Below are 106,934 nucleotides of genomic sequence, written 5' to 3'. Positions count from 1 at the left end.
TAAATTAATCTCAAACCAACCGGACTGGTAGTTACATATGCGCAACACAAAATTAATAACATTAATTAAAAGAATTATACTTGATATTGCCAGTTGAAAAACTGTTTTAATGGTTGATAAGAAGATTTGGTATGAGTACCAATGAGATAACTATTCATTCAAGTCAGAATTGTAAAAGTAAACCATTATATATTAAGGTACCGTCTGTGATACGGAGCTCCGAACAGCAAAATGTTAATGGCCCCAAAAATGACTAGTTTAAAACCATTCAAACAGAAGACCGACGGTCTTATCTATATAAAGAACGAGAAACATTTATGAACCACATGAACAAACATGAACAAACATGGACAAGAACTGAGCATTAAGTTCCTCAATTTGGTAAGTACAGACAAATGCAGCGGGTTTAAACGTTTAGATAGGTACGAACCTTCACCCTTACCTGAAACAATAGTGTCACTTCACAATATAGAGAGTCACACTATAAAATATAAATTGAAAAGGCTAAATAGTTATCAAAAGTACCAGGATTATAATTAAGTACGCCAGACGCGCGTTTCGTCTCCATAAGACTCATCAGTGACGCTCATATCAAAATAGTTATAAAGACAAACAAGTACAAAGTTGAAGGGCATTGAGGATCCAAAATTCCAAAAAGTTGTGCCAAATACGGCTAAGGTAATCTATTCCTGGGACAAGAAAATCCTTAGTTTTTCGAAAAATTCAAAGTTTTGTTAACAGGAAATTTATAAAAATGACCACATAATTGATATTCATGTCAACACCGAAGTGCTGACTACTGGGCTGGTGATACCCTCGGGGACGAAACGTTTACCAGCAGTGGAATCGACCCAGTGGTGTAAACTCACTCAAAAGACCTGTAATCATAAACAAGTGAACATACCCCGGTACTTTCTGTATGTATGTGCCTGTCCAAAGTCAGGCGCCTGCAATTCAGTGGTTGTCGTTTTTTTTATGTGTTACATATTTGTTTTTTGTTCTTTTTTTTGCACAAACATAAGGCCGTTTGTTTTCTTGTTTGATTTTTTTTACATTGTCATTTCGGGGTCTTTTATAGCTGACTATGCGGTATGGGTTTTGCTCATTGTTGAAGACCGTACGGTTACCTAAAGTTGTTAATGTCTGAGTCATTTTGGTCCTTTGTAGAGAGTTGTCTGATTGGCAATCATACCACATCTTCTTTTTATAATTACTTCTTAAATTTGTATTTTCAATCTTTTTTGCCATAGGAATGCAACCACCCTATGCATAGCCCTCTTGAAGTAATTACTTACCACATATAGATTCTGATTGTTTGCTTTATGATGCAGCTGAGATCCAGCAACAGCTATTGGCTTAGATAAGATAAGAATTACAGACTTTTCTCGTCTTAGGATAAGAGATCAAATGCCGGGAAATTAACTATGTGTATTTTAATTCCGATCCACTGTTTCATGTTCTTTTTATCACGCATATATTGCTAACTGAAATTCAATATTGATATATCAAATATTAAAAAGTGTTTATTTGCTTTTGAATACGCACGATTTGTTTTGCTGTACATTGTTCCTATACAATGTTTACACAAATGCATTATCTGCATGTTTTTAAATATTTCTGATGCTCATCAAATATATCCTGATTTCATATCAAATACAAACCCAAAACAATTAGGAGATAAACTTTCCAATCTTCGAATTTAATCTTGTTATCGACTACCTGTTTGTTTACGTGTCGTAAATCTAAAATTAACCTGTGTTAATTTTTCGCAGTCGAGACGGTCAAAGGATTTACCACATGCGATCTACTCGATACTTCACGTATCAAACCACCTTTCATTAAATCTAAAATAGCTGTTGAAACAAATTCACTATTATCAAACGCGGATTTATTATTTCGTAAGAATATTTCTTCAGGCTCGTGAAGCAACAGAATTTTGTAACCGTCTATAATAGCATTCAAAATGAAATCTGAAGCATTACTTTGTTTCCAAAAGTTAATAGATTTTTTCAAACGACCTTCAACATAAATATCAGAATTACAATTTTCATATTCATAAAATATTTGAAAAATATCGTAATCTTGTACCTTGAAAATGTCAGTGTTTTGATCTTTAAGAAGAAGATCCACTGGGGGGTCCTGTCCTTGCCTTTTCCTTTCTGCACTCTCTTGCCCAGTGACCTTGCATGCCACAGTTGTAGCAGACGTCTGAGGTCTTGAAGTTATTTTGGTGGCCGAAATTTTGGCAGCTGGCGGCCAAGCCCCCTTGAAAGGTCTGCAGGCGAAATGTAGCATCAGAACCGCCTGTACCATTATGTACCATTTGAGTTGCTGAACCAGATGCTTTTGCCGGACGCTTTCTACTGCTACTTTTATCTGTTTTCTCTGCTTTGATCTTTTTAACTGCCTTGTTGTCTGCTGTGCGTATTCTTTTCTCATCTGCCGAGTCGCTGGCCACTTCTTGTGAAAGGTATTCATTAACAGTTCTCCAACCGCTCTCGGACTTATCTGCAATTCTGATTAATTTATTTCTCTTCTTGAGCTGAACGGACGAATCTTCTAATACTCGGACTGCCTTTTTGGGTCGATTCGTCTCAATGTAGTCAGAATCAGAATTAAGTTCAAATTGTACCTGATTCCCCTTAAGTTAAAGGTATTCTCTGCTTTTTTTGCTCTCTGTAGTTTCTGAAAGAATCTTCTCTATGCCGGAAAGTTTATTATTAAAATAAGTCATCAGGGAAAACAAGTCTGCATTCGAAACTTCTCGTGACTTGTCTTGTTCTGAATTACGTTTTCTTTTCGTTGATTCTGCAGCAGAACGCAAGGCCTCAATTGACTGTCAGGAGTCTCCGTTAATTCTCTATCATCGAGGTCTAGTTCTGAATCGGACATCTTAATAAATTGTCTGCAAGTCGAGTTGTCACCGCCCAGCCTTCGATAAACTTAAAACCCATTTTCAATCTATCAAATACCCTACTAATTTGCCTGACTAGTTTATTCTCTTGTAAAACAAGACACTAAAATAGATCAGTAAATGCATACGCATACCGCACATAAGTTTATATACCAAAGATAGAATCCAAACTCATATGTCGGAGAGAGACGGACCAGATTAGTTTTAAATAAAAAACGACGAAAATATCAGTCTACAGAACAATACATAAAACAATATGTGACACTCGCTGTCCTACTCCTATGAATGTATTGATAAGTAATATGAAATGATTACTCATGCATCATTGAATAACGGACTCATATATAAACCTAAGAAAGAGGTAGAGCCAATTTGTCGGCAATTTGTTTCATTCGATAAGATAGGTAAATCATGTTTTAAATAGCCGATAGATGCTAATTATAGTACATGAAAATACGTCACATCATCTATTTTCATACCTTGAACAGGTATTCCTACAAAAACAAGGCCATGACTATTGATTTTTTAATATTGATTTTATTTTATTATTAACATCCTTTATGCAAGGTGCCATACCATGTAACTTGTCAAGGAGCCAAATAATATCGAACTAATTCAAATCGTGATTTTCTCATTCTGAATATGTATATCTGTATTTATCCTTGTCTTTTAATGTTTTATCGTCTATAAGATAAGATAAGATAATACATGTATATATTTTAACCGGAGAACATCTTAAATCAGTTGGTCATAGTTCATCCTGTGTTACTATCACATGTTATATTGCCTTTTCTGTAATTTTAACAAATCGGCCCTTCGTTGTGATACAGATGCAACAGCTTCTTGATGTTTTACCTACAATCACGATTTGTAGTGTAACTGATTTGTTCTGTTATGTTGTTTTATTTTTCTGATGAGTTAGGTACCGGTGTAGGGACGGTGGTAAACATTTCAGTACTAGTATCTATACAGTTTGTGATTTGGAGAACAAAATTGTTGTTGACTGCATTTGTTACACATAATACCATGTTCAAAAAATGATTCGAAAAATAGTTTTTTGTTGTTATGAAACTTGTATACAATGGCCTTATCTTAAGTAATGTGTATATTACACCCGTAACATGTACGCTTCATTTCTATAGAATTATTTCTCGTGTTATTAGTGAAATACAGGCACCTACATCAGTTTGACGGCAGTTGTCCCTTGGATATGTAATAAATGTAAACATATGAAAAGAAAGCAATTCAAGAGTATGGACAGTCATAGGATTGCACACAATAAGCGATACATTATTTTTTCTTTGATACATGTAAAATTATATACTAGTAAACTAAATAGTCAAAATGAACCAGAATGACTCTATGAATTAAGCAAACATCCGAAAAAATATGATAGAAACTTTAAAATTTAATATAACAACACAAAAAATGCAATTATACTGAGTGAGGTTCGAACCCTTTCTTCAAAACCATAATTTATTAGTAGTGCTGTTCTCTACTGGTGGAGCTACGGTGATGCTTATCATTATGAGCCTTATTAAGAAGCTATATCGGTACAATTTATCGATGTTACAATTTTTTCTTTAAAAAGTTGTTTTTTATGTAATAAGGACACACTAAACCAATTTCATTTTTTAAGTAAAAAGTAGTATGAATAACAACAGTTATAAAAAGCATAACTTTTTTTTGGTTTGAAATGTCCTTCTTGGGGGATTTCTTGTTTTTTCCACATAAAAACACCCGAAAATCCGGATATTGGACTTTCATCCTTTTTTAGGGTTAAATTATCTATTGATCACACATATCATACTATGTGTAAATCGAGATATTGATCAAAAAGCATTTTTAGTTTTTGTTTTTATAGTAACTTGGCCCTTCTGTGAAAAAAATTTCGGCATATTGGCCCTACCTCTTTCCAAACTTATTCGTCAAACAATCCACTATTTAATGTTATGACCCTTCGAAATAGAAACACGTACGATTTTCTTGACAAAGGTTGGACATTTTTTTTCGGCTTAAGTTATTTTAATTAGATGATGCGATATATAAATATTGTAAAATTTAATAATAATAATAATAACCAAAGACTACACAGATATTGAAACCTTGAACGGCACGAGGAACAACTTTGAAACTTAAGCATACACCCTTAAGGCGTAATAAAAAAATTATATGTGTAATACTGGACATGTGAAATACGGTTTGAGATAAACATCGCAATGTAGAATCTATATCAGATATTTAAAAATGGTGTGATTACGTACTTTATGGTAACCCGTTTGTTTTTATCTCACTATGCTTCACCGTGTAGAACGCCACATGCGGGGTGTCGGCTATGTTTGACACGGGATGGCAATTTCGAAGCGAAGAAAAATTATCAAAGTAAGTTCAAGTATCAAAATTTCTTTATTTAGAATTCTTAGTACCATATAATGTACTGCACGGAAAGAACTGAAACACAATCTATTTCCTGCAAGCAAAATCAGTCGTTTTCTGTGCTCTGTTTTCTCAAACACCTCTCCCTAGTTTTCCGTGTTGCAGATTTTTAGGCGTCATGTGCAAATTTCTGAATAAAAAACTACTTTGGACGACTTCCCTCTGCAACATTTATATAGAATTGAATTCCTATTATTGCATGTAACCAAATACCAGCTTCATACTTAAAATTGATTGGTTATAAAACTAGTTTTTCATCAAAATATAAAGTGTCGCTCGGGGTGTCAGATTTTGCATCTCAAGGGGTAGAGGCTTCCAATAAAAAACGAATAGATTTGCATATGAATCATGTAAATCGGTCTTGTCCTGATACTTTTTAATCCAAACACATACACTATATGATGATAACATATTAAAAACTAAAAGTACTTCATTTTGTCTGTTTTTTAGTCATATAAGACATGTGGTTTTGATTTCATAAATAGTAAAAAATGACTCAAAATATATTTTTTTACCGCTAGAAAAAGACTTCATTTCCTTTTAAGTTACTATCATGGTCAGAAAAAAGTCACGACTGTGGTTCAATGCACCGAAACATTGAGAAAATCACAGAGCAGACCTCTATATAAGATTTTGCCGAAGCCACTAACAGTCACACTCCATCAAAGTTCATCATCAGGCTCCTCCCGAAAGCGCTCGTGCACACCGCAAAAAGTACTCACTCGAAACGAATTCGGTTACTCTCTCCAATGAAACACTCACCGGAATCTTTCACATCAAATGAAAAAACAGCTTCAAGGAGACACGAAAAGGATGGCACTACTAACTAATTCAAAACAGCGATTCAAAAAATAATTTGGCTTCTGATTTCCTAACTTTTATCCAAATGGTAAATTTAATAGGTGGACCAAAAAGTATTGAACATATTATAGAAAGCTTATGTGAGCACAGAATGGCCGACCCCCAAGACGCAGAAACAAGTTTTGCAGTCCCAAGTCAAAATATACCATTAGACTTCATCGCCATGGAACTTGATACTTAGTATCCCAAAGTCTGACCTCTGTTTAAGATATCTTGGTTCTAACATTGAAACATTTCATCATGTTCAATGAGGCTGACATGGTTTCTTTGATACAAGATGTCTACTGTGCTTTCATTAACATAATGTGATTGTGTTCCAAATATGTCACTGGCACTAGAAAGAACCGAGTTGATATAAGAAAGGCAATTTCCCCCAAGTTCCGTTATATGAAACAATGACGCCCGTAATCCACTGGTTACAAACACAAATATCGATTGCTGCTAATTGTCACCCGACATTCCTTCAAACTTTTAAAGACCAAAATTTTGGCGGATGGCAAGCTCTTTACGGCCTTTCATTCGTAGACCTTAATCTTTAAGAGCCTCATGTGCTCTTTTACAAAGAAAAAGTTTCAAAAAATTGTCTATACCCAATAATTGTTTGCTTTGTAATTATTTGGTCTTCTAGTAGGATGTAAAAAAGGTTGTAGCAAGTTTTCCAAAACCTCTTAGTTGTTTCCCGATACCATATTTCCGATTTTATTCTTTTTGACATAAATCTGACCCTCCCAAAGAAAAGACGAAGAGAAATATTGACGAACGTATATTTATTTGCTTTTACTTTTCGGATAAAAGATAGAAAATCAACAGCCATAGAAAGTTTTTTAAGATTTTGAATCGCTTTTTGAAATTGTTGAGAATAGTAGTGTCATCGTCTTCAGGTCTCCTTGAAGCTGTATTGTCATTTGATGATAAAGATGCCGGTGAGTGTTTCATTTGAGAGAGTTATCGAGTTTGTTTCGGAGTGAGTGTTTTTTTGCCGCATGCACAAGCGCTTGTGTGAGGAATGTGATGTCGAACTTTGATGCCAATGATAAAGTTTGACTGTTGGTGGCTTCGGCAAAATCTTATATTGAGGTCTGCTCTATGATTTTTCTCCATGTTTCGGTGCATTGAGCCACATCAGTGACTTTTATCTGACCATGATAGTGACTGGAGAGGAAAAGAAATTATTTTCCAGCTTCACACAAAATATTTTGAGTCATTTTTTTATTATTTATGAAATCAAAAGCACATGACTTATATGACTTTAAAAACAGGCAAGATGAAGTACTTACAGTTTTTTATTTGTTATCATAATATAGCAGATGTGTTTGAATTAAAAAGTATCAGATAAAGACCGATTTATATGATTCATATTCAAATCTGTTCGTTTTTTATTGGAAGCCTCTACGCCTTGAGATGCAAAATCTGACACCCCGAGCGACACTTTATATTTTGATGAAAAACTAGTTTTATAACCAATCAATTTTAAGTATGAAGCTGGTATTTGGTTAAATTCCATAATAGGAATTCAATTCTATATAAATGATGCAGAGGGAAGTCGTCTTAAGTAGTTTTTTATTCAGAAATTTGCATATGAAGCCAAAAAATCTGCAACACGGAAAACTAGGGAGAGGTGTTTGAGAAAACAGAGCACCGAAAACGACAGATTTTGCTTGCAGGAAATAGATTGTGTTTCAGTTCCTTCTGTGCAGTACATTATATGGTACTAAGAATTCTAAATAAAGAAATTTTGATACTTGAACTTTCTTTGATAGTTTTTCTTCGCTTCGAAATTGCCAACCCGTGTCAAACATAGCCGACACCCCGCATGTGGCGTTCTACACGGTGTGCTTTGTAAGGTTGATATAGATCGGAAGATTCTGTTTATTATTATAGCTATGACCCGTATCGAGGATGCAGGAGCACTATGGAATTAACGTGTGTTCTTCTTTTTATACGTCATTTATTTTCAGAAAATAAAAACTCAAATAGCATATATTAGATGCCTAATTAGTCTATGTAGATGTGTCATTAAATTTTGTTCACTTTTGTAAAGATAAGTTATTTAAAAAAGAAAAGAAAATTTGAAAAACAAAGCAAAAATCTACAAAGGTCTTGGAATGTGTGGATTGAAACACCATTTTGTACAGTTGTTTTGATTCATTGGTTTATGCATTTATTTTGGCTAGAATTCAAAATTATTTTTGAAGTAAAATTTTAGGAAACTCAATGTCTTTTTGCGCTTTGATTTAAAGAAAGCGTATATATTTAGGTATAGTGCGTTATTTCAATTTGCCAAAACCATGTGCATATTGTAGTCTTCTGAAAAGTAAAATACTACTTTTGGTGTAATCTTTTTTTTTAGATTAACAAATGTATTAGTATGGAATATTTAAAAGTGCTATTTTTGATTTCAATTACTAGGATTAAGTCGATACCACAGCTGGTGGAAGACTAAGGCCCAATAACATCATCAGATCAGAAGTCAGGGTGTCTGTACTGACAATGTTTTAAAGAGGGGCGAAGATACCAGAGGGACATTTAAACTAATAGATAGAAAATAGACTGACAACACCATGGCTAAAAAAGAAAACGACAAACAGACAAAAAAATAGTTCACAAGAAAAAAAATAGGCAACTAAAGACTTAGCAATACGAGCCCCACCAAAAAGTAGGGGTTATCTCAGGTGCTATTACTTTTTTTTTTTTTAAATTCTCTGATGATATACTACACCATGGAACTCATATTTTAAATAATACTTCCATGATTAAACTAATTTTTTTTATTATCTCAGATGAATTTTGCTTTCCCCTAAGGTCTCTTTTGGTCAAATAAGTAATATTTATCTGTACCTCCTTAAACATATTTTTTCAGGTTTGAGCATTTCTGATAATTTAAAGTTAATTAAAAAAAAAGAGCTGCAGAGCACAGACATTTTCGAAATACTATTTTTATGTTCAACGATGAACAAAAAGCGGACGCCTTCAGCAAGGGCTAGACGGGTCAAGAAGTCTACTATACATTCACTGAAATTTGTAAATTATCGTTAAGTATGTACTGTCCGCTTGGTGGGTTCAAAGTATAGAGGAACATATCATATAGCATATTAGGGCAACCAATACACGAATGTAAACCCGTCTTTGTACTAGACTGACACACTAAACTGTTTTTATTACGAATCAACTAACAATCTGCAGAAGGCATGTCACGCTCCCGAACAAATCGTTCTGACTTTGACACGATCTAGTCCTGAATGACGCATCCGTAGCAATGAAGCAACACATACCAACTTTAATCTGAGCAAAATTTATGATTTTTTTGTATCACAGAAAAATACCTGGAGTCTGTAGGTTGAGCCCACTCTCGCCCTATGATCTATGAAAAATGCAAATTTTGACAATCGTACTGCGATCGTGCAGTAAGGTCGTTTACGGTCGTGATTAGGTCTTCAAGATTGAGATGAGCGTGGCCAACTCTGAACATGTTCAAAACAATCGTGGTGCGGTCGTAGTAGAAGCGTTGTGAAAGCGCACTAAGGTCGTGGAAAGATAGCAAAGGTCGCTGAACTATCGTAGCGAGAGCGTATGGCCGTATCGAAAGCGTGATTCGATTCGGAGAAACTGCGCTACGATCTCACAGCGATGGTATTACGACTACGCTCCAACTACGACTATTATATACCACGTTTACACCACGCTGTCCAATACCATAGTACGATTCTAGCACGCCCATGCCGGACTCATCACGCTCTACTGACGACCTGACTACGTTCATACTACAGTATCATTCACATAAAATATATTTAAATCTCTCAAGGTTTTGTTTGTGTGTATGTAACTAGGACCAATTGTTCATTTTCTTTAACGTCTCAACCATACTTGACACATCTGTGTCATCTCCGACATAGTTCACTTAAGGTAGCACTCCACAGTTAGGTGTGTAGTTTCTCATTTTGGTCCCTGTGAATTTTTCAAATATTTGAGCTAGTGTGCAATAAAATTTTTGGATAGCTGAGGATTAAAATAGTCTTCATATTGGGGTTTTTTGAACATCAAGATTATGTAATGCATGTAGAAAAGGCAGTTTTCTGTATGACAGTCCATATTTGCATATCCATATCATACATTGGTCTGGCAATTATTGTAATGTTATTTTCCAACTTTTTTTCGCACGAACTTTGTGAATAAATTTTACGAAAAATTAGGCGAAAGACACCCATTTTTTATTTGAATTTAAGGACGATTAATGTCATCAGTTTCTAAAAAGGTATCACTCAAAGGCATTGAAATTCAAGTTTGATCCAAAGTTTAGGGGGATATGTGACATGTTCACCAGCCTTTTTGCAATATTTTATGGAAAATAATTACAGAATGTTGCCATGGATACACTTAAAAGGAATTATATTTCACCCTATTAACTTTTAAAAATCAAATCTATGGAAGATAATGATAACATTCATATGCCCAATTACAACACAAACAGTGAGGTTAATGTATTAGAAATCAAGGAATAGGAGATGATAAAACATTTTGTGGTTCATTTTCTATTTTATTTTCTACTGTGGAGTGCTACCTTAATATGCTCATTTGAGCTTGGTGGACCAGCAATAGGTTGTAATTTAGGTTGGATTGGTCGGTTCGACATTTCCGCTGGATCAGAATTCGTTACTATCAGAGCTCTATGTGCCTCCACATCTACCCCTACCATCACACCCACGTATTCTAGTAGATTTTGATGGCATGACTGGTCAGAGACTGCAAATATAGTCCCTAGTGTGGACAGTGGGTTACTTGCCAATAATTTGTATACCCCTTCCAAAATAATTTCTCCATGTGTTATGCCTCAAATTGTAAGAACGGGGGTAAAATTACACTGTTAACAAATTTGGGTTCAGAAATTTAAAGGAAAGTAGTGATTTAGTCCAGCTGAAAAAGGTTAAAAATTAGCACGTCGGAAGCTGTCAAAAGATTTCACCCTAAACATAAAATTGTCTATATTTTGAGTTAGAGCCGATGAAGTTTTCTATAATTTTGATATAATTTGTCCAAAAAGTAGTACAACACACTGTAAAAATTTCATTGAGAAAGCGCAGGTGGGATTTTTTAAATTTTCATTTATGTTCTAAAAGAAATGCACTACGAATTAATTGTGGTCTCGGACCGACTGTGTTATTTCCGAGAAATCTACGTATTAATCAAAAGTAGAAGGAATGAAACAGTATTCATATGGAACACGATGTTCACGCTTTTGCTGAGAACGTAATTTAAGATCGCGGTATGAACGTAGTATAATCGTGGTTAATAGTTATCAAAAGTACCAGGAGTATAATTCAGTACGCCAGTCGCGCGTTTCGTCTACATAAGACTCATCAGTGACGCTCATATCCAACTTGCTATTATCGCAGTAGAAAGAAGGATGGTAAGATCGTGATGCGATCAGATAACTCGTGGTATAAGCGTAGTGATAAATTCATGAGCGTACTAGGATCATGATACGAAAATTCACATTTTATTGCCGCGCCGCTCATACCGCAACCTCACCACGATCTGAATTTATTTCATATCGCGGTGAGCGTGGTGCTATTTTGGTCTAGTGGGACCTCGATAGTGGGACCGGGCTTTACTTCCAACATAATTTAGATGTTGCTTAACGGTGGTCTTCGTTTTTGGAATAGACACTCTAGATTTCCTGTCAAATGTTTGTGTTAATTTTTTTTTTTTTTTTTTAAACAAATAATATCAATACTCAGGAACTTCCAAATAATAGGTTATCCCATTTTGATGATATTTATTTCAATAGATTTTTGTTTTTACATTTCCATGTACTTGACTGTTAATTCAATTTCACTAAGAAAACATCTACTCATTCTTTGCTTAATTCGCCTGATTAATCATTGGTTGTCGTTTGTTTATGTATTAAATATTTGTTTTTTGTTCTTTTTTTTGCACATACATAAGGCCGTTTGTTTTCTTGTTTGAATTGTTTTACATTGTCATTTCGGGGTCTTTTATAGTTTTATAGCTGACTATGCGGTATGGGCTTTGCTCATTGTTGAAGGCCGTACGGTTACCTAAAGTTGTTAATGTCTGTGTCATTTTGGTCCTTTGTAGAGAGTTGTCTGATTGGCAATCATACCACATCTTCTTTTTATTATAATTACCTCTTAAATTTGTATTTTCAAGCTTTTTTGCCATAGGAATGCAACCACACTATGCATAGCCCTCTTGAAGTAATTACTTACCACATATAGATTCTGATTGTTTGCTTTATGATGCGACTGAGATCCAGCAACAGCTATTGGCTTAGATAAGATAAGAATTACAGACTTTTCTCGTCTAAGGATAAGACATTGCCGGGAAATTAACTATGTGTATTTCAGTTCCGATCCACTGTTTCATGTTCTTTTTATCACGCATATATTGCTAACTGAAATTCAATATTGATATATCAAATATTAAAAAGTGTTTATTTGCTTTTTAATACGCACGATTTGTTTTGCTGTACATTGTTCCTATACAATGTTTACACAAATGCATTATCTGCATGTTTTTAAATAACTTAAATGGTGTGATTACGTACTTTATGGTAACCCGTTTGTTTTTATCTCACTATGTTTAATTTGTAAGGTTGATATAGATCGGAAGATTCTGTTTATTATTATAGCTATGACCCGTATCGAGGATGCAGGAGCACTATGGAATTAACGTCTGTCCTTCTTTTTATACGTCATTTATTTTCAGAAAATAAAAACTCAAATAGCATATATTAGATGCCTAATTAGTCTATGTAGATGTGTCATTAAATTTTGTTCAATTTCGTAAAAATAAGTTATTTAAAAAAGAAAAACAAAATTTTTGAAAAACAAAGCAAAAATCTACAAAGGTCTTGGAATGTGTGCATTGGAACACCATTTTGTAAAGTTGTTGTGATTCATTGGTTTATGCATTTATTTTAGTTAGAATTCAAAAACATTTTGAAGTAAAATTTTAGGAATGTCTTTTTGCGCGTTGATTTAAAGAAAGCGTATCTATTTAGGTATAGTGCGTTATTCCAATTTGCCAAAATCATGTGCATATTGTAGTCTTCTGAAAACTAAAATACTACTTTTGGTGTAATCTTTTTTTTTAGATTAACAAATGTATTAGTATGGAATATTTAAAAGTGTTATTTTTGATTTCATTTACTAGGATTAAGTCGATACCACAGCTGGTGGACGATTAAGGCCCAATAACATCATCAGATCAGAAGTCAGGGTGTCTGTACTGACAATTTATTAAAGAGGGGCGAAGATACCAGAGGGACATTTAATTAATAGATAGAAATTAAACTGACAACACCATGGCTAAAAAAGAAAACGACAAACAGACAAAATAATAGTTCACAAGAAAAAAAATAGGCAACTAAAGACTTAGCAATACGAGCCCCACCAAAAAGTAGGGGTTATCTCAGGTGCTATTACTTATTTTTTTTTAAAATTCTCTGATGATATACTACACCAAGATTACAACTTGGCAATACTTTGTATATTTTTTTCTATTTTAAACATAGACCATACATGAACACTGAACAACTTGACGTTTTTTCCTTCCGGGTAGCCATATTTTCAAATATAAGAGCTAGTGTGCAATAAAATTTTTGGATAGCTGAGGATTAAAATAGTCTTCATATTGATTTTTATTTAATTGAAACTTTAGCACATTTAACGTCGGAAATTAGCGTCTTTGGGATTTTAGACGTTTTCAGACATTTGGAAAAATTGGCTTCCGTTTTGTAATGTATGGAATCATTTTATTCCTTTAAGACCCAAATATGTAGTTAATAAGGAAAGAATCTTGGCATTTTTTACTCTTCGTATATTTAACTTTTGTTTTGATCAATTATAAAAAAAAAAACGCCTTAAACTGCTTTGAAAAATGAAATATCAACTTGGACAAAATGGCTACCGTTTGAAAAACGACTGTGTAGTCAGAAGATTTTATTGAATCAGCAATATCTGAACTCACATGAGGCAAATATTTGTACTTTTGTTAGATATTATTATTGTCTTACTATTCTTATTCATTTTCTACTATAATATGCAGTCGAGTTAAATGAAATTTGGTAAAATAACGGCTTTAACGCCACAAAGAACCGACACATGTCGTTGTTCATGTCAAGAATCAAGAAGATCAGAGAATAAGAAATAGGATCACTATACATAAGAGTTAAAACAGTTTTTCATAAATGTAACGTTAGATGGGGACATCCGTTTTTTTCACATAGCTTTCTTTTTTTAATCCTCAAATATACCAGATATTACTTAGGAGATGATCAAGAGCTGTCAAAACATAATTCAAAACATATATTGAATTTGCTTTAATATTGGTTCGTGTTTTCTAACATTTTTATTTTGTTTTGAGGATAAAATTTCGAAGATTCTGTTTTAAATACTAGGGGTTGTAGGAACATCGCGCGTGCCCAACGTTTGAAAGTAGAAATAGAGCTATCAATACTTCAATACACCCTTATACCAATAAGCCATGTAGTTTGCGCTAATTTAAAGGGAGATGGAAAGCTTGGCTTGACTTGGTTGTACAATTTCAGTCCTCTAATAATTCCACATTTCATTCTTCCAACATGTGTGACAGCATAGCTTATCTACGACCGGTAACTTGTTAATCTAAACGACTTTGTTTGACTGTACAACCCTAGCACAATGGGCAAAGTTAATCGAAATTGGTATCTATAACATATATAAGTTTCTCACTGAAGGTATCCAAAGAAGGTAACCAAAGATTTTGCGACGATGCAAATATTAAACTTTACAATACAAATAAATATCTTCAACCAATGAATTCAAATAGCAAAAGCTATGCAATTAACAAATATATACTTATTAAGCTTCATGTAAATTATTTAACAATATAATACATTAAATATGAAATTTGGAGTTTTACCAAGGGAGCTAATAATTGAATAATAACACTGTCTGCCACACAGCATTTCGGGGACTCTCCCTCTGGTAGCTTTCTTCCCTCTTTTATAGCTGACCATGCGGGGGCTTTTATAATTATCGGGGACATTATGATGACGTATAATTGTTAATTTCTTTGTCATTTAGTCTCTTGCCAATCATAATACATATTCTTTCAAATATAGCTCGTTATTACGACATAGCTATGTCGTTAAAACGACATAGTGATGTCGTTATTACGACATGATATGTCGAAATTACGACATGATATGTCGAAATTACGACATAGCGATGTCGTTATTACGACATGATATGTCGAAATTACGACATAGCGATGTCGTTATAACGACATGTTATGTCGAAATTACGACATAGCGATGTCGTAATAACGACATGTTATATCGAAATTACGACATGCTATGTCGTAATAACGACATAAAATATTTTTTTTGAATGGCCCTTATCGGCTTCCGTAGAAAGACACCCATTTTTTGTTTGATGATAAGGACGATTAATGTCATCGGTTTCTAAAAAGGTATCACTCAAAGGCATTGAAATTCAAGTTTGATCCAAAGTTTAGGGGGATATGTGACATGTTCACCACCCTTTTTGCAATATTTTATGGAAAATAATTACAGAATGTTGCCATGGATACACTTAAAAGGAATTATATTTCACCCTATTAACTTTTGAAAAAATCAAATCTATGGAAGATAATGATAACATTCATATGCCCATGTACAACACAAACAGTTAGGTTAATGTATTAGAAATCAAGGAATAGGAGATGATAAAACATTTTGTGATTCATTTTCAATTTTATTTTCTACTGTGGAGTGCTACCGTAATATCCTCATTTGAGCTTGGTGGACCAGCAATAGGTTGTAATTTAGGTTAGATTGGTCGGTCCGACATTTCTGCTGGATCAGAATTCGTTACTATCAGAGCTCTGTGTGCCTCCACATCTACCCCTACCATCACACCCACGTATTCTAATAGATTTTGATGGCATGACTGGTCCGAGACCACAAATATAGTCCCTAGTGTGGACAGTGGGTTACTTGCCAATATTTTTTATACCCCTTCCAAATTTATTTCTCCATGTGTTATGCCTCAAATTGCAAGAACGGGGGTAAAATTACACTGTAAACAAATTTGGGTTCAGAATTTTAAAGGAAAGTAGTGATTTGGTCCAGCTGAAAAAGGTTAAAAAATTAGCACGTCGGAAGCTGTCAAAAGATTTCAAGACGCCCTAAACATAAAATTGTCCATATTTTGAGTTAGAGCCGATGAAGTTTTCTATAATTTTGATATAATTTGTCCCAAAAGTAGTACAACACACTGTAAAAATTTCATTGAGAAAGCGCAGGTGGGATTTTTTATAAATTTTCATTTATGTTCTAAAAGAAATGCACTACGAATTAATTGTGGTCCCGGACCGACTGTGTTGTTTCCGAGAAATCTACGTATTAATCAAAAGTAGAAGGAATGAAACAGTATTCATATGGAAAACGATGTTCACGCTATTGGGGTAAATACATTAAAAAATCTCCCATTGACCTTAATGCTAATCTATGTGTGGAAATAAATGTATACCTTATTTACCTTTAGAAATTAAAAACTTTCATATATCAGTCATGAAAGAACAAATGTAGCCCTTTCTTTTGCAACAATAAAAACATAGGGTCATGCGGCATTTTTGGGCATTCACATGGCCTTGTTTACAATCAATGTAGATTCGCACTGAATTCCTATACTGACCCTCATTACTTTTCAACTCTGTAGGAAAAAAAATAGTACATTCAGCATATATTTTTTTTTTTCAACTCTAGTTTTGATCCATCTACCAAAAATATTTATTACAAACATTATCTACCAATCAGAAGAGCACATGACTTCATTTTTAGACAGAAAGCTCTCCCCCAAATGGGCGGTCCCTGATGACGTATATTTATATACTGAATTTACCCCTATTGCTGAAAACGTAATTTAAGATCGCGGTATGAACGTAGTTTAATCGTGGTAAATAGTTATAAAAAGTACCAGGAGTATAATTCAGTACGCCAGACGCGCGTTTCGTCTACATAAGACTCATCAGTGACGCTCATATCCAACTTGCTATTATCGCAGTAGAAAGAAGGATGGTAAGATCGTGATGCGTTCAGATAACTCGTGGTATAGTCGTAGTGATAAATTCATGAGCGTAGTAGGATCATGATACGAAAATTTACATTTTCATGCCGCGCCGCTCATACCGCGACCTCACCACGATCTGAATTTATTTCATATCGCGGTGAGCGTGGTGCTATTTTGGTCTAGTGGGACCTCGATAGTGGGACCGGGCTTTACTTCCAACATAATTTAGATGTTGCTTAACGAAAGGGGGGGGGGCAAGGGGTTTAACTGTTCTGCTGTTATGGGGCAATTTAATTCTTTGTTATCTGTTTTTTTGAAAATATATTTGCTGTTAGCTGTTATTGTCTTATTCTTTGTTAGCTGTTTGGGCTTTTAGTTTTTTTGTTATCTGTTTTTGTGATAATGTATTTGCTGTAAACTGTTATTGAAAATTGGAATGTTAGCATTTTTTAGACAGCAAACTTTCGGTAGAAATTGAAGATCATTGGACATTGGGGTCTACCACTACTAATATGTTGGTCCCTTGTTCGGAGAAGTATTCCATTAACCTAAACCCATCACAGAAGTGAGGTTCAGGACAATTCCAGTATATCTTATGATTATCCTTTGTAATAAATTCCCTTTTTTGGAACATGTATTTAGAATTATCTTATTTTTTGTATGAGGATAACGTTCCTTGTTTCCCATACCAACAAATTAAATCAGAACAATTCTTAATATGACAAAAAGGAAAACATATGGCCAGGAATATCTGACCATAATCTCAATTTAGGACTAGTTCCTTACAACCAGTTAACCTTTTATATAATATGGTACATTGACTCAGCTCTGTGATTCTTTTCAAAGCAGAACCAAACACATTGTACAATGAAAGTTCCAACCATATACTGGGTTAGGAAGCTGCACATAGCTCATTACAAACAAAGATTTATTTTGTCTTCAAGTCATTGTTCCCCTACTAAACTACTAGTACACTTGGTGCAATCAAAAGCCTGATAAAAAACTGTTCAAATTGAGCCTTTGAAAATAGTGGAATAAATTACTTTTGGAGTGTCAAAATTGGTTCGAGGTACTTGATAAGTTGCATGCTTATAATTGGTGCTTTTGATATTTTTACCCTATATACCACTTTGCCTCATAGTCTTATTAAAAAAATTCACACACCTCATTAAATTGGCCTTTAAAAAAAGTCAGAATGCGAATATATATATTCAAACTCTTTTAGGTCATTTTTTAGTAGCAACAAACACAAGAACTATGTCAATTGGACCTGCTTTGATACATGTATCATAAGGCATAACTGCCCTTGAATTTTTACTAGATATCATTTTTGTCTCTTTGACATATTCCTAATTACCATTCTCAATTTTATTACACCCACTTTAAATTACAAGCATGTGTGAGTTTCTATAACTGTATAAAAATAAATGCTGAAAAAAGTATTATATAACAGCCATCATGAGCGCAATCAAAATTGAAAGGGAGCTCATGTCAATAGATATAAACAATTCACCAAAATTCCTTGCAAATTTGTGAAAGGATTTTTGAGATATTATCAGAAAACTGAAAAAAACACCATTTTTATTGAATAAAAGTCCATTACTCAGAAACTTTAAATCTGAAATTTATAAAAAAAAAAAAAAAAACAAACAAAAAAAACGAAGGGGAGCTCACGTAAATTAATATACTAGTAAACAATTTCTCAAAGATTTATGCAAATTGGTTAAAGAGTGTTGGAGTTAATGTTCGACATGTAGACAACAGACAGACAACAGTATTCCATTATACGTCCTGTAAACGAGGGTATAAAAATATATTGAGTAGTAAACACATTCTAAATACATAATTTTAAAAACATGTTCATAGAAAATGGAATTCATTACAAAGGATTATACCCGTAATAAGAAATACTGGATTTGTCAAGGACCCGACTTATTTTAATATTTCATTTACTGTTATCTGTTTTTGGCCCCCCTCCTTAACGGTGGTCTTCGTTTTGGAATAGACACTCTAGATTTCCTGTCAAATGTTTGTGTTAAATTTAAATATTTTTTTTTTAAAACAAATAATATCAATACTCAGGAACTTCCAAATAATAGGTTATCCCATTTTGATGATATTTATTTCAATAGATTTTTGTTTTTACATTTCCATGTACTTGACTGTTAATTCAATTTCACTAAGAAAACATCTACTCATTCTTTGCCTAATTCGCCTGAATAATCATATTACGATAATCGAAAGCACTCGTACCCGCAAAGTGGAAAGGGATTAATATAAGTTGCAAAACTTGTTTCCCAATCCACTATAAATAAATATGTTTAAACTAATAATCGAAACATGAATCTATGATAAATAAAGATTACAACTTGGCAATACTTTGTATATATTTTCTATTTTTAAACATAGACCAGACATGAACACTGAACAATTTGACGTTTTTTCCTTCCGGGTAGCCATATTTGAAGTTGACAAAGATTAGGTAAGTTTAATAATTTTAATATGCACTTGAATAAATAAATATCTATGTCATACCACGTAATAATAATAATATATTGTTAGTTTTAATTGTGACATTGGTATCGTCAACTAAACCGCTATATGGATATATAAATAATGTGTATAATTCACCATACAGGTAAACACAAATATCTATATATGTACACGAAGGGTTTGATTTAAATGTAATGGACTTTTTGAAACTTTGACTAAGTCGGTTCTATTAGGCCGTGTTCACACCAAACGCCGTGTACAGTAAACATGTTTACAATTAGTTTAATTAATGGACACTGGTTTCACATTAAATGTGCTCACATCTATACACCTGGTTTAATTACCTTTACATAAGATTTGTTCACACTTGTAAACCATATGGCATTTAAATGTCCATTACGTAGAACCGGATGCAAAGTTTTCGGACAACTTTTCTAGCAGTAAGGGAACGACCATTTGACTTCAAGGGGTGATGGAAATATTCCGATCCTCATCGAGAAAAAAAAATCCGGAATAAAACGTTTAAAATCTGACTCAGATAAAAAAAAATATACCCCCACCCTTTTTGAAATCAAATGGTTGCTCCTTTATGAAAGCCATTTTGATTATTTGCAGTACTTTAAATATACTATATGTCTCGATTACGGATTGGAAAACGTAGGCTGCAGCAGCGTGCTTAAAGACGAAAACAGAGGATTGAGATGTTAGGGATTACTACATTTTTATCTTTTCTGTTTGTTTGAAATGATATTTCTTCTCCAAGGAGTATTTGACAACGGAGAGGGTAAAGTTTTTTTATAATTTTTAGTGCAGCTTAAGGGATCTGAGATACTAGACAAACATATCATTTTCCTCTAAGTTCAGTATTTTTGTGATTTTACTTTTTACCTCACACTTTCCTTTAGTAATGCATTTATGCGTGAGTGAGTCGTTGTTTGAGTAAAGACCAGTGGCGAATATTTATGTGTACGTCAAGTCGATTCGGGAAGACCATTTCAAATGAATAAGCAGCAACTATTTAATTTTCAGGGGAGAAAGGGGGGGGCTATGGATTATTTTTCAAGACAAATTTTGGTGACAATTCGAAAACAATTGTTTTCTTTAAATTTAAGCATTACATATTAGTGGCAGCTAAGAGTGCTAAAATCCCGAAATCCCGAAATTCGAAAAAAGAATTCCAGGATCCCGAACGGGTTAATCCCGAAATCCCGAACTTAAAAACACCCGATCCCGGATTCCCGATTAAGGTCATATCCACCCTTCAATTTTAGACAACAATTTCTGTAAAGAACTTTATAAATAATTGTTAAAAATATCAATTTTATTCATAAATAGTTTCCTCCTTAAATATATATACACGGTAAAACTAATGTCCTAAATGCCTAGTTTTGTGTACACTTAACCTACACATTGACTATCGACTGTGTGTAGACGAAACATGATTTAAACTACATGAAAACATTGAGTTTTATCAATGGGAACGCAATTGTGTTTAGTTTACGTGGGAGTTACACTAACACAACACCGAATTTAGGTCAATGTGAACACACCCTTAGATACCAATACCAACGGGTAAGTAAGAAGTGTAATGGCCTGACCATTAAGTTTTACCGACGATTGGACTCAAGCAACAAGACTATCAGGTGCTGATAATTTATTCTCAAACCGATCTAACAAATGGTAAAAAGCTGAAAAACAAATAAAATACAATTTTACAATGTGTTCAATTAATGTTATTAAAACGAAATGTCAAAAGTAATAGATAGCACAGTCCGTTGAACAGTTGAATGCGAGAAAATGTTGTACTTTAATTCAAGAACGGTTAAGGTTCGTGTGGACCCTATGGCTAAAATGGCCGTATTTTCACCTCAAAATTTACTCCGAGTACAGACAAACCTGCGCATCTGTAAAAAAATTCAGGCATAGCATGCCCTTGATAAATTAATTTTAAGTATGTTTTATGTTTTAGAAAAATAAAAACTTACCAGGATTTTGCCGTGCACTTTTTTTCATTCCTCCAGAAGGTGCCAAAATAAACTAACTTGGGAAACAGGTTTGAGAACTTCCCCACAGGTTAAAATTAAAGTGAGCATTTTTAATTGACATGGACATCAGATGGACAATAGATACCTGACAATAACTGGTTATTTAAACTGTGTACCTGAGTGGACCATATCAAGGTAAACTCAACTGTTTGTTTATTTTATCATCTTCTGCAGAGACGAAAAAAAGTGTACGGCAAAATCCAGTTAAGTTATGAATTTTCTAATTCATACCATGCATTTGAATTCTATTTATCTAGGGCATGCTATGCCTTAAAACTTTTCCAGATGCACAGGTTTGCCTGTACTCAGAGAAAATTTTGAGGTGAAAATACGGCCATTTTAGCCATAGGGTCCACATGAACCTTAAATTTCAGGTATTTCACGGAGAAAAGTTTCAAATATGTAGAGCAATTTAAAGGGTTCAAATACAATGTTGTAGAATTAACTCACTCTGTGGTTAGCCACGAATTGTGTCCAAGATGACGTTTGTCCTTAGAATGTTCTCCAGTACTGGTATGACCTTACAATCTTCAGTATTAGATACGTGTGAGAGAGGGAAAAGTAGCGACGATACGATGTTTTAACGTTCTTATAAGGTTAAAGGTGAATAATACTCATCGACTGGAACACATGAATAGATTAAGAATATAATCAAACGAACTATATAAATAACGGAACGGCGTAACAGAATAAGAAGCTTCAATTCAAAGTCGCATCTATATGTAACATAATAATGTACACAATATTAAAAGACTCAGAGAAACATGAACACTGGTTGGCAATTGAAGGGACGAAGCCGATATTTTCTGTCTACATAGGACTTTTGATTTTCGATTTGTAAACACCACTTTGATCATGTTGATATTTTTCTTTTTTGTCACCTTTAGATATAATGTGAAGCAGATTATATTTCCTTGATTGACAGCACATCTGCTTCGCAGCAATGACGCAGCTCAGTATAGTAAACGATTATTGATTTTTAAGTTGGAAACAGTGACAAACATTATGATTTCAACTTTTTACTTTTCCAACTTGGCATTTACACATAATGTCAGTTTATACGTACACTTGTGCATGTTCACTACATGTATAAATTGATATATTGAAATGTATCTTCTTAATCGAGCCACTAAATTTGAATATCGGTAAACTACTGTCGCCTTATTGTAATTCTGTTGATCTAAAGGTATTATTTTTTCTCTAATTCTATGGAAATTTATCCCTTTTGGAACCCATTGTAAAAAGATCAATTTGTGGTTGCGGTTGATTTCAAAAGATCATTGGATGATTCAAAGGGTCATAACCTTTTTAATTAACTGAATGAATAAAAAAAAATGCTTACCGGTGTTATTAAATTGAAAACTTCCTGGAATGTGAAAGGCACTCGAATGGGATTTTCGTTTAACAAAAAAAGAAAATTTATTTTTTAATCATTAGAGGAACAGATTCTTACATATAGTTACTCGTGGATTATCGGATTTATCCAATCTCAATAGTTAAATTATAAATTTCAAAGTCCTCGCCGAGGCTGGGACTTTATAATTGATAATTAAACTATCTCGATTGGATAAATCCGATAATCCACTGGTATCAATGTAAGAATCTATATATATATCGATTAGAAATGATATTTTGCCTTCGAAGATATTTGTAATCAAATTCGATTAAGAAGCTTGAAATGTTTGTAAATCAAGTGATACAAAATTTGCTATTTACTGATCATCATTGCTCTGCATTGCAGCGAACCAGTTCCAAAAATGATACATTTTTCGTAGCAGCTTTCATATGTGGTTTTAAACTCACATTCAGGGTGTTGGAAGCGAGTTAAAAAAAAATCAAATTTTGATCCATAACAATTATTTGTACTTGTTTGGCTTTATAAATATTTCGATATGAGCGTCACTGATGAGTCTTATGTAAACGAAACGCGCGTCTGGCGTACTAAATTATAATCCTGGTACCTTTGATAACTATTACAATACAATAATAATAACATGCACTTTCTTTCATTTGTTATCTATTTTAGAAAATGGAGAAAGTTAAGTGTGAACCATGCAAAATTCGGGACAGAAATAACGTTTCCATTCATTGGTGTGTAATTTGTGAAGAGGCTCTATGTTCAGACTGCACAGAAAACCATCGATCCATGAAAATGCTTCGGCATCATGAACTCATAGATATCAGTAAAATGCCGGCTCACACACTTATCGTAGAACATTCCTGTTTGAAACACGGTAAAATGCCATTTGAGTATTTTTGTATCGATCATGATGTTTTATCTTGCAAAGAATGTCTAGCAGAAAACCATCGCTCTTGCCAGAAGGTGATGTCTGTGGATATAGCATGTAAAGGTGCAAAGCAGTCCCAGTCATTTATAGATGCCACGGAACTTGTAGACCATGTTTTAGAAACCACACATACAATTGGTAAAGACGAAAAGAGTTGTATTGAAAATGTCGTAAAGGAAGTTAAGTCAGTCAAAACGGCTGTAAAGATAGTAAAAGAAGACGCAATTAGGCATATTGAAGCTCTTGAAAAGTCTTTACTTCATGATCTAGATCTAAAAAAAGATGAAATAATACAGAAATCGAAGACAACAATTAATGAAACAGAAGATATCGAAAAAAAGACAAAAGACAAAAAAGATATATTTGATCTTGTAGACAAACATGGTTCTGAAAAGCAAGCGTTTATTGCTGCTCACGCGTACAAACAAGATCTCACAGATTTGGAGAAAAGAGTAGCTGGTATCACAGAAAAGTTAACCAGATTTAGAATAAGTCTAAATCCTGAGAAGTCACTGGAATCTATAAAGTCTCTCGGGTCAATAGAACTAAGCGAAATTCAGTCTGCCGTAAAATTTGTTCAGAAGAAAAAATGTCAATCCCAAATGCCAATTGTTCAACCTCATAGTTTGCCAAACTTTGTTTTTAAACGAGATTTAGACATAAAGAACGCAGCAATTTACGGAATGACAATAAATGATAATAACGAAGTCATCTTAGTTGACAACAATCAATGTGGTAGAATATTGGTATATGACGTCAATGATAATTACAAGTTTCAAATTGATACCAAACACCAACCTTGGGATATTGCTCTAATCCCTGGAAAAAACATAGGTGTTCTGACATCTGAACAAGAAGAAGTCTTACAGTTTGTTGCTTTTGATCAGAAGAAAATTTCTAGAACAGTGTCAGTAAAGGAAAGTAATCGAGGAGGAGTTGCTGCGACACATAAAAACATATTTGCTGGAACCAAAGGGAACATTAACATTCTGGATCTTGAGGGAAGATTTATTCGGTCAGTAAAAACCAAAAATAAGAATGAGACACCTTGGTTTATTTCTCTGGATAAATCTGGAAATATCTTTTACACTGAAAGAACGGTTATGGGTTGTATAAGAAACGATGGTACATTTGTTTATACATACTCCACACCTAATAAAGATAGTATGTGGAAGATAGCAGTTGACAACAATGGTTACGTTTACATTGTTGTTTTTCAAAACGGTATTTGTAGACTGAAGCCAGATGGTACATTTCTGGACATCGTAATAAAGGATGAACATGTTTTTCAATATGTTGGAATTTGCTTTACCAGTAATTTCTCAAAAATGATTCTTTCGCAAGGCAATAGCATGGTATCTGTGTTTGGTCAGAATTAAAACAAAGTATGCTTTTGTACATTTTATGTTGAGAGAAAAGCTTGGATTTTTTAAACAGTATCATATGCATTTTGGGGAAGATCAACAGGTTTTCGGGATACAGGATCGTACAGAGACATTTGTATAACGAAGACAACAGCATACCATTTTCATCAGATTAAATACAAACTTTTCTCGTCAAAGAATAAAGATGCCGGAAACTATGTGTTTTTCAAGTCTGATCAACTGTCTTTATTTTATGTTCGTTTTATTATGCATATATTACACACTAAAATTCGATATCAATTATTAATACGTGTTTATTTGCTTTGTCAATCTGCAATATGCACGATTTGTTTTGCTACACGATGTTCCTTTTGCCGATTGAGCTAGATTCATACTGTCGATCAGACCAACTCGATCAATCCCGTTCAAGACAGATTAAGCGATCGGGAGACTGGCCTAACTCAATCGACGAGAATATTCGGGGTGGTCTACCTTAGTCGTCATCGATCTGACTTTCTACCCGAGAGTTTTTGACCCGTCAAAAATAATCGAGTAAGGATCGAGAAGAAAGTTACTAGAGAAGAGATCAAGAATACGTCGGGTAGTGGTCGAATTGATCGGGAAGGGATCGTGTAGAGGTCAAGTTTGGTAGGAATACAAATATTTTACCGATCAATACTCGATCATCTCGACCTTTGCTCGACTAATATCCGACCATTTCCCGATCAACGCCAACCTGTTTGATATGTTGTTCAGATTGACTCGATAATGCCCGATCGCTTCATGATCACTGCGACTTCTATATTTTTCCTATCCCAGACCAACTCAACCAATACCCGATCTCTACACGACCAAATTCAACCACTCTTCGATCTCTACTCGGCCATACACGAGTTCATATGACCCCTACACGATTCTCTAATATTGTTTGTAGATCTGATTGACTCTTATAAATTTGCTTCCGCAAATACAAATTGTCACTACTTATTTTTAACAGTACACAAATTTCTCCATGTACGGTACGTGTCTATACTTTTTCAAGGAGGGATGAAATTTTAAAAGAGAGCAAAAGAGGATTGTTCATATATGAAATTAATTGTGAATTAAAATTCATTATTACACAGCTGATGACTAATTTAGCCTTCAAGGTTAGTTTTTAAGAATATAAAGATTATATTTTACCTGTTTTATGGACTATTTTTTGTTAGACTGTCCCTATTTTCCGTATGAACTATAACTTTTGTGATATAAAGATAAGAAGTTGTGCATAATTGCCAATGTGACAACTCTCCAAAGGAAACCAAATGACACAGAAATTAACAACTTTATGTCGCCGTACGGTCGAGTTTTTTCACACGATATGCATTAAACAAAAATGATGCGAAAGGTATATTTTTTCTTTTATTCTTGGTAGATATAAGTAAACAGTTTTCGGAAAAAGTATAACTCTAGGGGATTGAAATTCTATTTTGGCCAAATTTTGGCGAAATATGTGACATCTTTACCTCCTTTTTATAATATTTTTCTTAGCAAAAAAAAAAGCTGGTTGTTTCCATGGATACACACCAAAAAGAAATATCTTTAACCTTTTAACTTCTTACTATCAAATCTATGGAAAATACTGATTACATACATAAGCATATATTTGAAACAAACAGTAGGCTTAATTTATAAGAAAGCAAGGAAAAGGGGTTGTATATTACTGTTCTTACATCAGTACATATCCAGTGACACATCTCATTTGTGGATTCATTTTCAAGAAAAAAAGTGACGCCACCCAAATTTGCACTTGATCTATGTTTCATCGTAATAAGCATACAATTTGGTTAAGGCAAAATACCATTAGAAAACGGAAACTTATTGTTGGGACGTAGGGTAAAACTAAATACACCCTCCGATTCAGCGGGTAATATAAACAAAAAATAAGACGTTTATATTATACTGATATTGTACAAATCCAACCAATTCCGAGTATACCTACGACCCCTATATTGTCACGGACGGATGGATGGATAAGTCTTTCAGTGCTATTTTACAATATTGACTAAAGAATCAACGATTAGAATAAATAAATTATTTAATAAACAAACAAAAAAAATACAATTAAGAAGAAAAATACATCAAATTGAAAACCAATTGTTCAGAGAACCATAAATGATTGATGGTCTTTCCACCAGTAATGATTTTTTTTATATGAAAATATTAAAATTTGGTTTTAAATGTCAATTTCAGCGTCAAATGACAACTTATTGTACGCTGATTCCAAAAATATAAGGTTTCTATACAAAAAGATATAAATAAAGGAGATAATTGTCTACTTCCGGTTCAAAATATGTTACTTCCGGTACTGTCTTATAGTTTACTTGACGCTGATTCCAAAAATATATGGTTTTACATACTTTGACAATAATTTATTACAAAAATTAGCTACTTCCGGTTTACAAAATGTCAAAACTTTTTCAACGTCATAGTGCTTGCAACCTAATGCAAAAAGTCTAATAGCTTTAACATGAATACATATGAGGTAAAAGCAAAGGTCAAAATCTAGAACGTTAAATTAACATATGACCTTGAGCTCAATTTCAAGGTCATAAACCAAGGACCTTAAATCAAAAGACTTTAGGTCTTTACTTTATATTGTTAATGAGTTATATTACCATACGACTGATATTAGATATAAAAGGGGGGGAACTCGCATCAAATGTTTACGTACCCTTTCGACTCAAATTTATGTGTAACTACATGTCGCGACTAACAATTGTGTGAAAGTATTTTGTCGATATCTTATATGATTTCTGAAAAGAAGCGAAAACAAGCCAAAATCAAAAATTTGAACATGACCTTGACCTTTGACCTTGACCTCATTTTCATACTTTTAGACCAAGGACCTCAAATCAAAAGACCCTAGGCCTCTATCACTTATGGTTTTTCAGTTACAAATTTATTTCACTTATTTCAATACAAAAGGGGAAAGTACTCTCATATGGGGTCTTCGTAAAGCTTCGGTCAAAATAAAAGGTAACATTCTGAGGATATAACGAGCAATTTGGAAAAATAAATTTGTCGCTTTCTTTTACGGTTGCGGAGGAGATATGATAACAAGAAAAACAGTGTTTGGGGAGATAACTCTTACAAAGAAAAGTGTTCGGTTAAACAGGGTGAGTTTCAAAAGCGTATAGACTGTATGATATCATATACAAAAAAAAATAAGCGACATCTTTTGAAACATTTTTACACAGCAAGAAAAAGAAAAAAATAATCAGAACAAATTCAATAGATCTTTCCACCAGGAAAGGTGGAAAGACCTAATTATTATAAACATTAAAGTCCAAATAAATAGTCCAACAGCTTCAGTAGTTTGTATATCCAGATTACTTCCCTTTGTATCGTTATGACGGTTGTGGTATCGTGCACGACAGTTCCACTATAATACGTAGATATGTTGTTTGATGAATTATGTATGATTGCGTTCAATCTGTAGGACCACTCCTTAACACCGCAGCATTGTATTACTCTGGTGCAGGCTCAGCTGGAACCTAGTAATAATATAATTGTACAAACTCTTTAGTACGATTATCAATTTAGATATGCATTTTACTTGCACGTTCATGCAACATAAACATGAACTCTACAATCTCACGTTCATAAAATGAACATATATATTCTATCAATTTACGTAGATAAATACGCACATACATTTTAAATGTAGCAAAATGTGTCATACTGTAATAAATATCATAATTTGCATGAAAGTTTCACGTACATAAGGAAATTCGGAACCGTGTACACATAAATATCACGTACATTCAATTTGTACCCGTAATTAACAATCTTGTTCTTGTTCACTAGTAAAACAGCAAATATCTGAATATAAAACATCGTTTTCATATCTTTAAATCCGTTTACAAAGCATTATCAATTGAACAATTTACACAATGGAAAATTGTCTGCAGAAGTCGGAAATTTTCGGAAATTTAATAAAAAAAAAGATGAGGTCGATCTTATCTTGTCGAGATCAGGCTGAGATCGAGTATAGTTGATTTGATCCAGCTTGTCGAGATCAGGCTGAGATCGAGTATAGTTGATTTGATCCAGCTTGTCGAGTTAAGATCGTGTATAGATTGAGAATTGGTCGGAATCATCGAATATGTATTCAATTAGTGGTCGGTTTGGGGTCGTGATGCAGTCATGAAGAAGTCGTGAATGTTCGAATGTACGCCAACCTGAGTGATCGGTTGTCCAGATTAACTCGACCAATGACCGATCGCTTCCAGATCACTGCGACTTCCATAGAAAAAAAAACATTCCAGACAGACTCGACTGATACCCGATATATGATCATCTATACACGACCGCGCGCATTTGACCACTCTTCGATTTCTACTCGACCGTACAAGAGTACACATGACTGCTGCACGTCGATTTGAACAACTCTCATAACTTTGCTTCCGCAAAAAGGTATTGTTACTATTTAATTGTGACTGTACACAAATTCCTCCATGTCCAGTACTTTTGTGTACCTTTCAAGGAGGGGTAAAAAAAATTAAACAAAAGGCAAGGGATACTAATGACACAATCAAACTCAAAGGTTTACAAATCTGGATATACAAACTACTGAAGCTGTTGGACTATTTATTTGGACTTTAATGTTTATAATAATTAGGTCTTTCCACCTTTCCTGGTGGAAAGATCTATTGAATTTGTTCTGATTATTTTTTTCTTTTTCTTGCTGTGTAAAAATGTTTCAAAAGATGTCGAGGAATTTTCAAATCGGAAAATAATTGTTCAATAAAATTAATTATAAATAGCTGATGACTAATTTTGCCTTCAGAGTTAGTTTTTAAGAATATCAAGATTATTTTTACCTATTTTATGGGCTAATTTTATTTGACTGTCCTTATTTTCCGTATAACTAGAAACATTTATAGTATAAAAATAAGAAGATGTGGTATAATTTCCACAGGACACCAAATGACCCAGAAATGAACAACGATATTTAACCGAAGGGTCAAATGTTTAAATACACTTTTTTTCAAACAAAGTTTTTGACGCAATTTTAAACAAAAATGAGACTAAAAAAATTATTTTTATTTGAATTCTCGAAAGATATGTGTAAACAGTTTCAGAAAAAGGTATCACTTCAGGGGATTGGAATTCCACTTTTGGCCAAATTTTGGAGAAATATGTGACACCTTTACCCCCTCTTTGCTATATTTTTTAGCAAATACAAGCAGGATGGATACACCAAAAAAGAAATATCTTTAACCATTCAACTACTGGATATCAAATTTACGGAAAGTACTGATTACGTACATATATACATATATGACACAAAGAGTAGGTGTAATTAGAAAGCAACGAAAATGAGATGGTGAAATTGTTGTATATTGCTACATGTATCTGTCAATCCACCATTCATCACAGTCACGTGTCAGTCATTACAGCTGAACGGACGTGCTGGTCCAGCTCTCCTTTATCCGCTATCTTCGATGAGGGTTTACAGTTAGATGATCAACGACTTACTACTTTTGATGACAGAAACCAATCCAAGCCGTACAGTAGACGTAGTAGTAGGCGTACCTGCGTTAACATGCACTCTAAAACCCATTGTATCATGGGGGAATGTTATGCCGATTAACGTCCGAGGGCTGTATCCTAGGTGTTGGGTGATTGACCTTCAATTCACTGCCTCGCGGCTTTGGTCCTGATAACGCTTCCTGTCATCTATGATACTACGTCCGAGACTCATCTACCAGTACTCCATCATCGAGGTTAGCGGGCTGCCAAGCTGACCAAACTGGCCCTGAAAGCAGCCGTTGTGAAGTAAAAGAAACATCAAAATAGTCAACAAAAGAAAAACAACTCACCAAAACCAAGAAGGCGGCCTACATATGGCGTCCTCTACTACCTGTTCCTGACCCACGGCATCAAAATATGATTAAGCTCACCAAACGCCTTCCGGCACCGAGCCGACCGTGCGAGGACTGAAAAGCCAGTCAAGGTCGTTAAACACTTCCATATATATATATCTACTGTCAAATCTCATTTTGTTGTGTCATTTTCAAAACAGATCAGTAAAACTCACATAGCATAGCTACTCTGGGGAAGTTTTTATAACCGTTGGGATCCTCTTTGTTGAGCTCCTACAAGTCTCTCATACTTTTGATTTTTCCATTTGATTAGGGACGTTCCGTATGGTATTTTCCACGGAGTTTAGTATTTTTGTGGTTTTACTTTATACTGCCCACACAGTGGTTGTCGTGTCAGCCATTGCCTCACCTAGATTTCTCGTCGCCCGTTGCTGTATACGCCTTCTTATTCGTCTTCTACATTCGCTTCGAGCTCCGTCAAAGCTATTGATCTCTCTCTCCGGAGCTCTAACCACCTTGCCCTCAAATCAAACTGCTTTATTCCCATGTAGATAATTTAAAAGTATGATTTTACGCAGACCTTGTTCACACCAATAGAGTATCTATGTCCATGGTACACAGATAATGCCCAAGCTTGCATATATATAATGTCATAACGGGTCATTACTCTAGAACGGTAAAAGTGACGCCACAGAAATTCACACTTGATCAGTGTTTACGGTAATAAGCATTGTGGTTGAGGCAAAACAAAATTAGAGAACGGAAACTTATTGTTTGGACGTACGTACGGACATGTATTTAAGGACGGACAAGGGTAATACTTAATGCCACCTACGCTGCGGCGGGACATATAATTTTTTTTATACTGAAATTGTACATACATGTACTCGACCGATTCCCGACTATCCCTTCGACCTCTGTACGATCAGGTCGATCTGGTCTGGTCAACATCAGGCTGAGATCGAGTATAGTTGATTTGCTCTAGCTAGTCGAGTAAGGATCGTGTAGAGATCGTGAATTGGTCGGAATTTTTTGAATATGTATTCAGTGAGTGCTCGGGTGGGAGTCGTGATAGAGTCACTAAGGAGTCGTGAATGATCGAGTTAAGATCGTGCACAGTCAAGTAGCAGTCGGTTAGAAGTCGTAAATAGGCCCGATCAAGAATTTGGTTACGATTGGTCGTGGTTTTTTGGATCATCGGGGTCATCGAGTTGATTTGATTGGCAGTGTGAACCTAGCATAAATTACGTAAAGTACATTTTATGTATATTGAAACTTAATTAAAACGAAACACTTTGTCAATATAAAATGGAAGATGTGGTATGATTGCCAATGAGACAACTCTACACAAGAGATCAAATGACACGGAAATTAACAACTATAGGTCACCGTACGGCCTTCAACAAAGAGCAAAGCCTATACTGCAAAGTCAGCTATAAAAGGTCCCGAAATCACAATGTAAACAAATGTCAAACCGCTCAACATACTTTTTCGGTTTAATTGTAAAGGCTGGTCTAACCCATGTTACCTGATTCAAATTATAATTTTGGTAAACTGAAATATCGCATAACCAATGGCAATTAATTGCTTAAGCTGGTGATACACACTTGTCTATTTTTTCTGTTATTTCTAGTTTAGATTGCTATATTGATAGAATTCATCAGAAAAATTTGGATTGTTATCGGAATAAAGTTACATCATTTATTAATCTGAATTTAAATTTAACTGATCTGGCTTCTTTGATTTGTAGATTTCTTGAAGTGTCTAAAAGAACACAACTAATAAGAAAATAAGAGGTCGGCAAGGAAATGCACACCATTGGTTCTCATACGAATTCTGACAATTTGTTGGAGAAGTGTACCTCAAAATTCAACATATTTGTTGTTTAACATGTTAAAGACAAAATGTAGCATACTAAACACTTAGCTTGTTCCTCTGTGTCGTATGTTTTTAATTTTTTATTCACTATTAACAAAATATGCCGTATATACCTCAAAATTATACATTTATCTGTTTATAGCATGATTCTACAATTTTTATACTGAAAAACGTTCCGGATGTTTCCTTTAACCAATTTTTTTTTCAATTTCACATAGGGAATGGTGGTCATGGTGGTATACAGAGTTGAAAAATCTAAATTTTTGAAAGAATTTATTTCAGAGAAAGATTGAGATATACAATGTTCCAGAAGTTCTTTAGAGTAATTTAAAATAAACATATGGTTAATACCGCTACGCGAGTAAACAGTTTCACAGTATTTTAAACGACCCGCTTTCACATCTCACACCATTATTATCAAACTAATTGACAATTCTTCAGTCGAACATGCAGATGAGCTGGCAATTGCCGTTGTTTGCTCGGAATTTTGTGAAGCTTATGTGTCAAATACGAATTTGGCAAGTCCTCAGATTTGCTGTTCAAAATAATGTATATTGAAGCCTGGAAGGACTTATAATACGCCAAATTTTATCTTTATCAAATAATATGATTTTGTATGCTCTTCAACTTTGTACATGTCTGCTGTTTTGTTCTTCTAACTTTTTTTTTTCTGAGCGTCACTGATCAGTCTTATGCTGGCGTCACACATTGGCGTATAGACCGGCGTGCACCAGTCGGTCAGAAAAAAATGACAAAGTCGGTATACGTTAGTTGCACGCCAGAGGAACGCTAATTAGCAATCGTTGATAACACAGTCCCACTAGGCCACGATCGCACTACGATCTGTGAAAAAATGAAAATTTTGACGATCGTAATGCGATCGTGCAGATCGCAGTAAGGTCGTAGTACGGTCGTGGTGAGGTCTTGATGATCGTGATGAGCGTGGCCAACTTTGAACATGTTCAAAACAATCGTGGTGCGGTCGTGGCGAAATCAGGTCGTAGTACAAGCGTAGTGAGAGCGCAGTAAGATCGTGGTAAGATCGCAAAGGTCGCTGAACCATCGTAACGAGAGCGTAGCGAAAGCGTGGTTCTTTTCGGAGAGACTGCGATACGATCTCACAGCGATGTTATTACGACCTTACTACGACCATTACGTTCTCACCGCGACCCACCTACGCTTCCACTACGACTATACCACGTTTACACTACGCTTCCACTACGACTATACCACGTTTACACCACGCTGTTCAAGACTAAGTACGAAATCCAGCACGACCTTGTCGCCCTCACCGCGCTCTTCCATCGACCTGACTACGTTCATACTACGACTTTCATTCTTATTGTCATTTTCACAAAAAATATATTAAATCTCTCCAGGTTTTGTTTGTCTGTATGTAATAAGGACTTCTTGTCCATTTTTTCTAACTGCTCAACCATGCCACATTATGATTATGTATGCATATATGTGCCTATCCCAAGTCCGGAGCCTGTTAATCAGTGATTGTCGTTTGTTAATGTGTTACTACGGAATCCGATAAGGGCCATTCAAAAAAAATATTTTAGGTCGTAATTTCGACATAACATGTCGTTATTACGACATCGCTTTGTCGTAATTTCGACATAACATGTCGTTAAAACGACATCACTATGTCGTAATTTCGACATATCATGTCGTAATAACGACATCACTATGTCGTTTTAACGACATAGCTATGTCGTAATAACGACATCGCTTTATATAAAAGAATGTGTATTATGATTGGCAAGAGACTAAATGATACAGAAATTAACAACTATAGGTCATCATAATGCCCCCAATAACTAGAAAAAAAACGCATAGTCAGCTATAAAAGAGGGAGGAAAGATACCAGAGGGAGAGTCCCCGAAATGCTGTGTGGCAGACAGTGTTATTATTTAATTATTAGATCCCTTGGTAAAACTCCAAATTTCATATTTAATGTATTTTATTGTTAAATAATTTACATAACGCTTATAAGTATATATTTGTTAATTGCATAGCTTTTGCTATTTGTATTCATTGTTTAAAGATTTCTATTTATATTGTAAAGTTTGATATTTGCATCGTTACAAAATCTTTGGTTACCTTCTTTGAATACCTTCAGTGAGAAATTTATATATTTTATAGACCCCTGCATCGATTGAAAGATTCCGATAAGAGCTGTGCAGCAAGACATAATGGTTGTAAACTTGATATGTGAATATAATAGAGAACTGATCTTGTCCTACCAAGGCAAGCCATTCTTTCTATCTCCCTATACATAAGCGCAAATCTATATGGCTTTTTGTAAAAAGGGTAAATTAAAGTATTGATTGCTCTATTTCTACTTTCATACGTTGGCCACGATGTTCCTACAACCCATAAGATTTAAAACAGAATCTTCATAATTTCGTCCGCAAAACAAAATATAAATGTTAGAAAACACGAACCAATATTAAAACAAATTCAATATATGTTTTGAATTATGTTTTTACAGCTCTTCATCATATCCTAAGTAATACATGTATCTAGTATATTTGAGAATTGAAAGCTATGTGAAAAAATGGATGTCCAAAGTTACATTATGAAAAAATGGTTTAACTCTTATGTATAGTGATCCTATTTCTTATTCTCTGGTCTTATTGATTCTTGACAGGAACAACGACATGTGTCGATTCTTTGTGGCGTTAAAGCCGTTATTTTACCAAATGTCATTTGACTCGGTGGCTGCATATTAAGCTGGAATAAGAAAACTGTCCGACGTTTTTGAATTAACGACTGAAAGTAGATATAGCAGAAAATTAATAAAAAAAAGTAGGACAATTATAATAATATCTACCATCATAGTACAAATAGTTGCCTCATGTGAGTTCAAATATTGCGGATTCAATAAAATCTTCTCTACACAGTCGTTTTTCAAACGGTAGTCATTGTGTCCTAGTTGATATTTCATTTTTCAAAGCAGTTAACGCGTATTTTTTATAATTGATCAAAATAAAAGTTAGATACACGAAGAGTAAAAAATGCCAAGATTCTTTTCTTATTAACTACATATTTGGGTCTTAAAGGAATAAATTGCTTCCATGCATTACAAAACGGTAGCCAATTTGTCCAAACGTCTAAAAACGTCTAAAATCCTAAAGACGCTAATTTCCGACGTTACATGTGCTAAAGTTTCAATAAAATGTTCATGATAATTAAAACAAATCGTGTTATAAAATTTGGAAAAAGAGATTGATGATTGCTGCCGGAAAAAAAAGAATAGTGCATGTTGCTATAGACTCCGCCCGGGATCATAGGTTCGACACAGGTTAAATTTTGCACTTTTTATTAGTCGTATATAGCTTTTAACGAGTTATTTAAAAGAATTTGGAAATGGGGAAAAATCCCATTACATGAACTTCGTCCAACTTTTCAACGACAAATTGGAGACACCAAGACAGTCCGCTAAATGTAAAATACGTACATAAATTTATGTAACGGAAGTACTCCAAATAGATCATTTAAAGTCGTCACTTCAGTAACTTAAAGGTGCAATCACCAATATTAAAAGACTTAACTATATTTGTTTAGGGGCCAGCTGAAGGACGCCTCCGGGTGCGGGAATTTCTCGCTACATTGAAGACCTGTTGGTGACCTTCTGCTGTTGTTTTTTTATTTGGTCGGGTTGTTGTCTTTTTGACACATTCCCCATTTCCATTCTCAATTTTATTAATACCAGTTCAGGGAATGTTTTACTTCGCGATTTGTCCTGCTATTCATGTTATAATTGTCGTGATGAAAGTAATTCCTGTACTAGCGAAGCCTGAACTTTTCGTCAATATAAACTTGTGCATGAAATGGAGGTAATTGAAAGACGAATCCCAAACAGCGACGAAACCCGTTTCATCGAATTAATAAAATCCCGGGATTATATTTGCCGTTTTCGCGGACGATCCAGGAGTAGATTACTATATTTTAAAATGTATATATCTAAAGCTAAGGTTCAAGTAATTGAAGGGGTGTATTTCGACAACATATGTGCCAGGGAAGATACAATTCTATTCAAATTTAACCAAGGGTAAAAATGTTCGATTTACTTGCAGAGTGTCAAATATATTTGTATTGGGGTTGAATTAAGATATAGGAAGTTTACAATGACAGATGATATCACAGTGGATGATATGCACCTTGAAAGTTAAACATCCTATGATAAAAAATTGTATGGAAAACCGTATGTATATACACGTACTTCCGTCCCATCTTTCCTTCCTACATTACTTGCGACAGTAATGAATTTTTAGTTGAAACAACTTAAAGGGTAAACATTATTAAATCGATTTCCACAACTCGAGGTAATTTTTGATAAAATGACATCACAAAACGAACAAAACCAGAATTAACCAACAATATAAAACACAGAATTAAACTTTCAAAAATTAATCGGAGTCAAAAAACATCTTCGACACCGCTGTATCAGTGAAACGTGTTGTAGGAACATCGTGCGGCTGCCCAACGTTTGAAAGTAGAAATAGAGCAATCAATACTTCAATTCACCCTTAGAACATCGTGCGGCTGCCCAACGTTTGAAAGTAGAAATAGAGCAATCAATACTTCAATTCACCCTTATTAAAAGAAGCCATGTAGTTTGCGCTTATTTACAGTGAGATGGGATGCTTGACTTGCAAATTCAGTCCTTTAAATCAGTCCACAGAATATTCTTCCATTTATTAGATGATTAATACATGCATGTCCGGCTGTAAAACCCTTCCATTACCAATCTCAGAGATTGGACTTCGGACATTAAAATTGTTTTCTAACTTATATTCTTATTAATTTCCAATGTAATCTATAAAATATATAAGTTTCTCACTGAAGGTATCCAAAGAAGGTAACCAACGATTTTGCGACGATGTAAATATCAAACTTTACAATATAAATAGAAATCTTTAACCAATGAATTCAAATAGCAAAAGCTATACAATTAACAAATATATACTTATTAAGCGTCATGTAAATTATTTAACAATAAAATACATTAAATATGAAATTTGGAGTTTTACCAAGGGAGCTAATAATTAAATAATAACATCATTTCGGGGACTCTCCCTCTGGTATCTTTCCTCCCTCTTTTAAAGCTGACTATGCGGGGGCTTTTCTAATTATTAGGGGCATTATGATGACCTATAGTTGTTAATTTCTGTGTCATTTAGTCTCTTGCCAATCATAATACATATTCTTTTATAAATAGCGATGTCGTATTAACGACATAGCTATGTCGTTTAAACGACATAGTGATATCGTTATTACGACATGATATGTCGAAATTACGACATAGCGATGTCGTTATTACGACATGTTATGTCAAAATTACGACATAGCGATGTCGTAATAACGACATGTTATGTCGAAATTACGACATGCTATGTCGTAATTACGAGATAAAATATTTTTTTTGAATGGCCCTTATCGGCTTCCGTATGTTACATATATGTTTTTCAATAATTTTTTGAACATAAATAAAGCCATTAGTTTTCTCGTTTGAATTGTTTTACACTGTCATTTCGAGGCCTATGCGGAATGGGCTTTGTTCATTGTTGAAGGCCGTACGGTGACATTTAGTTGTTAATTTCTGTGTCATTCTGGTCTCTTGTGGAGAGTTGTCTCATTGGAATCATACCACATATTCTAATTTTTTTTTTATATTCACACATCTGTGTCATCTCTACATTAATCGTTCACTAAAATATCGTTATTTGAGCTTGATGGACCAGGCATAGGTTGTAATTCAGGTTGTATTTGTGTCGACATCTCTGCTGGATCAGGGTTCGTTACTATCAGAGCTCTCTCTGCCTCTGAATCAACCCCTACCACCACGCCCACTTGTTCTAGTAGATTTTGGTGGTATGACTGTATTGTTTCTGAGAAATCTACAATGTACGTATTAATCAGAAATAGAAGGAATGGAACTGTATTGATATGGAACACGATTTTGATATTATTGCTGAGAACGTGGTAAGATCGGTATGGACGTAGTATAATCGTGGTAAGAACGTGCTATAATCGCAGTAGAAGCGTGGTACGATGGTGTTGCAATCGGATAACTCGTGGTATGGTCGTAGTGAAAACGTGATGAGCGTAGAAAAATCTTGATAAGCGTAGTGAGGTCGCAGAATAAGCGCGGTGAGAACGTGGTATAATCGTAGCGGGATCGTTGTAGAATCGTACTGAGGACGTAGCATCATCGCGAAAGCAACGAAAATTAACATTTTAATGCCGCTCATACCGCGACCTCACTACGATCTGAATTTATTTTAGATCGCAGTGAGCGTGGTGCGATCGTGGTCTAGTGGGACTGGGGCTTAAACGCACGTTACATACGTTTGAAGTACGTCGAAATGCAAAGGTATACGCTTGGTGAACGCTATAACTCCAGGAACTTTTTATGCAGCATAACAATTTTCATTCAGATCAAGCGTTTGTGTAGCGTATACCAGTACGCTACACGCACGTAATACATACGCTACAAGCGCGTTGAAAACGCTACAGATAAGTTTTAGACACATTTAGGGCACGTTGTATACGCTTCAAAATAGTTCGACTTTAACTAAATCATTTGCGGGTGTGTTTGTCACAAACTCCCCATAATAAAACGTCGAAAACACGCCGAAAGCACGGATTATTGTCCCAGATACGACCGAGACGAGTCTCAAATACAATCAAATGACTTTTTTTCCTTCGTAGCGTGCATTTTCATCTACGTTAGACAAACGCCAGGCATACGCCAACGCCCGATAAACGTTAGGTACGCTTCTCCTACGACAAATACACGCTTCAAGCTCGTTGTGCACACGATACAGATATGATTGACAGGTTGAATGCATCCAAAATTACTAGCGAATTGGCAGCGTACATGATTTTATTCCCACGCCCGGCGTACGTCGGACCTATACGCTGATGTTTGACGCCTGTATTCTGCAGACGAAACTGTACCATTTATAACTATAATTGTACATGTATGTCACCACTGTGGACCCTTATCAAGTCCTGAGAGTGTATACGTACCGAGCTAGGGGTCGGACCACATGATGACAGTTGGCTTTGCTGCTGAGGACATTGATGGTGTTGGTGGTAATTCCACCAGTACTGTATGTAAGTAAATATAAAATCTACTTGCAAAGAGTCAATAGCAGTCCACAAATGAGGCTTTTAGGAACAGAAAACCTACAGACTATAATTACAGCAAGAGAAAACTATCCAAAGTTAAAATGAAGTAGATGGAGGCAATTATAGGCGAACAGCTCTTTAGAACCTAAAGTTTATATATGTTCGGCCTTTTTATATCCAACTATATATACGGTACTAATTGCATGCTTTTCTCATTGTTGAAGTCCATACGACGACGTGTAATTAATTGCTTATATACACTTATTTATATTTGTGTGATATGTACATGTGTTATAATAGAAAATGACAAGTAGCTAAGGTAACATTAAATAGCAAATACGAGTAAATATGGAACATTATTTTTTACAATTCAATACACATGCTACATGTATGCACAGACTTATCTAAAATTCATGTCCTGTAAAAAACCAATATGAAGAATATAAACATGATATAATGTACCGAAGGTGTAAATATATATATAATTTGATCCAAAGATGCGGATTCAGCCGTTTTTAAAAGGGGGTTGCAATCCAGGATTAAGAGGGGTTCAAACAATAAGTCCCAATTTACAAGATTTGTTCGTCTTAAATGGGCAGGTCAAAACTCTGGAGCCCTTCCCCTCACCAATCCCTGGATCCGCCTCTGATCCATTGGGCACACGTTGGAGCCTATAAACACAAATGTGATGAACACATGCGGCAATGCTGTATGTGCCTATAAATACATTGTTGTGTACACATGTTGTATGATCGAAGTGGCATCGAATTTTTAAAAAATCCAACTGCTACTCATGGCCATTAAAGAACCATTGATATTTGTAAAACATGCAAAAGGTATAATTGTACGTATCATGATCTTGTGTCTCGGAAAGTATTTCTACTTACTATCAAACTATACAGTAAATTCTGATCCTATTTTATATTCTGTCTAAACCATTTATAACATGTATAATATTAATCACATTTAAACGGTTTTTCACCCGTATGTATTCTCATGTGTTTTTGTAAGTCACAATTCTGAATGAAACCTTTACCACATATATCACAATTGACAGGTCTTTCACCAGTGTGTGTTGTTGTGTGTCTCTTCAAGCACCAACTGGTAGTAAACCCTCTCCCACATACATCACATGTATACGGTTTATCACCAGTATGTGTTCTCATGTGAGTTGTTAAGTGCTGTTTCTTACTAAACCTTTTATCACATATTTCACATTTATACTGTTTATCCACATGACCAGTATGTATTTTCATGTGTCTCATTATGTCGCATTTTTTTCTAAACCCATTACCACATATATCACATATAGAAGGTCTTTCACCAATGTGAGTTGCTGTGTGGTTCTTCAAGTACCATTTGTTAGTAAATCCTTTCCCACAAACATCACATTTATACAGTTTATCTTCGTTACCAGTATGTATTCTCATATGTTTCTGCAGGTCACAATTCTGAATAAACCCATGACCACATACATCACATCTGAAAGGTCTTTCCCCAGTGTGTATTTTTGTGTGTCTCCTCAAGCAGCATTTGTTAGTAAACACTTTACGACATACATCACATTTAAAAGATTTATCACCTGTATGTGTTCTCATGTGGCTCTGTATACTACTAAGCTGGCTACAACTTTTTCCACATACATCACAAACATAAGGTTTTTCACCGGTGTGCGTTCTCATGTGAGTTCGTTTGAAATTACTGCAAGCAAATCTTCTACCACATACATCACATTTATAAGGTTTTTCTCCAGTATGTGTTCTCATGTGGGTCTGTAGATACCTATACACATTAAACCCTCTATCACATACATCAAATGTAAATACATTAGGCCTATTTTCAGAGTGACTTTTCAAGTGTGTCTTTAAGTCATCATCCTTACGAAAACCTGTACCACATTTTTCACATATATGACTCCTAGCGTGTGTCTTTAAATGCATCTGTAGCACACTATAAGCGCCAAACTCTTTTTTACACTTTTTGCATTTGAAAGCTTGATTTCCAGTAGTATGAGTTATTATATGTTCCTCTAGATCAGCATTGTTTCTACACTCCTTGTCACACACTTTACATATATAGTTAATTCCTTTGTCATAACAGCTAACTAAGCGATCCTCCATTATTGGACCGGTTGCCCGATCAAGGGAGACACTCGTAGAAGAAGTTGATATTCCGTTGCAGGAAATTTCATTTGCTCCTGTACAGGCGTCTTCACTTTTCATTTCTGTCAGTTGCTTTGAGTCTAATCAAAAGAAAATAAAGATGAGAATAAGTTCAATAACTGCAAAATCAGCTAATTCAAAGATGAATTATTACAATTCGCATTTTATGCCCAACTGAAAGATATATTATAGATTCCACAACTGCAACAAGTATATTACGACATTTATCCACTGGAGACAGATAAATTTTAATATTTAAAGCGCGAGGCTTGCCGAGCTTTTTAAATACTTAAAATTTAACTGTTGAGAGGAGAAATATCGTAATACACGAGTTACAGTCACTGTGGTATAATCTGTTTCTCTTATGATTTTATCTTCCTTTTCAAAGATTTGAGGAAAGCTGTGAACTTTTGATGTGACGTCATCAGGCATAGTCGCCTTTGTTTTATGACGTCACAGTAAAAAATTCAGAAGCAAACAAGAAAATTTAACGTCACAATGAAATTTCAATCAATCATTTGCCGAGAAAAGTTTTTTCACTACTGAGGAGAAATATTTTGCTCACACCGGTAAGGAAAAATTAATGTGAAAATAGCACAAAAATTAGAGAAGTATCTTTCTAGCTATAATAAACGTTTTCATATAACTTCTTTTCCGCTTCACAGGAAACAGGAAAATAACCCCAAAACATGGAGAAAATCATTGTAAGACCATTGCACAAATTTTAGACAATCGTTCCAGTAACTACAGATCAGTCTCTTGCAAAAATAATGCAACTCTAAATGAAAGACTTACTAAAATTGGGGAAAATCAATCAATTCACAGTTAATCAGTTTTTAGAAAATAAAAAACAGAAACATGTCCAAAACGAACACACTCGAGATCTGAATTTGTTATTTACTCGAATTGTAGTAGAGATAATAGAGGAAAAACAACGTCTATACACATTATAGACTGTCCTTGTGTAAACTTTACGTCTATATCTATTTACTAGACTAAGTATATTTATATTTCATGAGAATACTGTTAAATAGTCATAGAAATTTCAATTAACACTTTATGTATTATATATACATGTAAATATTACATAAACGTTCTAAAAAAAATTATAGGGAGCAACCATTTAACTTCAATCTAATTTTATTAAAAAAAAATTGGGGATTGATTTTTAGTTTTTTCATTTCAATATGAGAAAGTTACATCAATGATTTGTTGGGCCCCCCTTACAATTTCACTAAAGGTTTAAGTCAGATACGATTTTACTCGAATTTACACATTATTTGTCGGCGATTTTCTGTATAAAACTAGCGGTTGAACAAAATGAACGTCGCTGTCATGAATAATTATGCAAAACAAAAGTTTTGAGATCGTTTTTTAGGAGACTTTGGTAAAAAGATTTGCAAAGTTATTTTTTTATTTCCTCTAAAGTCGGGCATGTCGAGCGTAGCTATTTACCAAGTCGAAAGTCCGACTGCAAAAGTGGAAGGTCGCAGACCTCGGACAACCGCTAATTTGAACCCCTGCCTCCAAATTGAAAAGATACAAAAAATCGTCTAATAAGTTAAAATTGCCGCCAACAGCATGAACATGATGAACAGTGGAACTTATTTTAAGACTACCTACGCAGTTGACGACAAACAATATTCCTATGACTTTTGCCATTTTGGAAATCTTAACTTCTCGTCTTTAGAGATTTTCGGCGATTAAACATTTCATACGTTTGTTCTTTGACAGCTTAGCCAAAATCTCAGGGGATAATAAACTACATAAAGATTCCTAATGGGCCCTACTTCCTATGTGCAACTTCAAAACTTTTGGATAAATCGACGATCATTTAAGGTTTTTCTGGTCATATTTTTTGTAATCAAGAATTAAAAGTATGAAAAAGCTGTCCAATTAGTTATAAATAACATAACATCATGCTAGATAATAACAATGGCACATATTTCAGCATTTAATTGGGTAGAACACAAGGGTGCTCGCATAAGGCAGCTTAACTGCCTAAAAATGTACCATGCATACATAATAATTATAGACTTTCTGCATACTTCTCTATTGTTGTCATTAATAGTATATAAATGTATGTATATTTGACTGATAGATAAATCTACGACACGATCAATTTGGAGTAAAATAGAAATTAAAAGGGAAGGGCAGCGACCACTCGGTTTATGTATTAAGGGATCATAGTTCAGTATTTCACTGCTATTTGAACTTTAATGACTAATCGTACGTTATATAAATGCAACTCTGATCAAAACTGTGACAGGTTCAAGAATATTGGACATTTCCTAGAGATAACCATGATAACCTAAGTTGTTAAAGAATTTTTTATAAAAACTCTGATAGTTTTAAATTGCTCACCGAGATATAATTTTATTATGACACATGATATCTCGTATTTGTATTTAAATTAAGTCTTCCTAATTTTGGTAAATTGACATAACATTGGTTTTGAATGTATATATCCTATTGTTAATTTTTTTTTCTCGAAATATATCATGGCCACGGTATATCAAATTCATAAACAAAATACGTCATTTTGATACATTTTTCTGTATCAAATCTCTAAAAAATCGATAGAACTTTCATCAACAATTACCTATTTTTATTTCCAAATAATGAAAGTGGTCAAGGCTTAAACTATTATAAAGTCAACCTTTCTATAAATGTCGATCCATGTGTATACTGTACATGCAACATCTGTCGAACGGAGGTTCAAAATCCAGTTGACAACTGAAAACATTGATAAAAAATATTTGTTTCTTGATGATTAGATTGTTTCATCATTTTTCAATCTTATCTGCTATGGACAAAATAACTGCGACGCAAAATGGAATTTTTATGATTTTCGTTACCGGTTTTATTTCTCAGACGTTCCATAGGTATAAAATTTGTGGTTATCGGCCTTTGATACCAATAGAAGGACAAGTTGTGAACTCGTTCGAAAAATTGCTAATTATATCAATCTCTACATGAAACAAGTAAATTAGTAAGTGAATAATGTTAAGATATTATATTATTTATATCGGTGTCAATATAGACACCCAGGCTATAATTAAAGCAAGAATACTCAATAAATATGCTTGTTACCTGGGATATGTCGTGGCTATTTATATAAATGTATGGAACGCAAGGGCGGTACAATAAAAGTAAAAATACATACAAATTGTCGATAATACAGATCAGCGATATCGGAATCACTAGTCTTATCTATGTTTTAATATGTTTGCATATTGCATATATATATATATATATATATATACGAGTCTAAATTGAAAACTACGTTCAAACCTATGACTGCGTTGGATAAAAACCGCAATTTTTATACGTGTGCATGTCAAACAAATTTCGTTGTAGAAGGGTCTAAAAACAGCACAAACAACATTTTCCTAAAGACCAAAAGAGTGAAAAAGTATATTTAAACAAAACGCATTTGACTAACAGGTCGAACAACTGATGTTCTTTAACCCTGCTGACTGCCATTGGCGATTGCCAAATAAAATTGATCACAAGATGTAACAAAATGGATTCTCATATAAATTTAATACGTCACAGAAAGAAAAAAAATTGTTAACTTGTGGACAGGATGTTGTGCCACAAACATTCGGTGTCAATATTTCTTTAGTACACCATATCCGGATTTCGACAATAAATGTCTCTTCAGTGATGTTAAGGATCGAAACGGTATTTGGAAGGCCATATAAAAAGTACCCTCAATTTTAGAGAAAGTACCCTCATTTTTAGATTAACTCTTGAATTTTAAGAGTCAATATATAGGATGAACGGATCATATAAACCGGAGGGAAAATATGATACATGCCCAAACAAAAAATATAAACGAGTCTAAATTGAAAACTACGTTCAAACCTATGACTGCGTTGGATAAAAACCGCAATTTTTATACGTGTGCATGTCAAACAAATTTCGTTGTAGAAGGGTCTAAAAACAGCACAAACAACATTTTCCTAAAGACCAAAAGAGTGAAAAAGTATATTTAAACAAAACGCATTTGACTAACAGGTCGAACAACTGATGTTCTTTAACCCTGCTGACTGCCATTGGCGATTGCCAAATAAAATTGATCACAAGATGTAACAAAATGGATTCTCATATAAATTTAATACGTCACAGAAAGAAATTTTTTTTTTATATATATATATAAACGAGTCTAAATTGAAAACTACGTTCAAACCTATGATTGCGTTGGATAAAAACCGCAATTTTTATACGTGTGCATGTCAAACAAATTTCGTTGTAGAAGGGTCTAAAAACAGCACAAACAACATTTTCCTAAAGACCAAAAGAGTGAAAAAGTATATTTAAACAAAACGCATTTGACTAACAGGTCGAACAACTGATGTTCTTTAACCCTGCTGACTGCCATTGGCGATTGCCAAATAAAATTGATCACAAGATGTAACAAAATGGATTCTCATATAAATTTAATACGTCACAGAAAGAAAAAAAAATGTTAACTTGTGGACAGGATGTTGTGCCACAAACCTTCGGTGTCAATATACAGGTATATATATATACAACTCGTCTAAACATCAACCCAACAATGTTAGATCTGTAAATTTGCTTTCGCAAATTTTTTGTTCATCCCTCTCCGGGATTCGAACCCATGCTACTGACATTATACAAAATATAGCTATGTTACTCTATTTATGAAATAAACGCAGGCAGTTGCAGTTTTTATATTTGTAAACACGTTTATTCTGTTTATCTGTTTTAACTGCAATTAAAATGATATTTTTTCGTGTTTTCAGATATCTACATTTATGTGATACATGACCAGTCTGTAAGACGTACACGCCAATTTAAAAAAAGATCACTCTTCAGAATGGATACGGGTGAAAAAACTTACACATGTGATGTATGTGGGATAGATTTCAGTAACTTCAGATCACATACGATACACACAAGAACCCATACTGCTGATAAACCTTACACATGTGATGTGTGTGTTAAAGGATTTAATGATAAAAAAGGCTTCCTTCAACACATGATTATTCATAGTGTTGATAAACATGATAAACCTTATAAATGTGATGTGTGTGGTAAAAGTTTTAGGTTCGATAAAACCTTAACAAAACACACACGAACTCATACTGGTAATAAGCGTTACACATGTGATGTATGTGGTCAAGGGTTTACTAACTCCAGAAACTGTACAAAACATAAAAGAAATCATACTGATGAAAAGAGTAACACAACATGTGAATTATGTGGCCAAGGGTTTAATCACAAAAGTAACTTGATAAGACACATGCGAATTCACACAGGTGATAAACGTGAAAAACCTTACACATGTGATTTTTGTGGTAAAGGATTTGGTTACTACAAATCATATAAGAAACATACAAAAACTCACACTAGTGTAAAACCTTTCATATGTGATGTATGTGGTAAAGGGTTCAATATCTGCAGTTCCTTAACGGCACACACAAGAATGCATACCGGTGAAAAACCTTACACATGTGATGTTTGTGGTAAACATTTTGGTAGAAAAAGTGACTGCAATAAACACATGACAATTCATACTGGTTATAAATATAATAAACGTTACACATGTGATATATGTGGTAGAGAATTTGACAACAGCAGTGATTTCCACAAACACATGCGAACTCATACTGGTGACGAATTTTACAAATGTGATGTATGTGAAAAAGGGTTTAGTGACATAACTTCCCATAATAGACACATGAAGACTCATACTGATGAAAATCTGAATACCAGAGAAGCGTGTGATAAAGGATTAAGCGACAAATGTAACTTTGATACACACACGAAAATTCAAACTTGTGATAAACTTTACAACTGCGATGTGTGTGGTAAAGAGTTTGGCAACAATAGTTCTTTTCTTAGACACATGAGAACTCATACAGGAGATAAGCCTTACAAATGCGATGTATGTGGTAAGGAGTTTGGCAAGAACAGTTCATGTCTTAGACACATGAGAATTCATACTGGTGAGCAACACAGACCTTACATTTGTGATGCATGTGGTAAAGGGTTTAAATCAAATAAGGATTTAATCACACACATTAGAATACATACAGGCGAAACACCTTACAAATGTGATGTATGTGGTAAAGGTTTTAGAAGTATCAGATCCCTTCATATACACATGATAACTCATACAGATGAAAAACCTTACACATGTGATGTATGTGGAAAAGGATTTAGGGACAAGAGCAACGTCCGTAAACACATGAAAACTCAAAGTTGTACTCATAATACTCTAACAAATGAGAAACCTTATAAATGTAGTGTTTGTGGGAAAGAGTTTAGCCTCAATAGTACCTGTCTTTTACACATGAAACTGACTCATGCAGGTGAATATCTTACCAATGCTGTGTATGTGGTAGACAGTTTAGTGACGCCAGACAAGATAAAAGACAAATGATAACTCACACTAATGAAAACTCGCACATGTGTTGTAACGGTAAATAGTTTAGTGACACCGGACACTATGATACACTCATAAGGGCTCATACTTGTGAACACCTCGCACATGTGTTGTTTGGGTAAACAGTTCAGTGACGCCAGACACTATGATAGACGCATGAGAACTCTTACTGGTGAAAACCTTGCATCTGACAGTGTTTGTGTTGTAAACAGTTAAGTGACACCAGACTCTATGATAGACACATGTAAACTCAATCTGGTAAAAACCTTGCACATGTGTTGTATGTGGTAGACAGTTGCAACTTGAGTGACACCGGACACCTCGCATATGTGATGTATGTGGTCAACACAAGAAACTATATGAAAGACATATATGAGAACTCATAATATAGAAAACCTCGCTAATGCGTTGTATGTGGTGAATAGGTTAGTGACACCAGACACTGAAATAGACACATGAGAACTCATACTGGTGTAAAGCTCGCAAATGTGTTGTACGTGGTTAGTCGTTTAGTGACACCAGACACTGAAATAGACACATAAAAACTCATACTATAGAAAATCTCACAAATGTGTTGTATGTTGTAAATAGTTCAGTGACACCAGACACTGAAATAGACACGCATGATTAGTTCAGGCAATCATTGAAATAAAATTCTAAACAAACAATGTGTATTTTGCAAAACATTTATGAATTGTTGTTCCTCAATGGTCTTCAACTAAATTCGTACTTTATTTGGCCTGTTAACATATGTTGATTCGAGCGTCACTGATGATTCTTTTGTAGACGAAACGCGCGTCTGGCGTATATATAAAGTTTATGGTATCTATGATGAGTTTATATAATACCAAAAATATACATATGCAACTATTACAGTCATTATAACGTTCGATAACTCTGCATGTTACTGGTTCAGATAGGATTATGTAAAATTTACTGGTTACCTAGATGAATTATTTAAAGAAAATTGAAAATTATATTTATTTCACCTCGGTAATTAATAACCATTCGAGGTCTTCTTTTATAAATATAAAATAATTTCGCTATGAATTTCATTGACTTCATGAACTTCATTGAAGGATGTGAGCTTAGTAACATCCTTGTTCACCAATGTTCCTTATCAAGGGAATAGTGGTTTGAATAAAAAGCGCTGACATATGTGTCATAATGATTAAAATTAAAAGTGTGTATGGCAACACAAATTGCACAGTGAGTGTTAAAAATATGGCCAATTATATAAATGTTTCCCTGTTCATAATCCTTTGCCATTAATGAGTGCCTGTATCAAAATGATAATTAGTTTGAACTCTCTGAATTCTTTTTTTGTCGGAATGTCTGATGGTAACATGAGCGAGTCTTTCTTTACAATGTTGGCCTCAAACTACAGGTTCATCTGATGAAAGATTAAGGATTATGGATTCTTCAGTCGATTAAATTAATTAATTGAAAGATTTAAACTGATGTAGTCATTTAAGACGATCAAATCCAAGCTTAAATATGTCAAATTTATCAAATATGACAAAATACATGTAATATGTCACTTTTATATGGTTTTGTCAAAAATGAAAGTAGCCGCATCCGTGTTCACTAGCAACCATCATCAAATACTACTTACATTCAAATATTAAGACTGAACACAATTGCGGTCACTTCAATTTTAGACGGAAACGAGGTTATATAAGCAGGAGGTTTTGCTTGCCATTTAACTTTCTATTTTTCTTTATTTTTTTTGCTAGTAGTTATTTTATGTTTACGTTTTTATATATATATATGAAGATGTGGTATGAGTGCCAATGAGACAACTCTCCATCCAAATAACAATTTATCAAAGCAAACCATTATATGTCAATGTACCGCCTTCAACACGAAGCCTTGGCTCACACCAAACAACAAGCTATATAGGGCCCCAAATTTACTAGTATAAAAGCATTCAAACGGGAATATGTCTGTTTGTTGTTGCATTTTTTTCTGATTACTTAAAAGTTTGTTTTTCAGCCTGAATTATCAATATTTTATGATGTATTTACGAAATTCTCACTAGTAACACAAAATGATTGCAAAATTTTATTGTATAAAAGATATAAATAAGATTTCAAAGTCTGGATTTCGGAGAAAGGCTTTTCATCCTGTGCAATTAGACGGTCTTCTTCTAAAAATCATGTGACAATTAAGAGAAGCACAATTTTTAATCGTTAGACAATCTCCATCACTAAAACAGTCATTTTTGCAATCAGTTTTACCATCTAATACTGACCGAGAAACGAGTCCTGAACCAGAAGTACGACCTGATACACTACGTCTGGCAGAAACAGTGTCTAGTTCAACACGCACACCTCGTCCAGAGCTGAATGCGTCTAGAATATAAAAACCGAAATAACAAGACACTCCACGGCCACTACCTATGGTTTCCAAATAAGAACTGCGAGAGATATCATAATTTCTTCTCAGGTCAGATGTTATAATTCTGCTGCCAGATGATATATGGGCGTTTTTCAATAGATTCCTGTCGTGATGTCATTTTAGTTTCGATGAACTAGTTAGAATGATCATTATGCAATTCAATTGACGTGTATATTAATTGGTCACAGTCGAGTAAACAAATTACTGGTACGTATTGGAAACGTTGTTTTGCGGATACATTTTCTGTCTAACGTTAAACGAAGGGCGAAAACTGTTGTAACAATCCTAATTTTACCCTACTGATTTGTTGGGCCCCCCTTACAATTTCACTAAAGGTTCAAGTCAGATACGATTTTACTCGAATTTACACATTATTTGTCGGCGATTTTCTGTATAAAACTAGCGGTTGAACCAAATGAACGTCGCTGTCATGAATAATTATGCAAAACAAAAGTTTTGAGATCGTTTTTTAGGAGACTTGTAAAAAGATTTGCAAAGTTTTTTTTTTATTTCCTCTAAAGTCGGGCATGTCGAGCGTAGCTATTTACCAAGTCGAAAGTCCGACTGCAAAAGTGGAAGGTCGCAGACCTCGGACAACCGCTAATTTGAACCCCTGCCACCAAATTGAAAAGATACAAAAATGTCGTCTAATAAGTTAAAATTGCCGCCAACAGCATGAACATGATGAACAGTGGAACTTATTTTAAGACTACTGACGCAGTTGACGACGAACAATATTCCTACGACTTTTGCCATTTTGGAAATCTTAACTACTCGTCTTTAGAGATTTTCGGCGATTAAACATTTCATACATTTGTTCTTTGACAGCTTAGCCAAAATCTCAGGGGATAATAAACTACATAAAGATTCCTAATGTGCCCTTCTTCCTATGTGCAACTTCAAAACTTTGGGATAAATCGACGATCATTTAAGGTTTTTCTGGTCATATTTTTTGTAATCAAGAATTAAAAGTATGAAAAAGCTGTCCAATTAGTTATAAATAACATAACATGATCATGCTAGATAATAACAATCATTATGGCACATATTTCAGCATTTAATTGGGTAGAACACAAGGGTGCTCGCATAAGACAGCTTAGCTGCCTAAAAATGTACCATGCATACATAATAATTATAGACTTTCTGCATACTGCTCTATTGTTGTCATTAATAGTATATATATGTATGTATATTTGACTTATAGATAAATCTACGACACGATCAGTTTGGAGTAAAATAGAAATTAAAAGGGAAGGGCAGCGACCACTCGGTTTATGTATTACAAAAACAGTATTTAGATCCTAAACACCTATCTAAACACTTTTTCTGTGTACGTTTTGAAACGCGTTTAGCATCTAAACATGTTTAGATTTTAACAAGTGTTTAGATGTTATATGTTTAGAAATATATTGTGTTTAGACCTTCCAACGGTAAACCTACTAGTACTTTGATTTCACAGGAACTACTTGTGTGGTACAGCACTACAGGTTGATTAGTCCACACTGTATTGTAGAATATATAATACACGTGAATATTTCTGCTTTCATGTTCTTGCAATGATTTTTACCATCATAAAACATTTTGACTTGTCTATATAGTATATTAAAGCTGGAAAACTTCAGTAATGATAATAATAATATTAACAATAATAGGTTTACATATTTTATTTTTCCTGGAGACCAAAGAAAAGTTTGTAAACAATACGACCAAGTTCAGTAAAGTCTGTAAACAATTGGACCAAGTTTTGAAAAGTCTGTAAACAATTAGACAAAGTTTAATCCTCCATTATTTATAAAGGAAAAGCCTGTACCAAGTCAGGAATATGACTTTTTTTCCCGTTCCTTTTGATTGTTTATGTAGTCAAGTGTTTGATTTTTTTAACGTTTTATGGACCTTCCACCTTTTATACAACTTAGAGTCTGGTTCTTTTGTTTTTTTCTGATCCAGTCTTAGTTAAACATAACATACAATCTATTCAAATTAGTTCAATAATTTATTTTTCTAAGTCTCACTAAAGCAAACAAAAAATACAATTATAAAATTTTATGATTTTTATCCTCAACAAATAGAAATTGTTAGTCCATCTCCTATCATACAGGAATTTTTCATTGCGGAACAATCTTCTTTTGAATGATAAAGGCTCTTGGTGTGCAGTTTCTTTTCAGTTGTCAGGTGAACTTTTGTATCCTGAAATGAAAAAATTAAACCTTCATGTACAATTGTATGCAACAGTCACTTATTCTTAGATCATGTTTATTAAAAAACATTAAACAAGCTTCTTGAAAAAGATTTTTACAAAAGAAAAATACAAATTGTAGTTAAAAAGACAATACTTTTCACCTTGTACAAATGTATACATCAAAAGACAAATAAATCAAAGGGAACAATATATAGAGCAAACAAGCATGCAAGTTTTTTTTTATATTATAAAACAAAATCCTTGATTTCTGAGAACTGCAGCCTGTTTTTCCTATTCTATCCTAATAGTAATATTATGAATATTTTTTTTTTAAATTGACCATTTTTTACCTATTCAACAGGATAAATATAAGAGAATGATTTAACCTCCATTTTTCAAAACTAAATTATTATCCTGGTACCCTTGATAACTATTTCAATCATATTATAGTTCTGTTGGCAACTTAATAATATACTCTAATATTTTTACTTACATCTGCTCTTGAAATTAAGTCATCCTTTCCTCTCTTCCTAATCTGTTCTTCAATTTGATCTATGGTATGGATTTATTCTAGCTCTTAAAATTTCATTCCCACTTCAGTGTCACAGTCCTATAAATGCATACATACAAATAATTATAATAGGTTTAAATAAAAAAGAACAACTTGACACTTTATTTTTGACATTGGAGTTTGAATTTCAGTTTATTTTCAACTTTTTAGCCATGACGTGGTCAGTTTATTTTCAAGTAATGAGTTTGAATGTCCTTTTGGTATTCTTTGTTTTTCTTTGACAAGGTGAAGTGAAACTATAATTTCAGTCTGAGACTACTATAACATGTGTTATAGTAGTCCTATAACATGTGTTATAGTAGTCTCAGTTTCAGTGTTACTTTGTGTAAAGGATGTTGCAGTATAAGCCATTGGGAAATTATTCCTTGCAAAGATAGAATACTTGAAACTATGCTTTTATGACATTGTGTAAAGCAGGGAACAGTATATCTAACATATATGTTCCTGTGTACAGTCACAGTTTAGACTATTCAATCTCATTTTAAATTTCCGAACTAGCTCATTCTTATTTTATGCTTGGTCCTTGCGACTGAGTATGTGTGTATATTATATGATTCATACCACAATAGTGGACTTGAAATAGCATAGGTTAACAGTTTAACGCACATATTCCTTTAATTAGTCTGTTAAATTATGGTTTGTGCCCCTCCCCCTTTTTACGAAATCTGGATATGGCTTACCTTCCGCTGCTAAAATAACTGTTAAGATGGCTTTTGATTCCGTCAATATTCTAATATGAAGTTCTGTATCTGTTGCATCGTCAAAAGATATATATATATGCTTGATAGATATGATCCATTGTTTTAAATGTTGTTTGTCTTTGGCGGGTCCGAAGGCGTCCGTATCAAATTACAACGATAGATAACTCTGTTCGTTAATTAATATAAGACCACATTCGGACAAGGTGTCATACCACCAATTACTCCTTCAAATTTAGAACGTATGTGAAAATAGGTCTACTCGGACAAAAAATAGTGCATTTGATGTCATCGTTCACCTAAACTAACCAACAAATTTACAGAAATGAAACTTTTGTCAAAAGAGAAATATATTAAGACCATTTTGAGCCAAAATTTACCTGTCAATGAGTTTTCATTAAAAATTGAGGATTAATGCGCTCCATAGTATACTAATTTAAGATTTCCGAAAACCAGGGGTTATTTTTAGGGGTACCTCCTTTCGGAAGCTCTCTTCTTTCTTATATGATTTTGAATGTATGCTGAAATTTTGCATGCAGAAAGGTGACATCTGTACGATTCAGGATATACCTAGTTTCTATGAAGTTAAACTTAAGGTAAAATATTTAGAAAGCTGTGAAATTTGCAAAATTTGGTTGAACAGATAGGGACTTTTAATTGGTGGTATGACACCACAACGACTCCGGAAATTAGAGAAATACACTCACATACTATAAAAGATTTTTTTATATAATATGTCTCTGGTATAAACAGTTAATTGCTTAACTTATAAGAAAATAATTGAAAGTAATTGTATAATCTTACAACACAAAAAAGGGAAACTCATTTGGGGAAGATGATATGATTTGTTCTCATTAAGAAAGAAGCTCCGCATACGTTGGACTGAAGTTTGAAAATAATGTTAATTTCAAGACATCTAAGATATCATAGTTTCACAGAATATGTTTGAATATGTAGAAACATCGCAACTTGAGGTGAAACCAGTACTGAAATATTATAAAGTGTTTAGGTGTTTAGGAAAGTGTTTCAGAAGTGTTTAGATGCCATTTAATGTTTAGCTTAATGATATCATTCACTGATAATAACCCTGCAACACGTTTAAATTCTAAACACGTTTAGGGTTTTATGTGTTTAGATAAATATCCGTTTAGATGGGATTCATCCTAAACGCTTTCCTAAACACGTTTAGACCTAAACATGTTTTAGATCCGTTTAACATCTAAACGCTGTTTTTACAGTGTAAGGGATCATAGTTCAGTATTTCACTGCTATTTGAACTTTAATGACTAATCGTACGTTATATAAATGCAACTCTGATCAACACTGTGACAGGTTCAAGAATATTGGACATTTCCTAGAGATAACCATGATAACCTAAGTTGTTAAAGAATTTTTTATAAAAACTCTAATAGTTTTAAATTGCTCACCGAGATATAATTTTATTATGACACATGATATCTCGTATGTGTATTTAAATTAAGTCTTCCTAATTTTGGTAAATTGACATAACATTGGTTTTGAATGTATATATCCTATTGTTATTTTTTTTTATCGAAATATATCATGGCCACGGTATATCAAATTCATAAACAAAATACGTCATTTTGATACATTTTTCTGTATCAAATCTCTAAAAAATCGATAGAACTTTCATCAACAATTACCTATTTTTATTTCCAAATAATGAAAGTGGTCAAGGCTTAAACTATTTAATAAAGTCAACCTTTCTATAAATGTCGATCCATGTGTATACTGTACATGCAACATCTGTCGAACGGAGGTTCAAAATCCAGTTGACAACTGAAAACATTGATAAAAAATATTTGTTTCTTGATGATTAGATTGTTTCATCATTTTTCAATCTTATCTGCTATGGACAAAATAACTGCGACGCAAAATGGAATTTTTATGATTTTCGGTTTTATTTCTTAGACGTTCCATAGGTATAAAATTTGTGGTTATCGGCCTTTGATACCAATAGAAGGACAAGTTGTGAACTCGTTCGAAAAATTGCTAATTATATCAATCTCTACATGAAACAAGTAAATGTGTAAGTCAATAATGTTAAGATATTATATTATTTCTATCGGTGTCAATATAGACACCCAGGCTATAATTAAAGCAAGAATACTCAATAAATGTCATAAATATGCGTGTTACCTGGGATATGTCGTGGCCACAGGTATTTGGGGAATGGACCCCCCTTTTTTTTGGACCTCACTAAAATAAAATTTTGGTGTTTTTTTATTCATTTACAATTTTCTACAATGTATAAACATATATCAAGTCTCAACAATCCATTGCTAGTCGATTACAATAATTTTTTTACTATCCATACGAGTCCCAAGTGAAAAAAGAAGAAGGTAATTACCTTCGATGAATGACCTACTTTCACTTTGGAGGATCAGGTCAGGAAATCGATAAAAAAATCATATAAAAACTCACTTACTTTTCATATAAATTACATCCCTAGATTCCTGAGACATTTTTCTCCACGTTTAAATAGGTCACATGGTGATCTGCGGAGGTTTTGTGTCTTGTTTTCTGAGTTTGTTCTACAATTGTCGTCCGTTTGAACCTCGATTCACGGAAGTGAAAATACAGCGACATCTGTGTGGTCTTTTGCTATGTTGAAATAACTCCGTATGACTAAACTGTTCCCTTTTTTTGTTTACCAGTTTTATAGATGGGTTCCGAATGCAATGTAGCTATAAGAAAAGGTAAGAGATATTCGAAAAAAGTAGTTTTGCCGGTCTTTTACAAATTAAAGAAAAAACAGTTAACAGGGAACAGTTTAGTCAAACGGAGTTATTTCAACATAGCAAAAGACCACACAGATGTCGCTGTATTTTCACTTCCGTGAATTGAGGTTCAAACGGACGACAATTGTAGAACAAACTCAGAAAACAACACAAAACCTCCGCAGATCACCATGTGACCTATTTAAACGTGGAGAAAAATGTCTCAGGAATCTAGGGATGTAATTTATATGAAAAGTAAGTGAGTTTTTATATGATTTTTTTATCGATTTCCTGACCTGATCCTCCAAAGTGAAAGTAGGTCATTCATCAAAGGTAATTACCTTCTTCTTTTTTCACTTGGGGCTCGTATGGATAGTAAAAAATTATTGTAATCGACTAGCAATGGATTGTTGAGACTTGATATATGTTTATACATTGTAGAAGATTGTAAATGAATAAAAAAACCGCCAAAATTTTATTTTAGTGAGGTCCAAAAAAGAAGGGGGTCCATTCCCCAAATACCTGTGGTCGTGGCTCTTTTATATAAATGTATGGAACGCAAGGGCGGTACAATAAAAGTAAAAATACATACAAATTGTCGATAATACAGATCAGCGATATCGGAATCACTAGTCCTATCTATGTTTTAATATGTTTGCATATTGCATATATATATATATATATATAACTCGTCTAAACATCAACCCAACAATGTTAGATCTGTAAATTTGCTTTCGCAAATTTTTTGTTCATTCGAACCCATGCTACTGACATTATACAAAATATAGCTATGTTACTCTATTTATGAAATAAACGCAGGCAGTTGCAGTTTATATTTGTATACACGTTTATTCTGTTTATCTGTTTTAACTGCAGTTAAAATGATATTTTTTCGTGTTTTCAGATATCTACATTTATGTGATACATGACCAGTCTGTAAGACGTACACGCCAATTAAAAAAAAATCACTCTTCAGAATGGATACGGGTGAAAAAACTTACACATGTGATGTCTGTGGTATAGATGTCAGTAACTTCAGATCTCATACGATACATACAAGGACCCATACTGCTGATAAACCTTACACATGTGATGTGTGTGTTAAAGGATTTAGTGACAAAAAAGGCTTCCTTCAACACATGATTATTCATAGTGTTGATAAACAGGATAAACCTTATAAATGTGATGTGTGTGGTAAAAGTTTTAGGTTCGATAAAACCTTAACAAAACACACACAAACTCATACTGGTAATAAGCTTTATACATGTGATGTATGTGGTCAAGGGTTTACTAACTCCAGAAACTGTACAAAACATAAAAGAAATCATACTGATGAAAAACGTAACACAACATGTGAATTATGTGGTCAAAGGTTTAATCACAAAAGTAACTTGATAAGACACATGAGAATTCACACAGGTGATAAGCGTGAAAAACCTTACACATGTGATTTTTGTGGTAAAGGATTTGGTTACTATAAATCATATAAGAAACATACAAAAACTCATACTAGTGTAAAACCTTTCATATGTGATGTATGTGGTAAAGGGTTCAATATCTGCAGTTCCTTAACGGCACACACAAGAATGCATACCGGTGAAAAACCTTACACATGTGATGTTTGTGGTAAACATTTTGGTAGAAAAAGTGACTGCAATAAACACATGACAATTCATACTGGTTATAAATATAATAAACGTTACACATGTGATATATGTGGTAGAGAATTTGACAACAACAGTGATTTCCACAAACACATGCGAACTCATACTGGTGACGAATTTTACAAATGTGATGTATGTGAAAAAGGGTTTAGTGACATCACTTCCCATAATAGACACATGAAAACTCATACTGATGAAAATCTGAATACCAGAGAAGCGTGTGATAAAGGATTAAGCGACAAATGTAACTTTGATACACACACGAAAATTCAAACTTGTGATAAACCTTACCAATGCGATGTGTGTGGTAAAGAGTTTGGCAACAATAGTTCTTTTCTTAGACACATGAGAACTCATACAGGAGATAAGCCTTACAAATGCGATGTATGTGGTAAGGAGTTTGGCAAGAACAGTTCATGTCTTAGACACATGAGAACTCATACTGGTGAGCAACACAGACCTTACATTTGTGATGCATGTGGTAAAGGGTTTAAATCAAATCAGGATTTAATCACACACATTAGAATACATACAGGTGAAACACCTTACAAATGTGATGTATGTGGTAAAGGTTTTAGAAGTATCAGATCCCTTCATATACACATGATAACTCATACAGATGAAAAACCTTACACATGTGATGTATGTGGAAAAGGGTTTAGGGACAAGAGCACCGTCCGTATACACATGAAAACTCAAAGTTGTACTCATAATACTCTAACAAATGAGAAACCTTATAAATGTAGTGTTTGTGGGAAAGAGTTTAGCCTCAATAGTACCTGTCTTTTACACATGAAACTGACTCATGCAGGTGAATATCTTACCAATGCTGTGTATGTGGTAGACAGTTTAGAGACACCAGACACTATAATAAACACATGATAACACATACTAGTGAAAACCTCGCACATGTGATGTATGTGGTAAACAGTTTAGTGACACCAGACTTCTATGATAGACACATGTGAACTCATACTTGTAAAAACCTTGCATACGTGTTGTATGTGGTAGACAATTAAGTGACACCTCGCACACGTAATGTATGTGGTAAACACAAGAAACTATATGAAAGACACATGAGAACTCATACTAGAGAAAACAACCTCGCATATGTGTTGTATGTGATAAATAGTTTAGTGACACCAGACTACCAGACTAAACACATGGAAACTCATACTTACACAATACCCAGCAACATTTTCTCAACAATTCAACGAACAAATTATTATCGTGTTTCAAAATAAACTAAAGATGTTCTACACAAAGATAACTGAATATTTAGAATGTTATAAAAAAAAAATCTGGTATAATTGCTAATTAGAATAAATGACACAGAAATTAACAACTATAGGTCCCGCCAAACATGCCAAATTTGAAGCAACGTTTTTGAATTTTATGTTCCAATTTCATTAAGTAATGGATTTGCTCTTCGCGCTACCAGTAAATTGCTACCAAAGGTACCATGATTATTATTTAATACAACAGACGCACGTTTCGTCTAGATAAGACTCATCAGTGACGCTCTGATTAAAATAGTTCGATTTTGCAATTACTTAAGATTTTGCACTAACTTAAAAAAAAACATTGTTGTCTACAGTGGTCACTGTTGATTTTTTTATGATGAAACCAAGGACCTTTTTGTATAAAAGAAGACAAAACCTACGACCAATCAAACGTTACAACACAATTGATTACCGGTAAAAAGAAATACAGATTAGTTGAGGCAATCATTGAACTACAATTCTAAACAAACAATGTTTAATAACAAAAATTTACACTAACACACACGAAAGGCATACACTGTCACCCAGCTAATATTCGGATGACCTCAAATGTGAAGGAAATGGTAAGCATATCCTGCTTTGCATTAAAGTAATACACGAACGTTTGCAACTTTTCTGTGTTTAGACGTCGTGTTTCAGACATGTAAATATCCATTTATTCCAGTTTTTTGAAAGATTAGAACTTGTTCTAAATCTTTACTTAGGCACCGCCCACCCTAACAACAGGACAGGTTAGCTACTGTTAATAAATGTATTCACACTAAAATATAGTTCCCTATAGTTCTCATGTATGTGCACATAATACACAAATAAACTGAAAAAACTGGGTATATTATTGGAGCAGTTCATTCAAGAATGTATGTCATTATGTGTGTTGATGTGCAGGCTTTTTTAAAAACATTTTGATTAGGTAAGTGGGTATTGATTCAACTAGTATGATTGACCACTGTCATTATCACTAAACAATCAGAGACAAGGTGGACTTTTAATTACAATGCCCCACCTCCTAAAATGCCAATCAAATTGACCACATTACCTATCTACATCAGTCTTACATAATTGTAGACCACTCCAATATGCATCTAATTCTTAATACACAAGTATTTAAAATCATAATTGATTACACAAATGTGTGTATTATTTCTTTGATATTTATAAGGATGATAGATTTATTTATTGCCAATTACTTTTGATCTACATTACATAAAGTAATTCTGTAAATTATATCTGAAAGATAAATGATTAATGGATTAGCAAGATCTTAAAAAAATGAAATATGAATATAAATATGAATATTTAAAAGGTATTCAAGTATGGCCTATAATGTACTTGATAAATTTCCAATAATCATCTGTAATTAATCAACAATTTAGATTAGTTCACTAGTTTATCAGGAATTGGCTTGAAACAGTTTTAAAATTTATAAACTTTTAATTATAAAAAAACATTGTTTATTAGTTTATTTCCCATCAATCATTATGTCTATTTTAGTCATTTTAATTTTTATTAGAAGTAAATATATATTTTTGCAATCAAGAAAGAATCCACATTTCAATAACATTAGTTTTTTAATTAGTTTACGTTGAAAAATAGAATTGAAAATGCCCTGTGTTGAAAAATACATTAAAATTTGATCAAAAGGCACTCTAAAACTTTTAATTTTCAATGCCATATAACCTCTGTTTCAACTTACAAAATGCCCCAAAACAACATTTTTTAGATTATTTTTGTTGGCACTTTAAAGCTTTTAGCTGTTGGTCTAAATTTATGTCTTACAAGGCTATTTGGTAACATTTACTAGAAGAATTTTTGCATTTTTTGTTTTTTTGAAACATGTTCAGAACCTGCAACATAATTTTGATTAGATATAAACTGCAGTTTAAATAAAATTGTGCAAATTTAGAGACCCATATAATTTAATTTGAGCACCTTTATTCACATACTGGAAAAGCAAGTTTCCTTCTAAAGACCTGCTGTAAATGCAATTTTCAGCAATAGTGTTTTATAAATGTTCATTTTTCCCCACCATACCTGAATATGAAATAATTCAAACTACTGTTCTAATCTTTCCATGAGTGATATCCATCACTTTGATTGATGACAAGTCATAAAAAATGGGCCGGCGCCATTGAGTGTTTGGAAGATGCAAGTTTGCTGTTCATCTGTTATCTTCTGGATGATTTTAATCCAATCATATTTTAGTTCGAATAAATCTGTCCATGAAGTAAGTGAGCTTAGTAATGTCCTTGTTCACCAATGTTCCTTATCAAAGGAATCCAGGTTTGAATAAAAAAAAAGCGGTCACATATGTGTTTCTCTTCTAGGAAACATATACTATATCAGTAGTATATTTTAGCTTTAAAACCTAAGTAGTGGTATATAAAACTCTCATACGGATTCCGTATGCACTAGACCTTCTTAGCATGCCGTAATGATTAAAATCAAAAGTGTGTATGGCAACACAAATTGCACAGTGAGGGTTACAAATATTTCGAATTTTACTAATGTTTCCCTATACATAATACTTTGCCATTACTGAGTGCTTGTATTATAATACAACTTATAAGTTTGACCTCTCTGAATGCTGTCTGTCGGAATGTCTGATGTTTACATGAGTCTTTGTAAACGAAACGCATGCCTTATTTTGTTTACAAAGGAGTAGGTCCGATAAGGACCAATTTTTGCCTCAAACCACAGGTTCATCTGATGAAAGATTATTCAGTCGATTTAATTAGTTTCATTGAAAGATTTAAACTGATAAAAAAGTCATTTAAGACCAAAAAAAAAATCAAAAAAAATATGAATCAAAATATTTTGATATCTTACAACCCAGTCAGCAGACTAACAGTGGGCCAACGTTGGCAAATGGTCGGCCCGTTGGTCGACCGTTGGTGTTGGCTTTACAACATTGGCCCAACGTTGGCAAATTGTCGGTCCGTTGGTCGCAAGTTTATGTTGGCTGCACAACATTGGCTCAACGTTGGCAAATTGTAGGTCCGTTGGTCGCAATTTTATGTTGGCTGCACAACATTGGCCCAACGTTGGCAAATTGTCGGTACATTGGTCGCACGTTGGTGTCGGCTGCACAACATTGGCCCAACGTTGGTCTGTTGTTGTAAATTCATATTATTATCTCATGTTGGTTATAAATAATCGGGCAAATGTTGGCATTATGTTAGTAGCAACATAGGGCCGATATGAAATTTTGTTAATGGAATTGATCATATAATATTTTACGCTTTATTTCTCTTGGGATGCGGATAATTTCAATTGCAGCAGGCTTTATGAAAAGTTAATGTTATGCTGAAAGTGTTTATCAACTGAAAATACATTTACAACTCTATGTTGGGCCATTGCTGGCCCAACGTTGCGTGATCATATATAATACTCTATATATAAGTCAGGCAAAATTTATACTGGAATATCATTACTGTAATAAAAAAAAATGTATATCGTAAACATAGATTGCCTGGTTAAAAATTAAAAATTATTGCAATTATTTATAATAACTTTATTCATTAAACTTTGTGAAACATAATAATAGCAATTATATGCAGAGTGATATTTGATACAGCCAGTCTGTTAATCAAGCCCATTCTGATAAGGTTGACCATGTGTTCGACAAATTTCAAAGATAGTTGCTATGGTAATTAAGTTTATAGGAAATCTGAATGTAATGGGATGGTCACTTTTGTGATTATTTCCTGTTGTGTATTTGTAAGAAATCAGTGATACGAAGAAAACAAAAAGAGAAAATCATGTCATCTGGGATTCAAAGAGAAAGATAGTAACATGTAAGTTATAACTTTAAAAAATCTGATAAATATACGATTTAGAATGACAAATACAATATGATTTTTTAATCTGAGGGATGTTGTTAAAAATCAAAACATATATTAATTTCTATCATTTTATAATGCTGATCTTGAAGTTTATACGTTTCGGGCGAAATATTTTCTAAATTTTAAATCATTTCAATCCTATTAATTATCATGAAATATTTGCCACTGAACATAAGTATCTTCAAATAAATGGTAAACTTATATCAATCTTTAACCACAACATGTATGATCATTACTGAAGTTAATGGAATAAAATTGTCTTAAGATGTACCTTATTCCGTAATGTTTCAAAAATGTGGTATAATGATTGCTACTTCATTGAAATATAAATGAATTTGTTAGTTTTATTGTATTTCTAAATCGCATGCAAACAGATACGATATATTTGTGAAACCTGATCATATACACACTTAAATGTGTAACAGTGTTTTTATATATCAAATATATAACTGTTCATTAATACACATCTGAATTATTCTTTATATATCATGTATATTACGAATATACAAAGTATGATACCGAATTCTGAAATAATAGTAAATAAGGGTTTGTTATACCCACAAATCCGTCTAATACTAATGAATTTCTGACCATTAGACAAATAACCAATATACAAAAATGGTTATTTAAGATTTAATTTGTATTAAATAGTATTTAAACTATTTAGAATATACATTAATTTATATTACATATCTAGAAGGGAGATTACGCACGCATGCATTAGACAAATACGCAATTCAAGTTTACTTATAACTTTATTACAGATTCGGTTAGAAAAAAAACATAGCTGCAAAGAGTCTTCGGATTAGGAGATGGATGATGCAGCTAAAGATTGGCGGCGCTTAAGCCTTGACAGAGAAGGTGTCAAGAAACAGAGAAGGGAAAAACGAATAACATATATAAATTATAATGACACTGTTGAAGTTCAAATTGAGGATGACACTACTCGTGGTGACGACCAATGATATCAAATTTAAAATAAATAATGTTTCATCTTCTGAATTATTTAATTTTCATTCTGGATCTGGAAACAATACAACTAAAATTACATCTCCGAAAAAAAACTATTTGTATGATCGCCTAACCATAAGCCATACGTCATTTGTTCTGTTAAAGAAATAAATGAAATTGATATGAAAAAAGAAGATGTGGTATGATTGCTAATGAGACAACTCTTTACAAGACAGCAAATGACACAGAGTTTATCTGGTCGATCCATCAAACATTGCCAAAGAAATATCTTGGCGTCACACAATAAATAAAATTAAAGAGGCAAAGTTCATGAAAAAAACAAGGACAGTAACAACAATGGGTTATACAAAAATACAGAAATGCTACCTTAAACTTTGGCAGTTTGGAACACAATTAAAAAAGATCAAAGTTCTCCGGAGTATTTATCATATACAGCCCCTCATGCAGCATCCATTGTAATTTGGTTGAAACAATAGACCAACGTATTGCCAACATAAAAATGAGAAATACCTACCTTGGACCAACATAGTGCCAACATAAGAGAAGATATTTCTACGTTGGTCCAACGTTGTGCCAACATGGATTTCGTTTTTCATACAATGGGCCAACGTTGGCTCTATGTATTGCATATAACCGTACAACGTTGGGCCAACATGAAGCGATCATGTTGGGCCAACGTAGGCCCACTTTGCACTTATACGTTGGGCCAACGTTAAAATACAACGATGGGCCAATGCAATGATATACGTTGTGCCAATGTTGGGCCAACATACTCATGTTGTCTGGGAAAGGAATAACTTAAAGGTAGATATTACCATAGGGACACCCAAAATGCATAAGTCGATATCACACGACAACGACATAATAAACATGTCATATGACGGAAGGACAAACAAGTTTACAATACACTTCTTAGAAAAACTCAATTACTGAGCAACACGAATCCCACCAAAGACTTACACATTCTGATAAATTATGTGATATTCAAACATTGCCTTACAAATTAATCAAAACCTTAATTTGTCGAATAGAAACATTAAAACATTTCTTACTTTTTCTTTTCTTTAAATAAATATTTAAATAAATTCCGATTTATATGCACACAAAAATGAGTCAGAAATTGAGTTTATTGATTAATTTGTTTACTATTGTATATTTAAAATATCATCAATTCAATCTCACAAAAACAATATTTGCTGAGGGTAAAATTTGACGTATCTTTAAGTCCGTCAAGGCTTCAAGATACATTATTATGATCTGCAAATCTGAGGACTTACCTTGTTCTTAATCGATACATAATCTTCACAAATGGTAATGACCGTCTCATCTGGATGTTCAACAAAAATTGTCCTTTAGATTGTCAATAACTATGTGCGCTCTTAAAAAGGGTCGTTTGAATTACTGCGAAACCATTTACTCGCATAATGGTATTAACTATATCACCGTGTAGAACGCCACATGCGGAGTGTCGGCTATGTTCGACACGGGGTGGCAATTTCGAAGCGAAGAAAAATATCAAAATAAGTTCAAGTATCAAAAAAAAAAAAATTAATAATTCTTAGTACCATATAATGTGCTGCACGGAAGGAACTGAAACACAATCTATTTCCTGCGAGCAAAATCAGTAGTTTTCAGTGCTCTGTTTTCTCAAACATCTCGCCATAGTTTTCCATGTTGCAGATTTTGAGGCTTCATATGCAAATTTATGGATAAAAACTACTTTAGACGACTCTCACCCGCATCATTTATATAGAATTGAATTTCTATTGTTGAATCGTTCTCCTTTTTTCAATTGATTCTGTATGATTTCGAACCATCCATGAAAATCAATAAACTAGTGTTGCCATAACTTAGAGCTATAGAGATGAAGAAAAACAACTTCCCATTCATTCCTATGGAACACAGGTACAATAGAATCGCTATCTAATGATTTTTAAAATTGCTAGCCTATTCAATGGGGCTATGTAAAGGGTGGTTATATTACTATGGCTAAAAAGCTTAACAATTCAAAGATTTTAAAACATTTAGTTTATAATTATGACAATATCAATAATAATTTATGTCAACATAGAGGTGCTGATTACTGAACTAGGTAAGCAAATCTCTACTAGGAGTAGCATCGCCATGGTGTTTGTAAACTCATCTAACCTTTTGACAAGCTTATTAATAAAGGTAATCTTACCAGTGTTTCAATTATATCTTTGAATATAGTTATCATTGGCACAAATATCGAATTGGTCATCAGCAAATTAAAACATTAAACTTTTAACTTCTATTTTTCCTACCGCATGTTGATACTTTTTTTTTTGGCATTGCACAAGTCATGTACTCTTTGACTGTCCATCATGTTAAAGTACTCAATCCCTAAGATGTGACTCAGTTAATCTTAGTCTCTGATGCATTCTTTTTTTATCATTATTTGTTTTTAGCTATACTTTACTGCGATTACCCTGAAATTCTACTTTCGTGTTATATTAACCTGTTGATATAATTTGTACCGAATTATACTATTTACCGGACTTGTAATCACATAAGCACCACGACGGGTGCCACATGTGGAGCAGGATCTGCTTACCTTTCCGGAGTACCTGAGATCACCCCTAGTTTTTGGTGGGGTTCGTGTTGTTTATTCTTTAGTTTTCTTTGTTGTGTCATGTGTACTATTGTTTTTCTGTTAGTCTTTTTCATTTTTAGCCATGGCGTTGTCAGTTTGTATTAGATTTATGAGTTTGACTGTCCCTTTGGTATCTTTCGTCTCTCTTTTGTAATGCTTTTTTGTTATTTTATGTTTACTTATGTAAATACTTAGCTTTAATTCTGGTCTTTCTATTTTTGATATATACCAGCTTTGATACGTGTTTGGTATGACTACTGATTTTCTCTTCTGTTTTTATACGACCGCAAAATTTTCGTCGTATATTGCTATCACGTTGGCGTCGTCGTCGTCGTCGTTGTCGTCGTCGTCGTCGTCGTCGTCGTCCGAATACTTTTAGTTTTCGCACTCTAACTTTAGTAAAAGTGAATAGAAATCTATGAAATTTTAACACAAGGTTTATGACCATAAAAGGAAGGCTGGTATTGATTTTGGGAGTTTTGGTCCCAACATTTTAGGAATTAGGGGTCAAAAAGGGCCCAAATAAGCATTTTCTTGGTTTTCGCACTATAACTTTAGTTTAAATTAATAGAAATCTATGAAATTTTGACACAAGGTTTATAACCACAAAATAAAGGTTGGGATTGATTTTGGGAGTTTTATTTTCAACAGTTTAGGAATAAGGGGCCAAAAAAGGGCCCAAATAAGCATTATTCTTGGTTTTCGCACAATAACTTTAGTTAAAGTAAATAGAAATCTATGAAATTTAAACACAATGTTTATGACCACAAAAGGAAGGTTGGTATTGATTTTGGGAGTTTCGGTCCCAACAGTTTAGGAATTAAGGGGCCAAAAAGGGACCCAAATAAGCATTTTTCTTGGTTTTCGCACCATAGCGTTAGTATAAGTAAATAGAAATCTATGAAATTTAAACACAAGGTTTATGACTATAAAAGGAAGGTTGGTATTGATTTTGGAAGTTTTGGTCCCAACAGTTAAGGAAAAAGGGGCCCAAAGGGTCCAAAATTAAACTTTGTTTGATTTCATCAAAATTGAATAATTGGGGTTCTTTAATATGCCGAATCTAACTGTGTATGTAGATTCTTAATTTTTGGTCCCGTTTTCAAATTGGTCTACATTAAGGTCCAAAGGGTCCAAAATTAAACTTAGTTTGATTTTAACAAAAATTGAAACCTTGGGGTTCTTTGATATGCTGAATCTAAAAATGTACTTAGATTTTTGATTATTGGCCCAGTTTTCAAGTTGGCCCAAATCGGGGTCCAAAATTAAACATTGTTTGATTTCATCAAAAATTGAAAAATTGGGGTTCTTTGATATGCCAAATCTAACTGTGTATGTAGATTCTTAATTTTTGGTCCAGTTTTAAAATTGGTCTAAATTAAAGTGCAAAGGGTCCAAAATTAAACTAAGTTTGATTTTAACAAAAATTAAATTCTTAGGCCTCTTTGATATGCTGAATCTAAACATGTACTTAGATTTTTGATTATGGGCCCAGTTTTCAAGTTGGTCCAAATCAGGATCTAAAATTATTATATTAAGTATTGTGCAATAGCAAGTCTTTTCAATTGCACAGTATTGTGCAATGGCAAGAAATATCTAATTTCACAATATTGTGAAATAGCAATTTTTTTTTTAATTAAGAGTTATCTTTCTTTGTCCAGTATAGTAAGCAAGAAATATCTGCAAGAATTTTTTTTAATTGGAGTTATCTTTCTTTGTCCACAATCAACTTAATTCTTTGTTATATACAATATACAATGTATATTCACTTTTTACTACCAACTGATAAATTTAAATAATCTTTACCATTCAGTGATAACAAGCAGTTTTTTTTTACATCATGTATTTAAATGAGTAGTAATTGTTGCAAACTCCATTAGAATATTTTAATTGAAATCATAGTTTTGGAATAAGGGAAAGGGGGATGTGAATAAAAAATTGGGTTAAATTTTTCTCATTTGAAATTTCATAAATAAAAAGAAAATTTCTTCAAACATTTTTTTGAGAGGATTAATATTCAACAGCATAGTGAATTGCTCTAAGAGAAAACAAAAAATTTAAGTTCATTTGAATACATTCATTCTGTGTCAGAAACCTATGCTGTGTCAACTATTTAATCACAATCCAAATTTAGAGCGGAATCCAGCTTGAATGTTGTGTCCATACTTGCCCCAACCGTTCAGGGTTCAACCTCTGCGGTCGTATAAAGCTACGCCCTGCGGAGCATCTGGTTGTACAATAACAACAAAATTATTTATTTCGTAAACAATATGTTCCGTATTATATTACTGCATACCTTACACATCATGTTACAACAAGATTATTTTCATTTACCGGTGTACATGAAACATTTTGCCGGCATTTTGTCCGATGTTGTCTTGTCTTTCTGATATTGTTTAACATTCACTCCTTATTTGATATATTTATATGTGCATTGTGTCGTAGATAAAATTTATTCGTTTAGTATATAGTGTATGTTCACTTGTACAAATGTATGTGTTAAAATTTGATTCAGTTAAGCCTTTTCAATTGATATTTTATTGTGTGTCTCTCTATATTGTGATGTTACACTATTGTATAAGGTGAGGGTGACGGTTTGTACATGCTAAAATGTTGAAACCCGTTCATTTGCTTGCAATTGTCCTTAGTCAAGAGTTTAAAGCTCAGTGCTTGTCGTTTGTTGATTTGGTTTATGAATGTTACTCGTTTTTAATATAGAAATAAAAACCGTTGGTTTTCAGTTTTTATGGTTTTACACTGGTCATTATTGGTGCCATTTACATTTTGCTGTTCGGTGTGAGCCAATGCTCTCAATCAAAGATGATACTTTGATCTATAATGGTTTACTTTTACAAATTGTGAATTCGACGGCGAGTGATCTCATTGGTACTCAGTCTTCAGGATAATTTACAGTTTCGACATGATATTGACATGACACTGTCTCTTAATTTGTATCTTTATATAAAGCAGCTTTAAACACTTTACATTGCAGATTTTAACTATGAACTAGTAACTTCATTCCTAACATCTTCGACGTCTTAACTCATGGAAGTTTCGATTGTTATTTTACCAGGTAAATTAGTTTGTTTTACGTAAAAATAACATTGAATGTCTGCATGTTCTTATATAAAGCCAGGATAGTGTTAGCTATAAAAAAAATGTACGTATTGAATTACATAACCTGGCCAAATGTTTTCGTCACCTGCATTTTTTTTGCTTTTATTTCATATAAAAACACATTTTCGTTTAAAAATTTTCGAGAGCATTAATGGTTGGATTTTTATCTATCTATAATGCCTTAAAAGACGTAGAGTTGTTTAAAAGTATGTTTGTTAATTTTGTAGTAGTTTTGTCTTTAGTTGTTTTTGTTTTTTCCTGATTTAAACACATACAATAATTATTTATTGTTTAATTTGGTTGAATATATTGCGAATTTCTGAATAGAACATAAAATTTGTGTTTATCTTGTGAATGAAAATGATCCACCAAATAAAAAATAACCATATAAACAAAACAAAAACTGTGACAATTCTGCTTCTATTGGTACCAAGTTGCTTAAAATCAAACCAAAAGTGACCCCAAAATATTGTTTTGAAAAAATGTTGTTTTCTATACAATTCAATACTTAGTAAAAAAATTGATGTGACTTATAGCCACAAGTTCAAAGTGATATCAATGGAAATTACAAGCACATAAAGCAAGACACGGTTAAGAGTTTAGACATTTACGAATCCCCATGAAATGTCTGGTTCAAATATGTTTACAATTTAAGGAATGGAATCAATTATCCCACATTTTCATGATGATTGCGTTATAATAATTTCAACTGTTTATAAATATTTTATTATTTTTTAAAGGGTTTAAATGTAAAAAAGAACACCTTTTGTCAAGCTAGATGTAAAAACAAAATATTTGAACTATATGCAGATGCAAAGGATATTTTTCTTTACTTTGTAATTGGTTGTCATAACTTCCAGACACTCACGCACATCCATCAAAAGAATATTGTATTGTGCTGGTTGGCAGCTGTTTCCTTGAAATTTACGCTATGTATTATTTTTTTTTTCAATTTTTTAAATACATTTTCTATAAGAAGTATAACATCTATACAATAACAAAAATTGTTTTAAACATTTTATTTTATAAAAACAAATACTGTGAGTGTAAAGTCTGGATTTCAGTGATATGCTGTTCATGGTGTGTATCCATTAGACAGTCTTCTCCTACAAATCCTGTGACAGTTAACGGTGGCACAGTATCTGTTTGTTGGACAATCTCCATCAATAAAACAGTCATTTTTGCAATTAGTTTTTCCTCCTACCACTGACTGAGAAACGAACCCTGAACCTGAAGTACGTGCTGATCCACTACGTCTGGCAGAAACGGTGTCTAGTACAACACGCCCACCTCGTCCAGAACTGATTGCGTCAATAATATCTGCACCTGAATGACCAGTCACTCCATGGCCACTACCAATAGTTTCCAAATGTGAATTTCCAGACAGATCCACATTTCTAGCCAGACCAGATGAACCAATTCGGCTGCCAGAGGTGAAATGATCATCATCGTCAGATAAATCACGAGACAAACCAGTTGAAGAGCCTCTAATGATTCCAGATACAGAGTTCCTGCCTCGAACAGACGCCCCAGACAATCCTCTACCGGAAGATGACCCGTGTGTAATAAATTCACTGCCTATTGCATGAGATGTTCCAACTCCTCTTGATCCTGCTCGTCTATTTGCATCAATAACATCCAGTACAGAAAGAGATCCCTCACCACGACGCCTGTTTATGTTTCTTCCAACTGTGTTTTCGACCAGCAAAACCCTTTCCAGTCCATGTCTATCTAATGCATGTTTTTCCGTGGGTGCATAGACTGTAAAATAAATATATCTGACATTTTATATAACGTTCACAAATTAAGTAATGCAAAAACAACAAAAATGACAAAAATGTAAATTCAGTAAATAAACTTTATAAGTACTGAAATCGTAATTTTTTGAAGATTTATCGATAGTAAGGCATTCAGATGTTTGTATCTTAACACCCTTAACACTTCTATTAAAACAGCCTGTAAACTTGCAGAAGCACAAATTTGACAGTGTACTTACCGGCTACTGTCATTGTGGTCAATGCAATCAAAAAGAAAATGGTCTGGAATCTCAGCATCTTTAGAAATTCTGAAAAACAACAGAATTAATATAATATTTTACTGGGATTTTCATATATTTAAATAAAGAAAGAAATGTTGAGAAAAGTTTGCACACTTTTTGATTTACCATTCTTAATTAACTTGCGCTACATTGTTTCTTTCTAACATTTTCTTAATTTGCTTTAAATCACTGAAATTGCATTTTTTCAAATACAGAAAATAGAATAGACCACTTTCGAGTTCATCCGTCACCGGCAAAAACTCGTCAATTATACACGCCTTTATGACGTCATTTACCAGATAGAGGGGCTCGCATGTATCCCTGCACTATTTACGTTCATCAAGCGTCTTAGTGATCGTCTTTGTGCAGGATAAACTAGAAATAATGGTTGCTCTGTAGGTACTTACTGACATTTCCCTAATGAAAGCAGTGTTGATTGTCAATTTTGAGAATTCAATTTGCCGAATAATTCGTACAATATAGAATTATAGTTTTCCAACCACTCGCTCATCATTGGAAGGAAGTGACGACGCCCCTAAACGCACAAATGACGATGATAAAGGCGCGTATAATTGACGAGTTTTTTTCCGGTGACGGATGAACTCGAAAGTGGTCTATTGAATCATTTTTACCCTAAAAATATGTATTACTTGATTTATATCTTTTTCTTATTCTCAATGAAATATTTCTTGTTGATCTTTGTCAAAATAGCATAACTATTGTTGTGAATATTTATCATTCTTTTTCATAATAATTATGTATTTTTAAAATATGTCTTACCTTTGTTTAACTCAATTGGATTGATTTGTAATGAATATTGTTGTACTGCTGTATAAACGTTCTTTTATACCATTTCAAATAGTTTTTTAATAGTTGACATACACATAAGGAAATTTGTAAATAAACCGCAAATGATGAATTTGTTAATTATGGATCAAACTTTTAAATGTCACCTGCATTCTTCTATGCAGTTTTTGGATTATGCTTATTCATAAAAGCAACTGTACACAGGGTCATTGCGTTTTCTTACTTCTACTACACACATTTATCATAACGTTATGTAGTTATTATGAAATATTATTTTGACTTATCTTCAGTATGGTTAAATTTGCACGTTATAATTAATTTCGTTGTTATCAGAGACTTTTACTGTTTAAAAATTGTCCAAACGTTTTTTTATTGCCTCATGGTAGGGATTTTTTTTTATCTTCAAGTTGAAATTACTTAAAAAACACTGCTTGACATTTTGTTCGAATGGTTTTTTGAAACGCAGTACTCAATAGAACGTATCTGATTTAACAAAGTATGAGTTTATAGATATAGGAAGATGCTTACAAAAAGGACGAGATCCAGCCTCATTCAAAACCAAACAATTGAACAATTTTAAAAAATCAGTTCTCATGTACATGTATTTTGCATATCCCCTGTTCATCCTCTGTCATTATGAGTTATATGGTTCGCTACTGACCCCCTTACGGATCCAAAGAGGGTTAGTAAATTCAATAGGGGTGAGGCGGGCGGCCGTGTTCCCTATGGAGTTTATTCACCATCTATGGATCCGTAGGGGGTCAGTAGTTAACCGTATAACGAATTTATCGCACGCTGGACTTTTTTTGCTGCGTTTTGTTGAATAATTTACAATGAAACACAACAACATTAATAGATTACGTCACCATTAACGCGTCATGAACCCCTATGGAATTTACTAACCCCATACGTTCTCATACGTTAAACCAATCACAACTTGATATTTTACCCGCGGTGCGATAATGTATATTATGATTGTTATCGACAATCTGAAATTTGAAAAGGAATTAAAATCACTGTGTTAGGTTTTAAGTTACAAATAAAGGCAAAAGTAGTATACCGCTATTCCAAAGTCATTAATCGATTGAAAGATTACAAATCCGGGTTAAAAGCCAACTGTACCATTTGTTTAATCTTCTTTTGGCTGTGAGATAATGTTTGGGTTACATAATAGAATGGTCACTTCTTTTTATGTTTTCATCCACAGAAAAAGAATTAACTAAAGAACATTTCGGCAAAAATTACAAAAATAACCAATAAGGACAACAGTTTGCAGAAAACAACCAGGACTAGAAAACTACACAAATTAAAACAGGAAACACACCAAACACCGTGGCGACGGAGCGCTCGCAGATAAAAAAAAAAACTATTTCTAAATAATCTGTGTAGGTTTATTATAAAACTTAATTTTGAGACAGAACATGCTTGCACTTTAAACCTATTTGTACTATTGCATTTATTAGTAGATGATTCACGTTGTTTACTTTACAAAAATACAAACAGTTATAAGATATATAAGGTCAATGAAATGAAATTTGAAATACTAAGAAATATTGAAACTCCTATATAAAGTCCGATTAAAATACCAAATATCGATTACATTTCTCATGTATCTATATATTTATCACCGATGGCGTAGATACGTTTGACCTGGTCCAATTTATAGGATAAGAACTTCAAATAACTGTCTTAAACATCATACCTTTTAAAAATATTTTTCAAATTTTCATGCAAACAAATTATTGACCATTGACTAGAAAAGAACGCGAACCTAACAATGATGATTTACACAAAACTATTACATGAAGAGTCTATCTACTTTCGCTTGTTTGGTTTTAGAGTCCTGTAATTTATTTAGCAACCTGGTCGGTTTCAAGGGCATACACAACAGTTACAGGGGGGATAATAACGTGGCTAACGTAAATTGTTATTTTTACAACGTCAAACGGTGACTTATCGGGAAAAGATGCAGTTTTCGTCTGATTTTTATCATTCAAACTGATTAAACTTGAAAACAAATTCATAGACCCCTCTTTTTAAAAATGACATTTGGTTTGATTACGTAAGAAGATTATGGGTACTAATTTTCTTAAAAACGTAAATAGTGCATTTTTTTTAAATTTGATTAATATACATCCAAAAATAACGGTTGTTTCCTACATTCATGATCATTTGATACATTTGAGTTATTTGTAAAAATAAATGTACAAATTTATGTAATATTTATATAACACATCAATTACAAATAATTTAATAAAAAACAAATCGTGTTTATCTTTTAAAACAAAAAAGTTGTGCATTTCTATCAAAAGGAAAAATACGTCTACAATTCCGTAATTTGAGGGAAAATCTGAAATTTTAACCTCAATTTACTCAAAAAGTAGCACATGAAGGTATATCTTTTATTACATATTTGATTTAATCAGATAAAAAATAGCCTACATGCCAGTTTTCATAGATATTTTTAAATACTGGATAAAAATTTATTGTATGCCCTCAACAATGCTTAACGTTGAAGGCCCTTCTGCAATCTGTAATTTGCTCGCTCGCTGATTTGTTCTTTGGTAAACGAATAACTGTTTACCAAAACCTAATTGATAAATATTCCGTATCAACTTCTAAATACATGTAGTTATCAAAGGTACCAGCATTATAATTTAGTACGCAAGACGCGTGTTTCGTCCTCATAAGACTCATCAAAATAAATACTATAAAATAATAACCGATGGTCTTTAAGAATAGAATCTGGATACTGACGTTGTTTATAATCTTAATAACGTGTTTGTATATTCTTCTACTTGTCTTTATGAATACTGTATATCAACTTATTTTTGCAATTTTTGCGAGAAGAAAAATAACGCAAATATAAATCGTCGCGGATATACATGCAAGCATTACATTTTTCATTATTTATCTTCATCAGGTAAATTTTAGAACAGCAAAAGCAAAATAAATTATCCACGAAAATAAGTTGGTATACAGAATGACTTTAACTGTTTTATCTCTTTTTGTTGTGCTTCTGTGATACATATTTGTTTTGTTTTTAAAGTGATTAAGATTATAAAACACTGCTGACTGATGTACCCGGTTTTTTTTTAAGGTTATACCTATAATAAAATTGAGAATGGAAATAGGTATGTGTCAAAGAGACAACAACCCGACCATAGAAAAAAACCCAGCAGAAGGTCACCAACAGGTCTTCAATGTAGCGAGAAATTCCCTCACCCGGAGGCGTCCTTCAGCTGGCCCCTAAACAAATATATACTAGTTCAGTGATAAATGAACGCCATACTAAACTCCAAATTGTACACAAGAAACTAAAATTAAAATAATACAAGACTAACAAAGGCCAGAGGCTCCTGACTTGGAACAGGCACAAAAATGCGGCAGGGTTAAACATGTTTATGAGATCTCAACACTCCCCCTTTATCTCTAGCCAAAGTAACTAGAAAAGTAAAGGCATAACTAAACGCACATTAAAATTCAGTTCAAGAGATGTCCTAGTCTGATGTCAAAAAATGTAACCAAAGAAGATAAACAAAATGACAATAATACATAGATAACAACAGACTACTAGCAGTTAAAAGACATGCAAGCTCCAGACTTCAATTAAACTGATTGAAAGATTATAATTGCATCATATGAATATCATGCACAGTCCTTTCTGTTAGGGGTTAAGTATCATACCATCATGACAAATATGAGAAGAACATAACCCGTGTTTTGCCTGTTTGTTTTGTTCATACATTGTTGTCAATACCAAGAAATTTAATGAAACTGTCATACAAGTAAGAAGTTAAGCTAGCTATGAAACAAGGTTTAATCCACCATTATTTACATCAGAAAATGTCTGTTCCAAGACAGAAGTATGACAGTTGTGTCTATCCGGGATCCGTTTGATGTGTTTGATCTTTTCATTTGCCATTTGATAAGGAACTTTCTGTTTTAAATCAGTAGTTTTTGTGTTATTTTACTTTTTTTTTCATTATAAAAAACTTTCCATATAATTAGGAGGTTTAAGTTTTAGTAATATCTTATAAACTTTTCGTCGTCTTTTTAAATAATCTTATTGAATTGCGCTGTCACTTTTTCAAACTATTTAAGATATTCATGTACCCATGGTGTCTTTGGTCATTTTTGTCAAAATGAGGCAGCTTCCTTAATATTTAGTTTGTAGTTTATGATAGATTATGGCTTAATAATGGCAGCAAAACAGTTTATCCAAGGTAACATTGCATTGAAATACAACTCACGATTACAAACCAAAAAAATGAAAGAATAACATCAAAACCTTTCACAAAATCCATCATCAAAACAATTAGATCAAAGTCACTGCTATGGAGATGTTTTGTCTCCCTGAATATTTAAATTTAACACAAAATGTTAATTCGGAAAGAAAAAAACATTTTTTTAAATCTCAAGGCATGCTCTTAATCATACGTTTTTTGATTGAGTTAAGTCTGCTAATTGATATTTTTTCGTATGTTTTTATATGTTGTGATGTTATGCTATTGTTTCAGAAAAAGGGAGAAGGTTTGGGCCCATTAAAACGTTTAATCCCGCTGCAAATGTTTGCACCTGTCCTAAGTCAGGAATCTGATGTACAGTAGTTGTCGTTTGTTTATGTAGTATATACGTGTTTCTCGTTTCTCGTTTTGTTTATATAGATTAGACCGTTGGTTTTCCCGTTTGAATGGTTTTACACTAGTAATTTTGGGGCCCTTTATAGCTTGTTGTTCGGTGTGAGCCAAGGCTCCGTGTTGAAGGCCGTACTTTAACCTATAATGGTTTAATTTTTAAATTGTTATTTGGATGGAGAGTTGTCTCATTGGCACTCACACCACATCTTCCTATATCTATCTTAGTTAAGATGAAAAGTAATTGTTTGAAAATTTTCATCAGACAAAAAATGTTGACACGCAACGAAACAGGACCTTTTTTGTAATCCCAAGACAAAATTGACATAGCCCAGATTTGACTCAACTTTGTTTGAATTCTTAGATTACCTTTTCTTTTTAAATCCAAACCTGATTTTATTTGAGGCATATTAACATTAGACTTGTAAATTAAATGCAGACAAATTGCTAGTATTGTGTATTAGATTGAAATGAAATCCTTATAATTACTTAGAAAAGCTTCTTCAAATGTCAACTGTGTAACCTTTAAGCAGCAGTTTTCCAAGCAATCCAAAGAATTTATAATATCGTCTATAAGGAAATAAAGGACTTCATTTTTTTTTTTTAAACTGTACAAGTCTCTGGCTACTACCAAATATAAAATTTATTTATTTGAAAACATTACTTATAGGTTAAACAATAGTTTAAAACACGTACATGCAATATGACGTCATGAAAACAACATCGATTGTAGAAGGAAACACAATGTGTTATTTCCATAGACATACATTACAATTCCTTAGTACTACGACAGTGGGACATTTAAAAGTGCACCTACAATCAACAAATTCATCATTTGCGGTTAAATTAAAACTATCCATGTGTACATGTGTATTATAAACAATATAATTGAAAACTGTATAAAAGAACGATTTGGAGGCAGTAAAACATTATTCATTAGAAACAATTCGAATTGTTCCAATCAAAGGTAAGAAATTATTAAAGCAGAATGATACATTTTTAACTATTTGGTTTACTTAACATAAATATGAAAGATATAAGAATGATATTTAACGCCATAGTATTAAGAATAGAAATAAGACGTTAAAGATTTAGTAAAGAACGATTTATCAAGTTTAAAGCGTGGTGCATTGTTATACATTTTTGTATTGATTTTAGTAATGATTTAAGTTATTAAACATAAATACAGAAGTAACATACTGCTTCAAAGTTTTATTAATTGTTATAGGTTGCATTTCTGTAAATATTGACTATGCAACTTCCCATAGGAACTCTTTTTATGGCTAAAACTGTACCACTGTTACTATGAAGTTTTAAAAAAATCTTAACCTAGAATTGAAAGTTCATATGCATCACAATTTTTCAAAGGTCAAAATATAGGGTTGTGCGGCATATTTTGAACGTTTGTATGCCCTGAACTTCTCAGGGTTTAAACTACCACTAATTTTCTTCACTACCCCTACCTCGAACGAAGGGTTACCACAGATTTCAATGTAAACAATATGCACATATTTTTTTACTGGTAACATTCCAAAGTTATGTCTCTGTGATATGGAACACAGAGAGCATACTGGGAACCAGTACGTAATCAAAATTAATTTTCTATGAATATTCAAGATCTCCCCAAAAGAGGCGTGTTTTGAGAAACAGCTGTATTTACATAGTGCAACCTTTAACTGATGTTTACTGAGTTTTAAAATCCATCGGAAGTTTAATTCAGAATTAAATAATTATTTCATTTATTCAAGATATTAATCATTCGAAGTAATGTTTGTTTCTTAAGTTTGAATACGGTAAAAGTAAATGTATATCTTATAATTATACTTGACAATCAATGTAAGTTATGCAAATTTTTGTAATGTGAACCTAATTTTTCTTTAAAATCGTATTGCATTTATAGATTGAAACTTTATTTTCACTATCATTATAATTCGTATTACATTATTTGAACAGCTATTTTGTAAGTAAAGATATTTTTCCTCTAAATTTCAGACTAAAAATGATGAGATTCCAGACCATTTTCGTGTTGATGACATTGACCACAATAACAGTAGCCGGTAAGAAAAATGTTCAAGTGTTTTTCTCAAAATTTGTAATGTATTAAATAAAGGTGTTTTCAGTGTGTAGATAATATTTGATTATCCTATCACAGAATGTTCTTAAAACAGCTTATATTTACAAAATCGAACAGTCTCTTCAATTTTTTAAAACAACGTCCCTTTGCCTAGAGTGTGTAACTATTTTATTGGCAATAATACCTTATATCATTGCATTGTTAAATAAAAATAATTCCCCAGTATTTGTTTTCGAATGAATCAATTCATGAAAATCATATTCATTGTCAGATATTTATTTTACAGTATATGCACCCTCGGATGAGCATGCTTTAGATAGACATGGAGTGGAAAAGGTTTTACTGGTCGAACACACAGGTGGAAGAAACATAAACAGGCGTCGTGGTGAAGGATCTCTTTCTGTACTGGATGTTATTGATGCAAATAGACGAGCAGGATCAAGAAATGTTGGAACATCTCATGGAACAGACAGTGAATTTATTACACACGGGTCATCTTCCGGTAGAGGATTGTCTGGGGCTTTTGTTGGTGGCAGGACCTCTAAATCTGGAATCATAAGAGGCTCTTCAATTGGTTTGTCCCGTGGTTTATCTGACGATGATGATCATTTCACCTCTGGCGGCCGAATTGGTTCATCTGGTCTGGCTAGAAATGCGGATCTGTCCAGAAATTTTCATTTGGAAACTATTGGTAGTGTCCATGGAGTGTCTGGTCATTCAGGTGCAGATATTCTTGATGCAATCAGTTCTGGACGAGGTGGGCGTGTTGTTCTAGACACTGTTTCTTCCAGACGTAGTGGGTCAGGTCGTACTTCTGGTTCAGGACTAATTTCTCAGTCAGTGTTAGGAGGAAAAACTGATTGCAAAAACGACTGTTTTAGTGACGGTGAGTGTCCAACAAACAGATACTGTGCCACTGTTAACTGTCACAGGATTTGTAGAAGAAGACCGTCTAATGGATACTCACCATGAAAAGCCTATCACCGAAATCCTATATTATGAACACTTTTTGATATCCTTTCTAAAATAAAATATTGTATTAAGTTTTTGTTATGTTAATGCTGGATACGTGCTGATAGCTAGACAATACGGAAAAGTAACGATTTTCTTTATAAAACAGAATGGTATAAGCATAGAAATCTTAGATTATAAAAAGAGGTATAAACGAATTCTTTATTATAACATAAAAAGTATGAGGATATATTTCAATTGCGAAAACTGTTTACCATATCTACCTTGGGATATAATATGTTTATTTGTTTATTGTTGTATGTATATGTTACAGTAAATAGGTGAAATTAGGAATTACACGTAATTACTAAACACTTCAGTAAATACCTGTAATTACTAGCCAATTTAGTAATTACATGTATTTACTAGTTGTTTCAGTGATTACTGGTAATTACTGATTTTTTTGGTCATTTTTACAGCTATTTACTAACTTGATGTTTTTGTTTTAAAATTAAAAACATAACTCAAGATACCAAATAACAAAGTAAAGGGGTAGGGATTTTAAGGGAGCTGACTTGAGGATGTAGGAATATTAGGCTCACCAAAATTGCATACTCTTTAGTGTTTCAGAATTGAAACTGGAAAATGGTTGTTTTATAGGTCTTGAAGTAGATACATGCAAGACAAAAGTATCGATCCAAAATTGATTTTCATAATTTTGTTAAACTAAAATCTCAATCATGCACTGTGTTTTAAAACTTTAAAATAACTTTCTCCAAATATCTTGGATTTCTATCAAACTTGGGCAGAAGCTAAATGTTGATGATCATAAGATATTTCCGAAAGTAAAGATTGTAAAAAAACCCACTTTTTTTCCTTTATTACTTATAAACATGATAAATGGACTAGTTTTTTCCCCAGTTAACATTACATACACTCTGCAGTTAAAGTTTAAAACATTAGATTTTAAAAACCATCCTGGATTTTTACCCAATTTTGACAGAAGCTTCTTATAGTACTAGTCAAAAGATAGTATCTAGAGGTTAATTTTAATATTTTTTCCTCATTTTTGTTGAGCCTGCGATTAACAGAAAAAGTAGGCGAGACTATTTGTTCTGCAAAACTCTTACAATTTTAATAGCTTAATACATTGATAACCCGTCTTCAGAGCTCTAGGGGTTGAATTGAAGGTCACATGAATACGTATTCAATAAGGTCCAAATATTCACTATAGCAAGTGCACAACTCATCAACCTTGTTTCTCAGCATATTTAACAAAATAGAACTATATTAGCTACTAACAGTGAATTATAATTTCACTATATAATTTTTATTAATGATTTAACCAAAACAAATATATTTTTTTTTTTTTGATATCTCGAAGCTAATGCACTTAACAGTTCATTCCAGTTCTTAACCTTCACAACGTTATCTGATCTTTATAAGGTAATAAGTCTAAATATTCTTCAAACTCAATTTTTTTTTGAAAAAAGTTAAAACATAATGCTTTGGGAGAATTTTTCATTTCTGATTTCCATGTATGCTGAAATTGGTAAAAAAATATCTGCATAATGCCCAACTTTAACCATTTTGGATTAAAACTAAAGTTACTCTGATTTAACCAAATATTTGAAAGTCCATATTTATTCAGGATATTTTGAATACAAATCAACCATTCACATTTTTAAGAGTACTAACTAATCTTCTAGTTAGTATTACCATAACTTTTGATCATCTGACCATAATACAACATTGTTTTATCAGTCAGTAAATAGGTGTAAAAACTCATTTTAAAATTAGTAATTACTGGTAATAACTGGGCCGTTTCAGGAATTACTTGTATTAACTAAGTGCATCGGTAATTACCTGTAATTCCTAAATTTTAATAATTACATGTAATTCCTAATTTCACCTATTTACTGTAACATATACATTCATTTAAACCAGTGTGGTGACGTCGGCCTTTCATTTACGGTGGATTCTTTTTCTAGAATCAACGCTTCCTAAATCTGTCTCTGAAATGGACTCCACATTGTATATTCTTTTGTTTCCTTTGTGTGCATATTTACATTAAGTTTGAATTGACTAATTTACTGATTTTTGTTCACTTATGAATAGTTATCAAAGGTACCAGGATTATAATTTAATACGCCAGACGCGCGTTTCGTCTACATAAGACTCATCAGTGACGCTCAGACCAAAACAGTTAATATGCTAAACAAATACAAAGTTGAAGAGCATTGAGGACCCAAAAATTCCTAAAAGTTGTGCCAAATACGGCTAAGGTAATCTACTCCTGGACGTAAGAAAATCCTTAGTTTTTCGAAAAATTAAAAGTTTTGTAAACAGAAAATTTATAGAAATGACCATATAATTGATATTCATGTCAACACCGAAGTGCTGACTACTGGGCTGGTGATACCCTCGGGGACGAAACGTCCACCAGCAGTGGCATCGACCCAGTGGTGTAAATAGTTATCAAAGGTACCAGGATTATAATTTAATACACCAGACGCGCGTTTCGTCTACATAAGACTCATCAGTGACGCTCAGATCAAAACAGTTAATATGCTAAACAAATACAAAGTTGAAGAGCATTGAAGACCTAAAAAATCCTAAAAGTTGTGCCAAATACGGCTAAGGTAATCTACTCCTGGACGTAAGAAAATCCTTAGTTTTTTGAAAAATTAAAAGTTTTGTAAACAGAAAATTTATAGAAATGACCATATAATTGATATTCATGTCAACACCGAAGTGCTGACTACTGGGCTGGTGATACCCTCGGGGACGAAACGTCCACCAGCAGTGGCATCGACCCAGTGGTGTAAATAGTTATCAAAGGTACCAGGATTATAATTTAATACGCCAGACGCGCGTTTCGTCTACATAAGACTCATCAGTGACGCTCAGATCAAAACAGTTAATATGCCAAACAAATACAAAGTTGAAGAGCGTTGAGGACCCAAAAATTCCTAAAAGTTGTGCCAAATACGGCTAAGGTAATCTACTCCTGGACGTACGAAAATCCTTAGTTTTTCGAAAAATTAAAAGTTTTGTAAACAGAAAATTTATAGAAATGACCATATAATTGATATTCATATCAACACCGAAGTGCTGACTACTGGGCTGGTGATACCCTCGGGGATGAAACGTCCATCAGCAGTGGCATCGACCCAGTGGTGTAAATAGTTATCAAAGGTACCAGGATTATAATTTAATACGCCAGACGCGCGTTTCGTCTACATAAGACTCATCAGTGACGCTCAGATCAAAACAGTTAATATGCCAAACAAATACAAAGTTGAAGAGCATTGAGGACCCAAAAATTCCGAAAAAAGGTGCCAAATACGGCTAAGGTAATCTACTCCTGGACGTAAGAAAATCCTTAGTTTTTCGAAAAATTAAAAGTTTTGTAAACAGAAAATTTATAGAAATGACCATATAATTGATATTCATGTCAACACCGAAGTGCTGACTACTGGGCTGGTGATATCCTCGGGGACGAAACGTCCACCAGCAGTGGCATCGACCCAGTGGTGTAAATAGTTATCAAAGGTACCAGGATTATAATTTAATACGCCAGACGCGCGTTTCGTCTACATAAGACTCATCAGTGACGCTCAGATCAAAACAGTTAATATGCCAAACAAATACAAAGTTGAAGAGCATTAAGGACCCAAAAATTCCTAAAAGTTGTGCCAAATACGGCTAAGGTAATCTACTCCTGGACGTAAGAAAATCCTTAGTTTTTCGAAAAATTCAAAGTTTTGTAAACAGAAAATTTATAGAAATGACCATATAATTGATATTCATGTCAACACCGAAGTGCTGACTACTGGGCTGGTGAAAACTGTCCTTACATTTTTGTAATTTCTATATGCCTTCACTGGGAATCGAACCTGTCCATGAATTCTGTACCGTGCAACTGACGAAACCTCTGGGCTACCAATCGGTTACGATTTAAATGTCTATTTTATATACATAAATGAATATATGATATACATCGGTACAATATACAAACATGGCTTGTACCTTTATATAAACATAATAGGCAAACGTATAGTACGAATTGGTAGCCACGAGGTTTCATGGTTAATATAAGATAATGATAAAAAAAATGGTTAATATAAGTGATATAAGGTACGGACTTATCTGTTAAGGTTAGAATCCCTGAATTCTCTTTGCTGTCCCTTTTCTCTAGTTTTCTAGTTTTTGTTCTTGCTTTGTATGTTATTGTGGATATTTTGTGTAATAAAAGAGAGTTTGGTCGTTCATTATCGAATTATTGTTGACTATTCCACATGTTTGAAACAAAAATGACTACATTTTATTTGTCCTTTTTTGTTTTATAAATTAATCTAATATGATTCCGTCTGTTTTACTACATAATTTTATCACTGTTAATTCGCAAATTTCTATGCTAGAAAATCGTAATGTTACTATAATTACATTGTAGGCTTTTGTGAGAAATTTCGGACAAATACTTAGGATATGCACTATATATATGTTCTTTGTCGGGTTGTTTTCCCTTTTACACAGTCTCCATTTCCATTTTCAATTTTATTAGAAATAAGTTCGAACTCAATATATCTTATTTTGTAATAGCAGATAACATTCAGATGCCTTAAAGTATGAAGATCTTTACTGGTTGACGTGTTGTGTTATAATTTGAATTTTTTAACCATTTGATTGTGATATTTATTAACTGTAATGGTTCGTGTAACACGATTACATGGTTATTTAAACTCCCTTACAATACCTTTTAATTAAGAATAGGCGTTAATTTTCAAAAGACATTAACACAATAGTTTAAGATATAGATACAGTGGATAAGCGTTGATTCATGAAAAACAAACCATTCGCCCTCCGGGCTCATGGTTTCTTTTTCAAGAATAAACGCTTATCCATTGTATCTAAATCACATCGTCGGTCAATAAGATAAAAAGATATACGAACTATTGTTTAGCTAACTATGTGGTATGGGTTTCAATAATTGTTGAAGGTAGTTCTGTGAACTAAAGTTTGAAATTTCAACATTGGTACGTGTGTGATAGATAATTGTCTTATTAACTATCATGCAATATCTTATTTCTATATTCAAAAGACAGGTAAAAGGCTTACAGACGCACTCTTCGATGTCTCATGTTTGATCACTTCTCTACCTGACCCGAACACTTTTTTATACTAAAATTTCGTGTTTGTATTTGTAAGAAAACTACATGCTGTCTTGTATAACATGAAAATAATAGAGCTTTACAATTAGGATGCGCTTCTATTATTATTTTATTTTATGGTACAATGTATGAAACATACTTTCAGATTTTATTTCACTGTAGAGAATATTTAATCATATGTGAAGATTCAGGCTAAAAACAAATTGATCTAAATAAATGAAAATATGTTTAAGATTGTGTGTTTTGTTTATGCACTATACCCCCCCCCCCCCCCCCAAAAAAAAAAAAACTGTAGTATTATTATTTTTTCTCTCATTGATACATTTTGCCAAGCTTAACATCTTGTAAAATGTTTGAAAACAATAGGTTTAAAAGCTTTCGCAACTCAAATATGACATCTTTTACATGATAATATCGGTCAAATTTCGAAGTTTCAGAAATATAGGTATAGGGGTATAATTGGTAATATTAAAAAAAAATATAGCTAATACTTATAACTGAGGCTAATACTAGATCACTGATACCCTTTACTTGTAAGTATTTTTTTTAATATGGATTACAAATTTTGTCTAAGCTATAAAAAAAAAGTGGGGGAATCAGAGCCCGCCCTGACAATTGAATGTGATGGTTTTAGTAATTGAAGAAGAAAATTTTTTTTGAATAAAAAAAACGTGTCCTTTAATTTTTTTTCATAAAAGCTAACCATTTTAGTGCTGAACTAATCGGTTGTTCTCGCAAATATTTTTAATTCAATCACCTGATTTTTTCGTAAAAGTTTAAAATACGCCTTTAACTCAAATTGGTTCATTAAATGAGAGCAAAATCCATTCTGATAGTACATAATGGTCATAAATGTGTCGTCTTTCTAACTAGACCTTAGATATTTGGCATGTGGATGTATCATCATGAGATTAAGTGTCTTGCATGATGACCTTCTTATGAACTTTACATATAACCTTATGGTCAACTTAATGTTGTTATTTTTTTCGTACTCCTACTTCTTTTGACATAGGTACCTAGTTTATTTATTTATTTGGTTAGCATTTTATTGTCAGAGAGAGGTACCATTTAAGTAGGGAGGATTGGATGATGACATTGCAAAAAAGGCAGAACAGGAGGTTGAGTTAAAAAATAATAAGGCATGACACTGATGACAGGCAACATGGCGAAACAAGCGGGAAGACAATTTATGTTTAATGTTAAAAATGTCAGGATAAACAAGTAAAAAAACGTCAAGTCCGAAAAGAGTTAAAAATCAAAATGAAGGACAATGATTACAATTAGAAAAATGCCAGACACAATTTGTTATCCTACGCTCCCCCACCCTTTCCTAAAATCAGATGATAGCTCCCTAATACTTTTGATTTTTGGAACTTTATTTTATTATAAGATGATTTAAGATAAGATATATTTTATTTCTTATATGAAAGGTCTAGGTTAAAAAACTAAAAACAGTTATGGTCCTTTCTGTTAACCTCCTGGTATTCTTTTGTAAATGTATTTCACTTTGAAATTTTCATATTATGACTCTTTGAAGATTAACTTATTGTAAATATCTAACTATAAATGAATTTAAAGATGCAGCAATGAAAACATTCTGATTCTGTTCTTTTAAAAGCTTATTAAAAATGATTTTAAAACGTAGCAATGAATTAGACAAGGAGTAAGAGTTATCTTTTCTAAGGTGTTATGTACCCCCCTTAATGATATAACATACGGAGTTTTGTTTAATTGGGATTTAGCATGAGAACAGTATAACAGTGTTCATACAAGCTGAAACGAAAATATGTATTTTGCATATCAAATACGTTGCTTTTAATACCTACAAATTTGAAAAAGTTTAAACGCTCAAACTTTCCTCGGCTTTCTTGGTTGAATGGAATTTTCCTTGAAATAACGAAATATTTACTTCCAGTTCATATATTTTCGTTTTCCCGTTTTTTGTGTGTTAATAAATGAAAGAATTAACTGTTCATGATCGGTTTTAATTAAATAGATTTCAAATATCGGCTTTTCAATTTGCATATACCATTGTTGGTGTCTACAGTGTTTAAAAAAATCCGTTACGAATAGCCGTTTTAATTCTATTAAAGTCATATAAAACCATTTTATCGTTATTTTCTCTCCAGAACACTTGATATTCGTGTTGTTGTATATACTAAACGGACAATTACTAATTTTCTCAATAAATAAAACTAAGAATGGAAATGGGAAATGTGTCAAAGAGACAACAACCCGACCATAGAGCAGCTGAAGTTGAGTGATAATGGACGGCATACTAATCTCCAAACAATTCTTTCGATCAAAAGTATTTGGAAAATATAAAATCTTACCGATACTTCCATATTGGGCGGTCCGTAACAGAAGTTACGGATAGCTGCTCCCCCTCCTCCCCAGTGAAGTTTTGAATATGACAGTTGTTATCCATTCGTTTGATGTGTTTTATCATTTGATTTTGCCATTTGATTAGTGACTTTTCATTTTGAATTTTCTCGGAGTTCAGTATCGTTGCAAATTTACTTTTGTTTTTTGTCTTTCGCTGGTTCTTTTTTAAGATTCTTTAGTTTTCCGATTTAACTAGCTATAACCACGTATCCAATAGAAAAAAGTTTAGTACTTATTTTAGAATGCAGATCAATTTAAAACTTGATAAGGCTTTGTGTTTATATATCAGGCATAACTCTACATTCTTTCATAACTGTTTTTTTTTCGTCGTCCATTCATGGTAATCGTCGCGTGGGAAAGCTGCGGTTTCCAAATTGAAATGTATTTTTTTAATATATATTTGATTATTTCTCTGTACCGGTGTTTCTTATTGTTGTTTGTACTTGAACCCTGCCATGTAGGCATTTAAGCGGCATGCTAAACACTGTTATATTAGCAAGAATTTTGGCTAGGAGGGTTTAACTTATAATTTGTTTTTTTTTAATGTTTTGTTGTCAATTATTGTTTGAGTTTTATTATCGTTTCTTCGTATCTTTGGTTAAGTCTGTATGTTGTTATATTTTTTTCTGATTAGTAAAAAGGTTATTATTACGCCTGAGTTACCGACATTTTATGATGTAGTACGGAAAATTCTTACTATGACACAAACTGAATGTAATATTTTATTGTAAAAAAATATAAATAAGATTTTCAAGTCTGGATTTCGGTGATAGGCTTTTCACCCTGTGTATCCTTTAGACGGTCGTCTTCTACAAATCATGTGACAATTTACAGATGCACAGTATTTGCTCGTTGGACAATCTCCATCACTAAAACAGTCATTTTTGCAATCAGTTTTGCCTCCTACTACTGACCTAGAAACGAGTCTCGAACCAGAGATACGGCCTGATCCACTGCGTCTGGAATCAACTATGTCTAGTCCAACACGTCCAGAGCTGATTGCGTCAAGAATATCAGAACCCGAATGACCAGACACTCCACGGCCACTACTTATGGTTTCCAAACGAGAACTGCGAGAGAGATCAAAATTTCTAGCCAAACCAGATGTACCAATTCTGCTGCCAGATGATATATGACCATCATTACTTGAAACTCTGGTCAAGCCAGATGATGACCTGCTAGAAGAAATTTCGACGCAGTAACTGCTACAACCATCATGTACACATTTATGTCCTAAACGACATAACTTGTCTTCTCCACACCCATAATGACAATTACTGATACTGTCATCGTCAGATAAAGCACGAGACAAACCAGCTAAAGTGCCTCTTGATACAGAGGTCCTACTTCCAAGAGAACCACCAGACAATCCTATACTGGCTGATGACCCGTGTGTTAGAAATTCATTTCCTATTCCATGAGATGTTCCAACAGCTCCAGCTCTTGATCCTGCTCGTCTACCTGCATCAATAACATCCAGTACAGAAAGAGATTCGCGACCTCGACGCCTGTTGATGTTTCTTCCATCTTGGTTCTCGACCAGCAAAACCTTTTCCACTCCATGTCTATCTAATGCATGTTTTTCAGTTGGTGCATAAACTGTAAAATTAAGGTCTGACATTTTATATAACTTTCAGAATTCTAGTAATATAAAAAAAAAAAAAAGTTATTTCTTGTGTATATGTAGGATTCACAGATGCTATCGGATGTTCCTTATGTCGTAACTACAATACCTTTCCCTTTTCACGAATATGACCTACTGAATAAGACTATTTACTGAATTTATAATGACTTAAGCAACATGAGGGGTGCCACATATGGAGCAGGATCTGCTAACCCTTCTAGAGCACCGCGATCACCCCTAGTGTTTGGTTGGGTTCGTGTTGCTTAGTCTTTTATTTTCCACCTATGAGTTTGATTCTCCCTCTGGTATCCTTCGTCTCTCTTATAAATGTAAGGATATCTTATATGTTTGCCAATTAGATGGCTATTCCCTATAGATGAAATGCCTAGGACGTTAACAGCTACAGTGAACGTACGGATTACGCCATACAGTATTGTAAGATATACAAGACTCCATATGACAAATCTGATTCAATTCAAAAAGAAAACCTTTTGTTAAATTTTCTTCAAGAATATACAAATAATAAAATAATAAGTACTGAAATTATATTTTTGAAATTTGTTAATAGTAAGGTATTTAATTTTTTGTATATTGACACCCAAAACACTTCCGTTAAAACAGTCTGTAAACTTGAAGAAAGCAAGTTAAATAGTTTACTTACCGGCTATTGCCATGGTGGTCAATGCCATCAAAAAGAAAAAGGTCTGGAATCTCATCATCTTTAGAAATTCTGAAAAAAAACACAATTAATATTATATGTTACTGGAATGAAGAAGTGTATATGTCTCTTGATTTTCAGTTACTGTGCAAAGCAATCCACTTTGTGATAAACCATTCTTAATTAAGTTTTTGAAGAATGCTTCTTTCTTACAATTTCTATGTTTGCTTTAATTTGCTGTCACTTAAATTACATGTTTTACCATACAGAAACTTTAATTAGTATTGGATAAATGAGGGTATTACAAGCCCAGTAGTCAGTATTTTTTGTGCTGACATGAATTGTCATTGATAAGTTTATATTTATAAATTTACCGTTTACAAATTTATGAATTATTTGAAATACTAAGGATTTTCGACCTCAGGCATAGATTACCTTAGCTGTAGTTGGCAAAACTTTTAGGAATTTTGGTCCTCAATGCTCTTCAACTTCGTAATTTATTTGGCCTTTTTAAGTTTTTTGGATTCGAACGTCACTGATGAGTCTTTTGTAGACAAAACGCGCGTCTGGCGTATATACTAAATTTAGTCCTGGTATCTATGATGAGTTCATTGTACCTTTAAGTATGTGAAACTTAATTTAAGCTTTTCATTTTCTTCAATGAATTATTTCTTGACTATTTTTCATACTTAATGTTTTGTTTATCTACGATATTTTTTCAATATTTACGTTTGTTTAAATAATTTCTTACCTTTGTTCAAAGCAGTCGTAATAGTATATGATAAATACTGCTTCAGAATCATTCTTTTATACCATTTTGGTTATTTTTCTCTTAAATGACATACACACAAGGAAGTGTGTAACTGCACCGCAAATGATGAATTAATTATTGTTTTTAACTTTTTTTTAACTTTTAAATGTCACTCCGTCATGTTTTGTGTAGTTTTGGATTATGCTTATTTAAAGAAAAAGTGTGCTCAGGGTCATTTCTTTTTCTTCCAACATTTGTCATTATGTCATAATACATGTAGTTATTACGAAATATTATTCTGACTTTCTTATAATATGGTTAAATATTAATGTTATTAATTTAGTTGTAATCAAAGACTTGTACTGTTTATAAATTAACTAAACGCATTGTATAACCTCATGGTTTGGACGTGTTTTTTCTCGTTTAATTGAAATAACTTGAAAACCACTGCCTGACATGTTGTTGAAATGTTGTTGGAAACACAACAATTATTAAGACGTATCTGATTTTACAAAGTTTGAACATATGCTTACAAAAAGGACGAGAACCATCCTCATTAAAAACCAAACTATTGAATTATTTTAAAAAATCAATTCGCATATATTTTGTATAGTATCTCTTCTTACCCCGTCATCAATGGTCAAATTACCTTAAGATTATAATCGTCAATCTTCAAATTGAAAAGGAATTATCATCACAGTGTTAGGCTCTAATTTACAAAACATTAATTCTTATAAGTATTGTTTATATATAATCTACTTAAGGAATGACTGTCATATTTTTTCTGTCTATTCGAAATAACATAAAATATTTGGTGCACACTGAATAACGTACGTAGCGGGTTATTTTAACAGTGTGCACCACATTCTTTTATGTAATTTCGAATAGACAGAAAAAATATTACAGTCATTTCTTATAATTTAATTCTAATTTCCATTTTAAGGTGGTACCCAACACCTTGACTAAAATTTATTTGGCTCGTTTAATTTTCATAAAATTTTGACAAAATATTTACTTTGACCCTTAAACAAAAATATAAAAATTTCCAAAAAATTAAACCAACCAATTTATCATAAATATTACACTGGTTATATAGCAGTTTGACAAACACTAATTTTGATCATGGAGAAGCTTAATATTCCCTTAACAACACAACGTAATTAAAACGTTTAGCCGATTTTACAGAGTTATCTCCCTGTAGTGTTAGGTACCACCTTAAACCGTAGACAACCATGAAAAAACGTTGATGAGGTCACGGTCACAATACTAAATTTTGTCTATGGGCTGATAACAAAATAATGTCAGCCAATCAGAAGACGCGTTACATCCGAAATTAAATGATATATAAGTATACTCTTAAATAAGCGTAGTTTCGCAATATCTTTTGGCTGTTGGATAATTTTTGGTTTTGATAGAATGGTCACTTCTTTTTATGTTTTTTATCTACAAAGAGAGAAAAATACGCAAAGGACTCGCGGCAAAAATTTAAAAAAAAAACACTGAAAAGACAACAGTATACAAAACAAAACCTAGAAAACTATACAAATTGCAGCACAGAACCTGTTATACCCCGGGGCGATCTCAGGTGAAAACTACTCTAACTAATCTGAGTAGATTAAAAATAAACTAAATTATGACACAAAATTTGCTTGCACTTGATTCTATTCTAACTTTTGCATTTATTGAAAGATTATTGACTTTTTTGTATAAAGAAAAATACAAACAAATATAAGTTATATAAGAAAATTAAAGTAAAAATAGTTAAAATATAAAAACTCCTAAATGAACTCCGATTTGAAATAATAAATATCTATTACATTTTTCATGTATCTCTATGTTATATATCAACGATTATAAAATTACTTTAGACCTGGTTCAATTTTCTTGTTTGGTACTACTAACAACTGTTTAAAACACCTTATACATCTTAAGTGTGCACACTGTCTATTTTACACTGATTAGAAAGAGAGAACTTCAGGCTAACAATTATGGAATACACAAAACTGTTGAACAAAATATTTATAGTGCATTCCATTTATCAATGTTACTTCAACACAAGGTTTAAATCTATATATGTAAAAGTGGTGTGATAGTTTTATTTAAATTCTTGAAATTGTTATTGTAAACCAAATACTATGAACAGGTTTAACATCTTCCTAAAAAAATATTTTTTTCATTTTGGTTATTTTCTGTTCTTTATACCTTTGGCATTTTCAAAATAATTGCCATCTCCCCTTTTTAATTTGTGTTTGCCAATCGAAAGGAAGCCAAATTTTCTAATGACTGGGTTTTTTCTTCATTCATATGAAGCAGACACCAGACAGTCGCTTCTCGAGAAAACTGTAAAGATGCAAGAGCTACCTATCACTACCTTGATAATGTCCTCTCACTACTAATTCTTTTCCTAATTTTATGGACTACTATTTGTCTTTTCATCCATTTTCATTTTTCATGTCATGATTTTGTCGCTCTCACTTGGGTATTTTTTGTTTTTTTCAATTGTTTACTTCTATTTAAAGGGACATTCACAACCATAAGTCGAAAAATAAACTGACGGCTTTTTTATTCTATTGAAAGAAGATTTTACAGTTATCGATCTAAACACCAATAAATACATAACTTTATTCGAAGAACCTATGTTTTTTTAAGAGTTACCATTATCCATTCTATATCGTGTCTGGCTATCTATTGAAGAGTCGAGAATTTATTGACATTTCCAAAAGTATGTATTCATTGCTTTACAAATTGAATGCTTTCAAACGCATTTGCCTTTCTCATGTACGCTGAAGCCGAATATTTCAAACCAGGAAAGTACATAAATCGTAACAATTGATGACCTCCATTACAAAAAAGGACATGAAATAATAGTAAAATCCCTTTTTGGTCAAAATTTCTAAGAGAGTTGAAACCTTATTATTTATAATATTACAATATCTAAATTTATAAACAGGCATGTTATAAATTATGTCAATATTGTTTTTTATAGAGACATGTTATATAATATTCATACAGATGTCCAGATAGAACATCAAATGATTACTTTTAAACTATTTAGTCTGTTTTTGGTGATATCTATTTGACGTGACTCAGTACTTTAACATTCCGTCAATGTGTTATGCATTGTACTTTTTGTGATAAATTGTGTATAATTGTCTTTTATTTTTGCTTATGTCTTTTGTCTATATGCCCTTTTAGAGTTTTTGTAATACTTATGACGTGGCTCTGTACTTAAACATACCGGCATCGTGTTATTGTTCTATTATAATTTTTGAATTCTTGTCTTTTATCTTTGCTAATTTGTTTGGTCTATATGCCTTTTTGTTTTACTTTGATTCATATGACGTGGCTCTGTACTTTTTCTTCCCATCATTGTGTTATTGTTCTATAATAAACTTTGCTTTTCTTTCCACATTATTTTTTCTCTCCTTTATTCCCGTAGATTTTTTTGTGCTGTTCTGATTGTTCATGACATGTACATAATCTGACTTAAGATTTGAAGATACCGATACAAAAATCAATTTCTTATCTATTCATTGCATGACAATCGACTATTCGAGATCTTTTCCCTAGGATTTTTACATTATATTTAGTCAGTTTCATCAACTTTAATTTTGATCTTCCTTCTAATGTCACTTATTTTTTACTGTCCTGCGATTTAAACCATTCCAAAAGTTTTCAAATTTTGTGTTGTGAAGAACGCCCATCCGATATATCAATAAACTTGATCAATTGTAATACTAAGATCTCCGGTACTCCGTTATCGATTTCGAAAACCAAACGAGATTGCAATGCAATCATATATTTTTTTATCGACAAACTTCTACTGGTTCACCAAACCACAAGCTGACAAACTCTACTGGTCAGACGCAAATTGGTGCTAGCGCTTATTTCAACCTCTGCGTCAATCTATACTTATACATCCCGTAAGTGTGCTCTTATAAATGTTTGTGTTCTTGTCTTTCATTTTGCTAATGTGCTCTGCCTATATCACGTTTTGTGCTTCTATGTTACATATTTGCTTGTTTCTACGGTAATAAAGATAATGACACAATTTTGTATTGCTATACCCTTTTTTCTGACATTTTTACCTATTGCGTTTCTTTGTTTTGTTCACCCATCGTTGTCAATATAATGGAATTTGATGTTACTGTCAAACAAGTGAAAGGTTTAGCTAGCTATGCAACATGTTTTTATTCACCATTGTCTGCATAAGAAAATGCTTGTACCATGTCAGTAATATACCATTTGATATCATTTCGTTTGATGTGTATGAGATTTGGATTTTGCCATGGGATAAGGGGCTTCAGAGACGTTTTATCCCCCTAAAAAAATTAACACAAAATATTAATACGGAACGAAAGAACAAGTCTGTTTTGTAAATCTTTTATAATGAAGTTCAGAGTAAAATTGAATGTGAGGAGAAAGATAATTGTCTGAATTTTTACATTCAATACAACATTTCGAAAGGCAACGAATCAGGACATATTTTTTTTTAACCCAAGACAAAACTAACGGTGCCAAGATTTGACACAACTTTTTTTTTCAATTCTTAGTTTTCTATTTCATAAAACTTGTAACTCATATTTGACTGAGCCCTGTGTATTTGATACTAGTAAACCATATGCAGACAAATCGCTAGTATTGCATATACGTTTAAAGTCCTAACAAAAACTTAGAAGAGTTTTCCAACGTCAGCTATATAACCTTTACGCAGCGGTTTTCCAAACAATTGAAAGAAAATAAAATTATCGTCTTAAAGGAAATAAAAGTCTTCAGTTTAATTTTTTTTTATATTGCACAAGTCTCTGGTTACTACCAAATATACCATAAATTTATTTGAGAAAATTAATAATAGGTCAAAACAATATTTCATAACAAGTACATGTATTATGACGTAATAAAAACTGTGTAGATTGTAGGAGGAAACAAAATGTGTCATTGACCCTGAGAAAACTTTCGTACTTAGACATTTATTGAAGTTTCTTAGTACTACGACAGTGTGACATTTGAAAGTGCAACTATGATCAACGCATTCATCATTTGCGGTTAAACATAAACTTTCCTTGTGTACATGTGTATTATAAACAATATATATTTGAAAACGGTATAAAAGAACGATTTGGAGGCAGTGAAACATTATTCATTAGCAATAACTCGAATTGTTCCAAACAAAGGTAGGAAAATATTAAAGCAGTTATAAACAATTATATTAAATGCCATATAAACAAAGATAGAAATACGTCGTTAAAGATTGAGTAAAAAGGCTTTAAAATTTTTAAAGCGTTGTGCATTGTTTAGCATTTTAGTATTGATTTTAGTAATAAAAATAAAAATACAGTAGCAACATAATTCTTTAAAGTATAAGTACTGATGTTTACTGTGTTTTATAATACATCGGAAGTTTAATTCGAAATGAAATATTTATTTGAGATATTAAAGTGAATAATCATTCGAAGTAATGTTTGTTTTTTAAGTTTAAATACTGTAATAGTAAATGCATATCTTAAACTTATACTTGACAATCAATGTAAGTTGTGAAAATTTCTTTTTCTGCATTTGTTTATTCGTGAATATGCATCATATGTATCTTTCTAATTCGTAAAGTGATCCTAATTTCTTTGAAAAACCTATTGCATTTATAGTAGTGTTGTCAAATCGTACAATTTTGCCTAACCGGTTATTCGGATAATCGTTCGACCGATTAATCGGTTAACCGGTATAGTTTAAATTCGGGTTTGAAATCCTTATCGTTAGCACTCTACACATAGATATAAGATGTGGTATGAGTGTCAATTTGACAACCTCTCATCCATGTCATAAATTTACGCTTTTAGAAATGAATATTGTCCTTTGGCATTATGAGGCTTGTTTTTTAGGATTCCTGGCGAAGTTTGACTTTTAATAATCAAATACACCGTATCAACTACAGCGTCTGTAACAACTTCAGATTAAAAAAACAAACTTCTTTATTTTGTAGAATTGAATATATCTGAAACCGATTATTCTTTCCTTTTCTCTTGTTGTCTTTAAAAAACATGTGAAGTGTTTCAATTTTAAATGATTAATTATAAAAAAAGAAGCTGTGATATGATTGCAAATAAGACAATTCTCCACAAGAGACCAAAATGACACAGAAATTAACAACTATGGGTCACCGCACTCTTTTTCTTTGCTTCGTTTGCTTGTTTCTTTAAGCATGTTACTCGTACTATTACGTATACATTGAGTACATTCACATTGGTTTGCATTTCACAATTTTTGAGCTAGCATTTCGTTTAAAGTAAAACTAAACCTTACACGACGAAGGTTACCCATTTAAAAGTAGGTTTACCCAAAATTAGATAAAAAACGAATGCATGAAATAAATCGCAAAATTTAATCGCATTACTGCTTCAAAGTTACTGTTTAAAGATATGTATACTTATTGTGTTTCTTTAAGATCCTGCCCCGAGCTGGGAGACAACTTCTAATTAAAATCAATATACTGGACAATTGAGTTTTCTAATTAATTACCACAACGACAATTTTTAAATAAAACTATTAATGATTTTAATTAAAATTTAAATCAAATCTACCAAATTGAAAAAAAGTCCAGTTAACCAGTTAGCCAGTTTTGTATTCGGTATTAGGTTGATCGGTTAACCGTTGAAACCACTAATTTATAGATTGAAGTTTTATTTTCACGATTTACATAATTCTTATTAAATCATTTGAACTGCTATTTTGTAAGTAACGATATTTTTCCTCTAAATTTCAGACTAAGAAATGATGGAATTTCAGACCATTTTCGTGTTGATGGCATTGACCACAATAACAGTAGCCGGTAAGAAAAACGTTCATTACATGTATGTTTTTTCTCGAAATAACATTTGAATATCCTTCCACAGAATGTTCTTTAAAACAGCTGATATTTTATAAACCGAACAGTCTCTGCTATTGCTTGCAACAACGTCCCTTTGCTAATGGTGTGTAGTCCTTTTATTGCCGATAATACTTGCTATCATTATATTGTTTAATAAAAAAAAATCACCTATATTATTTTTTCTCCAATTAATCAATTCATAAAAATCACATAAATTGTCAGATATTTATTTTTACAGTATATGCACCCTCAGATAAGCATGCATTAGATAGACATGGAGTGGAAAAGGTTTTACTGGTCGAAAACACAGTTGGTAGAAACATAAACAGGCGTCGTAGTGACGGATCTCTTTCTGTACTGGATGTTATCGATGCAAATAGACGAACAGGATCAAGAAATGTTGGAACATCTCATGGAATAGGCAGTGAATTCATTACACACGGGTCATCTTCCGGTAGAGGATTATCTGGTGCCTCTGTTGGTGGCAGGACCTCTGTATCTGGAGTAATTAGAGGCTCTTCAATTGGTTTGTCCCGAGTTTTATCTGACGATGATGATCATTTCACCTCTAGACGAATTGGTTCATCTGGTCTGGCTAGAAATGTGGGTCTGTCCAGAAATTCTCATTTGGACACTATTGGTAGTGGCCGAGGAGGGTCTGGTCATACAGGTGCCGATATTCTTGACTCAATCAGTTCTAGACGAGGTGGGCGTGTTGTACTAGACAATGTTTCTTCAAGACGTAGTGGATCAGGTCGTACTTCTGGTTCAGGAGTAGTTTTTCAGTCAGTGGAAGGAGGAAAAACTGATTGCAAAAATGACTGTTTTGGTGATGGAGATTGTCCAACAAATAGATACTGTGCCAATGTTAATTGTCACAGAATTTGTAGAAGAAGACTGTCTAATGGATATTCACCATGAAAAGCCTATCACCGAAATCCATACTAAGAACACTTTTTGATATTTTTTTTAAAATAAAATATTGCATTAAGTTTTTGTTATTGTATAGATTTTCTGTTATTTCATCAAAACAAACTAATCATATATTATAACAACATACAGACTGAAATACAGATATAAATAAAGATAACAAAATCATACAGCTATTGGGGGAAAAAATGATGATTTGATTAAATTATAGTAAACCGTAACGCACAAAAACCATAACATAATCACTGTACTAGTATACTTAGTTTTTAAAGGGCCATATGTAGGACGCTTACGGAGTTTCTCGGTACATTGTAGACCCATTGGTGGCCTTCGGCTGTTGTCTGTTCTATGGTCGGGTTGTTGTCGCTCTTACACATTCCCCATTTCCTTTCTCAAATTTATAAAACAAAATCGCAAAAGCAAAGACAATTCTTTGTCAAGTTCTACATTGATTTGAATTCTGAAATAACTATAGTTATGTTAATGCTTGATACGTGCTGATATCTAGACAATACGGACAACTAACAATTTTCTTAACAAAAACAGATTAAGGGAAAGATATTAGCATAGAAATCTTTGATTATGAAAAGAGGTATACATGAAACCTGAATTATAACATAAAAAGTATGAGGATATATTTTAATTGCCAAAATTGTTAACCATGTTTACCTTGGGAAATAACATGTTTATGTCTTTATAATTATATGTATACATTCATATGGTCAGTCCTTAATATAAAACACATATGAACTATTTTATACCTTACTATGACATATATGTTTCGATCATTGTTGAAGGTGATTCTATTACATATAGTGGTAAATTAACATTATTACGTGTGTGATAGATAATTGTTTTATTGGAATCATTCCACATCTTATATCTTTGTTAATTAGACAGGTAAAAGTCTTCCAGAAGCACTCATTAAGGTCTCGTGTTTGATTACTACCTTACCTTACCCGAACACTTTTTTTTTGAAATGTCATAGTATTCATTATTGTATGTGTAAGAAAACATACATATAGTCTTTCATATCATGAAAATAGAATAGCGCTTCAAAATTAAGATACGCTTCTATTATTTTATGTTATGAAATATACGATAATCTTCTGATTCTATTTTACTGTAGAGCATAAAATCATATTTGAAGCTGCAGTCTTCGATAAATATCAATGCATATGGTGTATATTGTGTGCTTTGTTTATCATCGATAAAAAAAACAACCTCGTCCATCAAAAGGCTTTACGGATATAAAAAAAAGTTTTGTTTAATTGGGGTTAAGCCGAAGAACAAAATAACATTGTTCAAACAAGTTGAAATAAAATATGTATTTTGCATACCTATTTTTATATATATTAGACCATTGGTTTAACATCAGTAATTTTTGGGACCCTTTACAGCTTGCTGTTTGATGTGAGCCAAGTTTCCGTGTTGAAGACCGTACCTTGACCTCTAATGGTCTATTTTTATAAATTGATTTGTTATTTGGACGGATAGTTGTATCATTGGCACTCATACCACATCTTTCGATATCTATTAAACACATTGCTTTCAATACCTGATATCTCCAACACAAACAGTCAACCTTATATATTTGGCCTTGGGTGAATATATTTTTCCTTGAAATGTCGAAATATGTACATCTAATTCTTACATTTTTGTTCACCTTTCTTCTTTTGTTAAGAAATGGACGAATTAATTGTCATAATTACAAATATGACTAAAGAAAAAAAAAGCATACAGCAGTTGAAATTTTTTTTCGGTGATTTGTTTTTTTACAGTAACTCGTAACACACACAAAACATAACAAAAACAATTAAAAACTTTTTTTGCCAGAGCAAAGACAATTCCTGGTCAAGTTCTACATTGATTGGAATTCTGAAATAACTAAAAACATTCTTAGAATTTTTATGTTGGATACGTGCTGATAGCTAGACAACACAGAAAAATAACGATTTTCGTTACAAAAACAGATTAAGCGAAAGATATTAGAATAGAAATCTTTGATTATAAAAAGAGGTATACAATGAACCTGAATTAAAAAATAAAAAAGTATGAGGATATATTTTAATTGCAAAAATTGTTAGCCATAGAAATAATATGTTTATTTATAAATTGTTATATGTATACATTCATATGGTCGGTCCTTAATAAAGAAGGGCATATGAACTAATTTGTATCTAACTATGTGATATAGATTTCAATCATTGTTGAAGGTAATTTTTGTGCAGATAGTTGTTAGTTTGTCTATCTAATGCATATACTGTAAAATTAAAGATCTGACAATTTAAGTTATATTTATGAATTAAGTAATGATTAATTTAGGAAAAAAAAAGAACTTGTATTTTATTTTTATTGAACATTACAATGATTTCAAGTGTTATCTTCAATAAAACAACTACACATGCTATGCAAAGGGAAGATGTTGTAAGCAATTCTAAAGAAAAGTACTGAACTCCGAAGAAAATTCAAAACCGAAAGTCACTATTCAAATGGCAAATTAAAATGATAAAACACATCAAGCGAATGGAAGAGACTGTTCGGTTTTGCAAATATCAGCTGTTTTAAAGAACATTCTCTAGTAGGACATTCAAATGTTATTTACACACTGAACACACTTTTATTTGATACAGTTTATAAATTTCGAGAAAAACACATTGAACACTTTTCTTACCGGCTACTGTTATTGTTATCAATGCAATCAAAACGAAAATGGTCGGAAATCTCATCATTTCTAAGTCTTCAATTTAGAGGCAAAATATCGTTATTAACAAAATAGCAGGTCAAACAATTTAATACGAAATATGTAAATCGTGCAAATAAAGTTTCAATCTTTAAATGCAATATGATTTTACAGAGAAATTAGGTTCACATCACAAATAAGAAAGATACATAGGATGTATATTCACGACTTAACAACTGCAGAAAAAGGAACTTTCATCAATTTCATTGATTGTCAAGTATAAGTATAATATATATATTTACTTTTACAGTATTTAAACTTAAAAACAAACATTTATTCGAATGATTGATAACTTGAAAATTTCAAATTATAATTTCATTTCAAATTATATATTCAAAAAATTTTAAATCACAGTGGACATCAGTTATGAAAATTAATTATACTTTGTAGCTGTATTGTGTTACTGTATCTTAATTTAATTTACTGAGATCAATACCAAAATATTGAAATATGCATAACGCTTTAAACTTTATAAATCTAATTTTCTTAATCTTTTTTAAGACAGACAGCTAGATACCATAAACATACTACGTATACACAAGCCAGAGTCTGAGCTTGATTTGCTATATGATATAAAAACTAAACTGACGAAAAAAGGTCATTTATTCAAAATCATAAAATGCAAAAAATACATTTTGCAAATAAAAAATTTGACATAAAAATTCATATTTAATATGAAATAATAATACATAATTACTACGAAATTACATCAACTAATATCATGTCAATTGAATAAATGACAAAGAATAGCAAAGGTGGGGAGAAAAACCTGCCACAAATCCACTCTTTGGCTGAAAGAGTGGATGTGAAATCCACTCTAAGGCTAAAAGAGTGGATCCCCCACCCGAGGACTCTGGCGACGTGAATACAATTATATTATGTAAAACGTTTCCACATTTAGCAAAAAAATTAAAAGTTCCTATTTTCATATACCAAGATATTACTCTAAAATTATCTTTTACTGGTGAAAATGATTAAAGGTGTAAATCTTATTCCGACCAGTATCACAGCAATTAAATTACAATAGAATCGCAGTTACAATGTAAGTATGATTCAGAATTCATATTTCTTCTTACATCCATTTATATTTTAGTACAGACAATTAGTACTTTGATTAACCGAAACTATATTTTTAATTTTAAAAATTCAAACAAAACTAAAGTATATTTTTACAAAGCCCTGGATCCTTCCTAAATACGAAGTTTTATATCTGACTATTTCTGTAAGGGATCATGAGCAAAGGATTCCCAAACTACACTTGACATTTTTCAATCGAAAATGTATAAATATAAAAAAAGAAGATGTGGTATGATGCCAATGAGACAGTTTACCACAAGAGACCAAAATGACACGGAAATTTACGACTATAGGTCATCACACGGCCTTTAACAATGAGCAAAGCTTATATTGCATAGTCAGCTATTAAAGACCCCAAAATTACCATGTAAAACAATTCAAACAAGAAAACTAACGGCCGTATTTACATAAAAAAAATCAAAAAAATCAAAAAATAAATGAACAAAAAACTTAAATGTAACACATAAGCAAACGACAACCACTGAACTACAGGCTCCTAACTTGGGAAAGGCACATACATACATAATATGACGGGGTGAATTCCATGGGGTAAACATTTTCAAATTAAAATTAGTAAATAAGTATTTACTGTAAACCTTTTTTAACTCTCAGTTATTTTTGTTGTGATCCGAATTGATATGAGACTATAGAAATAATTTTCGTAACTCATGATACGGTAAAAAGAAAAGTTTTAGTCACAATTATTAATATACAGCTTTTTAGAAATTTAGTGACTGGTGAACATCACCATTCAATATTAATAGTAATAATTTATATCAATAACACCACTATAAAAAAGGAGGAATACACCAAACTTACTTCAACCTAACATAAAATAAATTCATTCCTTCCTGGCATGCGACAGAACTTATTTTAACAAACTGTCATTCCAATGCAATACATAAAAAAGGTTTATATTGTATAGTAGTAAATAAAGTTGTAAAATGAATAATAAAAAATTCCAGCTTTAAGTGATGTTTTATATAATTGTTTGTACCTTAATTGCGATAAAAGTTAAAAAGATGTAAGTTTTAACCGAGTAAATATTTATAGCTTTTGACACATACTATAAACATTTAACCAAAAGAGAAAAGAAAATTTAGTTAATAAACAGTCTAGTTAAATATAAAAACTTTGGTTTGTGATGGATTTATCTCTAAAGACCATAGCATTTAGACAACATTGGAATAAACCATTAAGTCGTTTTATATATATAATTTGAATAATTAGTATGAATAAACACGGCAACATTTACATGAATCACGAATTATTCATGTATACATACAGGAAGTTAAACCGAGCCTACCGAATGATCCCATTGACATTCGAACAAGGTGTAAAGAAAGCATGAGGAGGGCGGCAATAAAGACATATATTGTATGAACTAAAGATCACAAACGTTTTAGTAGGCTATACTGACCCAAAACAAGATACATTGAAATTATGTGACATAAAGATAAAAACCGTTTTGGCAGGCAATGCTGACCCAAAACAAGACAGTTGTAATTATATGAAATAAAAATCAGAAAACGTTTTGGCAGGCAATTCTGGCCCAAAACAAGACAGATGTAATTATAAGAAATAGAGATCATAAAACGTTTTGGCAGGCAATGCTGGCCCAAATTAAGACAGTTGTAATTATAAAGAAAAAAAATCATAAAATGTTTTGGCAAGCAATGCTGACCCAACACAAGACTGTTGTAATTATATGAAATAAAAATAATAAACGTTTTGGCAGGCAATGTTGGCCCAAAACAAGGCAGATGTAATTATAAGAAATAAAGATCATAAAACTTTTTGGCAGGCAATGCTGGCCCAAAACAAGACAGTTGTAATTATAAGAAATATATATCATAAAATGTTTTGGCAAGCAATGCTGACCCAAAACAAGACAGTTGTAATTATATGAAATAAAGATAATAAACGTTTAGGCAGGAAATGCTGACCCAAAACAAGACAGTTGTGATGGTTTGAAATAAAGGATCATAATGTTTTGTCAGGTAATACTGACCCGCAACAGCTGAAGTAAGTTCTGATACTAAATTTATTCTTTTTAGCTGTTAAATTCTATAAACGTATTTGACTTCAATCCTTGAATCACGGACACTATTAGGACCATTTTATCCATGAACTGCGGCAGAAGTCTTTGTTTGTTTTATTTTCCTTCCTCCAAAACGAAGTGCTGTATTTAAGTAACGAGAGTCCTGGACAATTAACGACATAGTCAACTTTAAAGAGATGATGGAATAACATTAGGTGCTTTGAGCTTTCATCGTAACTAGTGTCCAGTTGTGTATCAAAATGCTGATTGAAGTCGTATTTTGTAAATTTGTATTTATAAAACAGTCAATTAGGCTTTGGTTAGTCAATGTTGATACGACTCGCACTTCTGGATCAAAATTCTAATCACGAAATTAGGTATGTGTCCTTAATGTCAGTTAAACAGCAACCAATCAATATTCGTATGTTCGTATTATCGGACTTATGGCATACCGCTTGCAAAAGTAAGTATATGGAAGTTGTTGATATGATGCTTAATTGCACACGTCCTTAAATGGAGAAAGTTCTTTCGTAGATGAATGCCATTCTTAGCGCTGTTCGTCCATAGTCAAGGCATGAAATAAACAAACAAAAAAAGAATATAAAATAATGGATAAAAATTAAATTCTCATTAAAAACAAACTTGGTCTTACTCAAGGACCACAAACAAAACGCATGTTAAGGAATAATATGCGATAATTAAATTATCAAAGTTTCTATTCTTTAATAATCAACCATTAAACCGAAAAGATGTTTTTATCATGTATTAAATGAAGAGTATGAACTTTAAAATATCATCAGTTTATATCTATATATGTCTTGTCCAATGTTTTTTTTTATTAACAAATCTAGTATAAAGAAAAAAGCAGACGACCTTACAGTGCATAAGTATCGGCATAAAAATTATCAATTACGTTCATCGCAACCCAAACTATATCATTTACATGAATTATACTAGTAAAGATAAATAAAATAACACAATAAAAACATGTATTACAAACTGAAAAACATGTAAATCTGACTACATGTATCAAAATACTGGCAATTTTGTATGAAGTTAACGAATTGATTACAAAATTAATTTATTCCAAACCAATCACCATGACGAAAAAATAATTAAATGTAGTTTAGCATGAGTTTCATGGCGAAGCA

The 106,934-nt window shown here is 32.9% G+C and overlaps 8 protein-coding genes and 1 long non-coding RNA gene across 9 annotated transcripts; 5 read left to right on the top strand and 4 right to left on the bottom strand.

Moving 5' to 3' along the window:
- The first annotated feature begins 19,703 nt into the window (after positions 1–19,703).
- Positions 19,704–26,597, top strand: LOC134724696 (E3 ubiquitin-protein ligase TRIM45-like). The gene is made up of 2 exons (XM_063587873.1): positions 19,704–19,768; positions 23,851–26,597. Exon 2 carries the CDS (start codon positions 23,854–23,856, stop codon positions 25,489–25,491), a length of 1,638 nt encoding a protein of 545 aa, XP_063443943.1. The 5' UTR covers positions 19,704–19,768; positions 23,851–23,853; the 3' UTR covers positions 25,492–26,597.
- Positions 26,598–41,279: 14,682 nt separating this feature from the next.
- On the bottom strand, positions 41,280–45,656 carry LOC134724689 (gastrula zinc finger protein XlCGF57.1-like). Its single transcript, XM_063587862.1, has 2 exons — positions 45,626–45,656; positions 41,280–42,612 (listed from the first exon to the last, which is right to left on the bottom strand). Exon 2 carries the CDS (start codon positions 42,590–42,592, stop codon positions 41,327–41,329), a length of 1,266 nt encoding a protein of 421 aa, XP_063443932.1. The 5' UTR covers positions 42,593–42,612; positions 45,626–45,656; the 3' UTR covers positions 41,280–41,326.
- LOC134724678 (zinc finger protein 227-like) lies at positions 45,426–49,636 on the top strand. The gene is made up of 2 exons (XM_063587853.1): positions 45,426–45,524; positions 47,305–49,636. The coding sequence occupies exon 2, from the start codon at positions 47,379–47,381 to the stop codon at positions 48,945–48,947; it is 1,569 nt and encodes a 522-aa protein (XP_063443923.1). The 5' UTR covers positions 45,426–45,524; positions 47,305–47,378; the 3' UTR covers positions 48,948–49,636.
- A 3,719-nt stretch (positions 49,637–53,355) lies between these two features.
- LOC134708043 (uncharacterized) lies at positions 53,356–54,991 on the bottom strand. The gene is made up of 3 exons (XR_010105795.1): positions 54,781–54,991; positions 54,023–54,139; positions 53,356–53,537 (listed from the first exon to the last, which is right to left on the bottom strand). It is a non-coding gene; the product is annotated as an uncharacterized LOC134708043 (long non-coding RNA).
- A 1,768-nt stretch (positions 54,992–56,759) lies between these two features.
- Positions 56,760–60,223, top strand: LOC134708038 (zinc finger protein 227-like). Its single transcript, XM_063568291.1, has 2 exons — positions 56,760–56,848; positions 58,444–60,223. Exon 2 carries the CDS (start codon positions 58,517–58,519, stop codon positions 60,083–60,085), a length of 1,569 nt encoding a protein of 522 aa, XP_063424361.1. The 5' UTR covers positions 56,760–56,848; positions 58,444–58,516; the 3' UTR covers positions 60,086–60,223.
- Positions 60,224–72,083: 11,860 nt separating this feature from the next.
- On the bottom strand, positions 72,084–73,950 carry LOC134708030 (uncharacterized). The gene is made up of 3 exons (XM_063568278.1): positions 73,850–73,950; positions 73,028–73,096; positions 72,084–72,792 (listed from the first exon to the last, which is right to left on the bottom strand). The coding sequence occupies exons 2-3, from the start codon at positions 73,083–73,085 to the stop codon at positions 72,107–72,109; spliced, it is 744 nt and encodes a 247-aa protein (XP_063424348.1). The 5' UTR covers positions 73,086–73,096; positions 73,850–73,950; the 3' UTR covers positions 72,084–72,106.
- A 5,356-nt stretch (positions 73,951–79,306) lies between these two features.
- On the top strand, positions 79,307–81,631 carry LOC134708022 (uncharacterized). The gene is made up of 3 exons (XM_063568264.1): positions 79,307–79,480; positions 80,506–80,570; positions 80,874–81,631. Exons 1-3 carry the CDS (start codon positions 79,380–79,382, stop codon positions 81,557–81,559), a joined length of 852 nt encoding a protein of 283 aa, XP_063424334.1. The 5' UTR covers positions 79,307–79,379; the 3' UTR covers positions 81,560–81,631.
- Positions 81,632–89,806: 8,175 nt separating this feature from the next.
- On the bottom strand, positions 89,807–92,223 carry LOC134708011 (uncharacterized). Its single transcript, XM_063568238.1, has 3 exons — positions 92,131–92,223; positions 91,383–91,451; positions 89,807–90,696 (listed from the first exon to the last, which is right to left on the bottom strand). Exons 1-3 carry the CDS (start codon positions 92,180–92,182, stop codon positions 89,876–89,878), a joined length of 942 nt encoding a protein of 313 aa, XP_063424308.1. The 5' UTR covers positions 92,183–92,223; the 3' UTR covers positions 89,807–89,875.
- A 6,627-nt stretch (positions 92,224–98,850) lies between these two features.
- On the top strand, positions 98,851–99,983 carry LOC134708004 (uncharacterized). Its single transcript, XM_063568226.1, has 2 exons — positions 98,851–98,953; positions 99,231–99,983. Exons 1-2 carry the CDS (start codon positions 98,896–98,898, stop codon positions 99,911–99,913), a joined length of 741 nt encoding a protein of 246 aa, XP_063424296.1. The 5' UTR covers positions 98,851–98,895; the 3' UTR covers positions 99,914–99,983.
- Positions 99,984–106,934: the final 6,951 nt, after the last annotated feature.

The sequence above is a fragment of the Mytilus trossulus genome, chromosome 1 (assembly GCF_036588685.1).
Source record: "Mytilus trossulus isolate FHL-02 chromosome 1, PNRI_Mtr1.1.1.hap1, whole genome shotgun sequence".
Classification (NCBI taxonomy): Eukaryota; Metazoa; Mollusca; class Bivalvia; order Mytilida; family Mytilidae; genus Mytilus; species Mytilus trossulus.
Note: the sequence above shows the minus strand (reverse complement) of the source record. Positions and strands in the feature narration are given on the sequence as shown.

Coding starts and splice junctions, on each gene's coding strand:
- LOC134708038 (XM_063568291.1), top strand. CDS start 58,517: ATGGATACGGGTGAAAAAACTTACACATGTGATGTCTGTGGTATAGAT.
- LOC134724689 (XM_063587862.1), bottom strand. CDS start 42,592: ATGAAAAGTGAAGACGCCTGTACAGGAGCAAATGAAATTTCCTGCAAC.
- LOC134724678 (XM_063587853.1), top strand. CDS start 47,379: ATGGATACGGGTGAAAAAACTTACACATGTGATGTATGTGGGATAGAT.
- LOC134708004 (XM_063568226.1), top strand. CDS start 98,896: ATGATGGAATTTCAGACCATTTTCGTGTTGATGGCATTGACCACAATA. Junction 98,954..99,230: donor GACCACAATAACAGTAGCCG/GTAAGAAAAACG, acceptor TTATTTTTACAG/TATATGCACCCTCAGATAAG.
- LOC134708011 (XM_063568238.1), bottom strand. CDS start 92,182: ATGATTCTGAAGCAGTATTTATCATATACTATTACGACTGCTTTGAAC. Junction 91,452..92,130: donor TACGACTGCTTTGAACAAAG/GTAAGAAATTAT, acceptor GTTTTTTTTCAG/AATTTCTAAAGATGATGAGA. Junction 90,697..91,382: donor GACCACCATGGCAATAGCCG/GTAAGTAAACTA, acceptor TTAATTTTACAG/TTTATGCACCAACTGAAAAA.
- LOC134724696 (XM_063587873.1), top strand. CDS start 23,854: ATGGAGAAAGTTAAGTGTGAACCATGCAAAATTCGGGACAGAAATAAC.
- LOC134708030 (XM_063568278.1), bottom strand. CDS start 73,085: ATGCTGAGATTCCAGACCATTTTCTTTTTGATTGCATTGACCACAATG. Junction 72,793..73,027: donor GACCACAATGACAGTAGCCG/GTAAGTACACTG, acceptor TTTATTTTACAG/TCTATGCACCCACGGAAAAA.
- LOC134708022 (XM_063568264.1), top strand. CDS start 79,380: ATGTGTATTATAAACAATATAATTGAAAACTGTATAAAAGAACGATTT. Junction 79,481..80,505: donor TCGAATTGTTCCAATCAAAG/GTAAGAAATTAT, acceptor TCTAAATTTCAG/ACTAAAAATGATGAGATTCC. Junction 80,571..80,873: donor GACCACAATAACAGTAGCCG/GTAAGAAAAATG, acceptor TTTATTTTACAG/TATATGCACCCTCGGATGAG.